At 35.4% G+C, this 144179-nt stretch overlaps 1 protein-coding gene across 1 annotated transcript; it reads right to left on the reverse strand.

The window, feature by feature from the left end:
* Window positions 1–839: 839 nt before the first annotated feature.
* On the reverse strand, window positions 840–68496 carry LOC138707851 (GILT-like protein 1). Its single transcript, XM_069837832.1, has 5 exons — window positions 68199–68496; window positions 48656–48790; window positions 30009–30170; window positions 19216–19365; window positions 840–1280 (listed from the first exon to the last, which is right to left on the reverse strand). The coding sequence occupies exons 1-5, from the start codon at window positions 68271–68273 to the stop codon at window positions 1188–1190; spliced, it is 615 nt and encodes a 204-aa protein (XP_069693933.1). The 5' UTR covers window positions 68274–68496; the 3' UTR covers window positions 840–1187.
* Window positions 68497–144179: the final 75683 nt, after the last annotated feature.

The following is a 144179-nucleotide window of genomic DNA, read 5'->3' on the forward strand; positions in this document are numbered from 1 at the left end:
AAATTTCTTGTAGTTATATCTACATTAGAAGTGCCCATGATAGACTGCAAGAGGCTAACTTGAAATTACCATGCATTTTAGATCTCTGACTCAAGTAACCTCATGTATGGGTGTAACTTGGGACGTACATTAAATCTTAAAAACTCATATTTATGTATAGTTGTAAAAATAATGCTGAATCATATTGAGAAAGTATAAATGTAGACCTAAGTTTAAAAGCAGTTAATTTTCCACAACCATGATTTAGGTGTAAATGGCAAATGTTTGAATCTCAAAAGTGTCCCAAGTAGCCCCAATTTACTAATTTTACTAATTCTTCTGTTTATTAGTTAAAAGATGGATAGGGATATTGACATTAAATATGTTAAGTCTTAGACAAAAAAAAAAATGACCAGCTGCCATACGCAAAGTCCCCTTCGGACAACTTCGGTTGAATACATGAGAGCTTAGGTTTACACCTGAAAGAATTTCTTATGCGCAACTCTGCTCTGTTTTCCCTTTGTTTTGTTTGTTGTTGCTTTTTCTGGCTGTTTATAGGTCAAGTGTTATATGAATTATCTATAACGAAGATATAATCAAGGAGTAAATTAGGTGTAAAATAAACATCCTTTTTCTAGTCTGCCTGAAATGGACTTAGACAAATTCACGCTATAGGAGAGTGGTCATTTTTTGTGTCTAAGGCTGTACATGTTAATACATACAGTACAGATCAGACATCATGTGACGAATGTAATAAATCAAATTTTTATTTTACAGATTGATATGATAATTTGTGTGACTGATATAATGCAATACATGTTCATAAAACATTTTCAGAAGTCAAATAAGTGTGGAAAATCTTTCATGAAATTATGTTTCTAGCATATCTTAAAGGAAAGAGAAGAATGACTTGTAGCAATAAGTTGTTGTTTTTAGAATGGAGAATGTTCTAAACACAAAATTATTTTTTTTCCACACTATATGACCACTTTTATGTCTCCTATTCGTTTATACAGATCATTGTTATATAAAAAGCAATTTTTTTACATTTCAGTCTTTTAGTAATATTTTATGATACAGATTTGTATCATTGTGATATTTGGTTTCATTGTATGGTTTAAAAATCAAAATTAATATTATATTAGTGCATTATAAATTAGGTACACTATAATATATATTTTTAACATTGTGATATTTTTGGTTCATATTTAGCAGCCATCAGGAGCAGGGGAGCCGATATATCTGCAGACAACAGCTCGAAAATTTCGCAAGGCTTCTCGCTGATCTCTTTCGTTATATACCTGGAACATAATAATGTAGATAATTTTTTTTTTTAAGTACCGTACCGGTAGTTAAACTTCTATATGTCGAGTGAGAAACATGACATAAGTTTAGTGCCTCTACAATTCAACTTCTGAAAATCTAAGAAAGATTAATGGTCACATGTTACACGGTTGTCATACTGGTAAACATGAAACATGAAAAACAGGTGTCTAGTTCTACACATCTGTGAGTCAATTTCAGTGAAAGCATGACTTCAGTCGTACTTAAATAAGATAATACATGCTTCCTTTTTATAAAATAGTTTTTAAGGAATATGAAGGCAATTTATTTTAATACCTTACATAACTTCCAAAAAGGGAACAAATAATTGTACCAGTATAAGTTATTATTTTACTGAATTGGAAAGAATTCTACATAAAGACACACAGTTTTATTTAAATAAAATATCAGTTCTTTAGTTACTGGTATCCATATTTTGATGGAAGGAAAATAAGTTCATCACCTATAATCTGTGAGGGAAGTGAGACGGTACGTGCCGGTATGGAATATCATCACTGGTTTCTATGGCCAGAAAACATACCATTAGATAAAAATGACATACTGTCACTGAAAAAATGTGATTCATAAAAATTTATTTATACATTTCTTCACAGCAAAGAGTACTATCTCTTTGCTTCGTAAATCTAAACCACAGCCTTCTGGAATTGAATTCAACATGTATTTAGACTACAAGGGTAGTATTTCAGGTATAGAAGGCTGTGGTATGTAGTTTGTAGTGGCCATTGTTTCCAATTTAGTGATTATGTCATTTTGTTGTTGTTGCACTTTTTATTAATAAGTAAGCAAGGCACTTTGAAGCTTTAACATTATTTTAAATGATAAGACTCAATGGACTTTGCAAAATAATCTAGCAAATAACTGAAATAACTTGAAATCATTTTATTAAGAAATTTAATGTGTTGCATAAGCTCCAAAGATTCGTATTACTGACTGCACGAAACAATTTATTGTAATTATACATCATGTATATGTATGTTGTAAGGGAGGATGTATGTCTTTTTTAAATCGAGGTATGCCAGGCAAAAATCTTTTTGTAGCATACCACCTCTGGTTCTTTCCCACTTCTCTCTCTGCCTATAATGAAACATTAGGTACCAACAAAAAAACTCTCTTTTCACTGTACAGTGTCACAACTGAGTTTCCTCTGCTTATGGTCCTAATGAAAAGTGATATGGAAAATTTATTGATAATTATAATTTTATAGTTGGTATAATAAGTAGACCTACTGTACATACGCTAGGGGCTACTATGTGCTTAAAATGCTATCTGTTCTAATTACTGTTGAAGACTCTAATATCGGAACCTGTGGTGTGAGCAAGCAGGGTGTAAGTGGGAAATCAAAAACAACAGATAACGTACTGAGGTTTGTGTCTCATCATTGCAGGTATTCAATATTACAAGACGTTCTAAAAATAATTTCACCCTCAGTACTGCTTCCGTTCTTCCAGTGTGTACAAGTGCAGTACGATAGTGTTTTCTATACATTGTAGCAACAAGTGATAGTTTGTGTGTTTTTTCATTTTCAATTTCATCAAGTTTAATATACAAATGCTAGGGTAAAGAGACGTGCGCGGGTACAACAGTAGAAATGTCTCCGCCTAAATATGTTGTCATTCATTGAGAAGGCATGGAAATTATTGCCAACATAATTGAAAAATGTGACGAGAAGTCGAGGAAACAACAGTTATTGTTACTGCTGAGTAAGGCAATAGAGAGAGCAGCTATGTATTCAGGGAAATCTCGGTCGTCCATAATAAGAATACGAAAGAAGCACAAGGAAAGGAATATTTCAGATCATACTCAGCTCCTCAAATCACCAGGGAAGAAGAGAGAAAAGTGTTCACGGAATGTGGTTTCTGTAGATGACTTTGATAGGGGTCATCAAGAGAAATATAGGATTTTTACAACAAAGAGTCCACACCTGTGGAGTAACGGTCCGCGCGTCTGGCCGCGAAACCAGGTGGTTCGGGTTCGAATCCCGGTCGGAGCAAGTTACCTGGTTGAGGTTTTTTCCGGGGTTTTCCCTCAACCCAATACGAGCAAATGCTGGGTAACTTTCGGTGCTGGACCCCAGACTCATTTCACCGGCATTATCACCTTCATATCATTCAGATGCTAAATAACCTAGATGTTGATACAGCGTCATAAAATAACCCAATAAAATAAAAAATAAAAATACAACAAAGAAAAAAGAGTGCCAACGATTCCTAAACTTCTGCCAGTAATAAAATAGAAGATCGATTTTCCATGGGGGAAGAAGTCTTTGGAACGAATTGTGAAAAGTCTGGATTATAAATGGAGTAAATGCCAATCCAAAAGAAAGATTCTGATCGAGAGATCAGATATCGTAGACTGAAGATCGAAATATTGGTGCAAATAAATGGATTCCGGAGCAAGGGACATTCAGTTTTTTATATAGACAAGACCTGGGTGGATAGCAATGTGACATTTCGAAAATGTTGGCAGAATGAACGTGTAAGTGTCCACACGAATGTAAACTCTGGACAAAGATTGATTGTGGTACATGTAGGAGGAATTAACAGCTTCCTTTTTAATGCAGAACTTATATATAAAGCCGGAAGTGCAACGGGATATTACCATGGTCAGATAAACGCCGAAAATTTTTAAAGGTGGGTACAGCGCATGCATTATGTCCAGATACTCCCCCACTCTTCCCCCACGAGATCGGATGAGTCTACTTACGAATTGTAGGGGAATGGGTTTGTCTTTGCCTTGCACTCGGTAGACACACACCCGACCTTCCCTTCTATTCTTACCCCCTCCACAGAAACTTTGTTCCCGTACTGCACATCGTGAGTGTTTTGACAAAATGCATGAGCTGTAATACAAAAGCTGGCACCCAATCTTCCTCCTCAATCAGTTATTGTTCTCGGCAACGCTCCGTATCACTGTCTCCAGATCGACAAACCGCCATCTGCATATGCAGTAAAGGCAGATATGATTTCTTACCTTCGCAAGAAAGAAGTGAAGTGTGATGAAAGTATGAGAAGAACGACCTCTATAACCTTATTCTACCTCTGAAGCTAAAACAAAAAAATTACAGAATTGACAACATTTTGGAACAACATAACCACAAAGTTCTTAGATTGCCGCCTTCCATGTGCGAGTTGAGTCCAATTGAATTGGCTGGGGCTAAAGTGAAACGTATTGTCAGGGACAATAATGACATGGGTGATTTAAATTTACAGAAATTAATGCAAGTGACAAAAACTGCACTTTCACTTGTGACAAAAGAAGACTGGGAAGGATTCTGTAGACACATTGAACATCATAGAAAAACAATATTGGGAAAAAGATGGTCTCCTATCAGATGTGATTGATAATATTATTATAAATTTAAGGGCTGACGACAGTGGTAGTGATAGTGATAGTATTAATAATACCGATGATAGTGATGGCAGTAGAGATAGTGAGAACAGTGACAACACAATACAAGATAACTGTGAAACCAGTGACACTGCACCTGAATGTGATGCTGACATGGAACTTGCTCAACAGCTTCCGCTATGAGGTAGGTAACACAATTTTTAGGCAGCTGGTAGCAAGCTAGCATTACTAATAGGGGTCACTAATGCGAACTGTAGGGTCACGTCGCATTCCTGTCAGGTTCCAAGATTAGAATCTTCAACAGTATACAGCGTGGAAGTAATGAAACTGTGCAGATTTAACAGCTTATTCCTTGGATAGAAAACAACAAAAATTCTAATACCATATTGGTCCCAAATGGATACTTTTCTTAGAAAACAATAATTTTACCCTAAATATTAAGTTTTACTCAAGTAGCCTACTATCCATACATATCTGATTTTTAAACTTATCAAAAGAGAAATTGATAATGGATGATTTATCTCTTTGCTGTTTTCAAACAAAATGTAAATTGAAGAAAACAATTGACACATATCATTATTTCCTGCCATTAGGAAGTCTGACAACCCTAGTGCAGTGACTAAGGGACGGAATGCTGCTATTCAGACATTAGTTCGTGTGTACTTCTATATATAGGTGAGCTGGCTATGCACTGTTGTCAGACTACGCATATTTTCAGCCTAATTTTATAATTAACCATGAACTTAATTACAAAACGCATAATAGATTTTTATTTATTTTAATGTATTCTATAGACCCCTTCAATCTACACAATTATATCACTTTTACTCTGTATAGGATGCAAGCTTAATTTTTGCTCCTACGGCTCCATTGTATTGAAAGTATTGAGACATATTGAATAAGTTATCAGTGTTTATGTTATTACAAAGCATATAATCTCAGCATGATGTATGTACAGTCACGGAAGAAAAAACTGGCCGATGTGCAGCAAAACTCGTAATGTTACTTACGCCGGTTTTGTTGTGATTATCACAGTATAGAGTATTGGTCCCCAACTCAGAGCACTGTGTCGTCATCAAGGCTTGCCCGCTCGCCCGCGGAAAGTCGTAGCAGGGCAGGTAAGACGTTCAGCGGCAGGACCAAAATATGAATTTACTACATAGGTTTATGATTGTTTTCTGATGAAAAAAGATACGGGCTGAATAGAAATAACTAAATGAACTATCTTAAGCAATTTGAAAAAAAAAAAAAACATTGTAGCCTATTTTCAACAAAGTTAGAAGTTAATAAATTTATAATTACTTTTAGAAATGTAATACACATTTCATGTTAATTATTCGAGTAATGCATGACAATTACTGTAAATGTGTAAACTGCTTCTGTTAAGGAAAATATTGAATAAAACACATAAAAATCCTAGGAATAATAATGCAGAAATTTAACTCCATTCAGTCCACTCAACACTGACATTAGCACTGATTTTTCGGGATTTGTTTAATTCTCTTTTTCCTCAGCAATTTCTCAACGATTGGAACTATTGTTTGTATAGTGCATAATGTGAAAGCACATTTTAAGTTGTGATCCGATAATTGGCTTCCATGACAAGGCTTGTTTATCTTCATCATAGGAAAAAAATTACTGTTCGCACAGATGGCCTACGTGAATCCGAAAAAGGATGTCTGTACAATCGGGGAAATCTAAGACATGGACAGTTCATATAAAAGTCAGATAACTTCTTTTGTTTTGATTTTTATCCTTCAATTCACTATCGTAAAGTAAATCAATAAGTTCTAATTACAAATACTAATTGAAAATCAGATTGAAAATTTTCCTAGTCTTTAAATCTCGAATCAAATTTCTGGTGCAGATCGTCATGATGTGTGAATATATTCTTCGAAATCCAAAGTCTTAAGAAACTAGTATGCCTATATCGTTGTTAATATTGAAAAATGTGCTGTAACTTATCCTTTTAGTTAAGCTAACGTTCCATAATTAAAGGTGGTTTATATTAAACGCCTTCACTCTGTCATATAGCTGTGTAATAATCTTGTTGTTACCATGTAGAAAACAATTTAAAGCATTCAGATAATTCCATTAAGAAGGCAAGTTCACAAATTTTTTCATTCTTCACTTCTTCTTCCTCCGTGAACGATGATGTTTTCTCCCTCAGTTCAAAGAACCTATTCAATAATTTGCCACGACTAAGTCACCGTACTTTACTATAATATGACAGATCGCCTTACTCGCTATTGCATTCATCAAGAAAGACTTAAATTGACAATGAGCGAGACTTTCGATATAATTGTTTTGGTGGTTTTTCCAATTGAACTACTTCTATAACACTATTTTGATTTGTTTTGCACATGATTTCTGTTGGTGTATAATGTAGTGAATAGAAATAATTTCATGGGATACATTAACTCTTTTCACTTCGTCCCTTAGAGAGACTGGCTTTCGGAATGGTTTTATTTACATTCTACAGTATTCTGTAGGTTATGCAGAGCCGGAGTTAGGTATAGTGCCACTCCTAGGCAGTGCTAGATTTTGCCGTCCCCAAATCCCACAAACAGTTTATGGACAGCTATTATACAGGTGACGTTCAGTTAAAGTTATTTTTAAATGAAATGTTACAATTCAGAAAACAAAATGTTAAATGTTATGATTTATTTAACGACGCTCGCAACTGCAGAGGTTATATCAGCGTCGCCGGATGTGCCGGAATTTTGTCCTGCAGGAGTTCTTTTACATACCAGTAAATCTACTAACATGAGCCTGTCGCATTTAAACACACTTAAATGCCATCGACCTGGCCCGGAATCGAACCCGCAACCTTGGGCATAGAAGGCCAGCGCTATACCAAGTCGCCAACCAGGTCGACTTCAGAAAACAGTAAATTACTGAAATCAAAATACATGCATCTTACTTGTGAATTATAAAGACTTTCTTCGGACTTTCTTCACAGAGAAGGCAATGACGGTATTATCAAAGTCAATCTGACGAAGCATATCAGACTCGAAGCAAAGAAACATAATACTCAAACTTATTCATTGTTGAAACAAAATTTATTTTTGAAAGGCAGGCTGTGGTTTTTTAAGCATGGTTTCTGTTGGTGTATAATTTTTACGAGGATTTCTTACTTCGACAGGAGTATAAAATAAATTGAAAAATAAACTCCAACTCTTTACAGAATAAACCTTTCAAATCGAATTATATAGTGAACATACTGAAAAGTGATTAAATAGTAGTCTATTGTTGATGATATAGGCCAGTGTTTCTTAAACTTTTTTGAAGTGGGGACCACTTTTTTAAGTCAGAACCGTTCCGAGGACCACCTTACTCTTGCTCCCTTTGAAAGCAAAGCATATTTTAATACCAGTATATTTTAAAACTGAATTAATTAATTAAAATTAATTTACTTCGTTTAACTTTATATTAGTATTAACTAATTAAGTTAATGTTAATAGAAAAAAATTCATTTTAGATTTTTAATAAAGCAAGGTATTAGAGTTTGGACAATCTTTAACTTATTAACTAAACAAAATAAATAAATAAATAAATAAATAAATAAATAAATAAATAAATAAATAAATAAATAAATAAATAAATAAATAAATAAATAAATAAATAAATAAATAAATAAATAAATAAATAAATAAATAAATAAATAAATAAATAAATAAATAAATAAATAAATAAATAAATAAATAAATAAATAAATAAATAAATAAATAAATAAATAAATAAATAAATAAATAAATAAATAAATAAATAAATAAATAAATAAATAAATAAATAAATAAATAAATAAATAAATAAATAAATAAATAAATAAATAAATAAATAAATAAATAAATAAATAAATAAATAAATAAATAAATAAATAAATAAATAAATAAATAAATAAATAAATAAATAAATAAATAAATAAATAAATAAATAAATAAATAAATAAATAAATAAATAAATAAATAAATAAATAAATAAATAAATAAATAAATAAATAAATAAATAAATAAATAAATAAATAAATAAATAAATAAATAAATAAATAAATAAATAAATAAATAAATAAATAAATAAATAAATAAATAAATAAATAAATAAATAAATAAATAAATAAATAAATAAATAAATAAATAAATAAATAAATAAATAAATAAATAAATAAATAAATAAATAAATAAATAAATAAATAAATAAATAAATAAATAAATAAATAAATAAATAAATAAATAAATAAATAAATAAATAAATAAATAAATAAATAAATAAATAAATAAATAAATAAATAAATAAATAAATAAATAAATAAATAAATAAATAAATAAATAAATAAATAAATAAATAAATAAATAAATAAATAAATAAATAAATAAATAAATAAATAAATAAATAAATAAATAAATAAATAAATAAATAAATAAATAAATAAATAAATAAATAAATAAATAAATAAATAAATAAATAAATAAATAAATAAATAAATAAATAAATAAATAAATAAATAAATAAATAAATAAATAAATAAATAAATAAATAAATAAATAAATAAATAAATAAATAAATAAATAAATAAATAAATAAATAAATAAATAAATAAATAAATAAATAAATAAATAAATAAATAAATAAATAAATAAATAAATAAATAAATAAATAAATAAATAAATCAATCAATCAATAAATAAATAAATAAATAAATAAATAAATAAATAAATAAATAAATAAATAAATAAATAAATAAATAAATAAATAAATAAATAAATAAATAAATAAATAAATAAATAAATAAATAAATAAATAAATAAATAAATAAATAAATAAATAAATAAATAAATAAATAAATAAATAAATAAATAAATAAATAAATAAATAAATAAATAAATAAATAAATAAATAAATAAATAAATAAATAAATAAATAAATAAATAAATAAATAAATAAATAAATAAATAAATAAATAAATAAATAAATAAATAAATAAATAAATAAATAAATAAATAAATAAATAAATAAATAAATAAATAAATAAATAAATAAATAAATAAATAAATAAATAAATAAATAAATAAATAAATAAATAAATAAATAAATAAATAAATAAATAAATAAATAAATAAATAAATAAATAAATAAATAAATAAATAAATAAATAAATAAATAAATAAATAAATAAATAAATAAATAAATAAATAAATAAATAAATAAATAAATAAATAAATAAATAAATAAATAAATAAATAAATAAATAAATAAATAAATAAATAAATAAATAAATAAATAAATAAATAAATAAATAAATAAATAAATAAATAAATAAATAAATAAATAAATAAATAAATAAATAAATAAATAAATAAATAAATAAATAAATAAATAAATAAATAAATAAATAAATAAATAAATAAATAAATAAATAAATAAATAAATAAATAAATAAATAAATAAATAAATAAATAAATAAATAAATAAATAAATAAATAAATAAATAAATAAATAAATAAATAAATAAATAAATAAATAAATAAATAAATAAATAAATAAATAAATAAATAAATAAATAAATAAATAAATAAATAAATAAATAAATAAATAAATAAATAAATAAATAAATAAATAAATAAATAAATAAATAAATAAATAAATAAATAAATAAATAAATAAATAAATAAATAAATAAATAAATAAATAAATAAATAAATAAATAAATAAATAAATAAATAAATAAATAAATAAATAAATAAATAAATAAATAAATAAATAAATAAATAAATAAATAAATAAATAAATAAATAAATAAATAAATAAATAAATAAATAAATAAATAAATAAATAAATAAATAAATAAATAAATAAATAAATAAATAAATAAATAAATAAATAAATAAATAAATAAATAAATAAATAAATAAATAAATAAATAAATAAATAAATAAATAAATAAATAAATAAATAAATAAATAAATAAATAAATAAATAAATAAATAAATAAATAAATAAATAAATAAATAAATAAATAAATAAATAAATAAATAAATAAATAAATAAATAAATAAATAAATAAATAAATAAATACATACATACATACATACATACATACATACATACATACATACATACATACATACATACATACATACATACATACATACATACATACATACATACATACATACATACATACATACATACATACATACATACATACATACATACATACATACATACATACATACATACATACATACATACATACATACATACATACATACATACATACATACATACATACATACATACATACATACATACATACATACATACATACATACATACATACATACATACATACATACATACATACATACATACATACATACATACATACATACATACATACATACATACATACATACATACATACATACATACATACATACATACATACATACATACATACATACATACATACATACATACATACATACATACATACATACATACATACATACATACATACATACATACATACATACATACATACATACATACATACATACATACATACATACATACATACATACATACATACATACATACATACATACATACATACATACATACATACATACATACATACATACATACATACATACATACATACATACATACATACATACATACATACATACATACATACATACATACATACATACATACATACATACATACATACATACATACATACATACATACATACATACATACATACATACATACATACATACATACATACATACATACATACATACATACATACATACATACATACATACATACATACATACATACATACATACATACATACATACATACATACATACATACATACATACATACATACATACATACATACATACATACATACATACATACATACATACATACATACATACATACATACATACATACATACATACATACATACATACATACATACATACATACATACATACATACATACATACATACATACATACATACATACATACATACATACATACATACATACATACATACATACATACATACATACATACATACATACATACATACATACATACATACATACATACATACATACATACATACATACATACATACATACATACATACATACATACATACATACATACATACATACATACATACATACATACATACATACATACATACATACATACATACATACATACATACATACATACATACATACATACATACATACATACATACATACATACATACATACATACATACATACATACATACATACATACATACATACATACATACATACATACATACATACATACATACATACATACATACATACATACATACATACATACATACATACATACATACATACATACATACATACATACATACATACATACATACATACATACATACATACATACATACATACATACATACATACATACATACATACATACATACATACATACATACATACATACATACATACATACATACATACATACATACATACATACATACATACATACATACATACATACATACATACATACATACATACATACATACATACATACATACATACATACATACATACATACATACATACATACATACATACATACATACATACATACATACATACATACATACATACATACATACATACATACATACATACATACATACATACATACATACATACATACATACATACATACATACATACATACATACATACATACATACATACATACATACATACATACATACATACATACATACATACATACATACATACATACATACATACATACATACATACATACATACATACATACATACATACATACATACATACATACATACATACATACATACATACATACATACATACATACATACATACATACATACATACATACATACATACATACATACATACATACATACATACATACATACATACATACATACATACATACATACATACATACATACATACATACATACATACATACATAAATAAATAAATAAATAAATAAATAAATAAATAAATAAATAAATAAATAAATAAATTAATAAATTAATAAATTAATAAATAAATTAATAAATTAATAAATTAATAAATTAATAAATTAATAAATTAATAAATTAATAAATTAATAAATTAATAAATTAATAAATAAATAAATAAATTAATAAATTAATAAATTAATAAATTAATAAATTAATAAATTAATAAATTAATAAATAAATAAATAAAGAAATTAATAAGTAAGTAAGTAAGTAAGTAAGTAAGTAAGTAAGTAAGTAAGTAAGTAAGTAAGTAAGTAAGTAAGTAAGTAAGTAAATAAGTAAATAAATAAATAAATAAATAAATAAATAAATAAATAAATAAATAAATAAATAAATAAATAAATAAATAAATAAATAAATAAATAAATTAATTAATTAATTAATAAATTAATAAATTAATAAATTAATAAATAAATAAATAAATAAATAAATTAATAAATAAATAAATAAATAAATAAATAAATAAATTAATAAATTAATAAATTAATAAATAAATAAATAAATAAATAAATAAATTAATAAATTAATAAATAAATAAATAAATAAATTAATAAATTAATAAATAAATAAATAAATAAATAAATAAATTAATAAATTAATAAATAAATAAATAAATAAATAAATAAATAAGTAAGTAAGTAAATAAGTAAATAAATAAATAAATAAATGTTGGTATTCTCATTAATGAGATGGATAAGCCTGCCGATTCTTGCGCAGTTGTTCTATATTTTGATATATGCTGGTAAGCTTAAGTCAGAGATCGTTACATACATAGAGTCGATTTCGGTACTTTGGTTTTATTAGAGTTAGTGATGAAAACCCTTTTATCACACAGATACGTAAAAGCAAACTGAATTATAATCTGTAAAGCACCACTGTACAGTTCAATATATTCTCTTTTCACTTGTGTTGAGGTCCAGAAATTAACCATACTTTCTGCTTGGAATTTCATTTTAAGTCGAGAGTTCAATTAACTGTTCTCTTTCACTCAACGAAAGTTTGTTATTTTCAATATCAAGGGATCGCGAACCCATGAAAATTCGTCATATTTACATGGAAAATAAGTTTCAAATTGTGACCTCAGAGTTTCGAGATGCGAACGTATGTCATTGCATACTTTTCTTTCCAATAACGAAATCATTTTCAATCAAAGAAGACTCTAGGGTTGGAAATAGTGAAAAAACCTCTGTTTTACGGATCTGACCCACAAACCAAGTTTCCTCCCGGACACTTTTTTCTCACACAGTCAAAGAATTACCTTGTAGAGAGAGATTTAGTTCGTTTAGTTTTGAGAATATATCTGGAAGATATTCCAATGTACTTAGCCACATGTCGTCAGCTGATGTGCAGGGAAAAGATGGCGAGAAACACCATGTTCATAGTGCTTTAAATCCCTCTTTTTTTGCTGAGAGTAGAGTGGGAAGTCGGTAGACAGGTAGGGTAATAAATTTCATAAAATGTCAGTACTGGGAGTAAAAGTGAAAGGTGACTGTCATGTGTCATTTCCAAACTCTGAGATTTTCAGATAGTGTGATACGCAATTCGTTTGAATTTGATTTTTTCTTCTGTCCTTTTTGAAGAACCACAAGGGCAGACCTCGGGGACACAGGTGGTCCAAGGACCATAGTTTGAGAAACGCTGATATAGGCTATTATATTGTGAATGTAACTGAGAGTTGTGGTTACTATTCATAGCGATAAATAGCTAATAAACAACAATATGCAATTTGATTTTCAACACTGCATTCTTGTTCATACAAGCAGTTAAATTTAAGCAGTTTCATAGCATAATAATGTGATACCGGCATTACAATATAACTATGCAGCTGCACACTTTCCTTTCACTCTTGCCACGACCGCGACAATGTGATAACAAAACAATATCTGACTTCCACAAGGTGTTCAAGAAGAAACTTCAGAAAAGATTTACCAACATGTTTTAAAAATAAATTTCATTGTAAAATAAAAATGAAAAAGGGAGAGAAAGAAAGAGATGAAAATGCCGCCCCCTGGAAATTGCCGCCCTAGGCAACTGTCTAAGTTACCTAGGCCTGAATCCGGCACTGAGCCTATGTGTATATTTGCAACGTTTGTTGTGTTTTAGTCGACATACAGAAAGTTGTTTTGCCATTGGTTTTGCCATTGCGGGTATGAGGAATGTTGTTAATGTTATTTTCATCCCCTCTGTTCGTCTCTCTTCACTCTACAGACATACTATGTTTATGGTTTATGACTACTGTATATTTCGTGTTCTTTCTAGAGTCCTAGGCATGTGACCCTTTCCAGCCCTACTAATAGAATTTGTCTATAAATAGCCACAACCACTACGAAAATCATCATTAGTATTTCAGTTCCATAGATATGGACGTCAAAGCCAAAGTAATTGCACTGCTCGAGGAAGGCCGATTTAGCACGGGTCGAGCTGGAGAACGCTATAGAGTTGCGACTAGAACAGTGTCCAGGTGGTGGGCGCAGTATCAAGAGCGAGGTTACATAACTCGTAAACCTGGTAGTTGAAGACCCAAGGCATCAACACCACAACAAGATCTTATGTTAATAGAACGTTCGAGGCGCTTTCATTTTATACTTCTAAAATATTTGTGGCCTGAAGGGAATTTCCTGCTTCCAACAGAACGCTAGTAAAAGGCTCAATAGTGCCAACGTTGTGCTGAGAAGAACAGCGGTGAAGGAAGTTCTGACTGAAGACCATCGAATTGATCGTGTCACATTTTGTCGAATTCATACAACTATCCATGGAAAGAGGTCATCTTTTTGGATGATGTGTTTATGAACTATAGCAGGCCAGTGCACGTATATCGACCGAAACAATCCAAGAGATTTGACCCTGAATATGTGGTCCAGAGACAACGCAGTGGTCGTTTGTCCATGTCGGTGTGGTACGGATTTCTGGTTATGGTGGCGGTGCACTATGGAGGATTCATGGGCATATGAATGAGCATCAGTACACCAATAAACTGGAAAATGTGATGATACCTAGTGTTCGTGTGTTTAAGGCCGAAAACAAAATAAACTTCCAACATGACTTGTCTTCGGTACATACATGCGTCGCCGTGCAGCGGTGGTTCAACATTCACAGGGACGATGTCGAGAGGTTCCATGGGTGCCAAGAAGTCCTGACTTAAATTCCATAGAAAATGTGTGTACGGAAGTGCAACGCAATGTTAATGTGTAACTACAGAGTCAGTGTCCTAGGATTGCAGATGTATTGTGGAATCTCATTACAGATGTTTGGGATGATGTTGCATTGTCAGATAGATACAGTAGGTCCATATCCAAAGCCTTGTTAATTCTGTAAGTAGAAGAATGGATGCAGTGATCAATGTCAACGGTTTATGGACAGGCTATTAAGTCCAGAAGATAACTGTTGTATATAACTAGAACTACATAGGTAGAAGAACATTTTAATTTGTGATATAAAGAACATTCAGTATTAATTATTTTACTTCAGGAATGTATTTTTCTTTTCTTTTTTTAGAACAAAAATAAACACCGTGGGCCGTATTCATAGACATTCTTAGCGCGGGCTTTCGGTGGACGATCAGCGAACTAACGTTTTTCGTATTCATAAACCAGTGTCAGCGATATGATATGATATGATATGATATGATATGATATGATATGATATGATATGATATGATATGTGATATGCTATGATATGATATATGACATGATATGATATGACATGATATGATATGATATGATATGATATGATATGACATGATATCATATGATATGATATGATATGATATGATATGATATGATATGATATGATATGATATGATATGATATGATATGTGATATGCTATGATATGATATATGACATGATATGATATGACATGATATGATATGATATGACATGATATCATATGATATGATATGATATGATATGATATGATATGATATGATATGATATGATATGAATCCTGTTTAGCACGCTCGTACCCCGGGCTAGCGAAATGTCTATGAATAGCATCCTGTAGCTTTAATAATAGAATAAATAAATAGGTTCTAGTAAACACTAGAATCACTTATATAACCACACGTTTTCCTAAATTGCACAAAAATTATTTCTAACTAACAAATCTATATGTGTTTCTCTTCCCTCATTACTAATTGTTTACCGAAAGTAATTTATAGGTATTTATTTATTTCAATTTAACTGAATGTTCACTTATATTATTTGTATTGGATTACCGTAATCAATTTATATTTATTCTACTTTAACTAACTGTTCACGTCTATATCATCTTACCATTAAGTTCGTATGTATTGTATATATCTCAATTTTGTTTACTCTTCGTCGTATGTTTTGCCAGGAAGAAATTAAAGTAAACATAAACCATAAATAAACGAAGTATCGTATGTCTATAGAGTAAAGAGAGACGAACAGAGGAGTTGATAATGAAATAAATAACATTCCTCGTACTGGTAAAAACAATTAAATAACAAATTTCTGTACATCGACAAAAACACGAGAGTTTCAACCTTATAGAATGTGAACAGAAACAGTACGAAAGCCTTTCTCTCCTAGTCCAGCAACTTCGAGTAAACAGTACTCTGTACTGTGATGATCAGAACAAAACCGGCATAAGTAACATTACGAGTTTTGCTGTTCATCGGCCAGTTTTTTCTTCCGTAACTGTACTACGCGACCAAGGCAGGAACCGTTTTGTTTGGTGGCGCTGCGATTCGCTTCACACACAGGCCGTGTTGTAAAGTCCGCATCAGATGCAAAATGAAGCACATGCTGAACTGCGCTCTTGTTTCATTATTATTAACATGCTTTATATGTTATATGTTCGTATATATACTCGTAGTTAACTTTATTGTTTAGTTTTATTTTATCATATGCTTACACACATAGGAATCTATTCACCACAACATCGGAGGGAACATGAATCGAAAGTAACGTAAACTAGTGTAGGTACTGTATTTTATACAATATTGCATTTGATATACATTTTTTACCTTAGCATTTTAAAGTGGCCGGACTCCGGACATCATATATGAGGAAAGCACCCGGTATAAAACCATCACTACCACCAGCAAGGGTTACTATAAGTCGTTGACTTGCACTGCTATTTGTATAAACATCCTGACACGTTTACATCTTGCCAACATTTGTGGACAGTGTATTGGGTATGGTAAATAACAGGCTACTATATCAGAGGGTTCTATTAGATATTTTCTTTTATCTCTACATTTTTTGAATGCAAACCCCATGGACAGTACGAGTTTTCGTAAAATTCCCTTGCATCCTTTAAAACCTATCTCTCTCTTACAAAATTTATGCAATTTTTACTAATGTTGGAAGCTCTTTGTAGACACCATAATATTTATGAACTTCTCATCTTATGATAAATTTGTCCATATCGTCTAATTCAACCTTATTTGCAGGAGGTCGTCTAACTTTGTTTGGTGTCGATATTTCTACACCCTTGTCCTCATATTCTTTACCTTCCTTTCTAATCCTACTAATTGTTTCCTTATTTAACTTGACAATAGCTGCAGCACGCTCTATTGTTTTCGATAGAGGTAGGAATAAACCAGTTGTCTTTTTTTTCATTACAAAACTTTATGACATTATAAATAATGCTCGCTTGGCTACGAAACACACGTCTTCCTACATGTGGCATTGCGATCAGATTGAAACACTAGGCATTGGATGTGACGACACTCCAGCAGTAAACATACGCAGCGAGCACAGAGTTCCTCATTCTGCCACGACGGGTCCCGCCTTGGTCGCATAGTACACACATACAAGTTTTTTTATTATTATTATTTTACGACGCTGTATCAACATCTCAGATTATTTAGCATTTGAATGAAATGAAGGTGATAATGCCGGTGAAATGAGTCTGGGATCTAGCACCGAAAATTACCCAGCATTTGCTCGTATTGGGTTGAGGGAAAATCCTGGTAAAAACCTCAACCAGGTAATTTGCCCCAACCGGGATTCGAACCCGGGCCACCTGGTTTTGCAGTCAGACATGCTAACCATTCCTCCACAGGTGTGGAACACACATACAAGTGCGTGCGCACATGTTTATGGGTCGTCATCACAGCACTGGCATATGAATTCATCCAAATTATATTCATATGCTATTAAAAGTTTGCTGTCATTATGTAACATTTCAAAATAATTTAAGATTTGCTACAGAAAAGAACTTCAGGGATAAAAGTTTTAATAGTATGTAATCATGACGTATAAAAATAATTATTATACCCATAAAATGATAATTGAGTAGTATGTTCAATTACGAAGTTTATGCTTTGTAATCCGTTTAGCAAATTATTATTTATTTTGTGCTTGAAAAATATCGGATTTGTAATGAAAAGAGGCATTTATTTTATGATTAAAAGTTATAGAAATTTTCCTTACGTTGTTGAATGTTACAGTAGGAACAAAGCCAAGTCCACGATTGAAGACACTAAGAGTTTGTTCTTGCGCCATTAGCTGCAAATTGATACCAGCTTTAGACTTCATGCAACCTTGAACTGCAATCCAATTGACTCCGACTTTCTGTGAACACTAAAACAGAGGAAAAAAATTAGTTAACATTATCAAGTGTTAGAGCAGCAGATGAAATATTTGACATAAGATTCTTAAAGATATAATTAATACCTTTTTGAAGAAATATAAATAGACAGACAGATAGATAAATAGATAGGTGAGTGGATAGATGGGTGGGTAGGCAGGTCGTTTGGATGGGAGTATGGCTGGATGATTATTCACATAATGATGACAGTCTACTTTCCAACCGTTAGGTCCTTCAAATATGGATACTTGTTTGAGACATGAATTTGTTCAAGTACAAAAGTCTTTCAGTATTTGTTGATAGGCTAATTCTGCACATATGATAATTTCGAAAAATTTAGTCTTTAGTATCATGTATGATCAAAGAGTGTAAATTTCGTCTTTAATTTTTGTTCGTATACAGGGTGATTCACGAGGAAAGGTAAAAAATTTAGGATGTAAATTCTGAAGTCATTCTGAGTCAGAAAGTTCTTATGAATATGGGTCCATTTTCGAACGGTTACGGAGATATGGCTCTTTGATTTCACAAAAACTTCTGCGATTCCATTGTACTAACTCGCATTTAGAGACAGATAACGGACAAATTTAAAGTTTATATTCAAGTATGCATACATATCTAATATTCTAGACGTCGGGGTCGATGTTTTAGCACATTTTCAAAGGTACCTCCTTCTGCTTCAATGCACTATTGCGCTCGGGCATGAATCGCGCTCATCGCTCGGGAGAGTTCTCATGGCTGTTCTTTATGCCACATCTAAAATGCGGTCGATTAGCGCCTCTCTCGTTTCCCCCTTCCTTTGCTGTACCAAGTCTTTCATCCAACCCCATAGACAGTAAGTAATTTTCGATATGGTACCCTTCTGTTCGGAAAGCGTCGTTCATATTCAGTGATGGCATGCAAGGAACTTCCATCGCACAAACCATAAACATATACAATATTGGCGTATTCTGTAGTCGAAAATTTATAAGGCATCTGGAAAAACACAACTTAACACTTCCGATAACTGTACCTGTATACTGTACTGTAGGCAGCTGACTGAACTGCTGTGATAGTGTAGGCTATTTGTGTTATCTGCGGGTTCTGTGTCATTACATCAGACAAGGGCAGGCGATTGGACATTTGTATTGTATTGTATTGTATTGTATTTATTAACATTCCATGGTATTCATACATGCTTACAGCTAGAATATGGAACAAGTCAAAAAACTTAATACTATTATAAAATCTTAATTTATAGTCACAGTCTAGATGAAATATATACAGACGAGATTTACAATATAGTCTACTAGTACAACACATAGTTTTAGTATCAATTTCATGAAGTGTTATTGAATGTCATGAATTCACCTACAGAATAGAAGGCGTGAGAAATTAGGTACTTCTTTAATTTGGCCCTAAATAATTTTATGTTTTGAGTTTCATTTTTTATATCGATAGGGAGGCTATTAAAAATTTTTACTGCCATATAACGCACTCCTTTTTGATAGCACGATAGACTTGCCGATGGAGTATGAAAGTCATTTTTTTGACGTGTATTTATGCTATGAACTGTTGAATTAGTTACAAAGTTTTCACGATTACATACGAGGAAGAATATTAATGAAAAGATATACTGACAAGCCATGGGCATTATTTGTAATTTTTTTGAAAATAATCCTACACGATTCCCTAGATTTGGCACCTACTATTATTCTAATTACTCTTTTTTGTAATAGAAATATATTGTTACTATCTGTGGAATTTCCCCAGAATATTATTCCAAAACTCATTACCGAGTGGAAGTATGCAAAGTATATTGTTTTTAAGGTATTGATATTTACTATCTTTTGCATAGATCTAATAGCAAAACAAGCTGAATTTAGTTTGGGGGTAATTTCTTTAATATGATTTTTCCAATTTAACACATTATCGATTTTTAAGCCAAGAAATTTGGTTGTTGTTGTTTCTAATAGGGATCTATTGTTAATTATTGCGCTAGAAATTTGCGACGTTGAATTTGGACAGGATTTAAATTGAATTATGTTAGTTTTGTTACAATTTAATACTAATGTATTGACTGAGAACCAGTCACATATTTTGAAGAGAATTTCCTCTGTTGAAGATTGGAATGTTGGAGTTATTGGCTGTAATTACTGTAATGCCCCGGTTTCTTTCTCTTATCTACATTGCTCACAATGCAGATTCCAATGTTACGTCATTGCGGTCGGTGACCTTATCTCACGTTCTCATGTCAGCAGCATATGGTAACGTCTGATTCACATTGGGGCGAGACGTTTTACCAAAGAAATGCATCTAGCTCCGCAATCGTTCGAAAATGGACCTATGTTCATATGAACTTTTCCACTCAAAATGGCCTAAGATACCGTATTCTAAATTTTTTACCTTTCTTCGTGAATCACCCTGTATAATGAGTTCATAAGTGAAAATACTCACTTCAGTATTTATTATTGATTGTTTCAGTGTGATAAACCTTTTCTTGAATGCAACCCAGTACCTGTAAACTACTTATCCTGCCATATGGAATCAAATATTGTGGTTAGTAGTGGGGAATTATTTCCATATGGTAGCTGTGAATTCATCTATCCCTACCCTGCAGTGCACTGTCTCATATTGTCAGGGTTTCCAGAAACATAAAAAAAAATTATGGGACACTCAGCACTGACTTTAGAAATTAAGCTTTGGTGTAGATTTTTCATTGCACTTATCCATATTTTCCATATATTTGAATAGATTAAAACAATACAATTAAAAATTAATATTCAAGGAGAAAAATTCGCTCCGGCGCCTGGGATCGAACCCGGGTCCTTGGTTCTACGTACCAAGCGCTCTAACCACTGAGCTACGCCGAATTCTATCCACAGCACCGGACTGAACCCCTCTCCTTCGTTGTTTCCTTTTTGGCCTGACTCCAAATTAGGCATACATGTTGACGTATATGTCCAATGTCAACTGCCATTATATTAGGAGCGCACTCAGCTGAGCGACTTGTTCGGCTGGGATTCCGCAGTTACGTGCACAGTAATCTGTACAAATATATGCACTGCAGCTATGAGCGCTGAGTGCGCTCCTAATATAATGGCAGTTGACATTGGACATAACATCAACATGCATGCCTAATTTGGAGTCAGGCCAAAAGGGAAACAACGAAGAAGAGGGGTTCGGTCCGGTGCTGTGGATAGAATTCGGCGTAGCTCAGTGGTTAGAGCGCTTGGTACGTAGAACCAAGGACCCGGGTTGGATCCCCGGCGCCGGAGCGAGTTTTTCTCCTTAAATATTAATTGTCAATATCACAGATATTATTCTGTAGGACAAATTGTTAAATCGATAATACACTTAAAGCTAATTATATATTATTACTGAAAAAAGTACTTACAGAATAAATTGAACAAAATGAATTGAAAATATACTTCTTACATAGGATCCTCAGAAACATCAGAAAAGAATACAAGACATTCAGCACTGATTAAAAAAAATTGAGCTTTGATGTATATTTTCCATCGAGGTTATCTATGTTGTCTTTGAACAAATTAAAACAATACAATTAAAGCAAATCAAATATTATTACAGAAAATAGTACTTAAAGAATAAACTGAACAACATCAATTGAAAATATACTTCTTAAAGGATAGTTTCACCTGACAATATACTGATACAAATCACATGTACACAATATTTTTCTGAAGAATGAATTTCTTGTAAAATTTGTTTATTCTGAAACATTAATTAAGTCATGACATACAACACAATCCTCACTGAAAAATTATTGCACAATAAGCAATGATTTTACTGTCTTCAGTATGCAACATGTTTTTTTTCATCAGTACACAGTGAGTTCATATAGGAGAATAATATTTCAACGTCTGCATTTGTACCAGGGACACAAATGATGAACTTAATCACTTTTTTAAATTCGGGAGCTATTTATCAACACTTTTGGACAGATCCATCGAGACTTCGTCTACATACATGTTTTGATTTAAAATTCTCCTTTAATTCGCTATCTTCTTTAAAATTCGGAATATATTTCAAAATCATGATCTCATTAAACAAGTGAGATTCAACAATATTTGATCTGGCAGCAGTTTGCTTCATAGTATGAATTGTTTTAAGAACAATGTATACATTCAGTGTCATATCCAATGTTGTCATGCTGCCAATTCGAATATTACCAATAGTGATGGAGACTCGTATTCATAACAAAATAGAAGCTGATATTCCTAGTTTTGTTTTTCGGTCACTAATATTTAAATATGAGACAAAAACATGTCCTGAGGATTTCTTTCGGGACAACAGGACACATTAGCGAAAAAAGAAAAGGATGTCCCCATATTTTATAGGAAGTATGGGAACCCTACATATTAGTACTAGTTAGGCATTCACAGCTGCATCTGACACACTTTATTTTGGTTTGTAACATGAAGTTAGAGCAATATTGTCAACATAATGGAAACAAAATTAACCATACCTACCTAATCTGATCTATGCTACTATCTATATTATATTAACTATTCTGTACTATCTATTTAAACTACACTATCTTTAAAATACATATGATACTTATTCTATGCTATCCATTTAAAATACTCATCTTCTTTCAAGCTAATTTCACAAACATTGGTTTCTACTGGTGGTAAATGCCAGCTGGTTTGTTTTTTCTTTCACACTTTCCGGCAGGAGCTGGCCAGCAAGCAGTCAGTCTTCGTCTGTCGTTGCTATGGATCGTAGGCGCATTATTGCCATGTGGTTTTTGTACACATGTTATCAAAAATACATATAGAATAGGATTTATTGGGTTCTTCCAATAAATGAAAAAAAGGTATAAGCTGGTTTGTTCAACACATTATTGAAGATCTGAGGAAATATGAAAAAAAGTTTTTTTTTTAACTATTTCCGCACGTCCATTACCACTTTTGATGAGATACATAACCAATTGAAATAATTATGATCTTCAGCATCAGAACACTAAGATGAGGAATTGTATTCAACCTGTGCAAATGTTCCGAAGTCCGACTTCAATCCTTCACAGGCTTCTTCCCAGGCCTTCCATGTGCCATCCTGGTCTTTGTAGATGTCACTTGATTTATCCCACAAAGCTTGTCTAGCCTAAACCAACGTTATCAACACCTTCATATCAATTTGATATTCACTCATTGTCACAGAAGACTGTACGTTGCAAGAGCAGTTAACTATTAATGCCTGGTATGCTGGTGTATGTGTAAGCATGCATTTAGTCACATACATCACTGAAATAGTGATCGATGGTTGGCGACCGGATTTCTAGTGATGTGTCCAGTGGATTCATGGCAACTCACCGGTGACTAGCGTGTGTGGAAACTACAATGCTTTCATATTTGTTACTACTACTGACCAGTTCATACTGGTGTGTGTGAAATTACCCTCAATGTAATATTGTTTTTCGACTTTGGAATTCCCTACTGGGTAATGCTAGAGACTGTCAAACATCAAATGAATTTGAGAATAAACAAGTGAATTATTTAACAATTAATTCTCATTAACAATAGTAGCATTTTCAATTTTTTTCAAATTTCTTTAATAATCATGTATATAACAGGATATATTGAATTACCCCACTATTGTTGTTGTTGCTGTTTATTATTATTATTATTATTATTATTATTATTATTATTATTATTGCTATACTACTGCTATCAATGTTTATTATTGTTCAACACTACTTACCTAATGTTTATTACTATTTACTTTTACTCATTATGTACTAGTAGCCTACTACTAATTAAATTATATTATTACTATTGTGCACTCTAGATTTATTGCAATTATTACGCCTACTGTTATATGTAAACCTGTTGTATTCAATTAGAGTTTTCCCATCCTTGGCAGCAGAGTCCATTTGTCACTGGACAAAGTTACAAAAATTATTTTAGTTTCTGCAGTTCTGCATAACATTGCCAGACATTTAAATCATGAATTTCATGTCCCTGATGGCTATTGAAGAATATAATAATGAACTTTAAGATGGACCTGATGCTAGGTTACGAAGCAGAAACCAGCAGAAATGGAATGCTCTCGTGACGTTTCCTTAGCCTTAATATTTTATGTAGAGGTTCTGAAAGTCATACTTTGTGTTCAAAATATGGTCACTGAAAGTAAGAGCAACAACTTTACTTCCCTCAAAGTTAAGATCATTAAAAAAAAAAAGCGTAAGGAGTGGCTCAATGCAAAGTGTGACAAATGCTGTGCAATAGCTATGACAGCTACATAGAATGTCTGCAAAAATGTGTAGGGCCCATGAAAGAGGTTTCGTGCTTCATGTGAATGTTTCGTAGTGAATCACTAGAGTGGGACAAGGTAGAACTTTATATCAAATTTCTCCTGGGCAGGGATGTGTCCAAAGATGATGTAAAGTGATTTGATCAATTCAGCAACCTTAAAAAGTCTGTGGATTACAGTAATCCAAAGGTGATGATGAATTCATTACTGGTAATCTTCAGGCACATCAGAAGTGGACCCAGTACTTTTACTTTCAAAAACATTACCGGTATGTGCCATTCAGAACTGCAGAACATTGCACAGTTTTTTTACATCACATAATGCAAACGTGGGACACATTTTCTCTTTAATGCAAAGTTAATGAAGAAAAGAAAGAGGAACTTAGCCTCTGGATCACTGCGAGATATATTGCTAGCAATATTTTATTATAAACACTTTTCTTGCAAGGAGTTTCGCGCCTATCATGTAATCAATGAGCAGTTGTTGAACATGATAAGATTTACAGATAAATATGATGGGTCAGTCAGCGTCAGAAAGAAGAATGAGTGCATCAGTAAGTGACAGTTCATGAGGTGCCCGTAATTGTTTATATTTGTACTGATAGATGAGTTTCACAGTATAGGGTGTCAATTTATTGAAATATACGTTTATTTTTTTGTAGTTTGAGCACATTTACCGGTATTTTTAAAATTGTTCACTTATTAAAAATTTGATTATAACTAGGCAGTTCAATTGTTTGTATTACTATTTTGTTGTTAAAATTTAAGAACATTGCTACTAGCAATATATACACAGGGTGAGTCATAAGTATGTTTGGAAAACGCGTGAGCGTGCTCCTGGATCAAAAATAAGAACAATTTATATGAAAATTTGACGGAAAATGCTTAGGTATTTATCGGAGAAATGGTCATATTTTGCTTTAGTTCTTTTTCTGTTATATCACAAGTACATGTTTGGAAACTTGTCATTTAACGTTTACAAAAGGTGCTCATTGTTTACACATGCCTGAGCACGACGTACACATGACTGGCGAGTTTGCTCAAACTCCATGTTGTCATCACGGATCAATTGGCATGCATTTTCAGCACGTTGCAATAGCTCCTCTCCATCATTCACTGTGTGTTGCATAGACGACAGCCTTCAAGTGACCCTAAAGGTAAAAATCTAATGGGGTGAGGTCGGGTGATCTGGGTGGTCAAGGCACTGGACCACTGCGTCCAATAAAAACAAAGACAATGTACTACTGTCTTGTCACTGTGTTCTTAAACAAACACTGGTACAAAATCAAGATAAAAACAACACAATATGATCAGATACTTACGAAAACAAATGTTACTATTACTTTTTTTTTTTCCAATAAATAAGCATTTCCGTCACATTTTCATATAAGGAATTGTTCTTATTTTTGATCGAGGAGCACACTCACGCGTTTTCCAAAGCTACTTATGACTAACCCTGTATATATATACCGATATATTCAGCCTGGGTGATGTGTAGAGTGCTGGTCTTGTATGCTCGAGGTTGCGAGTTCGATCCCGGCCCAGGTCGATGGCATTTAAGTGTGCTTAAATGCGACGGGTTCATGTCAGTAGATTTACTGGCATGTAAAATAACTTCTGCGGGACAAAATTCCGGTACACCAGCGACACTGATATAAGTTAACCTCGGCAATTGCGAACGTCGTTCAATAAAACAATTTTAAATTTATTATATATATATATATATATATATATATATATATATATATATATATGCGTAAAACGGAAACTCTGGCAGTAGTTCGTTAGTTCATTAAATAACTAGTACAATTTTCCAGGTATTACATATTTATTACTTTAAGTGAACTATTACTCAACTGAAAATCTGTATAAATGCATTTATGCCATCCTATCATTACAAACAAGTTGTTACTCTATCCAATATCGTGTGTAATCTGCTTATTATGGCACGCGTGCCAATAATAGTAATGACGTACTATTCGCTATGACGTAATACCGGAATGCTTGGGTGGGGATGCATGCAACTCCTCTGGCTATCTTGCTTACTGTTTCTGCGCGCCACGTAACAAGAAATGAAATGCAGGACAGAAGATAACGTATCATTTATTTCCAATCTTTAACAATTTCGTATCACTTTTGTAATATCACATAAAACAGTTTTGTGGTTCAGAGAAACTATATTAACAAAATAAAGGAACATTTGTAGCATAAAATTTGATACCTAAGGTATAACCACAGTCTAGTATATACAGTCACGAAGCTCAATACGTAGTAAATATGCATCCATCCGGGTTCGAATCCCGGTTGGGGAAAGTTACCTGGTTGAGGTTTTTTCCGGGGTTTTCCCCTCAACCCAATACGAACAAATGCTGGGTAACTTTCGGTGCTGGACCCTGGACTCTTTTCACCGGCATTATTACCTTCATTTCAATCAGACGCTAAATAACCTGATATGTTGATACAGCGTCGTAAAATAACCCAATAAATAGCCTAAATAAAAATAGTTGCTAACCACTAGGATCGCTACTATCGCCTCATTACATACACTGCGAAATAGTACTGTACAGTCTATTTTTTCTAGTACCCTCATAAACTTAAGCTTCGTGACTATATGCTGGGTGTTCAGTTCAAAGTCATGGCTCGCTGTATGCCGTCATATGGCTAGTCGATGAGCCTAGAGAATTCAATTTTCCTACACTTCCGCAGAGGTGTATTACCTATGTGTCAGAGAAGTTGCATAGCAAGTACGGCGTTCATTCTGAAGAGTACTTACTGATATGTACAGTAACGCCGGTAGTGGCAGGAATGTGAACTGTTTGGAAACATGTACTGAGGTGGGTTTTTTTCTTACTGTCAAGATATGGGGAGAGGGTTAAGATGATTTCTTACGTATTTGTTGACATTAACTTCGACGGTCAACATGGACACGGAGCATTTGATTTGTATTGTGGAATGTTGCCGTACGCAACCGATGATAACAAATACCCTGCGTACGACTTGGCCGCGCAAAACACGAAAGAGGTTATGGTAGCACACAGACAGTACAGACCGCCATCTGTTGCTACGACGTTCAAGTTATACCATACACGTTCTCAAGTTCAGATTAAACGCCTTGATAAATAGGCAATTTCTCTGACATAAAAGCTGAAACTCGCTTCAAATCGCTGACTCACAATAGTGACGTCATGACACACTTTGAAATGAACACCCAGTAGTAGACTGTGGTATAACTAGAGTTCGTAATACCTGCAAGGTCATCAATGCCAATACCAGGCGCAACTACTCGATATGATGAATACGAACGTATCAACACTTACGTCAGTTATGGATGCCGAATTATTTCATAATTTATTTCCCACAATTTATAATGCTAAGATGCCATAAAATGTTGTATCCAACTCCTGGATAATCTTATTATGACATTCGTGAAAATTGTTGCACGAACGATAGTGAGTGTGAAAAACATTCACTCATGCCATAATCATCAAGATTATCCACTTGTTGCATAAGTAACTATTACAGATCAGTAATAACTCCCAAAACTTCACTTATTTTTATGTAATTTATTAACCAAATGTGTTTTTCATTTCCATATGGAACCAAACTTCCTAGGTAGTTGAATGTATTTATTTGCTCGATACTTTTGTTGTTAATTAATATTTTGCTTCTCCCTGAGCACCTTCATGGTGGATAAAGGGGATAATTACCTACTTGAGTTTTTACAACGGAATGCCATTACTTTTAGACTTTGCTGTTGAATTTGTTAAACCATACTTGTTTAGAATTCCGTTTAATTTATATCTTGCAACTTGTAAATTATTATCTTCTGAATCTAATATTATATATATTTTAGGAAAGTCAATTAGTCACTATGGCAGTCTAGTGATCAGAGTACTGGACTTATAATCCTGTGGATCTGACTTCGCTCTTCGCTGTACCCCCTAATTTATAACTTGTGTTGAGCAGATCCGTGGTCCAGGTAACACAGGAGTTTTGCCCAGGAGCTCCGTTTCCCTGGGCAACGACTCTGTTGGTAAATTGATCTACACAACTGGCTTCATAAGGGTGAATGACGAATAGTCAAGTACTCACCATTAGTTTTAAAAAATCTTCGTTGCTCTTTAACTGAATTGTTTATGATGTTTTAACCAAAAATGTATATGACCATTACAAATATCACTTACGTATTACATCAGGAAAATATCGTCATTCTTATGCCTCTTTTCCGCTTAACGGTAGTATATTTCCTGCCTGTTATCAGATAATACTGATAATATCTGTAGCTGATAAAATAAAATAAGAAACGTTATAGATTCTTTCTTAAATTTACCACATATATATTAATAAAGATAAAAATGCATACAATTTAAAAATAAACAACTTACACGCTCTCCTGCTGAGGTCCCGTCAATGCTGTTCATGACGCAGTACACAAACTCCATTTGTGGACCAGCAGTGGTGAGCATATCCAAAACACATGACTGCATCATGTTGCCTCTGCATTCTTCCACACCATGCTGGCACTTGAATCCCATGATAGAATCGCCCTTTAGAAACAAACAGCGAAGATCAGTGGTTTGTAGACCAGTACATATCACGATATTAACATATTAATTACTTTTCTTTGAGTCTAAATTGAAGAGTGTGATCCCAAAACGTGTTTTTTTTAATCCATCGGTCTATGGACTGAGCGAGTTTTCAAGTGGCATGCACAATAACATAACTTTTTAAACAAGGATTGATATGATTACAAGACAGTGTGTTTCGAACACCCAGACCAATAAATCGCAATGAGTTGAATGCCCGAGTGTTGGAAGAGTGGGAGTCCATTACCGTACTCAAGAAGACATTTTCAGACTTACAGATAGTTTTGGTAGGCGTGTGTTTCAGCGTCTTGAAAAAAAGAGGATATAATACCAATTACTGAAGAACAGTAATGAAAGGAGAGTTCACTAGGTTGAGAAGTTGCGTTATTTTCTTATATTTACCATCGAATATTAAAAAAGAAATAAATAAAATGTTCACTGTACCAGAAACTTTTGTTACACCGTGTATTATCTTCGGTTCTGACTTATCCCGTGGTTGGAAAGTTCGCTTACATGATCAGAAAATTGTAGGTCAGACATCTTTGATTGAACGCCAGTGTACTGTCGTGTCGGAGATGGTCACATGAGGACATGAAGCGACGAAGTATCCGAAAGGGTACTTGGTTTAATTAATCAGTTTCACACATTATGTACGATTGTCAGATTCGTAACATTTCTCAAAGATGTTGCCACTGCATACAAACTCCCTACGCCTAATGAACAAGCTATTCCACCCCCCTAATTGCAACGTTAGCTAAGCTAACCTAATCTTTCCTCCAAGAGATAGCTATCCGCGAGTCAAATCCTCTAACGCTGTCATCCAAGTCGGGGGTAAGCTAAACCAAGATAACCTTCTTTGTACAAGATATAGTTATGTTCTAAATAAACTCTCTAATATTGTCACTGAACTAGGGACTAAGCTATGCTAACTCAGTGGTTTGTACAGGGGATAACAATCGCCTCAACAAACCCTCCAACCTTGTCACTGAACTAGGGACTAAGATAAGTGAAGCTAACCTAATTGTTTGTATAAGGGATAATTTTATTATCACCCCCCAAACCTTATACCCTTATCACTAAATAGGGACTAGCGTAAGCTAATCCAAGCTAACCTAATGTTTGTACAAGAGATAATTACTATCACCTCTAACCATATCACTGAGTTAGGGACTATACTGATCCAAGTTAAAGTAATCGTTTGTACAGGGAATAATTGCTGTTTGAAACTCCGAGTGAGTGTGTAATAATGGCTTAAATTAGGCCTGCACAAGGTTTGCGCTCTCCGAGTCGGCTCACAGCTCGCGAACGAAATGCATATAGGCTATTGGCTGCGCTCTGTACAAGGGTGGACTGGAAGAAGGGGTAATCTCGTACAAAATGTACACAAAAGGAAGTACTAGTACGAGTGTTCATGAAATGAATTCCCGTTCAGTGTTTACAAAACTATCTTGAACTATTATTAATTAATAAAGAAATATTTATTTTACAGAAATAATAGAAATTCTGTAGCTACTTAAATATACAATATCATTTTGTTATATTTTTATTTATCAGTACATCAAAACGGGGTTTTATGCTGTTGGCAGCTGAAAGGAACTGTACTGATCGTAATGAAACATCAGTTACAAATGTTCGATGTCTGCCTTTATTAAAGTTCATTATAGAAAACAGTTGCTCACAAATATAAATGTTGAGCCAAACATAGCAAATATTTTCACAGCCAGCCTGTGTAGTCGTGGATATTATTGCTGAGGTTTAGTCTTGTAAAAGTCAACCAGGCTAGTAGTATTATTCAAACGGTCTTTAGCACTTAGGTCACATTGAAGATCAATAAGTTCAAGCTGTAAATCGTATGACACTGTTTCAACTGGTGTTGAAGGAATTTATTATGATAACTTTAAAATTCTTTCCAATTAAAACAAGATCTTGGAACCTAGAATTAAATTCATTTTGAATTTCAATTAATATTTGCACATAACCGTTTAACATGGCTTCATCACGAGCAGTTTCTATCGTTGGAAAGTGAGCCATATTACCTTCCCGAAACCGACTTACGAGAAGTGTAAGTTTACGACTGAAATCCCGTAATTTATTCAACATATCAACAATGAGCTGGCCTTTTCCCTGAAGAGAGATATTTAAATTGTTGAAGATTAATAAATTCTAACGTACCCTACCTCATGTAATAATGCAACTTTCAACTCCCGAAACTTTTTACTGCACTCTTCACCAACAAAACCATCGTATCGGTATGTGTGGACTAGTAACGACGCATTATATTATGTTTTCCTTTTTCTTTCAAACTTTTGTGGGAGATAAGGCACTGAGTATTGACGCCAGCTGCTGTGAAAAAATAAGCATTTTCCCATGCAATATTGAAAGAATTTTCCTGATGATCACTTTTCCGTCTTTTAGATTCCTCCATTATGTAACCGTAGATAGGCAAAGTGAAATAGCTACTGATAATACACACTACACAAGATAGCTGCGTGGACTATCCTCTACCTATAGCAGGCCTACGTCATTCCGACGTACCTTTCCGGCGAGCTGTTAGACGACTGGAGCGGCCGCGCTCAATGAGCGCCGTTCGTGCAAGCCTGGCTTAAATCATTATATGGAGTCTAGACTTTATCCAGGCACAACTATCCTCAGATGACTCGCTCCTCGAGAGAGAAGAAAATTGTTACTCCCCCCTTATGCCATCCAAGTCACATATTCAAGCCTTACACTTTTCTTAGTCTCCTTCTTGTGTACGCCGCAAAAAAAAAAAAAAAAACGTCCTCCACCCTCTTCGTAACTTGCTTTCCACATGCATTCCCTCCTGTGTTCCTTCCGTCTGTAGAGAATTCTGTAAGACTGGCTTTGTTAAATACTTATATTTATTCCCAGCTCTTTTTAAAATAGCTTGCGAAGAAAAATCAATACAATAATCATCCTAATTAACAGATTAATGTAAGCTAAAATTATTTAAAGGAGGGTAAAATGGGTGTGTTTAGTTACTTAAAGACAGCAGCTAATTCCGCTTGTTAATAAAGTACGCCATTTTAAACTGAGTAATTTATTTCATAATTATTCACCAATCTGTACTGCAAATCCATCTTCCTCTCCTCCAACCAAAATTTATCGATTACACTTTATTTGAATTCTTGACTCCAGTATGAATTATCTTTCGATGGGAAGCATTGAGAGTGAATACAGTCCCTTTCTTTGGGAACGTTTACAGACGCTGTAAAGTAGGCTGACCAGACGTCCCCGGTTTTGAGTTGCTGTCCCCAGGGAGTAAATGTCCCCTTTTTGTTCCCGGAAATTAATTTTGTCCCCAGAAGTTTTGATTTTGTTTCAATGACATTTTACACGTGAATATTTAAGTATCGTGATGAAAATGATGCGATTCATGCACATTTCTGTACGGTTCTCAGTATGAGACAAAAGAACCAGCAAGCACAGTATGAGATATTCTGCACTCTTTAAGAACATACGATATACCATCTTTGTCTTCATTCGCGTTGCGCGGAAGCGTTAGAACTGCCACAGCGTTCATTTTTAAGTAGTTAAAAAAATGAGGAATTTTTTGACAAACCATCAGGTGAAAATTGGTGTGATGTTTTTCAACATTTCAAAAATATATATTTCATTTGAAAATCTTCTCAAAATAGTGTCATTACTCATTAATCATGTGTCTTTCAGTCAGTAATTCTTCAGTTGAAAAACTTTTCTCCACAATGAACTCAATCTGAACTTATGAAAAATCAAGAATGAAAATTGAAAAAGATATACCTTTGTTACAAATGAAAACAAACTTTCATTTCTCATGTGAAGAATTTAGTGTGAAGCTGTATAGGAATGAACAGATCCTTAAAATAAATATTCTTCAGACAAGTACTTTTAGAATGTGTGTGTTAGAGTTCAGTGTGTACAATATTATGTGAAAACCTTCGATGCATGCGTCAGTACTGAAATTTAATTCTTAATGGCCATAATTATGTATAGGAGTTACGTGTGTTTATTTATTTAATTCAAAAAGTTTAGATACTCTACAAATTTAGTGTGCAAAGTTCTATCATTATCTATTGTTACATGTATTTTCTGCTAGATAAGTGTTTGTGGTTTGTCTTGAAATTGCCGATGTCCCCTGCTGAACGACAAAAAATCTGGTCACCCTACTTTAAAGTGGATAAACTTTAATTACTGCTCTCTGTTTCTGCTGTCATGAGAATGTTATTAGCCTAAGTGACTTTTAACACATTTACATATTCAACTAAATGTTTTACTTAAATTGTTTTCAGAAATAAAGCAAGGCAATGCATCAGTAACAACACTAAATGACTCACTGCTGTATATAACAGAAAGCATTATGCGACATCGCTTCGAATGCAGAGAAAGATACTTAACACATACAGTATTATTTTCAATGTGTCCTCAAGGAATTTCTTATTGTACTCTTGAAACTTTCTTGCAAGAAAAGGAGAAGAATCAGCCAAATGTCATGTAAAATTTAACTTTTCTTTAATTTCACAAAATATGTAGCACATCTCTTTTGCTTCCTTCAGCCATTTATGAACGACATTTCTTGAAATTTTCGTTTTACTCTTATCGAAACAATTAGCATTCATGATGTCTCTGATCCGGGAAAACTTATGCACAAAGCACTGCACTGTAGGTGTTTCTGATGAGAGACGCATTGGTTTGTCGTTTCTGGAGCTCGTCGTATTGGCATGTGATATTATTTTATTGAAGGCAATAAAGAAAACAAAATTTTGTATCACCCAACATTTTTCCCATGATAGACGTTTGCATAATTGTGTTGCTGTTTGAAATTTGGTCTCCATTCTGAGTATTTGCCATACATTCGATAAGTCTTGTTCTGTATTCGAAAATCGTCTTAGCCAACGGCGTAGCTCAGGCGGTAGCGCGTTTGCCTGCTGATCCGGAGTTGCGCTCGGGGGTGGTTTCGAGTCCACCTTGGGCTTATTGCCTGATTGTTTTTTTTTCCAGGTTCTCCCCAACCTTAAGGCGAATGTCAGATAATCTATGGCGAATCCCCGGAGTCATTTCGCCAAATACCATCTCGCCATCGCCAATTCCATCGACACTAAGTAACCTAGTTGATACAGCGTCGTTAAATAACCAAGTAAATATCGTGTTGATGCTTCTGGACTGAAAGTTCCACATTGTTGAAACTAGACGAGGAAGTAGCTATGTCGAGATTTCATCTGGGATTGATATTATTTGAGGAGAGGTGAAATAGTCCAGAAAGACCCTGAAATTCAGATTCACTGGTGCAGCTCTCAACAGTATTCAATGCAATTGATGCGTATGGCAAAGAACGTAAGCAGCTTTAGAATAGTTGTTCTTCGCAATGAATTTAACACTTCACGAAAAGGCACTCACAACTGGAGCACCATTATATGTGTGTGAGCTATTTGTTTTGTCGGTATCGTTTCGACCTATTCATTAATTTCTTATATTATGCTAGAAGTCAAAATTTGTGCATAATTGCGTGGTGGATTAAACATTTTTCAAACATATAGGCCTGCCACAAGTTTTCCCTTTGAAAATTTTGTGAAGATGATTACCAACTTGCCACATAATTTGTTTCGTCAGCTGTAACAGCTATGTAGGGCAACTCTCGATTTCCTCATCAACAAAAGAGGGCAGAAAAATTTAATCATTATAATTCCCCTCTCATAAAAGCATCTTGAATGCTTTCTTTCTATTAGAATTTTATAATATATAAATATATCGTTGATCGAAAATAGAAACCTTTCAACTCTAGAACAAGTAAATATACCGTTGATTGAAAATAGAAATTGATTATAAGATACAACTTGATTAAAAATGTTGGTCGCATTTGACTTTTCTTTACATAGAATTTTTATGTTAGTTGTACAATGACGTTCAAAGATGTCTAACCATACTAATCGATAGTGATCGATAATTTATTGGTGTAAATGTGGCTTCTTTAGTTATTATTTCTAGGAGTAGATGGCGAAGATAATAATCAGTGTCGCCAATCGTACATACGAGTAAATATAAAAGCAATATAGAATTCCATTTTTCATACCACTCTACTGATTGCAAAACAGCACAGGATTTAGCTGGAAACCGCCGATATTGCCAATTATGAGAATAATTTATGCTTAATCTACATAATCATTTTCTCTGACACTTTTTTAACCGCTCCAATAATGGTACCACCAATTGGGAACTAGCGGAACTCTTTCAAAGTTAGTCAATTTTTGGATATATCTTTGGTTCTCACTTATCCCGTGGTTGGAAAGTTCACACTGGCGTTCAAAGATGATATCTGACCCCTACTAATCGATAGTGATTGATAGTTTTCGTATAAGTGTGGCTTCTTTAGTTATTAGTTCTTTTAATAGATGGCGAAGATAACAGTCAGTGTAGTCAATAGTACATAAATAATTATATCCACGTTACAGAATTCAAATTTTCAACCTCCTCTAAAGATTGTGCAAAATATTAGACTTAGCGGGAAACCACTGACACTGCCAATAATGAAATTACTTTATACTTAATTTACATCACCATGTTCCTGAGCACTTTTTTACCCGTCCCAAACATAGTGTCATCTATTGAAAAGTAGCGGAATTATTTCATTTTGTTACATATCTTTGGTTCTGTCTCATCCCGTGGGTAGAATTGTCGCTTACACGATCAGATAATCGTAAGTCAGATATCTTTGCAAGCAGTGTATTGAATGAAATAAATCGATTGTAAGACAAAACTCGATTATAAAATGTTGGTCACGTAGTTTGACATTTGTATACATAGAACGTTTCTGTTTTTGTATTGAATGGAAATAATTATTAATGTATTTTAATTCATAATTCGATTATGAAATGTTGGTCGCATAGTACATTTGACATTTGTTTACATAGAAAATTTGTGTTCGTTGTAATGAATGATTTATATGGAGTGTGTGATGTTTATTATAGCGCAGCGCATTGGGGTATAGATTGTAGGGCAGTAATGGAGAACAGTCTCTCTCAGAGAATTCCCCATCCGTGCTGTAGAGTAGATCATGGCGGGTGTGCAAAAAATATTAGGGAAGAGGGCAAGGAATTAATTGTGTTGGGGAACTACAGATTTTGCTTTCCAAAGACATTGAAGGATGGTGTTAGATGGTGGTTGTGTGTATTGACTGCCTACCGGTACGTGTTTTTTAATTTGTTCAAACGGTGAAGTGGTTATGAAAAATCTTTCAACATTGTGACGAGTGTGAAAGTGATGGAAAATCAGACAAACTATTGGGAACAGCAATGAAAGAAAAACAGTTTAAGACGCCAGCGAACACCCAGGCATGCTAACTCATGAGGAGGTAAGTTCTAAAAACTGTATTCTGATACTATGATAGAATTATGTGTTCTATATAGATCTAAGGAAAGGAATTTATATTGCAATAAGAACAGTGAAGTCTCCACTGCCCAAAATTATAGAGTCTGTCTATAGTGTGCCCTACTATACCGTGAATATCAAAACATTGAGAGGTGAAAAGTACAGAGGAAAATGTCATATTCACTTATGTATATAATTTTAGTACCTCGTCTTCTGCACGCTGCGTTTATAGACGGGACATTTCAATATTGCTGAAATCATTTAAGAAAATGTTCATTTTAAACTCAATGAATAACGAATTCTATAAAGGCCTACTATTTTTTTTATTTTATTAAATAATAAATCAACTAAGCCTTTTTCTACGACACTATCTTTGTTAGTGGAAGAGTGCATGAAACTTAAGCTGATACAATATTCATATTGTCAGATTAGTAGCTGATTATTAAGTAGCTATTCATACTGCAGTCAAATGGCATTTTCCAAACGTGACTATCATTGGTTGCTGTTTCCATATCAGCAAAGTATGGAGGAGGAAAATACACAGTTCGGTAATTATCTGTAAGTACTACTTTTGTTTTTTTTTTTATTAAATTAATGGAAGAACTGGATAATACGCACGGTAGACCAACGTCAGTAATCGACGTTGCTCACTGGCCACTAGTCACCGGGCCGTGCCGAGCCGTGTCAAAGAAAAGACAATCGAAATGGTGGTAGTAAAATTCGCGGCTATATTCTTAAATAATTCACCCCATTAGTCAAGTGCAAAATTTATGCAGTACAACGGCGGTGTTTTGAATGCACCAAATGAAAATGCAGATGTAGTAAGATCTTAAAGTAGGTTATTTGAAAATAAAGGGGGGGGGGAGGTGTGTTTCAAGGAATATCATTCAAATGAAGGAAAGTAAATTTCCGATTAATGTTCACCAAAGCGTTAACCCAGATAAGCCCAAATTTTTTTTTTTTGATAAAATACAGTAGCACATTAGTTACTCTCAAAAATCGGTTAAATGATGTTGAAATAAACTGAAACAAGGAACGTATATTTTCTAAAGCTAACAAATACTACAAACATCATCGCACAACTTATAAAATGTCCGTAACACCAACAATGACATAATATCCGAAGGCACTGCAACTGTCCTTAAAAAAGGACGGTGGGAAAATCTGGGTTAAATACGTAATTATGACCGCGTTGCCATTTTATTTGTAGTGTAGAGAGAATACCTAGTCTTTTACAAAGAAAACTTTTAGCGGCCCTGAAATTATTCACTGCTTTCAGCATATTATTGTTTACCAATATTACGAAACGAAAGCTATCATAAGGGCCATGACCGACAGGATAATTTTGGCTGTCTACACATGCGCGGACTTGGATAATAAAAACCTAAACTAACCAGACCTAATCTTCGTATAATATGCAAGATGTGTAACCGGAGCAAGAAGAAATCTTCTTGATTTGATCTATAGATAGTAAAAATATATTCTTATTACAAAAAGAGCCATTAGAATAATAGTTGGAGCAAAGGCTAGAGAATCATGTAGATTATTTTTTAAAAAATTAGAGATTCTAACCTTAACAAATCAATACATATACTCTACAATAAATTTCCTCTTATGTAATAAAGAAAATTTTCCAACTAACTCAGCCATACATAGTCTAAATACCCGCAGAAGGAATGATTTTCATACGCCATCATCAAATTTATCATGCTTTCAAAGGGGAGCACGTTACACGGCGATAAAATTGTTCAATAGTCTTCCTGAAGACATTAAGAATCATAGCCAAAACCCTGCATTATTTAAGACAAAACTAAAAAATTACTTAATATCTCACACTTTCTATTCTGTAGATGAATTCTTGACATTTCACAGTACTGTGTAAATATTATAATAATATTAAATGGTAAACATATTACATTGTATAAAATATTATTGTTATTAAGGTATTAATTCTATACATACTTCATATTTGCATTTTATATGTATTGCATTTTATTGTTAAATGTAAGAATTGGACATGTTCTTTATTCTATGCTGTAAAGCAAATGTAAGAATATAATGGAACAAATAATCTATCTATCTATCTATCTATCTATCTATCTATCTATCTATCTATCTATCTATCTATCTATCTATCTATCTATCTATCTATCTATCTATCTATCTATCTATCTATCTATCTATCTATCTATCTATCTATCTATCTATCTATCTATCTATCTATCTATCTATCTATCTATCTATCTATCTATCTATCTATCTATCTATCTATCTATCTATCTATCTATCTATCTATCTATCTATCTATCTATCTATCTATCTATCTATCTATCTATCTATCTATCTATCTATCTATCTATCTATCTATCTATCTATCTATCTATCTATCTATCTATCTATCTATCTATCTATCTATCTATCTATCTATCTATCTATCTATCTATCTATCTATCTATCTATCTATCTATCTATCTATCTATCTATCTATCTATCTATCTATCTATCTATCTATCTATCTATCTATCTATCTATCTATCTATCTATCTATCTATCTATCTATCTATCTATCTATCTATCTATCTATCTATCTATCTATCTATCTATCTATCTATCTATCTATCTACCTACCTACCTATCTATCTACCTACCTACCTACCTACCTACCTATCTACCTACCTACCTACCTACCTACCTACCCATCCATCCATCCATCCATCCATCCGGAATGTATACACGAAAATAAATTCAAGTAGGCCTAAAGATCACGCTGCCACACCATGAGAGGTCCGCGCATGCACCACAGCAAAACTGTTCCTGTCGTGAGCCCTTCATCTAAGCCAGTAATCTACTCGCAATATTTACGCAAATACGTCTTGTCACTAACAGTGGTGTTATCTCTTAGTAATGTTCACAACGAAGGAGGTAGGAAGAAAAAAAAAACAAATTTCTCCTTCTAACGACGCCACAGGCCAACTTCATGTCCTTATGTTGGCGACATTGTGTATTTAGTTAAATTTGGTCGTAACCGTAACGGCACGGTTCAAAGCTACCATAGCAAATTCTCCAGTTTAGAGAAATTAATATATTAAAGCCTTGTGATTATTATTCCTAATGTGGAAACACTTAAAAAAAGTGAGCGGAAAACAGTCATAGTTGAAATGTATTATATTTAGGTACGTATTTACGCATATTGACCGATTAGAAGTGGTCCTCAGCCATGCTGTTGTGTATAAGTCGTGTACTCCATTTTATTTCATGGAGTGCAGTTTCACAGAAAGGACTTTTCCGACAGACCTCCTACTGTTCCCTACTAATTGGTTGTCATAAATAAATGTCTTCCTTACTGTGACGGAAATCTTGTCTTCTCCTGTCAGTAACCAATCACAACCTTCTGTCAGAAGAATTGACAGGCTCCCGTCAAATCCACGTGGAGGCAGAGTTGCCGCATCTTTTCCGAATTTCAAGAATCCCGTCAGTCTCACTGTCTCATTTCGAGGGTCACCAGGATTATGGCAGCTGTGCAATTTTGGGACGAGGGGACAGGATGGAATTGTCAGAGGTGTTTATGTAGGAAGTCATAAATCTGTAAGTGGGTGTTCAAAGGAGGCACCGAACTGCACTCCATGAAATAAAATGGAGTATACTTACGGATATCGTATATCTAGCGGAGTTCATGTTCAAGAGGATATATCCAGATCATCGTGAACGCAAGCATTATTTTTTCATGAAAGTGGGAGAAATGTATCCGCCTCTTCAATAATGTGAGGTAAGTGATCGTAGATATTTACTGAAATGTTTCGTTGTTGGCATAGGTTAGGTTAGACCAGCGGTTCCCAAACTTTTTCAGCCACGGAGCCCTTTTTGAAGCAAAAGTTTCTCGTGGAGCCCCAAGAAATGTTTATTTTTTAGTTTTATCTGTCTACGTTCTATGAAGCATATTTTACACGATACATAAACGGAAGTATATATATATATAAGGAAATAATAGTAAAAAAAGTACTGACTATAATTTTATTTAAATCTACAAAATGATATTAAAAAGTAGTTAAGATATTTAAAAATGTTACAATGTTACATGTACACCCGAAATTAATGTGAAGAATGTGCCTTTTTCTTGCGACAGAGTTTGTCAATGTCCGGTGTCATAGAAGTCAGTTGAAGACGTATATCGTCTTCTGTGTCCAAACAAGTTCGATATTTTGTTTTTGTAGCTGTGTACCTCGAAAAGGTTGTTTCACTGAGGTACACAATACCAAAAGGCAGTGAGAGAAATTTAGCTTTTGAACTTAATATCAAAAGATCCTCCCCTAACTTAGCGCAACATTTGGGAAATGGTTTGCTTTTAAATTATGCCCGACAGTGACTGTTCGAAACCATGTCTATAAGGACCTCATATCTGAAGCAGTGAGGGCTGCTAGTTTTGACATCACTGGAAATGGATCTACAATCCACTCGTATTTCTTTAGAATCGATTCCTGAGTGTCCCTTGGAAAGTGTGAATTCATATTTTGAAGCAAATGGTCAAGGTGTTCTTTCATTATTGCTATTTATTTATTTATTATTTTGCTAATAATTATAACATAACATATATTATATATAGAAAAAACTTTAGCTCGCCCATGAAAGAGGAGAACTCGTGCTCAGGGGCGGATTCCTGATTCCTGAATGAGACATTCATTGATATGTTATTTTCTTCTATATAGTTTGAAGTCAATGAGAAACGTAAGATCTGTTTTGTCGACGCTTTCTATGTACAACGCTAACTTTTTCTTCAGTACGATAATTTCGTCACCAGCATCGAATATAGTCTTCCGTTTACCTTGTATGTATGTGCTGAATTCATTTTTGAAAAAGTCTGCCAAATAACATAATTTGTACAACCATTCCTGATCATTCAAATAATCTGCTAGCAAACTGTTCTGGTAATTCAAAAGTGAATAAACTTCCGCTCGAAGTTCATGTAATCGGGACAACGCTTTACCGCGCGACAACCATCGCACTTCTGTGTGTAATATTACTAACAATGACTTGTGTATACTACCCATATCTTCACACAGGATTTTAAGTAGTCTACACTGCGAAGGTCGTGCCTCAACAAAGTTGATAATTTTGACGGCGTTGTCTAGTACCTGCTTTAATAACGCTGGCATTTTTTCGTTGCGAGGGCTTGTTGGTGTAGTACACAGTGACTACTTGTTCAGTTTTTAAAACTTTCTTGATCCTTGTAACAGCGCCAGCATCAGGACCTACCATGGCCTTTGCGCCATCTGTGCACACGTAATGCAATTGTCCCACGGTATCGAGTTTTCAATGAAGAAGAAAAAATTTCAGTACCGCTTGTAGAGGATGGCAATGGCTGCAGAACAAAATATCTCATGAAAGAACCTGAAAATTCATACCGCACAAACATCATTAACAAAGCTAATCCGGCAAAGGCCGTGGATTTGTCAAGTTGTAACGAAAATTTAGTTTAACTGATACGGAAAATCATGATTTTTTTACGTCTTTTCATATATTCTGGATTACATTATGTATACAATGTTATTTGATAAGGACACACTGGAGATCAAGTTTGCAGTTTCTCGTCCACCATGCACTACACTACCTTCACTAATAATGGTTTCATAAGAGTTTCAGCAAGGGTGAGGTTTACCAGCAAGAGCCTGGTTATGACTAACGAAGTACCTACGATGTTTTCGGTGCTTTCTCGTTGTTTGTTTTTACACGAGGTAAAATTTTGTCTGAACTGCATGGAGTTCGTCACTTTTTCTTTCGAAGCAGTCTGCAGTTTTATTTGTAAATTTTTAAATTGAGAAATGTCATCTAAGTTTGGCAGGGAACATAGAACTGTTGAGAAAAACTTTGTTACATATAAAACACTGTGGAGGTTCATCAGCAAACTCAGTGAATCCCATGTCCAAATATAAATCACAATATTTTCGTTTGTTACTTTCAGTACCTCTACACTAGGTATCGTAGACTCAGAGACAGGATCATGTTCAACATATTCGGACTATCTTCTTTGAAAGTAATGTTATAGCTGTTGTTATCTCCATTTGACTGAGCACTGGTTTATGGCTAATGACTCTTAGGTCTTAGGGAGACCGTCTTAAGCCACAGTTCCGGTTCAACGAAAGTTTAGCTAACACATCTGCCATCTGCTATCAAATTAACATGCAGGTATACAGTAGGCTATATATTTTTTTTTGAGGTAACGTAACAGTCAATAGATTGTAGATTCCACGTACCATGAATAACAAACGCTGCCTGCCCAGTATAAAATAAATTTCGAGAATCATTGAGTACTTGGCAAGCAAGAAAGTTCGAGATAGTTCCAGTGACCAGTATATCTAATATTAATGCTTCCATATAGCAAGAAGAACACAAACTACTTTATCAGAAAGTATTTTTCGCTTGATTGAAGTAGTTTCCGCTTTCCCCGCTAGAGACTAGAGGAATTAGCAATTTTTGTCATCTTTATAATTTCCGCGGACGGAGCCCCTGAGAATCATTCGCGGAGCCCACTTTGGGAACCGCTGGGTTAGACTATAGGTCTAATAGCTTAGAAAATGTTAAGTTGATCGTTATTATAAATTGAAATATAATTTTGAAGTTGTCTATATTTAAAGGTTTTTCTTTTATGCTTTTGCAAATTTTTAGTTTTGAATTTACTCGCGAAAATTGGGAGTTTTTAGATTATTTTAAACGCATTCCAAATTTTAACGTTTTCCGCTCATTTTTTCTTAGTGTTTTCATTTTCGGGGCAAAAATCGAGGGTTTTTGGAATGTCTTTTTGTCGAAAGAAGGACAGAATCAGTTGTTCTGGATATTTACCAATAATACCCACATTCAAGCTTATGACTTACTATATACAAAGATTATAAGTGGGATATTGAAAAAACATGAGGTACATGTTTGGACCACATTGATCAGTCAGAGACTCAAATCATACTTTTTTGTTTAACATTCTGTTTCTTTTGTCACTTTCTCATTCTATGAATTATGAAGCAAATATTTCGAATGCAATGTATGCATTTTGTTTCTTTTGTTGCTTTCTCATTACATGAATTATTAAAGCAATATTACCATGCTTGTGTATTAAATAGTACCTTTCTTCGTCTTGTTTCGTATTATACAAATTATAAAAGGAATATTACTATGCTTATTATATCGAGTATTCTCTTGGTTTCATTTATTCTCACGGAATTAAATATAAAATAAAATTACTATGCGTACAAACATAACAATTCCTTTGTTTGGGTTATTTCTCACATAAATTATGAAAGTATGTTACCAAACCGAAATAATATACGTTTAAAATTCTATAAGGTAACGGCCACACCACTTTTAATATATGGAGCCGAGAATTTGACACTAAAAAGCAACAACAAAAGAGGACTGAATCGGCAGAAATGTGGTTCCTATGAGCAATAGCAAAGTATAAATTACTGAACAAAAAACTAATAAAGAAATGAGAGCAGAATTAGGCGTTGAAGAATTAAATGACATCATTCAAAGTTACAGACAATGCTGGAAAGACCACTTATCCAGAATGGACTCTACACATCATGCAAGAGTCGTAGAAACCTATCGCCCTAAAGGACGCAGACAAATTGGACGCTCCAGACAACGATGGAATGACCAGTCGGAACGGACCAACATGGTGCAAATCCTTGAAGCTGATGATGATTATGGTGAATATTACCTTATATAACTAACATTCTCTTTCTTTGGTTTATTTCTCATCAAACGAAATATAGGCGTAGCTCGGTCTGCTAACATTAAAGCTATAGTTTATCCATAACGATCTTCGCCGAACGATCAACCCTGACGATTGAAATCGCCAGCGTTCATCGTCAGAGAATGGTTTCTTTGCCTGCGTAGGTGGATAGTAAATTGTTTTATATAGTTGACCATGCCTGATCAGGTGACAAATGGATGATAATATGATAACTTTATAATATAAGTTTTGCCTTGAAAAACAAGTATGGTTCTTTAAAGTAGTTAATGTCATGTTTGGAAATAGATATACAGAGGACTCTTTTAATTCATTGATATTAAGATATCTTGAAAATGATCCCACCAATTTTAAGGAATAATTAAGACTTCCTCCCGAACAATTTCATTTTGTTTTAAGTTTAATTGAAAATGATATTGTAAAGTTACCCACAAAATTTATTCACAAACCAATAAGCCCAGCTGAAAGATAAGCATTAACTTTAAGGCAAATACTCATGATATAAACACTTTATTTTCACTTTTTACAATGTTATTTTATCATTTAGGAGCATTTATTTAGGAAATAATGTTACAAATAAAAAAATAATGCGAGGAGGTTGTTGCACTTCTCTCCTTTGCTCAGCATTCCACTTCACTTACTATTTCACACTCTAACTTTTGCTTCAGTAGCTAAATCTGCCGCATCGTATGTGTCCTTCAATTATGAATCATTTTACTCTGTTGTATTAACAGTTCTGGTTGTTGAAAAATATAGATTTGTTATTGTTTACGTTGGTTCTTCTTTTTGGCTCATGTCGAACAGGGATTTGTGTTTAGAGACATAATCAATATCTCGTCTTCATTAGTGGAGAAATTGCAGAAAGATTTCTGTTCTACCGCCATTATGGTATGTATAATGCGTAAATCACATGTTATTAAATGATTGAGTTCATGACCTACTGCAATTTTACAATTCGTTTCTCGGCGATGATCGCCAGGTTTTTGCCTCGAAGGCAAACTCCGACGATGTTCTTCGAGCCTAGCGCTCTTCTTTGACGTTCATCGCTGTGAAGAAACCATGCACATTCAAATCAACGGGACAGAATCCCAGCGAAGATCGCCAGCGATGATCGTCTGCGAAGATTGCCATAGACAAACAGTAGCTTTTGTCGCTTGCCTGTCTATTGGGAGTTACGTTCGAGTGCGCGAGGGATTGATTTCCGCTTGGACTGATTACCTGGTTGGGTTTTCCGAGATTTTCCCCAGCCGTAAAGGAAATAAAAGGTAATCTATGGCGGATTATCGGCCTCATCTCGCTATTACCAAACCCATCGACGCTAAATAACCTTGTAGTTGATACAGCGTTGTTAAATAACCAAGTAAAAAAGTTATTACGAAGTTTTTATTTCCAATATTATCTATTTTGGCTATTTCTCGTTATACGAAATATAGAAAAATATTATGTCTTTATGAATTTAACACTTCCATTCGTTGCTTGGTTTCCTTTTTACGAATTAAGGGAATAATATAACCGTAAACGTACGTACGTATATTTAACATTGTCCATGGTTTATTTCTTCTAATGACCAGACAGCGGATTTTCGGTCCCTATAAAGCGACAAGACGTCACTTTCCTTGGCGTACGGAGTTCAATGACTTCCCTGCAACTGACGTACTCCGAACGTTCAGCATCGGGACCGAAATTCCGCTGTCTGCTTATGAATTATAAGGGAAATATTACGTTATCTATGCATTTAACATTCTCTTTCTTTTACTTGGTCTCTGATTATACAGAGCTATTATTGTCATATGTCCCAGAAAAGAGCGGCCGGCCGGCCGGCCGCGCCCTGCCTGGTTTCCGCCGAGCGCATAACCTTTTCTCCGGCCGCTTCTCCAATATATAACAGGACTAACAATAAATGTTCAATAATTTGGACTTACCATGCTCACAGTTGTTGCAGAAAATGGTCCCCGTTTGCCGCCACACACAACTGACATCTTCTGATAAACGAATGAACAACACTCTGAAGTCACACCTATAGAATGAGGATTTTTCCTATAAACCCTATCTTTTAGTGTTCCGCATAAATAAAAGCCCCAGCGTGTTAGATCTAGGCTTCGTGAAGGCCACAAATTATTACTGATTAGTCTCGTACCGAGAATACTCCTTAATTCTCTCATTGACACGGCAACTATATGAGCATTGGAGGAATCTTGTTGGAAATAAACTGACAATCGTTCCGCGTAATAACACTACGTTTTCTGCTTGATTTTCGATTCTTCACTCAGCCTGTTTCTTTAAATCTTTTAGCGAGTTGTCTAATTGTTTTCGCAGAAACCACAGGTCTGTTTGGAAACTTTATTCGAAATTTTCTTTTCACACACGACCTTCTGCCTTTTATGTACGTATTGTACATATATACACGTCCACACAGTGAGAATTTGTTGCTTGGCATTACCTAAATACACAATAATCACTAAACTTTATACACTAACTTTGTACACTTGAAGAATCGAGAGTTTCATTACACGACTTCTAAGCACACTGAATGCCATATGGCTACTGGAGCTCGATTGCGCGGGAGAAACGGTTAGCGCGCGGCGGAAACCACGCAGGGTGCGGCTAACCGGCTGGCCGGCCGCTCTTTTCTGGGACGTATGATAATAATAGCTCTGTACTATGCCTAATCATTGAAGTAAGATTACCGTGCACATAGGCTACTGTATATTTAGCATTCTCTTTGTTTGGATTTCTTCTCATTATACAAATTATAAAATGAACATTGCCATGCTTATGCATTTAACATTCTCTTTCTTTGCTTAACTTCCTTTCTTTTCGTTTATTTCTCATTTACGTGAATTAGGAATGATTGAATATATTACCACGTTTGTGTAATAAAAATTCTCCTTTTGTTGCTTCCTCCTATGAATTATTGAGAGAAGTACAGTGGACCGGATGATATCCCACCGTATATAGGGTGCAGATTGAAAGGAACAACAGAGTACACTTAAATGATAGAAAATCTATATTACGTCTTGTGATTAAATGCACGGTTAATTAGAAAATTAAGTTTGAAGTTTCAGCAGTCTGGTAACATTGCTGCTAACACAATGCTGGGTGATACAAAACGTAGTTTTTCGATTGTCTTCAATAAAATAATATCACATGCCAATACGACCAGCTCCAGAAACGACAAACCAATGCGTGTCTCATCAGGAACACCTACAATGCAGTGCTTTGTGCATAAGTTTTCCCGGATGGATTAATTGACTAAGTAAATGCGTTCTTATGATCATAAACTGTAAATTTCGAGCCTGATGCGCTTTAAGATTTCTCACGCGACATTCATTCCCTCGAGATTACTTACCGAGGCCTTTCCGAATGGCACGAATTTCAGAGAAATAAAATCCTTGAGGTCTTTCCACACAGGGTACAGCTGACGGGAGACGAAGCGTTGGCTGTCGGGGCAGAGGGTCTCGTAATACAGCGTGACGTTCACACCCTGTAACAGAAATACAGATTACACCAACATTCTCATAGCCTGAGCAGAGACTTAATCATTATAAAGACAAGTTTCGATCCACGACGGAGGAGGCGAATGTAAAACCTGAAAAATTAGTTAATCTAAGTTTATGGTCTTAGTTATTTGTCGATATTACCCTGTAATGAAGTAGTGACGTTTGTGAAAGATCATCACATTTGATTCGAAGCACTGTTGAAATTAATAAGTGCGAGAGAATTATTATAAATTTTGTTCCTGGTTGTATTATTTCTTATTTGTCGTTCCCTTCTTGTCATGAACTTCTCCTTTTCTTGACATAAATTAGTCTCCAATAATTGCTACGGCCGACTGGACTGATTACTTTGTTACTATTTGCCGAGATTTTCCCATTTATGGGAAGATTGTTACGTATTCTTTCCGTATGATGAATCCCCGGCCTCATTTCGCTATCTCCATTGTCAGTAGATAATAGAGATTAACAACGCTCGAGAAAGCGAGACAAACAGCGCCCGCAAAGCCGAAAACCCGCACGACATTGTTCCATACGTCGTGTTCGTGACGTAAAGACTGGTTGTGATTGTTCCTAGACTCAATATTGACGACTCCCGAAGTCCCGAAGTCAAGCAGCCTTGAATCGCCACCGTTGTCTATACCTGACTGAACTTTTATCTACTTTGGCCACTGTTATATACGTATTAACACTCAAGTGGCCTATTTAAAACATCTCTACCTTTCAGTGTATAATAATTAGGGAACGGAATTTGGAGTAGTAAAAGCTAGTATTGGCATCTACACAGCCATTTGTTTAAAACCCTTTATACCAAGTCCTCCCCTCCATGACATACTCGCAGCTCTCTGCACGTCAACAACAGGTGAACGGGACAGTTGTCGCATAAGAACTTCAACATGCAGGTTTGCAGTTCAGCGTAGTGAAGTGCAGGTACAATACCGAAAGTGTACTATATATTTACAAATACTATATTTGTAAAAGCTAAGATCGAGTATCAAAATTCAGGAAACAATTCCCTAAATTATCGCTTCCCCCATGTCCAGTTCTTAAGAGATGGGGGTCATGGTTAGAAGCTTGCAATAATTATTATTACGCACATGACCTCCAATCTGTGAAGAAAGTGGTCCAGTCTTTCGATCTTGATGACGCGGCTGCGATCCAAATACGCCAGGAACTGCTAAATGATAGAACAATCAAAAAAGAAGTCATGGATATTAAGTCAAATTTTTTATATTTACCGGATGTCATTATTCGATTAGTACAGTCAGGAGTAGAACTAGTTGAGCAATAAATATTACGAGTACTATTGTAAATAAACTGAGCGCAGTAGAAGGTGAAGTAGGAAAACGTGTTGGTGAAAAAATGAACAGAGTTTTGATTAAAAATGATAGGTACAGTATTCTTAGTCGGATTTCAGATGCACTAACAAACACGTGTCCCAATGACGTCATTCAACATGTGAATTTAATTGACGTATTTTGTTTCAAGTACTCTCCAATTGAGTAGCCCAGATGCAAAACCAGCTAACTGCCAAAAAAATGAAAAATGAGATAATGGTAACCGTAGTTTCAGTTCGTCATTAGCTACGTAATAAACCATACATTCAGTTACAAATCCAACTCTAAACCCTTTAAATCTAGTAAATAAAATTGCATACGGTTGCAAAACCTGCTAAGTGTGGAGAGCGTAAGGATGCAATACCTGCTAACTGCATAATGCCATGTTTACTTTTGCAAAACCTGCTAAATGTCACTGAGACAACATGGCCATATTGAGAGTTACGGATGCAAAAGCTGCTATTTCGATCTCCATAAGGATTACATTGAGCATACTAAAATAACGAATAAGATATTATTAGACGCTGATAATAAAACTACTTTTTGCTCGTATAGTTAAATTGACTATACTGCTGCATTTAAGACATCAGCTGAGAGTTTCTGCCCGCGCTTTATCGGGGACTTCTAACCTTTTATGTTAAGTGTGTTGAAGTCTTGAAGTGGTTACTGTGATTATCTTGCAGTTTTTCGACTTTTGCCGAAATGAGTGTGGATGGATATGGTGTATCCTGTTTCAATAACTCTGTTAGTGTTGAGGGAGAAGATACAGATGATGAAGAGAATGGTACCAGTGAAAAGGCGAATCCAAAGGTTTAAACAATAAAGGTAAACATTTCCAAAATGACTACATTCCAATGGGTGTCATCCTTAAAGAAGCAAACATCAGGGACACTGAAAGACTTCTGGAATTGCACTTCGGGTAGGAATGGTTTCGGAATGCAAACCTGAACTTCTACGCCGAAATGTTCAACCAGCAGCAAGACCTGGCTGTTGCAGACCTGAGTGACGGATGTAGTGGACTTCGAACTCATGGATGAGGAAGAACCGAACATTTTGTAAAGTGTTATATTACATTGATGTTTGTAGAAATTGCAACACCAAGAAGGATACATGTGACTGAAATGAAATTGATATCACAGTTTAGATACATGACAATACACAAGGATTAGAATTACAGAACTGTACCTGATCTGTGACCGTGAGATTTCAGTATGGAGTGAAGCCTCCATGCGCTGCTATCAGAGCTTCTAAGCGTCGTGGTATGGAATCAAAGAGTTCCTGGATATGTTCCAGGGGAATCTCCCTCCACGCAGTTTGTATGCGAGTCCACAAAGCGTCAAGAGTGGGTGCTGGAGGACCATGACGAACAAGTTGCCGACCAACCATATCCCAGACATATTCGATGGGCGAAATGTCTGGCGAACGTGCAGGCCAGGAAAGCAGTGATACCCGTCGTTCTTCGAAGAAGACTTGCACAATCCTCGCCACGTATGACCGGACATTGTCCTGCTCAAATATGGCATGTGGAGTTGCCTGAGGAAGGGGCAGTACCTCGGACTCTAAGACCTCTCTAATGTAGCGATTGAAGTTCAGATTGTCCTGAATACGTAGGAAGCGAGATCGCATATTGTATCACACTAGGAACTTGTCCGCAATGCCGCTCAACAATGCAGGCTCTCAGACTGCGTTCACCACGGTAGCGCTTAACACGTATGTGACCATCACTGTAGGACAAGTTGAAGCGTGACTCGTACGAACACACTACATTTGGTAATCTGTTTTCCACATCTCCCGAGTTTGGGGTCGTTCGGGCCATTTTTTCTGGGTGTTGCACTTTTCACAAACAGTACTACATAAGGAAACCTTCAAACTATAACATTAGTATTCTGTTCTCCTTTTTTACTTTTTTATAGTACAATATTAGTGTGTGTTTAATAATATTTAGGTATGTACCGAAAATAAGAATGTTGTCTTCTACCATCAGATTGTTTCCAAGTTAGTCTTGTCAGATAAACTGTTAACATTGATCAAATACCAGGTTTTGCAAACTAATGTATCGTTAATATGGCTACCTATAGAGTTGCAAATCCTGCTAAATGCTCTGTTCGGCTGCAAAACCTGCTATTTGCAAATTAATATACAATATAACTAATTACCTATTAATCATATATTTCTGAGCTGTAGGAAGACAAACTAAATATTTTTTTCCCCATTATTTGAACTATAAATCATGCCTCTAGCATCAGTGGTTAAGTTTTTACACAATTTTCCTCATTTGCCAAAATTCGTCTAACTCGCAAATAGCTGGTTTTGCAAATTGGCTACTCAATTGTCTCTGCAGATGTAGAGCGGAGTTTTTCCATGTTAAAAAATTTCCTCCTTGCAAAAGAGCAAAGTTGTGTTTGGAAAATTTGAAAATGATATTTACAATTTATTATAACAAGGCACAGCAGGAATGATTGCTTCATCACCAAAACATAGCATTAATTGAAAATACTATTTCGTTGATTCTACATTTTGTTCAATATTTAATTATATATATATGGAAAAACGCATGTAGTTCAAAGTGAAATGCAGGTTATGTATGTAGGCCACTATATGTCATTAAACTATTCCATATGTTTATTCTGAAATACGTTTACAGCACGTTGCGTGTAAGTTTGTATGAAGTGTACTGTACTCGTCCATGCTCCGTGACGCAGCTCGCTCGATAGTCACTGAGCTACGAATATCTACACTACGTTTCACCATTCTTTATAATACTCCAAATCCCTTTCCCTAATAATAATCCATTCTCCAGTCTTTATTTAATTACTAGATCCTTATTAAAAGGCTAGGAATTTTCTTTTCATATGTTTAAGATCAAGTGTGCAATCTCAAGTAAAAATATATTAATGTTACGTTGTATGTTTCTTAGAAATGCAAATTTATTTGAGAATTGTTTCTTTTTCCCTATTTATATAACCATAGGCAATATAATATAATATAACTAAGATACTGTTCTGTTTTGCTTTTTGTCTCATTTAAACATTTATAATGTTATTTATTTCAATAATGAATGATATTCAAATTTACGAAATCTTTCCAGGCCGACCAAATGCTATTTCGAGAACGATGAGCAAGATTCGAAGCGCGTCAAGTTGAGACTCGAAAGACAAATGCAACGAACATAGCGAGCGAGAGCGGCAGTTAGTTTTGTTCATATCTAGTAGATAATGTCCTTAAGTAACAGAATGAAACATATTGTGACCTCATCCAACATTTGCGTGGGCTGGAACATAAATCATTACTTTTTTGTGAGAATGAGGGTGCTGTTCGATATTTTGAAATATGCAAGTGAAAGTGGAAGGTATGTGTAATAGTAGGGTAGGGTAGTGTAGGGGTCAAACATCCATGAACAATACGGCATCATGTTACTTGAAAGGAGTATGTGTACTAGTGGGATAGGATAGGATAGGATAGGATAGGATAGGATAGGATAGGATAGGATAGGATAGGATAGGATAGGATAGGATAGCGATCAAATATGCATCAACGAAACAGCATCATGCCATTCGTGTTTATTACGGTAGTCGGAATAACGTTACAGCACACATACTCTCCCCAAAAATCCATAGGGTCACATCCATTCTGAACGAGGGTCGACTCATCATTGTGTTACGCCTTAAGCGTAAAATCACCGTCTGCGATAACCATTTCACACTGTCATCCCGACAGTTATGCGACCACATACTCGTACAATGAATGAATGACACGGCGGTCGACTCACAACTGAAATCACATCGCTCTCTGTGCGATAACCATACATCACACTGGCATCTAATGATGCAACCATAAAGTATGGATGCCATACGACATCTTGTGATACCACAAACTCAACATTTAAAATAAAACATATCTGTCAGCCCCGAACTTCGTATTAGGTCTTTATTACAGTCATCAGTGCTACAAAAGGGCTTGTCATATCTCGGACTCAGGTTCCACCTCTCGCGTTCATTAGATTGATTCTTGTGTGAGCGAGGTCGGGGAATCAGAGCTTTTCCTGGGTAGGCCTACTTCCATTCTCCTGAACCTAATGAATTTCCACCAAAACTCTCATTTCGAACCTAACATTTTCTCTATATATAATTTCATGTCAGAATAAATAAACAAATATAGACAAATGAATGAATAAGTGAAAAAGTAAATAAATAAATAAATACATAAATAAATAAATAAATAAATAAATAAATAAATAAATAAATAAATAAATAAATAAATAAATAAATAAATAAATCATTGAATGAATGAATAATTAAGTAAATAAATCAGTAAATGTATATAAATGAATGATTAAAGAAATAAATAAGCGAAGAAATAAATAATAAGTAAATAAATAAACACATGAATAAATAAATAAATTAAAGTGACATATGAGGAGCTTGGTATCAAAGTTGGACACCAACTCCACTTTTTTTTTTACAGGAGAGGCGAAAAACTAAATCCTTGGAAACCATTGTCACCGTCATACGTAATTTTTTTAAACATTCTCACGGGTCATAGAAACATTTTTTCAGTCTCAAAATGTGATTAAAATTAATATTCAGGTCGCAATTTAAGTTTAAAAAGTGGAGTTGTCCATCTCCGAAACTAAGTCATGGAGTTGTCTGTTTTTGAAACGAAAATGAAGCCATATTTAAAGCGAATTTGTCTAAGTCTCTTCTAACTCAGTTTCCAAGCAAATTTACGTAAAACAGTAGCCTACTTACTCATCCACAAACCCATTATATAAACAATCGGCAATGTTTGATTCGCGATGCGCGATGGGAAAATGTGGTATGAATGTGGGCTTCTCATTGGCTACTGAAGGAATTGTCCTAATTTGAAACCAAGCCACAGTGGAGTTGTCTACATTTTTATTCTAAAGCGCATAATTAAGTGCTATTTTCGCTCTGTTCTGTCCGTTTTTGAACCTAAAGAGTTCCAGAATCACCTTCAGCATACACAATTCTATGAGAAACAATCGATATCTCGAAATCGCAAAAAATAAACTTGTCTAACTTTGGTACTATGCTCCTCAAATGAACTTTAGTGATTCCGGATGAGGGTGGCCAGCCAAATCATGAAACGTGCTCGGCAATAAAATGAAGGCAGTTGTAGAGGTATAGTTTTTGAAACCGGGTGGCATATGGGGATGTTTGTAATATCTGGTTACCGTTAACGAAATCACCCATTTCGTAATAACGAGCATAGAAATTTCATTCGTCTCACCTCCTTCTCAGGGAGGTATACGCATAATCGATTATGTTATGAATAGAGTCCTGCGTTTGGTTCCCGTAAGCTTCCAAGCGACCCGCGATAGTATAGGTGTGTGTGGAGTACAGAACACTTGCACCAAACTATACTGTACAATTCAGGTCTGCTGTTCAGTGAACATGCGAAAACAAAACAAAGGTGGGCGCTTGGAAATCAGTGCTCTAATAGAAGAATTTGATAGCACTTCATTAGGAAAGATGAACATGTACAGTATTTTATCAGAAAGAAGGACAACTTTTCAATTTGTAAAACTTAAAATGTTTACACTCATTATATGTAATGAGTTGAGATTCGTGAAGCACGCAGTCATAATTTGTTTTATTTTAGTTTGTGCTGATATTTATGTTTTTTCACTTGTTAATTCCAACCTTTAATTAAATCTAAAGTATCTTAATGCGTTTTATTTATTGCAAAAATCAGGGATAGACAAATTCCTGTCAGCATGTAGCCATGGCGACTAAAAATGTTTATGTGGTGTTTGAATTGTTTATTGAGTTCAGTTTTTTTTTAACTTCGATTTATTTCATGTCATTATGACTAATAGGCCTACCTAATGTTAACATAGCGATTAGGGAATAAATTTGAGTATGCTTTTTAGATTAATATTGTTATTTGTTGCGCAGATCAAGATAGATATATCAATCAGAATCTCAATCAGAGATAGAAAATTCGTATAATAAGTTGAAATAACAAACTTTAATCTCAGTCAGTATGTTCGATAGAGCCAATTGCATAATAATTCATCACTGATTTTATGTTACCGTAGTCAATTGGGTCCAAGAATCGAAATCGTGTTCTTTTACCATTGCATTAATGTGATTATTACTTTTACTACGTCATACTACAGGGTGTACATAAAAGAATATAGCGATTTTAAAAGTGTTTAATGGTACTTTAACTAACTATAACAGTAACAAAACTCATGTTAAATGAAAGAGTAATATCTCTAGTTTACATTATGAGTTCATAAGTGTTCAATGTGAGCCCCGTTTGTTACACGACACACATCTAACCTCCCATACTTTAATCAGTATGTATGCAGTGATGGCAGCAACTTCTCGAATCCTGTCTCTCAACTCGGGCAGGTTAGCAGGTTAACCTTTCCACCAAGATGAAATGTTGATTCATCGCTGAACACAACACAATCTAGAAAGTCATCATTTTCCTGCTGCAACATTTCAAGCGCGACCTTGGAGCGCACAGCGTAGTCAGTAGGCTTTAAAGCCTGTAACAATTGAAGAGTCCACTGGAATACATTTTGCAGGAGAAGCAATTGAAAGTTTGAAATGCTTAGCGCTCAAAGCTTAACTGTGATTTTCCGATCATTACTGGACAATGACTATCAGTGTTAATGCCATATAACTCTGCATGTACATTCTATAATATATGTCTTAAGCTATGCATTGACAGTCTTGGTTCATTTTAGGCAAGAAAGTGACATCCGTCATTCTTGCAGTGGACGCATATGGAAACCTTCTTAAGACCTTCCATACTGTCATCACTGGCATTGCAAGTTCACGACTAGCCTTTCTAACTGACTTTTTAAGACTTCGTAAGAAAGAGTCCCGAACGCGCTGAACATTCTCCTCAGACACTCTTGGTCGTCTCACACTTTTACCTTTACACAGACAACCGGTCGTTGCCAACTGGTTATGCCATCGACGAATGTTGTTGGCATTTGGGGGATCACGATTAAACTTCCTACGAAACGCGCATTCAACTGTTTATAAATAATCTATTTACAACTCTCAAGCTTCAAAACACAACATGCTTTCTGTTGAGGAGTCGCCATCTTTGTTATTATCGCTGCCAAGGAAACAAAACAAAGGAAAGTTATCTGTGCATGCATACAACTAAAACTGTCTTCCTTCTTCTTTCATTTGAGCCTACAAACAACTTTCTACGCCTCATCTGAGTGATAATATAATGACTATAAACTGCTATATTCTTTTAAGTACACGGTGTACTTTTGACCAATAAAACGTTACGGAACGACGTGTTTCAACTAATCATGGTTGCTCATCCTACAATTTTTATCACCTCCCTAACATTTATTTTTTATCACGTTCCGAGCATTTGTTTTTATCATCTCAGTAGCGTTTGTTTCTTTGTGTGCCAACATTGTACTTTCAGTAATTGTAACTTTTGATCCTCCTGTTGTCAAGTGGAGTAACAAGATTATCCCACTGGCGATTTTTCAATATTATTTTTATTTCTTTCCATACTTCTTTTTTGAAATTCCATCTATTTGTCCGTTATATGTTTAAAGAAATAACAATTTAATTAAAATAACATTAATAATTAATCTACTTTAATAGTACATTATGCAACGAGCTTATAATGGTAGTAATTAAGACGCAAGTATGATTGTTTATAAAACGAGCGCAAACGAGTTTCATAATTTTCATACGAGCGTCTTAATTACCGTTATAGGCAAGTTTCATACGACTTTTTATGCTCGACCATATTTCTAACTTGAAATTATTTAAAATTAGGTCTTCTTATGGTTATGTGCGAACTGACCTAAATTGTGAGATGTGCGCAGACGCGAAAGTATTGATTTTTTCCGAGGCCGAATGTCATTGACCTTGACAGAGAATAAGATGAAGATTATTCTGATATAACCTGGAAATTGATTTAGAATTGAAAAACGAGATGACAAATTGGACTTATTTGAATATTATTTACAATTAACGCTAATTATTACAGTAACAGAACATAACCTTCTGCGACAGTATTGGATTTCCAGCCTCCGTGACTTTTCGCTAATTGTATTTCGAGAATAATCGATATAACGGTACAAAGCTGACTTGTCAGTGGCTGAACACCTGAACTTTAATGAGTAGGTGTACTTTAATGACATGCATTAAAGGACTGCTGCCAGGTGTATAATTACTACATTTCGGCATGGTCGAGCATAAAATATAATTCACATTATTCATGTAGGGTGATCTTGTTACCCCCCCCCCTTGGTAAGCTATGTCATGAAAATTCCAGGATACAAATTTCAACTTGTAGCTTCATTTTCTTCACTTTTAAGTTTATCTGCTTCCAAATTATTTTATTTTGTGTTAATTATAACATTATATTTTATATTGCTTTTTATATTATCAAGACCTTTTGTTTCCAATTTTTTAAAATTTGTTATATCTGTATGGTACGGTTTTTCTAAAAGTGATTTTGTTAGAAATATCTAATAGTAGAGTCTTTTTTCGGAATGCTTCTTGCAGTATAGGTGGTGTTCGAATATTTGAATTTCAACAAAGAAGAAGAATTTATATTAGGTTCATATTTGTATGTATTTGTTGTTAGAACTTAAGTATTTTTGGGGTTTTATTTTATTATAAAAATGGTTCTGAGATTTTCATGATTGTATAGATGGTATTAGAATATTTAAATTTCAAGAATTAACAAAAATGATTTGCAGTTTATTCTATAATACTGTGACTTTCTTGGCTCATAAATATGTTTTCCGTTACGTTCAAACTAAATATCATTCAAGAGTTTGTCTTGAAATAGAACAGAAGCAAGTTTAAATTTACTGTAGGTGTTATCTAATAGTGTCGCCAGTAACATAACTACAGCTCATTAATTTTGGTGTACGTTTTCAACAAAAGGAAACGGAACTTTTGAATCACCCTGCATTTTCAAAAATAGGATGATTAATTTGTATTTTTACATTTTCTTGAAGTCTGTAGTCAATAATATATAAATTGTTAATATTCCAAATGATTAACAAAGACCGGTATGTGATTTTGATGGGGGTAATTGTATTAGGCCTAATCCCATTGGTAGTAGTAAGTTTTGAAAAACCTTGGTAGCAGGAGGTTTACAATGATTCATGTTTATTTCATCATCCTTAATTAAAATTTTTTTTTATCATTTATCTTTTTTATATTACTTACGTTATGTCATAGCTTCTGCTGTATGAGACTATGGATAGTCACGTATCAGAGATTATTTCATATAAACAGGGTGTTTCAAAATACGGGGCATAATTACAGGTATGTATTTCCCACATGTAGACAATCAAAATAGTTCATTACAACATGTGTCCGGAAATGCTTTATTTCCCAGTTATGGCCTTCACAACATTGAAATTCACCGGAACGTTTTTCTCTCCGCAGGTCGTTGCCGTCAAAGGAGACATTAAGAGGGTACTCTGACAGTTCATTCCGAGGCGAAGGTTACATTCAGTGTTGTGTAGGCGTTAGACTGTGCGACATGTATTCAAATGAAGAGCTGGCAGAGATACACTTCATGTACGGTAAGGCGGACGGCAATGCTGCGCTGGCTCGTCGTTTGTACCAGGAGAGGTACCCACAGCGACAATGTCCAGATCGGAAGACATTTGTACGTCTCCATTACCGTCTGTGCGAGTATGGAAAGTTTAACTCTCCTGGTTTGGGAAGGGGACGACCAAGATCTACAACTCCACAAGTACAGGAGGAGATTCTGGAGGCTGTGAACATGACTCCTCCTATCAGCACACGAAGGGTAGCGTTGCAAGTCAATGTTCCTCATACGACTGTCTGGAGACTGTTGAAAGAGTATCAATTGTATCCTTATCATTTGCAACGTGTACAGGCCCTGTCACCAGCAGATTACCCTGCACGAGTTAGGTTCTGTCAGTGGTTCTTGCAGCAGTGTGGTGTAAATCCGAACTTTCCTGCCTTAGTATTATTTAAAGATGAAGCACAGTTCACACGAGATGGCATAACAAATTTCCACAATCGGCATGTATGGGCGTATGAAAACCCACGTGCAACTGTTCCATCTCATCACCAGGTGCGGTTCTCCCTCAACATGTGGGCCGATATCATTGGTGATCGATTAGTTGGACCCCATGTACTTGTAAACAGTCTTACGGGGCAGGCGTACACAAACTTCCTGGAAAACACCATATCTCATATTTTAGAAGACACTCCACTGATCAATCGTCAACACATTCACTTCTTGCATGATGGCGCTCCTGCACAATTCAGTCGTACGGCTCGCCGGTACTTGGATCGAAGGTTTCCTGATCGATGGATAGGTAGAGGTGGCCCAATTGTTTGGCCTCCACACTCACCTGATCTGAACCCTCTCGATTTCTACTTGTGGGGCCATTTAAAATCATTGGTTTATTCGTCTCCGGTGCCTGCTTTGGAATCCCTTCGGAATCGAATTGTGGCATGTTCTGAGGACATACGCAATACTCCTGGAGTTTGGGATCGTGTTCGCAGGTCAATGAGACATCGATGTGAGGTCTGTATTCAAGCAGGAGGTGGACATTTTGAACATCTTCTGTAATGACAACGACCTGCGGAAAAAAAAAACGTTCCGGTGAATTTCAATGTTGTGAAGGCCATAACTCGGAAATGAAGCATTTCCGGACACATGTTGTAATGAACTATTTTGATTGTCTACATGTGGGAAATACATACCTGAAATTATGTCCCGTATTTTTGAAACACCTGTACATATGTATATATACAGTAGCGTGCAAAAATTAATCCGAACAACGTAATTACTTATGCAAAACATTCAAACGGGATAAAAAAAAAGGATCTAAGACAAACCTCAGTAATCTATGTGGCCTCCCTTGTTCCTAATAACAGCTCTGAGACGATTTGGCATGGATTCCACTAATTTCCCACAAATATTCTTCATTTCTTCATAGCGAAACCATACACCAATGAGGGCAGAAATAATCTTCTCCTTTGTAGAACAATCCATTTTTTGCATTCTTCTTTTGCAAATTGACCACAAGTTCTCAATGGGGTTGATGTCGGGTGAGTTGCCTGGCCAGGGGAGTACCTGAATATTCTTCTTGTTGAAGAATTCTGTAGTTTTTCGAGACGTATGGCATGGTGCCAGGTCTTGTTGGAACACACCTCTGCCATCCGGAAATGATTTTTGCAGCTGGGGTACGATTCTGGTTTCCAATAAGTGAATATATTTGTCAGAATTCATCATTCCCTGGTAGGTATTAATGCTCCAGGCCCTTCATATGTAAAACAACCCCAAAACATTACTTTAGGGGGGTATTTGGGTGCTTGTTGGAGATGAGCTGCTGTTACTTTTTCGGATCCTTTCCGTACGTAAGAAACACGGTGGCCGTGGACCTCGAAATGAGACTCATCGGAAAAAATTACATTCTTCCAGTCATTCACTGTCCAGTGTTGATGTAATTTTGCCCACATTAAGCGTTTTTTGCACATAACAGGGGTTAGCAGTTGCTTCTTAATTGGCTTACGAGCCCTTCGTCCAGCTTCCAAAAGCCTACACCGCACTGTTGTGACGTGAATATTCGCCCCAGTGGTAGCCATTAACTCGCGGGTTAATTCGACAGCAGTTAGTCTAGGATTTAATTTACTTTTCCTGACAATTAAACGATCATCTGCAGGTGAAGTCTTCCTTTTCCGGCCACAGTTTCCTTTTTCTGAGGTGTGATGGATCCAGTCTCCCCGTATCGTTATATGATCGAATTAACAGTAGCCAAACCGATGTGACATTCTGCAGCAATTTACCTCTGTGTCATAGAAGAATGCTCTGCTAATGTTATAATTTTGGACCGTTTTCGTGGAGTTGTATCCATTTGTGAAGACGACAGAATGTACACAGGATTGCAGTATTAAGTCTTCAACACAACTGAAATGCTTATAAGTATAAAACTACAGGCAAAATGTCACATATTATAAAAAAAATAATAACGACAGACCTTCAACAATGGAATTACACGTACTACAGATGTCAATTAAAGCGGTATGAGCAGCTGTGAGGCCAACAATGACAGAAAATGTAAAAATTGTCGTGTTCGGATTAATTTGCACGCTACTGTATATATATATATATATATATATATATATATATATATATATATATATAATTGAAGGGGAATGCAACTGTTTTAATAAAAATGAAACTGAATCAACAAAGCTTTCTTGATTATTAATCGTCCATAGAGTTCAATGAAGATAGTATAGTTGGCACAATTGGTAACAAGAGAACAGCTCACCATAACACACTACTTCATCTAGCGGAATATTTGTAGTGATTAGATGGTACATTCATACATTTTCAAGACAGTTTAGTATTTTAGTAAGTCAATTAATATTTTATTGTATTAGAGCACAGGTACTTTCTTTCTTCTAATCTTTATACACTTTCTTCTAATCGTGTAATAGTCAATTAAATTCCACTCGAGTTTTGATTTTTTTTAGATACATCAAAACCTCTACTGAGATCACTGTAGATAAATTACGAAATATTACGCATGAAAATTCTTAAATATTTGACATTTGAAGAGTCCACTGCAAGAATGATGGTTGTCATTTGGAATACATTTTGCAGGAGAAGCAATTGATAGTTTGAAATGCTTAGCGCTCAAAGCTTAACTGTGATTTTCCGATCATTACTGGACAATGACTATCAGTGTTAATGCAATGTAACTCTGTATGTACATTCTATATGTCTTAAGCTATGCATTGACAGTCTTGGTTCATTTTCGACAAAAAAGTGACATCCATCATTATTGCAGTGGACTCTTCATTTGTAGAGATGATTTGATAATGATCGGTAAAATGATTCGAAAGTGCATCAGGCTTTCCTAGTTCCATAAAACACACCTACTTTACGTTTAAACATATTTGTATCAGTAGATCGATCCATAGTTTCTGGTGTTCGGATTAAGGAAATATATAGTGTTTTCGCGTAAGTGATGATAGAGGATTTAGCAAGCACAGTTTTTCATAACATATGTGTCCGGAAACGTACCGTTAACAGTTAATGAAGCGATTAAATGGAATAATGTGTCCATATTAACCTACTGCACAACTACAACCTTTGGCTATTCTGTTGGTTGGGTCACCTATCGTTGAGGTTTTTGTGACTAGCAGACTGGCATTCACACAGAAACTAATAGGAGAGATAGTTTCTTATTTCCTGTTTGTTTAGTTGTCACCACCTTCCTGTGCACATAACAAAACTGCCAGCCTGCTAGTCACAAACGCCTGAACGATAGGCAATCCAACCAAAAGATATGCCAAAAGATTTTACTTGTGTAGGAGGATAACAATGGCAAATTATTAGCTTTAAGAGAAGACGTAGTCCCAAATACACTGTTATATGTAATTAATCCCACAATTTTTCAGCTATCCATCTGAAATTTGGTACAGGTATTTATAATGACTGACTCTATTATGATACTTAATTACAATACTTTACTATATCGTCGGCCTCGTTGGCGCAGTTGGTATAGCGCTGGCCTTCTATGCCCGAGGTTGCGGGTTCGATCCCGGGCCACGTCGATGGCATTTAAGTGTGCTTAAATGCGACAGGCTCATGTCAGTAGATTTACTGGTATGTAAAAGAACTCCTGCGGGACAAAATTCCGGCACACCGGCGACGCTGATATAACCTCGACAGTTGCGAGAGTCGTTAAAAAACATAACATTTAACTTGCCATATCAGGAAGCCTATTTACGAACCCACCTAACCTAACCTGATATCATAAAAAATAAGGAACATTTTCTCATGATCTATTAAAGATATGGTTCTAAAATGTTGTACACATTTTCTCTACATTGTATGTAACAAAGCCTGCAGATAGCATTTTAAAACTTCAAATGGTTTTTTAATAAATTTAAAAAAATGTGGTAATATTAAAAAATATCATTGCTTTGCCAAAGTAAAGTACTTTAAATATTCCCTAAAACAAATTTTCTGCAAAAAATTTTTCTTCATATACCAAACTCTTTATGTAACCTCAAAAGAAAAAATCAAGGGGTGTTAAATCTGGAGACCTGGTCGGCTATTCTACTGGTCCACGCCGATTAATCCAAAGTCCAGGGAACAGTTCGTCCAGTCTGCTGCAACATTTCTGAGGCTTAACCCACCAGAATGAAGAATGATATTAATTCTTCTCTCTTTCGATAATGCCATCACGAAAATCAAGAAATTTGTTATAGAAAAGCTTCAAATAATACAACAATGCATTGAAACTGTCACAGGTTAACCAAACAGTAAAGTAGGAAAAGTTAATTACCAGAATTGCATAAAAATACCTTTTCTAAAGCTTCCTTAGTACTGTACCATGTTATAAAATATCTGTAGATACAGTAACTAATGTTTGTGTCATTATGACAGTTATCTTTAAACAACTTGAGAACGATTAGAGATATCTCAAAACGGATTGCACCATTGATTTTTTCAGAAAAGTTCACATGATTTTGAGTACCTTCATGACTCCCTTTCCATTTAAAATTTCAAAGTTGCATCCAAAATGGCGGCTTTTGAGATAGCTGAGGGCTAGAATCGAATGTGCCATTGGTAGAGCATTTGGTCTTAGAAATACTGGTAACACCTGTAGTAATCGAAAATCAAGCTTATGGAAGATATTTATATGGTTCCAGACTTTCGATTCACTCTGTATATACAGTATCTTCAGCAAATTATGTATGAGTCATATAAATGTTATCTCTTTCACAGGAGACAGTTGCTTATGGTATAACAATTTGTCACCAATTGAAACGAACATTTGCACTTAGAATTCCAGTGGAATTGTGGATAATATAAGGCGCTCAGCACACAAACGGCCCAATCCACAAAATTTGCACATTGAGTTTTTTGCTTTAAAGAGCTCCTCATATTGTTCCCTTCAAAGTGTAAATCGGCCTAATCATCATTCCCAGTTTTTCCACGAGATTTCAGCACGTTTCGTTTGTGTATCGCATTTCACGCACTGTTACAAGGAGGTAAAGTGGAAATATAATTTTGTGAGTTGGGCCATTTGTGCACTGAGCGTCTCATAAGCCTACATGACACGGGCCTGACAGAACTATGTGACTTATCTTACATTCATAACAATTCCGTTGAAAGAAGTGTATGATAAGGAACTGATATCGTATCGTCATTATAGAAGCGTTGTGCCACTAGGTGTCCAATACATTTCTTGTAGTTAAAATTTGGGAATTAAAAGGCTTATATCAAGAGAACCTAATTTTTCGGCCTTCACCTAACAGGAACTCTACCACTTTATTTGGGTTTTGTTCATACTCTCGCCAAATGACATGATTATTACATCGCAGATAACACTGGGCAACAAATTTAAACTTTGTTTCTGTCCTTAGATGAAACTATGTAATTTTAACTAAATCAGAGGTGCTGAGTTCATTTCTGAAAATCAAAATTTTCTAACACATACCATTTTTATGGTACATGCACTTCACTTATTTACACAAATATGTTATACTAGCACATAAAGCAACCCTTGTTTGGCCAAAATTCACAAATTAAAATGTCTTTTTTTATATTTTAAGTTTGTAGACAGCTTCTGCAATCTCTCTGATGAGTGACCAGCAATATTCAACCAGCATATTTGCATTCCACCTTCCACTGAAACACTTTTCGAAGGTAGATATTTATTGATGAAACCTCTCCCCGTGTTCATCGCTTACAGCACCAAGGTTTTTTTTTGGAAAGAAGTCCAGGTGACTGTCAAGAAAGTGTACTTTCAGTGACATGTTGCATCCCATAAGGTGAAAGTAGTGCAACATTTCACTAACATTAAATATATTTTTATTTTGAAGAAAACTAACTGCAGATTCGTTTTTGCGACCAAAAACTACATCGAATACACATGCTTTTTACAAAAAGGACAAATTTCACGTTGTACAGTGTAATCGATTAAAAATAATGAAAACACTGCTACGTTAATTACAACATTAATACCAATCATTCAACATTTCGTAAGAGACACTACAAATAATTTCTTATGAATTAATTTACTCACTAAACCAATTATTTTACATTTGTTGATGAACACTGTATGACAAAATAGGCCTAGGCCTACATAAAGAATTTTTCGATGGAAGTGGTTTATTTTCAGTGAAATATCGCGCAAGGACTTAAGAGTTTTTATTATGTCATCTCTGTAGTGAAGAACTCCTTAAATAGATCAATTAACAAATAAATGAATACATAAATAAAAATAAAATAAATAAGTATAAATAAAATAAATAATATAAATAAATAAATTCAAAATAAATACATATTAAATAAGTATTAAATAAAGTACGTAAATGTTAAATAAATAAATGAATAAATAAATAAACAAATAAATAAATAAATAAATAAATAAATAAATAAATAAATAAATAAATAAATAAATAAATAAATAAATAAATAAAACAGACGTCTACTATATTACACGTCACAAATACTGCACGTGCGAATCAACATCATATGAACACTGTTCTATCACTTCGGTGCGAAAAAAAAGTTGGCGAGTTCATGGCGATCAGTTGAGTATGGTATTGCTGAGAGAACGATATGCGTTCCAATACAGATTATTGTTTTGCGCGATCATTTTCTCAAAATTGAATGACAAGAGACAAGAAATGCATATGTTTCTTCACAAATTTCCTATTATCGCAATGGGAGAGGGAAAAATGTTTTTTCATAGTTTTCTGCCCAAGGACAGGTCTTTCACTGCAAACCCAGCATTCCCCAAACTTCCCTATTTTCCTCCTTCCTCTTAGTCTCCTCATAAAATCTATAGGCTATATCTTAATGTTACCTATCATTTGATATCTCTTTCTGCCCCGAACTTTTCTCCCATTCACCATTCCTTCCAGTGCCTCTTTAAGTAGACAGTTTCTTCTTAGCCAGTGACCCATACAATTTATTTTTCTCCCGCTGATCAGTTTCAGCATTATTCTTTCCTTATCCACTCTTTCTAATACAGCTTCATTTCATATTTTTTTCTCTTCATTTCACACACTCCATTTTTCTCCATACCCATCTTTCAATTGCTTCTATTGGTTTCTCTTCACTTTGTTGTAATGTAGGCATATATGTTTCTGCCCCATACAATGCCACACTCCACACAAAGCACTTCACTAACTTCTTCCTTTGTCATTGCTACACTCCTTTTGACTTCCTGGTAACAGCTCATGTTACTACTTATAGTAGTACTGCATACCAAGTATATGAAGCTGTATCAAATATATATGCAATATGTTAATGGAATTTATATATTAAATGATAAATTTACTAATTCCTTGCCGATTACGTTTCCATTTCTGTATTAAATAATAAATTTACTGATTCCTTACTAATTACATACAGGAATTTTTATATGAAGTATCGGTAGTACATTTCTTGATTGCCGATTGCGTACTGGAATATAATTATGTATTAAATATAAATTTACTGATTCCTTGCCGATTAAGCAATTTATGTATTACACAATGAATTCATTGGCGATTACATACTAGAAATTTATGTATTAAATAATAAATTTGCTATTATCTTTCCGAGTAAGTATGGTAATTTATGTATCGAAATAATAAATATATTGATTCCTTCCATTTAATTACTGGAATTGATGTATTAAATGGTATATTGACTGATTTCTTGCCGATTGCGTACTGATATACTTAATTTATACAAGTATAATGAGTGCATAAATTATGGATTTTGTATTCTCTATCTTTTAATCATAAGAAAGATATATCCTATATTTTTCTTATGATTAAGAAATTACACATGCGATAATTTCAGCGTGATAGCTTGTCAAATCTTTGCCTAGAATAAACACATCGGATACAGTCACAAATTCATTTTTTTTTTTTTTTTTTTTTTGCGTTATCTTAATGCTAAAATACTCAGACCTATGCATACCTTTCTTTGACCTTAAATGCAGTAAGTTTAACGTCGAAGTAGTAAAAGAGGAGGAGGGAAACAAAGGTAAGGAATTTCGTGTTTATTTGACACAACTTACCTGCCTGGCACCGCAAGAAACGTGTGCGAGCAGAAGCAAGGCGACGAAGATAATCAGTTTCAGAATTCCAATCATGTCGCTTTGTTGTGCACTCACTCGCGCCGAAATATTGGCTGTGAAAATCACGGATGCGTCTACACGTACAGATCACCTGGCGCGGTCTGCAGACGACACGATTCAAGAGAGCAGCAACACCAGCCCACTCTGCTGGACTCGCTCGCGAGTCAGCGACCTTGAGGAGGGGCGGTCCTCTGCCTGACAGTATATTACATCCATTACTTTTTAATAGACTGTGGATCTGGAAACATAAACGGACACACAATCGTAAGCGTGTAATTAATTATGCACTCAGTCAGACTTTTCGACAAATTACAGTCATTGACGGATTAGAGGAAAATACGTCTTACGCCAAAGATAAATTTCCTTCCAGGAAATTTCTTCAAGAGGACAGTCCACAACATCAAATTTTACAACACTTTCCGCCTATCCAAGTGATATAATCGTCCCGAATCTATGCGCCAATTTAAAAGTTTACTATTAAATAGTTTAAGGAGAAAATATACTTTCAAATTTTAAATATTATTAACCCTCACGGTCCCAAGCTTTTCAGCACCTTCCTTATACCAAGCGGGGTAGTTAAAACACCCCAGTAAATTTTTGTGTATTTTCATTGTTTAAAGCAATTTTTACTATTTAGTGACATATTACTTTTATTTATTTATTATGCCAAAATTATTTATATATCTAGTCCACACCTATGGAATAACGGTTAGCGCGTCGTGATTTCTAGCCGGAACGCATTAGCTTTAAAATTTAAGAATTTTATCTGAATATATATTTAAATAATTTAGCAGCTCTTTGCTTGCTACAAACTGTAATATTCATTTTATTTTTTTATATTTTCTCTTACTCTAAAATTTTTAATACTACTTAACTGAACAGAACTCTTAACAATATTTTCAGGCTGTAACAACCCGGAACTCATCATGGGGAGGTGGCTGCTATCGAGTTCTGCCCGCTCACCCACCCATTCATTATCTTGTTTTCTGTTATCAGTGTTACTCCAGTCTAGATGGAAAAAGTACTCACTTTTCTTTTCATATCTAGGTAATTCTTTCTTTCAACGAAGCTTGGAACGAATGTATGCATCTCTTGCATCATAGCCACATACAGAAGAAGCATTGTTGACCACTTTTACTAGTCTTTCAACGGCCTGTGTGTAGCAAAGTAAACAAGAAACATCAATTTGTTGTAAATTTACGTCACTCAGTATTTTCAGAAGCTCCTTAGTTTTTATATGAGCTATCACTGATGGCTCCATGACACTGCACTTCTTCCAGTCAATGAAGTCCATTATATTCCTTATCCATGAAATTTCATTCTGGCACTAGAAACTTGCGGACAGTCTTTCAATTACTTTTCCTTGCCAAAATTCTTCGTGCTTCTAAAACACGGGTTCCAGAGGATATTTCCAAGTGAAATCCGAATTCTAATAATTACTTTCTTCTGATAAGCTGCTATGTTGTATGGCACACTCTGGAGAAATACATGGCAGCTCTTCTTTTTGTTTACGTTTCATGGATCTTCCTTCCTCTTGTTTTTGCACTTTTTTTATTACTACATTGTCCTGACTTCCAATTGCCTTTTTCTACATGTCTGTTGATCGACCAGGAAATGTCTTTCTTTTTATGGTATATTTCGCGACTTTTCATATTTGCAGTTCGCAAAGGCAAGGCATTTGGATGCTGCAATATCAAATAATCTTAGCCTGTTACGTCTCAAACAGTCCAGTTTAGATTAATTAATTTTCTGCTTTTTTCCTGTTTTGATAAATTCTTAACTTTAATAAACAATTTAATATCATATCTGTTATTATTCTCGTGGAAACGACAGGGATCGAAGCGTGTTTCGATGAACTCACTACTTCATTTACAATTTTTTCTGCATTACTGCAGGTTCTTTACTTCCTTCACCTTTTAATTCTATTATATCTCGCTAGGTCGGGAGTGTTCTGTTATCGAATTCTTTTGGGGTACAAAAAATATTCCACGCCCTGAAAGATGTCTTCTTTCTTGTTTTTACTGGTGTAGATTTCGCCATTAAAAATAATACGCAACATTCAAAACACACATACAATGCACTACAAGGAAAGGCTTGAGAGAAACTGACGAACAGAAAACAGGGATTCTGTGACAGAAAGGAGAAACGATAACCACACCTTTCTTCACCCGCTCCCTCCCTCTACACAGTACGCACGCCTATATTGCATTGCCAGTTTGGAAGTGTCTATTCAGTCATGTATATAAACATTTATAACATCGGAACGTTCTTAATATTCAGTATTACAGAATGTAATTTTTTCAAATTTTTGGTGAGTTGTATAAAAGTTGGAAGGTTTTGCGCCTCGGTCAAAATTTAATATAGAACTCTATTTTTTGTGCATAATTGTTAGATATAATGACAACTTTTCCGCACTCCATGTTTTTTAAATTAAAATTTAATTTTTTCGATACATTCTTCTGTCCAGGGCTACAGACTTGGGTATCTCAGCAATTAAATATTTCGATCCTGAACGGAAAGAACTGTTTCTGTGTCAAAATGTTGGCAGTCACGTAAAATGATTGTTATGCCAACGATTGCCACAGTTTTTTTTTTAGTTTGACATAAAAAGCACTACCCCAGTAAACATACGTAGTATGGACTATGAGAGTACTGTAGGCAAATAATGGAATGGTGCATTAGGATTATTGGGAGTCCAGTGTTCCGAGATATACATATAACGAATAAATGTTATGATTTGTATTTGAATAATCAATACGCATTTAATGTATAAATTATACGCATGAACCTACAATATCGAATATCTGTTTGTAGGATAATAATCACGAATGTTGTTTGGCGTTACGTGGTAGCTTCAGAATGTCGTCATTTTGAAGATGAGGATTACATGGATGTGTTCATGACTGTGTTCAAAACACACATTTTTTCGACACAATCATGAACACACCCAACCACAACAGAAAACCCAAAGATAGCGCGGGATCTCCACTAGGCTTTGGACAATGAAGAACAAGACTTCGAAACTAATGAAGCCAAGGTAAATCCTGAATAGTAACACAGTAAAGAAGTTGGAAATTTAACCTGTGATATATAAGTGTTAAAAGTGTACATATAAAAATGAAGATGGATTAAAAAGTTCAATCAATTATTTAACGAGAAACGCTATTGTGAAACGGATAATCGTAATGTCAACAGACGAAGATTATATGAAATGAAATATTCTATTATTCATTGCACTGAGTGAAACTTAAAGTGTGAAAAATCGAGCTTTGTTAAATTACAGGCTACCTACATGTTTCTGTTTCAGTTTATAGCATTGAAAATAATAATAACAAAAAAAAAATCAAGCAATGATTTAGTTAAATATACGTTTATCTTGTAGACCTTTTAGGTTTTGAGAATAATTTTAATTGGTAATATTAAACCAAATATTTAAAAGTGGTTGAGGTTCATATAATTTGAAATTGTTGTGTAATGCAGTGCTAATGCTAATATAAAGTAATTGAATATAAAAATGTTAACTGAATACGATATCAATACTTCTCAGTTTTAATACATTCAGATATAAGGATAATACTTACTCACTTACAAATGACTTTTAAGGAACACAGAGATTCGTTGCCGCCCTCACATAAGCCCGCTATCGGTCCCTATCCTGTGCAAAATTAATCCAGTCTCCATCATCATACCCCTCCCTCAAATCCATTTTAATATTATCTTCCCATCTACGTCTCGGCCTTCCCAAAATTCTTTTCCTCTCCGGCCTCCCAACTAACACTCTATATACATTTCTGGATTCGCCCATACGTGCTATATGTCCTGCCCATCTCAAACGTCTGGATTTAATGTTTATAATTATGTCAGATGAATGCGTGCAGTTCTGCCTTGTGTAACTTTCTCCATTCTCCTGTAACTTCATCCCTCTTAGCCCCAAATATTTTCCTAAGAACCTTATTCTCAAGCACCCTTAATCTCTGTTCCTCTCTCAAAGTCAGAGTCCAAGTTTCACAACCATACAGAACAACCGGTAATATAACTGATTTATAAATTCTAACTTTCAGATTTTTTGACAGCAGACTAGACGACAAAAGCTTCTCAACATAATAATAATAAAAGGCATTTCCCCTATTTATTCTGCGTTTATTTTCCTCCCGAGCGTCATTTACATTTGTTACTCTTGTTCCAAGATATTTGAATTTTTCCACCTCTTCGAAGGATAAATCTCCAATTTTTATATTTCCATTTCGTAGAATATTCTGATCACAAGACATAAGCATATACTTAGTCTTTTCGGGATTTACTTCCAAACCTATCGCCTTACTTGCTTGAAGTAAAATTTCCGTGTTTTCCCTAACCGTTTGTGGATTTTGTCCTAACATATTCACATCATCCGCATAGACAAGAAGCTGATGTATCCCGTTCAATTCCAAACCCTCTCTGTTATCCTGAACTTTCCTAATGGCATATTCTAGAACGAAGTTAAAAAGTAAAGGTGATAGTGCATCCCTTTGCTTTAGCCCGCAGTGAATTGGAAAATCATTATAAAGGTAATAGTTTAATTAAGTATACGATTATTAAATTATTTAAGTCTGTTGTACCATGTGACTTCTTAATTAATCTTTTATTGTTAGCTTGGAAAATGAACGTTCTCCAGATTCATTAGTTATAAACAATGTCGGAAAAATCCTCATCAATTTCGATATTATGTGGCGAACTAGCATAATACAGGTCTGAACGCGGACAGCCTGTGTAACAGGCTGAAGGTCTCTGTTGAATACGTTTTTCCCAATAGAATGATTCCATCTAGCTGTGTATTTTCCCGTGTTTACCGGATGTTATCTGAAACTCGTAAGCTACCAAGTGTTTCATTGATGTCGGAAAGACACCGCTACCGGGACTTGATACGAATTAACAATTCATGGAATCCATAAGAAGGGCAATCTTAGTAATCTGTCTTGTGTAATTATTTTATTTTCTTACTGAGTTCGTAATTAATTATGAAATAAACTTATTGGAAAAACTCAAGATGCAGCATTTTCAATAATGTATCATATCACAATACCTATTCTAAAACGTAGAAATACCGTACAACTACAATGCTTCATTCCATTTAAAAGTTCGCCCATCAATAACTTCCTAACCATTACATTACAAACATAAGTACACCACCGGTCAAAAGTTCTCGATCAGCTATGAAAACAACTATGTACTTATTTCAATGTACAAACACATCGGAAAAACTAAATAGACCAACAAAGTAAACATTTTCTCTCTTTAGCATTATGATATGATAGAATATACAAAACGAAATCCCTGTTTTAACCACAAATCCATAGTTGTGATAGGTGCTCGAAAACTTTTGACCGGTAGTGTATATCAGGTTAAATCGATGCAGATTAACTCAAACTACATTATCCTGAAATATTTTACATTGCCCCTGAAACACACTGTATATAATAAATTAATGAAAGAATCTGACATTTTTGGTACAATATAACAATGTAAAAATAATTATTGAAATATGAATTATTTGAATGGCTCCCTATTTACATCAATTGTAATGGTTGTAAAATGAGAGAAATAGCATGCGACTTTGTAGTATAATTATATATGGAAGTGAAAATTGAACTTTCATAAAGGAATCACAGAATGCAGTTGACAACTTCGAAACAAAGGTGTTAAGGAGGACATTTGGACCAGTGGTAAGGGAACAAAAATGAAGAATCCGATATAATCATGAATTATACACCTTATACAACGATACAGCTTTGTCAACTTTCATACGGATCAGGAGACTGCAATGGGCAGGACATACTGTATAATCAGGATGGAGAAGGGAAGGATACCAAAGAGAACTTTAGAGGGGCAATATGGAGGGAAAAGACCTGTTGGAATACCACGGAATAGATGGGAAGTTATGGTTCAAGAAGATACTACCAGTTTGCTGTGATTGCGAAACTGGAAAGTGGCAGCAAGGGATGGAGAAGAATGGATAGAAAGAATTGGGGAGGCCATGGCCCGAAAACGGGCCGAAGAGCCATAGATAGCATGCAACTTGCAGACTTGCTAAGCCTAATGTTTCTGGTTTATATAGAGGTATTCCAGTTGGGACATAGCGATGTTAATACTTGACTTGACTTATTGTTTTTGACATTTGTATCATTTTGGCCACCCCTGCGGCCGCCGGGTTCGCCCATGCGTTAAAACGGCATTGGATTATGTACAATATTTCCTGGAACTGGTAAAATTATATTTATCACAATCGTACACAATCAAGTTTATGCGTTCCTACAACCACGTTGTCAATTCCTCATGTGCTATAATTATATGCTACATCACTTGAACTTGACATTCCTGATAAAATCTGTCTTTATTTGATGACATCAAAAAAACAAAATGTCGATTTAGCTTCAATAAAATAAAAAGTAGTGATTTTATGTATTATGTAGGGGAGACCTGGGCAAAACGAATAACCCGTGCAAAGAGAATAATGCATATTTCTTAGAAACGCCAACAGGTAGCGCTTTCTGCTATGTTGGGGAAGAATTCCAACTAGATTTTGCTGCTGGAACTGACTTGTCGTCATTCTAGCTAGTGAGAGAAGAAGTCAGCGTGTGTTTGAAGAAAATTGACTGTTTTCTTAAAATATTTAAAGGTAAGAGAAATAAATGTACAACACACAATACTGCAGAAACTTTTTGTTATGTGATTAGTAATATATAGGCGATACGATTACTTCTAAAGTGCCGTACTTACGAAGAAGATTATTGATGTTTATGTTTGTATAACCTTAAATGAAAAGCGAAATGGCGTCTGCGGGCAAAGTGAATGGGCAAAGAGGATAACTTATCCACTTTGCCCTGCCACCTTTATTTGACTATATAAGCGTTAGCTGTATTTTTGTATGTATTTGTCTATTGTAATAAAGCGTGTTAGATCATTTTACATAGTGGAGGCACTAAGTCACACTAATTAAATTATAAATCAGTAACACTGATCTTAATTTTTGCTTAAAAAGGTCGTAATATGTTTTCAGATGGTTTAATTTTTCAAGAGGAAGACGGAACAAGCCAAATGGTCTGAAGAAGCCATGAAGAAAGCACTTGAAGAAATAAAATCTTCCAATCATTGGTTCTGCTATCTGGCCATACAACCATAACGTGTTTGTTGATGAAGATTTTTTTCCAGATCAACTTACAGATCGCCCACTTGAGATAGAAATCAGCGAAACGACAACTGGCTCAGATTTAACAAATTCTGCGGTGCCAGCTTCTTCAGCGACTGAAGAAACAGTTAATGCTAACTCAGAATCAACCACCTCTGTGATGTCGTTATCTTCAGAGATTGAAGGAATATTCAATATATCAATTACACTCAGATTTTCAGTTCCGGTTACACCAAAACCCTGTGAGGGCGGTGGTACGATCATCCACTCCTCCTCTCTATCTTTCTTATATTGGCTGCTTTCGCCAGGTGGACGGCACATTGAAAGAATTGGGTGTGCGCAGTGGAATACTTTTAAAATGAAGAGTGTGAATTTGTAAAACAAATATAATTAACAATAATAAGTAACAATGTACATAAATGAAAAATGAAATAACAATAAACAAGAAATAGATGAGTGAAAATAGGACAAACTAATCTGAAATGATATCCCCAGGATATGTAAATCATGTAAGTATCACAAGGCTGAGGCCAACACACTTATAAGTGATAAAACAATCTAATATGGCCGTCTCTCGACAATCAGTGACTAACCTATTAAGCATATGTTCATGAACCACTATTAACTATCTGAATATGAATCTGAACACAACACCCAGCCAGCACGTTAACTTAATATATGATCCATTCGACCATAGATACCACTCAATCTGACTAACCAAACTAAAAATACATGTACACTCAATAAGAGACAAACTCTACCCAGCATAAGGCATTACATGACTGATCACTATACATTACCCATTGCACATATTGCTCACATAAGCTGTGCAAATAGCACTAACACAAATCTCTGCACTTTACAAAATGAATACCCAACGGAGAGAGAGAGGGATGGAGACAGATACACATAATAAGTAACGGACGATAATTCCAATCTCAACGATCATTTAAATAGCAACAAACTCGACGCACAAAAAAATAACAAAAATAGCGGCAAAGGAAACCAACAATCAAAATGGAGCAGGGAAAACACTAAAACAATATGTGAGACCGTAATCGCTGATCTATCACTCTAACCGTCTCGGAATATGAACTCACGTTTCAAATCATATCTCATTACATAATCCCCAATACAATTTACCTCAAACACATATATCTCACAAGTATGTTACTCGATGCAAATACTATAACTTGCCCCCAAGACGTATCACTAGCAAGCGATGTTTCAAACTACGATCCACTACAATCCCAAACACACACGACGCAATTTAACTACTCCACTGATCTATCTCCAGCACGTACAAAGCCCGAGTGATGTTGTTTATATCTGCCGCGTACCGGAACTCAAGAGACGTTCCGTGTATCTCCGTTAAAAACAGGTAAACTCTCTCCCCCTCTATCCTCGTGAGACATAATGAACCGGCCAATAGGATTATTTGGAAAGAACAAATGAAAGGATTGATAGCGCTATCTATACTGTGACGTCTGAGAGCGCTCTGACGGATGAAGTGACGTACTAGGTGAACGGCCGTGGTAGTGGGCACGGCTCAACCCTCAACATCGTCAGCAAGAGAATCCAAGTCAGTTCTTTTGATTTGGACCAGTGCCAGAAGTGGATGCTCGAAAGATACGAGTTCAACGAAGAAAATGTCAGCGCTCTGAAGTTCTTATATCTTTACCGATTAAATACGTTGAAAGAGAAGTAACTTATGGGCAGGAAGAAAAGCAGAAGAAATCCAAGTCTTCAGTGCTAGTGAAACGTCGACTTGTTCAAATTTGTATTTTGTACTAATCTAACGTGCTGTAATGGGCTGTAAATAACATATCCTATCATCTAATATAACTCATTAACATCGTGTTTATGTGTTGATTTAATTTTATTATGAGTGAATAAAAATTAAATAGAAATGTAAAAATATTATAGGGATATTCACTTTGCCCGGGTTAATTATTCGCTTTGCCCGTGTACCCTGGCAAAGCGAATAATTAACTATATTTTCTTTCCCAAATAATATCACTGTCCGTAGGTACGAGAAACGAATTGCTGTTTTTTATATATGTGGACAACATGTGTCACAACCAATGTCATGAAGATTTTATTTCGGGAGCACCAAAATATAGCCTGTGGCATTGTTTGTTCTTAGGTTATCCGCTTTGCCCGGGTTTCCTCTAGAAGAAGCTGATGTCCACACCTGTGGAGTAACGGTCAGCACGTCTGGCCGCGAAACCAGGCGGCCCGGGTTCGAATTCCGGTCGGGGCAAGTTACCTGGTTGACGTTTTTTCCGGGGTGTTCCCTCAACCCAATACGAGCAAATGCTGGGTAACTTTCGGTGCTGGACCCCGGACTCAATTCACCGGCATTATTACCTTCATTTCATTCAGACGCTAAATAACCTGAGATGTTGATACAGCGTTGTAAAATAACACAATAAAATAAAAAAAAAGCTGATTAATGAGAATATGAAGTTAGATTTTGAATAAAGTACTATTTCCTAAGGGAAATTAATTATTATAAACAGAAATGAATCGACACTTCTCGTTGCGAATTTTCTAGGTTCCAAGAACCTTTAGCTACAAAGGGCTGGCAAGCGACGGGTAGCGGACAGCACCTAACTTTTCAGGGATTAGCATCTATCGCTTTTAGCCTATTTGTTACGTCTGAGTGAACCACTGAAGCATTACCGAATATAGGTCTATTTAACATTTGCGTGCCGATTTTCGTAAATAAAGAGCCGATATCAGATGATTTAAAATTCGTACAGCTACTTTAACAATTTGTGAAATATCAATTATATACAAAGCCGTGTTCTATGGTGATAATTTTCTTAAAATTTCGCGTATCATTTTTGACAATTCGCTTCCTGGTTTTGAATAAATTATCAAATTTTCGCCATAATGTTGCAATGTCCGTTAAGAGAGAAGTTTTATATAACATTCTTATTGAATTTAGTATTCCCAAGAAACTAGTTCGATTAATTAAAATGTGTCTCAAAGAAACTTACAGCAGAGTCGTATAGGCCAGTTTCTATCTGATGCTTTTCCAATTCAATGCGAACTAAAGCAAGGAGATGCACTATTACCTTTACTTTTTAACTTTGCTCTAGAATATGCTATTAGAAAAGTTCAGGATAACAGACAGGGTTTGGAATTGAACGGGTTACATCAGGTGCTTGTCTATGCGGATGACATGAATATGTTAGGAGATAATCCACAAATGATTAGGGAAAACACGGAAATTTTACTTAAAGCAAGTAAAGCGATAGGTTTGAAAGTAAATTCCGAAAAGACAAAGTATATGATTATGTCTCGTGACCAGAATATTGTACGAAATGGAAATATAAAAATTGGACATTTAACCTTCGAAGAGGTGGAAAAATTCAAATATCTTGGAGCAACAGTAACAAATGAAGAGTCCACTGCAAGAATGATGGATGTCATTTGAAATACATTTTGCAGGAGAAGCAATTGAAAGTTTGAAATGCTTAGCGCTCAAAGCTTAACTGAGATTTTCCTATCATTACTGGACAATGACTATCAGTGTTAATGCCATATAACGCTCTATGTTCATTCTATATGTCTTAAGCTATGCATTGACAGTCTTGGTTCATTTTCGACAAGACAATGACATCCATCATTCTTGCAGTGCACTCTTAAAATATGAATGACACTCGGGAGGAAATTAAACGCAGAATAAATATTAGAAATGCCTGTTATTATTCGGTTGAGGAGCTTTTGTCATCTAGTCTGTTGTCAAAAAATGTGGAAGTTAGAATTTATAAAACAGTTATATTACCGGTTGTTCTGTATGGTTGTGAAACTTGGACTCTCACTTTGAGAGAGGAACAGAGATTAAGGGTGAGAATAAAGTGCTTAGGAAAATATTTGGGGCTAAGAGGGATGAAGTTACAGGAGAATGAAGGAAGTTACACAACACAGAACTGCACTCATTGTATTCTTCACCTGACATAATTAATCTGTGGCGCTACAGCCCATGAAGGGCCAAGATCTACCAGCAGGCTGCTGGTCTCACGGCCACATGCTGAAGCAGAGGTGGACGATTATCCAACCAGAATGGAGGTATTGTATGGTTAGCACGATGAGCCTCCCAGCCGTTATAGCTGGTTTGCGTAACCGGATTTCGCTACCTATTGTAGCTCCCCAAGTTCATCACGATGATGGGTGGGCACCGGTCCCATACACTGGCCGAAATTTCATGAGAAAATTTCTTCCCCCATGAGGGCTCGAACCAGCGCGCATTCCATAACGCGAGTCCTAAGCAGGATGCCTTAGACCACGACGCCACGGCGCGGGACCACCTGACATAATTAGGAACATTAAATCCAGACGTTTGAGATGGGCAGGCCATGTAGCAAGTATGGGCGAATCCAGAAATGGATATAAAATGTTAGTTGGAAGACCAGAGGGAAAAAGACCTTTGGTGAGTTCGAGACGTAGATTAGAGGATAATATTCAAATGAATTTGAGGGAGGTGGGATATGATGATAGAGTCAGGATTAATCTTTCACTGGATAGGGACCGATGGCGGGCTTATGTGAGGGCAGCAATGAACCTACGGGTTCCTTAAAAGCCATTTGTAAGTAAGTAAATGTTGCAATAAAATGTGTTACTGGTTTAATAACTCACCATCAAATTTGCTTGGATATTAAAATAATTTTAATCATATAGACTATAACTCAGTAAATATATTCTGTACTGTATTTGTATGTATGTATTATTATTATTATTATTATTATTATTATCATCATCATCACCATCTTCATCGTCATCACCATCATCATTGTCATCGTCATCATCATCAGCGGATTTAATGTAAGCTTATTATAATACTTGATAAATTATTTAGTTGAAGGAGATAATGGCGGTAAGATACAGTGAAATAATTAACACAATTATTGCTTTAACTCATTGTTAAATGGAAACGAATGAAATCACCTAATTGCAATATACAAGTTACAATATTATCTGATTTCATTGCAGACCTCTTGTCTTTAACTATTAGATTATAATTAGAAAATAATAATATCATTATAACTTAAATAAAACCCATTGCTGCGTTATTCCACCAGGCGAGAAGGCGAACTTAATTCGATTTTTCTCTCCATCTTCACACCCACTTCACTTTGGAAAATGTTAAACGTACCAAGTAGGATGAAAATGGTTAGCGAAGATACATTGTTTGATGTATGGTAACTTTAAATTCCCTATTTTATGTTTAAATATGCGGAGTTGCTTTGACAAACACTCATTACATAAAGTGTCGTTAAAATCCCTCTTATGTGCCCATACAGGCAGGAAGCAATGTTCCCAAGTGGTAATCAAAATAGAACTGACAGACAAAAGTACGTTTAAACATTGACAGTGCGTCTCAAAGATTGTAAATTATGTTTTATTTAACAACGCTCTCAACTGCCGAGGTTATATCAGCGTTGCCGGTGTGCCGAAATTTCGTCCCGCAGGAGTTTTTACATGCCAGTAAATCTACTGACATGAGCCTGTTGCGTTTAAGGACACTTAAATGCCATCAACTTGGGTCTGCGCCACCCAGGCCTACAGCGCGTTTCAAGGTGCCTATGTAGGGTAAAGCCAAAAGGTTTAAATATTGTCCCAAGTATTTCCTTGGAAAATAGTTATCATTTGCTGTTTTTCGTGTTTATCGCGTAAACGAAGATTTTTGCAAGAAAACTCAAAATTAGCGTCAAAAATGTTGTCATAGATGAACTGTATTTAACACTGAACATGTATGTACACTTACCGGCAAAAAGAATGGGTCGACTCTTGGTCGATAGAGATGCTAAGTTCTATCGCGCGGTTCACTCGTGTAAACGTAACCCAGTGCAAGGCATTGCTGTGGTGTCTCTTCATTGAAAGTCATCCGTCTATAATGTAATAAACCGTGCGAGCAGTGTGTGGCCCAGTGGTAAGAAGTCTGACATCCGTACCAGAGGTTGTGAGTTCGCCTCCTGGTATGGTACAATTATTTTTTTTTTATTTTAACTTTTACTTAATTTATTAGTTTAAGTGTGAAATGGCATTTGTTAACAAACTTCGTTATGCCTGCCTTGTAAAAATATTATTGCCCATCACCTGTGGGCTATTAATAGGTGAGACCTGGTCTGTATAAACAAAAATACTTGTTTCACATCCTAAAAAAATGGACGCATATCAAACACAAATAAATAATTGAATTAACAAAAACAAACAATTTGTTAATATATTAACAAAACAAGGCTGTGGTGGGGACTAGCATCTCGTCCACAAACCACCTGCGTCAACATCTGCCCTCATTCTGCGCGGCATAGAGTCCACAAGATTATGGAACAGGTCTAAATTCTTATCCATCTTCTCCCTTGCATCTAGAACTCTGTCCCACAATTTCTCAGGTGTCCGAACGGGTGGTTGTTCTGCTCAATTAGAGCGTAGGATCATTTTGACTGCAGCCCACAAATTTTGAAACGGATTCATATCTGGTGAATTTGGAGGCCAGTCGACTGTGTTGACATCACGCCTCCTCGTAAACCATCTTTGAATCCGGTTGGCGGTGTGTATCGGATGATTATCCTGCTGGAAGAAAAGTGTTCCTTCTGGATATCGTTTTCGGGCGGAAGGGATCATTACATTTGCCAAAATGTGTTCGTAGACTTGTGCCGTAAACAGACCGTGGATGCGTTCCAGAAGTCCTGCCCCATCGTATGACATCCACCTCCAACACGCGACCCTCACGCGAAGCGTATCGGTGGTCATTCATACAATAAACTAGGGCAGTACTATCATTGTTATTGGAGACAATTACCTCGTCGGAGAAAATGACATTTCTCCAATCGAAGTCCTGTCGGAGAGTAGCATGCACAGAATGTTACTGGATACAATTACCTGGTCGGAGAAAATGACATTTCTCCAATCGAAGTCCTGTCGGAGAGTAGCATACGCAGAATAACCTATGCGAACTAGGGCAATGAGTTATTGTTTCTGTGCCATCTTCAAGCGTAATGACGAGACAGAACGTTATATTAACAGATAGCAGTATTGCTTGAAAGAGAGAGGGAGGTTTATTATTATTAGAGTTTGGGCATATTCTAAGATATATCACCACATAATTATAGCTTTGCGAGACACATATGATGGCAAATTTGTAATAAAAAAAAAGAAGATTGGGGGAGATTCGAACCTTGAGCTAATAATACTAACTTGTTGAATACACAAATGCCGTAACAACTTACGCTACTGCAACTGTTTATATCAGTTCGACATAATACATGGTTTTCCTGTTCATATTCGCTCCTGTCGATTTTGTATTTATTAATTGTATTATTATTTCACTCTTCAAGGGCCCTGATGTATCTAGAATAAACCCGCCATTCGATTTTATTACATATTTTAGCCTCTTAAACAAAATACAGCGAATTTAAATGGTTTAATTATGTGTTACCTAGTGAACTATGGCGTTGACGAGACGAGCATGCGCAATGTATGCCTCTGGAACTTAGAAATTGTCGGCCAGCCCATTCTTTTTGCCGCTATGTGTACCTCTAACCACAATTAAATTTTTTTTTTCATGTATTGCTAGTACCAAAAACAGAGCTCATACCTAGGTATATATATATATATATATATATATATATATATATATATATATATTTTTTAAACCATACTACGAGTATGTATGCATTAATTACCTTACTTTTGGTGTTATAAGTAGAGACCGTATTTTAAAGGGAAAAATTTTCATCAAAAAGGACAAAAAAGGGAAAGTTGTAACCAAAAAAATAGGACTTGAAAAAGGACTATATTACTCCCCAAAATACATTTCAGCACATTCATGGAAATACATGGCACACACAATCTTACATTTATCACTTCACATCATATGGAAAGTGTTGTATTTGATAGTCAAAGAAGGACTTCAAAAAAGTACTATATTACTCCCTCAAAAGGGCGCTAATTTAATTGAAAACAAACTTCAGCACATTCATTGATACACATAGCACACACAAGCTTATATTTATCGCTTCACAACGTAAGGAAATTATTGTATTTGATCACATTCAACATTTCAATTTATTTCAATATGATTCTACCTTTTTGAATGCAGAATGTCTTTATAAACAAAAAATGACCGCTCAACATCAACTGAAACTAGAGGTGAAAATTTTCCTTTTATCCTGAACTCTAAATCACCACACTTTATTTGTTTTCAATGTCTGGAATCAGATGAAGAACGATATTTATTTTCGCTTGCTCAGGAAGTTATAGGCAATCGGAAAAAATATAGGAAAATTATCTAAATCTCTGCAATATTCTGTCAAAAAAAGGGCCGAAATAGGAGATGTTTTTAAAAAAGAGGAAAAAGGGAATATGGACTAAAAAAAAAAAGAAAAAAAAAAGGGGAAGTCAAAACCACATAATTTGGTCGGTAGAAGATAGTTTTGAACATCGTAATTAATTATTTCATGTTTCCTGTTGAAATAAAAGAAGGGATTCCCTTTGAAATCCGGTCTCTAGTTATAAGCAGACTATTACTCGACCGAGGTGAGTGGAACCGCGGTCGTAATGTGAACTATCGCGATGCGGTGTTATGAACGCAGGAACAGTAGCGCCACGGCTCCGGGCTGCAGGACTCCGCTGGCCTTGGTCGAGTAATAATGCACTTTTTGTGCAATACAGAAAACGAAAATTTATCGTTTTATTTTGATGCATATGAAATGATTCCAACTCCACCTCTGTGGAGTAATAGTAGCACGCCTGATCATGATACGAGCGGGTCAGGTTTAAATCCTGGTTGGGGTAAGTTACCTGGATGAGGTTTTTCCGGGATTTTCCCTCAACCTAGTAAGAGGAAATGTTGGGTAACTTTCGGCGTTGGAACCTGGACTCATTTCGCTGGCATGATCACCTTCATCATACTCAGACTCTATACAGGGCGTTTCATAATTCCTATTACAAACTTCTAGGGGTTGTAGAGGGGATTAAGTAGATAAAGTTTTGATTAGGAACCATGTCCGAAATCGTATCGTTTTGATGCAAAATAAGTTTGAAGATCGAATAGATTTCACATCTCCTACTTAAATAGACACAATGAGCTCTTGCCAGTGTGCACTACAAGAGTGGTTCAACGTACCCCCTAATGGGTCCCAGATACTTGACCTTCCTGCAAGGGGTACTGGTAGAGTATGTGAAGGTTTGCCACTGGCACTACGTCAGCAAATGTGGTTCCAATATGATGGCGCACCCGCGCACTTTTCACTTACCGCCCGCGAACATCTCCACCAAATATTCTGAGAAAGGTGGATAGGTCGAGGTGATCCAACTCCTTGGCCACCATGGTCGCCAGATTTAACTCCTCGACATTTTCCTTTGGGGCCACATAAAGAACCTTGTTTATGAGACTCCTGTAGTGCACACTGGCAAGAGCTCATTGTCTCTTGTGAAGTGGGAGATGTGAAATCGATTCAATCTTCAAACTTATTTTGCATCGAAACGATCATTTCCGGACATGGATTCCTAATCAAAACTTTATCTACTTAGTCCCCTCTACAACCCCTAGAAGTTTGTAATAGGAATTATGAAGCACCCTGTATAACCATAGAAGTTGAAAAGCGTCGCAAAATAACCAATAAATGAGGGGCTCTGTTCTAAAGTGGATCAAGTCCATTGCATATAGTTTTGAGATAATTTGGCTTAAAGTTAACTTGCTCTAGTGCAGGGCCGGGCATGAGAGCGGCTCTATTTAGTCGGCCAGAGCTGCTCTCGCTCCGCAAGGCACTTCCATTCCAAGCCAGAGCAGAACGCTCACGTAGTGGCGGACTCGCATTACAGCTACCTTCCCTACATTAATGTAACAAGAGCCACGGTTGTTCTAGTCATTCAGTCTGTCAGTAGACAATAGTTTATAAGGATGTTACATCAATCCATTGTACATTACAGAATTTATAACACTCTTATTAATTTAATGAAATAAACTTCGCTCTATGCACACACACAAATCATTACGCTTATTTACATAACCCATACGCACATACTGCAACCTCCTCACCACGGTTCTACGAGACAGGCATATGGCTTCCACTTCCCCTACTTGCTGTGGACAGAGTTCATCTGCCAATATAATTAAACATGAATTCACCTTCTTTGAATGTTTTCAATTCCTTTGCAATTTCGTGGCAAATTTTGTAGCTAATTCTCATAGCCGATTCACTAAGTGCATTATTGTCATCCTGTTCATACATAATAATTAATATAATATAATATAATATAATATAATATAATATAATATAATATAATATAATATAATATAATATTATATTATATATAATATGGTATGGTATGATATATATGATATAATATAATATAATATAATATAATATAATATAATATAATATAATATAATATAATATAATATAATATAATACAATACAATATAATATATGACCATAAATTAATACAACTTAAAGAAAATGTTTCTCAGGTACATTATATTAGAGTATCTATTCGATATTTATCTTGCATTATAAGTTATTATAGTATATTTAGTAATATATATATATATATATATCATGTTATATCATAAACTGTAATATACTATACTATGATATATGATAATATTTGTATAATTTAAAATTATATATTACTAAATATATAATAACTTATAATGCAATATAAATATCAAATAGATACTCTGATATAATGTACCTGAGAAACATTTTCTTTAAGTTGTTGTATTAATTTATTGTGTTCATTACCAATATATTTGTCATATTCAGTAGCATGTTGTAAAGAATAATGTTGTTGGATATTGAACTTCTTAATCAGTTGGAGTGTTTTATGACAAATTAAACACTTTGCTAATCCACTGCTCTCTACCAAAAGGAACTCATCCTCCCATGATACATTAAAAGCAGTGGGAGTAGCGGACCGCTTTAGTGTATGAGCGGAAGCTCCGTCTTCAAAGTTCGCCATCATACTGCAGAGTCACCACTGTACCGACACTGAATGACGTACAGTGTGCTTACGTCACAGCGCTCGCAATACCGGCTCTTTAAAGCACACCGCGCTCATTTCTCAGAACCACGTAATGTGCCCAGCCCTGCTCTAGTGAATTATCTAATTTAACTAAATAATTTTATTGTCCAACATTGTTTTAGAGATATCAACTTAACTGTAGGAAATGATGTATCAGCTGCAAATTTGTTTGTTAACGCTTAATCATATTTTGAGAAAGGAAGAGTGGACTTGATCCATTTTAGCGCTGAATGTTTTTCATCATGAAGATGAATCAACTAGGCACAATGGCAAAATGTGCAAATAATGGAATTGTTATTGGTTCTTTGCAAGAAAATCAACGAGTCTGTTCTTTTACAGCTCAGCTCATCTTTAATCGAAATAGAAGGGCACATCGTCATCCGAAAGCATAATCATTTTGGTAGACCATCGACCTTGTGACTGGTTCTGTCCGCAAGTTTTTAAAGTGGTTTTGGGCCACTGGTTCCACTAGATGGACGAATTATAAAAGATATAGGCCTATCATATCTGTCTTCATCGCTATGGTCTGCCCTTGGTGTTGTGTAAAGGGGTTCTTGCTGTCTCACAAATTTAGTATCTGGATAAGACATGGACACTTTCGAAAAATCTATCATTGTGCTCAAAGTAGTTTTAAACTGCAAAATCCAACGTTCTATTCCCTCGCATCTCATGCACCTTATTTCTAAGCACTTAATTTATTTGCCATCATCGATCTTCTTTCTGTTGACCATGATTTTTCCAAGTTTTTTGGCAGTTAAATATTTGGTGTAGTACTTCTATTACATTCAAGGGATTCCTAAACTTCGCATTCTTTATCACTTCAACTCAGTCTTGAGGCGTAAAAATTTATTTATTTTAATGAAACTTTGAATTTTTTTCTTCCATTGTTAATTTATATGTTGTAAATCTAGAATTACATATTGTAAATATGTACAAAAAATTACACAAACACAAAATACGAAATATATAACAATAGAAATAGAATGAAATAAATAATACTTAAAATAAAAGGAGGACACGATACTATTAATAATGAGAGGATATTTTCGTGATCTTGACTCTATGACACCAAAATGTCGGTCATTAGGCGGAAATGAGTGGCGATAAGAGGAATTTTTGGTAATGTGTGTCTATCTTTTTTTATTTGTTTATTTTACGACGCTTTATCAACTGCGATGGTTATCTAGGGTCTGAGAGAAATGAAAGTGGTAATGTAGCAGACAGCTTTATTTTTCCATTTTGTCCTGTACATGAGTTTGAATAGAGATTTACGAATATGGTTTTTGGCTTTATGTTTGATATGTTTCACGAGGTCGGCCGCTACCCCTTGGGATACTCTGCCACCTTCGGTTTCGTTCCACACGTACATGTAACCATTCTGATTGTTTAGTGAGTGGATACCGAAATTGTATATGTACACATTCCTATTGTAGTACGCTAAGGATGTCGTCAATTAGGGTACGGGAATGCTACTTCTACGTCAAATGTGGGAACAAAGTACGTTTCTGAACTGTAGCTTCATCAGTTTTAAGTATATTTATAACTTGATTAGCTTTGAGCAGGTGCAAATTTTTCTAGGCCTGTAACTTTTCACGCTTGTATGTGGAGTTCCATTTGGTCACGTGGACTACATGTATCCTTAGCAGGAGGTTTAAAATGTAAGTTAAATTTGTATGAAAAGATATGATAGTAAAACTTCTGCTTCAGAGACTCTTTGCATTCACACTCACAATTTCTACAGTACAAATCACACATTTCTCTCATATTCAAATTTGTTTTGAAATACTTTCTGTCGTGATTATTTTTCCTGCGGTAATGGTTCTGAAAGGCCAAAGAAGATTTTGTATGTATCACTATGTCCGAATCATCAATTTTATTGCTGAGGGTTCTTTTCACATGAAATCTAAAATACCGTGGACTTGAGGTTTTGAAATGCGTCCGTAAATTCCATCAAGGTTAACTTGAATATCAAGATGATACTGGAAAGGCAAAAACTTCTTCTGAATCAGAATCCATCTGCAAATTAAAAATTTATAAGATAGAAATACGTGTGATATTAATTGGAGCAACGCTTTAATTACTTGATCCACTATGACTCGGAAATTTCTGGACAAATATTCTAAGGCAAAGGTGACTGCTACCATTTACTGGCGAACTCTTGAAATTAGAACCTGATCCACTACACCTCGGAAAAGATCCAACATAAAGTAGTCAGAAAATGAACTAAACTCAATTTTTTAAAATTTGTGACTTGATCCACTTTAGCTCTGAACGCCTCAAATATGTAATAATAAATGATTCCATCTGTCTAGAATAAAGCTCAACAAAATAAACTATAACAAGCAACACCTTTGGCAACATGATAAAGGAAGTGAGTTACCGTGAAGCGGATTAAATTCGTGGAGGAATGAAGTGTCGTCTTTACGATACTCATTTTTAACTTGATTAAAATGCTATTTTACGTCAATATGGTAGGATTGTGACGGTGAAAGAGACGAGAATGGAAAGAAGCGGTCGCCACATAACTGACAGTACTATTCTGTAATTCACGTAATGGGTTTAACGACCCCTTCGCAGCACAAGCCACGGTGGGACTACTAATCAATGGCAATACAAAATACTCATTCTACTGTCAACTTGTGTGACCGTGGTTCATCCATAGCTTTTAGTGAGCCATGAATTTTTAAAATAGACCTAATTCCTCAAGACGTACAGTCATATGTTGGTAACACTGCCGTCATGCAGGTGAAGAGGTTGAAGACCTCGGTGTAGATTGGACAGCCTAGTCGTCTCAATCTGCACGACAGCACTTCATTATCGAATTCTTGCATAAGGTGGTAGTCAGTAGGTCATGGTAATGACCTTCCTTTCTTTCAATATTAGACACAAGTGCTTTTACGGTGTTCTCGGATAATGACATAAACATGTATTTCGAATATTAATATTTTTTTTCTTTTGACATATACCATATACATCTTGATTACACAACTTCTAACACTATATCGCTTCGGAAAACGTATTATGTGTCCTTTATCGTGTTCAATTTTACATTACCTCGTTAACATGTTTCAGCCTGTTATCAGCCATCTTCAGAACTAGTTGTTGTTGGTCTTGGCGCCTTTTGTCTGTGCTTCTTGTGGGGGTATGTTTGTGTAGTGAAGATGGCCGTTAACAGGTTGAAACATGTTAACGAGGTAATGTAAAATTTAACACGAAAAAGGACACATAATACCTTTTTCTTTTATCTAATGAGATGTAATGTGTCCTGTTCACGTGAATTTGTAATGGAATGGAATTTTTGGACAGGGGTACTATGACCCAGCACTGCGAATTTTCACGATCTATTGCGCTAACCCCCAAACTAGGTGCATTACCAAATCCACACAGTCTGACCGCAATAATGTTCGCTATGTACCGAGGTTTCGAACAAGCGACCCCATATGTCCCTAGGCCAGCCCCTTCGTGCGTCGCCAGGCGGCGTTCGGGGAATGTTATGGAATGATAACGAAATGGAGATATGTTGACGGAATGATGTAGATGCCTAATATGGGGAACGGGAGAACCCCGAGGAAAACCCCAACTGTGATCTTGTCCGCTACAAGTGTCTCTATGAATTTTTCAATGAATAATCCCAGGCCTGACCGGGATTCGAACCCGGACGGCCTGCGTGACAGGCTGAAGGGGGTCACGAGAATTCACTGAAAGGTGTTTTCATGTTCTGTTTGAGATAGCGAAGTTGGAGCGACTACGCTGGTAGGCTATTTTGAGTTATAAAATTCTTATGAAGAATACATGTATGAATTCTAATACAAGAGGGCCACTATACTGTTGTTCATATCTTTATCAATATTCGCAACACTGTGATCTCACTAATGCTACTAATAAATAAATATTGTAGACTGTTATAAAATAGTAAGCAAAAAATGTGAGTTTTAATTATAGCACCCCTGCGTTGGCAGAGTGCTCTGGACCTTCGACCTATCACGCACGCTTCGAGTTCGGGTCAGACCTGGGATTTTTCATCAGAAAATCCATAGGATATATCGTTGCCTAGCAGGCGAAGAGACGTGACTCTAAAAAATCTAATTCAAGACAGGCGTATGTCTAAAATCGATTTTTTGGAGTCAACGTCTCGTCTGCTAGGAGACGATATGTGGCGGATAAAGTCGCGATTAGGTTTTACTCAAATCTCCCGTTTCCCCAAGTTAGAAATCAGGTGGGTGGGTGGGTGGGTGGATGGATGGATGGATGGATGGATGGATGGATGGATGGATGGATAGGCACAGATAGATATTCCATTTTAGGTAGATTTTATGTACAAAAGACTGGTGCTGACAATGAGTGCTACAGACTGAAAACTCAGATGTCATTAGTCAAAGACTTATTGGTCAGTTTCATTCCGCATAATGGGGGTGCACTGACGCCCAACCAGAACGATCTACTACCTCTTTTATGCTGGGCTGGATTTTTCCAAACGAACTTCGGTTCCAGGAAATTAGGTAAGATCTTCTTCTCTTCTCTTCCAAGAGCAATATGGAACGAACTTGCCAGACCAGTATTTGTAAGATATTTTGTTTTTACATTTTAAATATAATTTTTGTAGTTTTCTTGGCATTATTGCCTTTTTAGTACCTACTGGTATTATTTTAAATATAAGCAAATATACTAAAAATGCGCTTTTCAGGCACAGACATAGTTTTAAGGCATTTATAGGAGTTTATATCTCATTTAGGCGTTTTAGGTCCTACAGAATTTTAATATGGGTATCCTGGTACATGATACTTGGGGATGTCTGAATAACATTATCTAGGACGTAGCAAACAAAATAAGTACGGAACTAGAAATTCGTTACCTAGTTATGACTGTATTCTAACGTCAACCAACAAACTAGAATATTGTCTAGCAGGTCTAGCTCGTTGTCAACAACACAGCTTGGGTCGCAACTGGAGACGTATTACAGGTACCATGGCACTGTGCAAACCATCAAGCAGTTCAAGTTCTTCACGTAAACGTAGGTTCAAAGAGGATACAAAAGTGACTTTTTGTAAATGTAAGATGTTTATTATACAGGGTGTTTCAAAAATACGGGGCATAATTTCAGGTATGTATTTCCCACATGTAGACAATCAAAATAGTTCATTACAACATGTGTCCGGAAATGCTTTATTTCCCAGTTATGGCCTTCACAACATTGAAATTCACCGGAACGTTTTTCTCTCCGCAGGTCGTTGCCGTCAAAGGAGACATTAAGAGGGTACTCTGACAGTTCATTCCGAGGCGAAGGTTACATTCAGTGTTGTGTAGACGTTAGACTGTGCGACATGTATTCAAATGAAGAGCTGGCAGAGATACACTTCATGTACGGTAAGGCGGACGGCAATGCTGCGCTGGCTCGTCGTTTGTACCAGGAGAGGTACCCACAGCGACAATGTCCAGATCGGAAGACATTTGTACGTCTCCATTACCGTCTGTGCGAGTATGGAAAGTTTAACTCTCCTGGTTTGGGAAGGGGACGACCAAGATCTACAACTCCAGAAGTACAGGAGGAGATTCTGGAGGCTGTGAACATGACTCCTTCTATCAGCACACGAAGGGTAGCGTTGCAAGTCAATGTTCCTCATACGACTGTCTGGAGACTGTTGAAAGAGTATCAATTGTATCCTTATCATTTGCAACGTGTACAGGCCCTGTCACCAGCAGATTACCCTGCACGAGTTAGGTTCTGTCAGTGGTTCTTGCAGCAGTGTGGTGTAAATCCGAACTTTCCTGCCTTAGTATTATTTAAAGATGAAGCACAGTTCACACGAGATGGCATAACAAATTTCCACAATCGGCATGTATGGGCGTATGAAAACCCACGTGCAACTGTTCCATCTCATCACCAGGTGCGGTTCTCCCTCAACATGTGGGCCGATATCATTGGTGATCGATTAGTTGGACCCCATGTACTTGTAAACAGTCTTACGGGGCAGGCGTACACAAACTTCCTGGAAAACACCATACCTCATATTTTAGAAGACACTCCACTGATCAATCGTCAACACATTCACTTCTTGCATGATGGCGCTCCTGCACAATTCAGTCGTACGGCTCGCCGGTACTTGGATCGAAGGTTTCCTGATCGATGGATAGGTAGAGGTGGCCCAATTGCTTGGCCTCCACACTCACCTGATCTGAACCCTCTCGATTTCTACTTGTGGGGCCATTTAAAATCATTGGTTTATTCGTCTCCGGTGCCTGATTTGGAATCCCTTCGGAATCGAATTGTGGCATGTTCTGAGGACATACGCAATACTCCTGGAGTTTGGGATCGTGTTCGCAGGTCAATGAGACATCGATGTGAGGTCTGTATTCAAGCAGGAGGTGGACATTTTGAACATCTTCTGTAATGACAACGACCTGCGGAAAGAAAAACGTTCCGGTGAATTTCAATGTTGTGAAGGCCATAACTCGGAAATGAAGCATTTCCGGACACATGTTGTAATGAACTATTTTGATTGTCTACATGTGGGAAATACATACCTGAAATTATGCCCTGTATTTTTGAAACACTCTGTATAGTAAAATATTACTAGGTGTAAAATTAATTTAAATTATTTAATAATTTATATGATTTCATTCTTCATTTTTTGTCTATCTGTTTATTATTTTAGGAAAACCCTGTTCTGTAACTAAAAAATGAAAATTCGATATGCGATTCGGATTCCTTACTGATGTCTGTGACCACATTAATCATCTGAATTGCAGAATTCAAGGGAAACATAAAAAATATAATTTATACAGGTGTGAAGACATTCCTAGAATGTTTATTCATGGAAATCTGAGCTTTTTGAAATAGAGTGTCACTATAAGGTCTAAAATCACTGAACATTGTTTCGGATTAAAGCGTGAAGATTATTGCAACTTTTTTTGTAAGCATGTAATCAGATAACTAACCATCGATATCAATACTTTCAGGCTCTTGATGATGTATTTTTTTATTATTTGTGAACTCCATATCGATTGACGTTCAGAGTACTAATTTAAATTTATAGCAAGAGCTAATACAAATGCAGGACGACATACTGTACTTTTGAAAAGTAGATATTTACATGGTAAACATTTATTTAGAGCACTTCAAAGAATCATAGTTATAAACTTTGGACACTTGCCTAAAACATAACGGTTATGTTTTGTTCTATCTGTCTCTGCAAACGATTCTTAAAAAAAAATGCAGCTTCATAAGTTAAAAAGTAGGCCACGGTTATCTGACGAAACGTTAGAAGTGTTACTAAGGATTGCTGTCACAAACATTAAGCCAGATTTAAATAAAATTGTAGAAAGTCAGAAAAGAAACTCAATATACAATGAGTGAACACATTTCTTAGGACATTCCGCCAATCAAAGACACGCTACTATAAAGTAAGAACACAGAAATATACGTGTAGGTACTCCGCGCACTGCGTGACAGTAGGTCTACATATCATGACTTCAAGGTCGTGAATCAAAAGTGGTCATCACTGCCCTAACGCCTGTTGACGACGCACGGAGGGGGACTGGTCTACACGGGTCTAGGAACGAGTGGGGTTGAGTGCCGTAAATCTGAATACGCCTTATTGTAGTCAGCTGGGAATACGCCTAGCTAGAAGATAAGCTCAATGGATCTACTACGTCACAGTGATGGGTCGTAGCGAACACTCCCATCCAGTCACATACATACATACATACATACATACATACATACATACATACATACATACATACATACATACATACATACACACATGTACATAAAGTCCACACATGTAGAGTAACGGTTAGTGCGTCTGGCCGCGAAACCAGGTGCCCCGGGTTCGATTCCCGGTCGGGAAAAGTTACCTGGTTGAGGTTTTTTCCGGGGTTTTCCCTCAACCCAATATGAGCAAATGCTGGGTAACTTTCGGTGCCGGACCCCGGACTCATTTCACCGCCATTTATCATCTTCATCTCATTCAGACGCTAAATAAACTAAGTTGTTGATAAAGCGTCGTAAAATAACCTAATAAAATACATACATACATACATACATACATACATACATACATACAGCGACGCTGATATAACCTCTGTAGTTGTGAGCGTCGTTAAGTAAACATTTAGCTTACAATTTTACATACTGTAAGCCACCGGCGTGGCTCAGTCGGTTAAGGCGCTTGCCTACCGGTCTGAAGTTTCGTTCGGGCGCGGGTTCGATCCCCGCTTGGGCTGATCACCTGGTTGGGTTTTTTCCGAGGTTTTCCCCAACCGTAATGTGAATGCAAAGTAATCTATGGTGAATCCTCGGCCTCATCTCGCCAAATATCATCTCGCTATCACCAATCTCATCGACGCTAAATAACCTAGTAGTTTAGATTAGATTAGATTTATTTATTTAACCTGGTAGAGATAAGGCCGTCAGGCCTTCTCTGCCCCTCTACCAGGGGATTACAACTATAACATGAACAATAAGATTACAATTAATATTAAATTTACAATTACAATTACAATAAAAATTAAAGTACGACAAGAATACCTGATTAATGAAAGCTAGACATTTTATCATAGAAGTTAAGAACAAAGAATATTTTTGTATTTACTAAATTACAAATTAAACCTACAATAACAAAATTCTATAGTGATGAAATTACCGGATATTGAGATATTTTGTGGTAGATTAAAAGAACTATTTACAAGAAACCATGTCTGAACGAGTCTCAATTACTGACCAAGTGCCTAGTAAGTTTGCGTTTGAATTGATACAGCGTCGTTAAATAACCAACTAAAAAAATACATACTGTACATACATACATACATAGACACTGATATAACCTCTGTAGTTGTGAGCGTCGTTAAGTAAACATTTACAATTTTACATACATACATACATACCGTTGCTTACGTGATTACACAAGCTGGCGCGTAACGCGATCGAGAGTAGGTCTCTGTGAGTCATGACAATGTCTGCCGCTAGGTTCGCCTCCCTGCCCTATGAAATGATGTGTAGTACCATTACAAAGCATTGTGCATCGTGAAAATAGTTCGATTAATTGTGCATTACTCATTGAGTACGAATATTACAAATATGCCAAGCATATTACAGTGTTATTTGAAGTTTGTTCAGCTAAGTTATATTCGAAAATTGTCTGTGTTTTGCTATGTGAAGAACTCTGTACCAACAGGTCGTATCTTTATAGGTTAAGGTAAATGTCAAAGTTCTCTCATATAACAAGCAATGCTATGTTAAAAGTGGCGAATTGCATTTTCCGACTCTCGAATGATGTGACCCGAAATGTAAAATAATTTCATGCATTGTTTCACTTACCAAGCATTACTGATATAGGCCTAATGAAAATGTGAACGACGTGATGTAAACATTGAAGATAATGTTGTTACTGTTTTCCCTTTCTCTTTTAGAAAATACCGACAAAAGTAATGAATTATCTTCATGCTGTACTTATTAGGTAATTAATGTGTATTTGTCTGTATTTTAGACCTGTGTATTGTTACGTAATTATCAGTGAATTAGGTAAGAGAACTTAAAAAGGTTAGTATGAGATTAGGTAATGCACCTCAAACTGGTAACTAATGGCTGCTGCGAAATAGGCTGAGGTGGTTATCGTGTGAATCAAATTATATCTAGAATATATAGTTTTATTATATACGGATACGTAAAGTTTTTTTTTTTTGTTTTAGCATGTGTTTGTAATTTTGTGACGTTATGTCTAGCCTAATTTCTTTTTATTCTTGTATCATTACCAATACATTAATTTATTTTATATTCATTTCAGGTGTTACGGAGGTGTTACATCTTTGGTGGCAACTCTACTTATGTTAGGATATGAAGTAACAGTACATATTCAACTTCATCATTTGCTAAAAATTAAAGAAAAGTGTATGTCTTCGACTCATTCCATCGTCATTTCTTCTTATGTATTTGAACCACGTTCATTCTAAAAGTGCTACATTAAATGAACACTATAGACAACCTGATGGAACAATTTACAAGTTACTGTTAAAGTGCTCAACATTTTCAAGTGGTGCTATACCCATTGTTTCAAAATGTACATACATATTTTTACATTTCTATAAGTGGTGTCATAAATTATTTCAGCATATTTGTAAATTCTTCAAAATTAATTCTTCTAATTAAGACCATAAAGTAATGAAATAATATAGCCTAGGCCTATATGTGATTTTATACTACCGGTATTGATGTTGATCTTGGTAAATTAATCCAATTTCACAGTGTTGTCTTTTGTATTGTGGTTCATAACAATTATAACAGTATGTACGTGGAAATGTTTTTAAAATAATAAATTCTAGCTCATGATTTTAAGTGGTCGTTTCAATGGGAGGTTATATTAGAAAGATGATCACAAATGGATAATTTACTGCAAGATACAAGAACTGAATATAAGTGAGTGTTCCGTTGAAAGTGAAAGTGAAAATTTCGTTTTCCAAGAGCTAAGTAGGCGTAATATTTATTTTAGAAATTATTTGAAAGCTACAGAATATGAAGAATAGACCTGTAACCATAGAAATCAACTGCGAATGGTGAGTGGACAGGTTTCATTAATAATTGAAAGGAAGTAAAAATTATTTTCTTCTTATCATCCTGTTTTCAATATTTAAATTTAAGCACCTTTCTCTTCCTTGTTATTTTGTGAGAGATTATTTCATACTATCACATAAGCTAAATTTTTTCTGTACAGATAATAAAAATTGCATACATAAGTAGGCTACTTGAATACTGACGATACAAACTTCATATACATGCATCATCAGGTATATTCAAGAAGACATCTAATGTACTGTAACCAGCACATGATTAAAATACTGATCAGATGTCCAACAGTTTCTTACTGCACTCTTCACTTCAAAAGTTTGGCACATAGTTAATGAAAATCTTGATCAGGAAATCATTCATAAAAAAGTTAAATGTACACGTTTAAAACTTTCCTATAACATAGGGCATCCTCATTGTTACTTTTAAATTTTAGGAATGTACGCTTATAACTGTATCACAATCTGAAATAATCATAATATTTATAACACGAGGGTCCTTGTAGATAGTCAGTTCCAGTGTTCTATATGTAATTAAGAAATGGCCCAGTTTATTGCACTTTCAGCACTTTTCTCTTTAGGGGCTTCTGATTAAGTTTCCTAATCACTTCGTATTGACTGGAAATATCTTTGGCAATATTGTCCAGTAGTGCTTCATAAGTTTTCCCAAAAGAAAGAGGGACATTTCCTCATCTTTACATGTGTCGCACTTCAGTTCTTGCGAAAATCTTGGCTTCAGAAAAGAATACTACAGCGTTTACTATTACTATGCTCAATAGATTAATCAGTAGGCCTATAGAAATGTTTTCACAACTGCAAGAAAAAATCGCGTAATAATTATACTTCTCAATTATTGTGACGTTCGTATTTTTTTTAAAAGAGAGGGAAAAGTTACGCCTTCTTGCAAATGCTTAATTATGAATTCAAGGAAATTAAAGATAATGCAGTACCTTAATTAGTTGCAATATCTTATTTAATAACAATATTATTAATATTAGGTGAAAAGGGTAGCCTATAGTGCGTATATGTAAGATGTCAAGTTAATTTATTTCCGGAAATGTTTGGTGTATGAACTGAAGTACAGAGCAGACAGTCCCTCAGTTTATATGTAATATGTTTTAATATCAAGAATGACAGCCTTTTATTGTAATATAATTGAGGAGTAGAAGTTTGCAAATTACGTCTATTGTCCATAAAATATTGTACGAAGCATTTAATAAGCAATGGTGAGTCCTTTAAATGTCCCAAATGTCAATGTCTTTTAAGTGTTCTGCTATGAATATATAGGGCAGAACAGCGCTCCGAGCGGCGGAATTGGCATTACGAGGGAACCACTTCAGACTCGTTCTTCAAGCTCTATGCGCCAGCTTGTGTAATCTCGTAAGCAAAGATACATACATACATACATACATACATACATACATACATGGACGCTGATATAGCCTCTGTAGTTGTGAGCGTCGTTAGGTAAACATTTAGCCTACAATTTTACATACTGTACATACATACATACATACATACATACATCGACGCTGATATAACCTCTGTAGTTGTGAGCGTCGTTAAGTAAACATTTACAATTTTACATACATACATACATACATATGTTCGTTCGTTCATCATTATGCATGTAGACAGACTATTCATGTAATGTATAATACACAGTAGAACCTCACCAATTCGAAGTAGTTTGGGGAAAATCCAGTCTGAATTAGTGAAAGTTCGAATTATATGGAATTTACTGAGATAGGGTTACTTGAAGAATTGAAAAAAAATAATTATATTGTATAGTTGTTTAATTAGGCTAATAACTTATTGTTTAATCATTCTGTCTTACAAACATATCGGACATAAAATATTAATTAAAAATAGAAGAATGGGTTTGAAGTTCTTTAATCCAAGTCAATTACTGCATAGGAAGAACTAGCTTTGGAATTTTCAGACTGTGATGTAAAGAAAGAGGTAAACGTTGTCTGCGTTTGTTTCCGTTGCTGTTCTTTATGTACAGTTCCAGAAAAAGAGAAATAACTGTACTAACAATAAAGGCCCATTCACAATGAAAATTAAACATAACCGTAACATAAACACAGAAGTTTGCGCCCAGGCTACCAAATGGGATCATTCACAATGATTCACATAAGCATTGACATAAACATTACCGTACGACGTTAACATGAAAGTTTGCAAACTCCAAACTTTCATGCTTATGCTTACGTGATTTGCAAACAGAAGACAATCGTGGAGCGCTGAAGTATACGACAGAATATGAGCAAATGGCATCGTTGTTATGTTTCCATGGTTACCAAATATGTTTGCTGTTATGTTTATGTTCCCATCGTGAATGATGGTATGACTTCTTGATTTTACCGTAACGTTTGCATTCTTAAGTTAACGGTTACGTTATGTTTAATTTTCATTGTGAATGGGCCTTAAGTTTCAGGTACAACGCATTGCACATGTACAGCAAAAAAGAGCGCCCATACATATGATAATAAGTGGACAGTCTTGCGAAACTTGTTGCCTACGTACATGAGGACTGCCATCAAGATTCGGTCCATTACTTTTTTTTTCTAGAATTGTACAATATGACGCATTTCTTTTAAAGCGAGATAAAGTGTTTGATAGGTTACAGTCCACAAATTCAATCAATTCATCTAAGTGAATACTATATTATGTAATTTGTATTTATCACCACGTTTTTCACTCTTTGCATTCACTTCTATCTTCAATGTGTAGAGTATTAATCTCCAAGTGTCTCGCGTAAAAAAATAGCTTTCCGAATTATCGCGAATTCAGAATTAATGGGGTTTCTTAAGGTTCTAGCAAGTTTGTGCTACAAGCCAAACATTTTTGAAGCCATAAATTGTTTAAAATAACAATTGAATTTGCTTATGTATGCTACTAATAAACTAGATCTCAGGAACATGATTAGTTTGCTTCAGAGAATCGCTCGAATCGTTTGCAGTAACCTCACCGTTCTAAACGAACATGCTTCTTGAGAGACTGACGAGGGAACCGTCCCAAGTCGTGTAACTTGAATTTAATGAAAATGCATAATTATGTAAACTAATTTTCGTACTTCAGCACTTAACTCAAAGAATCGCTGCAAGTTTTTTCTTTGGATAACCAACGCACTTCTGTATGCAAAAGTAATTGCGTATATCTGCTTCCAATTTCTTCATACAATTTTGAGAAGATTCTGGAATTCAAGCGTCGAGATTTGATAAAATTTATAATCTTAACAACCTCATCAAGTACTTTCTTTAATGATTTTGGCATCTTCTTGTAGCCGAGGCTTCTCGATGAATACAGCAGTGATTCCATTTCACATTGGGTGCCAGATTCTTCACTCGAGAATTAAGTCCAGTTTTTATGCCTGACATAGCACGCGCACCATCTGTAGTGCAAAATTGAGTGGGTTATAAATTATGAGATATAAATAATGCTAGGGACCCCCTAAATTTGTTTCACGGAGTCCGCGGACCACCAATTTGGAAACACTGCTCTAGTTTATTTTCTTTTTCTCTTAACTCGCAATAGTACTCTTGCTGAAATACAAATCCAATTTGAATTTAAAATATGTATTAACTTTGTGACTCACCTTGAATATGACAGTGGGATTCGAAATGAATGGTCGGAACAAAGAGCCATTGAACAGTACAAACATCTTATGTAGGCCGGTTTTTCACACTCTTCTGTAACATTCACACTGTTTCCAACATGCAACATTGTTGCAAGAACGTTATCAAATTTCCTCACAGTTTCTCCGTCACATATCCACTCCTTTGCCACGCGTATTTTAGCATGTCTTTGAGGACAGGTGAATGAAACTGTTGATACACAACAGAATGCAATGTCCTCATGACGCCCCTATCGTACAATGTGTCTGGAATATTTTCACAGATAAATTTATGTGTGAAGTACACTTCTAGCCTTCGAATTACAACTTTATATTGCCTAAAAAAATAACACATCAAAAGGGTGCAAAAATCTTGTAGCTTGACGGTTCCCTTATGAGTGGATCTTAGAAACCTATCCGGGGCGAAGATATGAGCGGGGGTTTTTGTAGCACAGCTGATATGTTTATAGACGAAATTCCAAGTTCCCTATATACGTACAGGATATCCAGATTAGGGGCTGAGTGTAGTGACTGTGACTGAGAAAGAAAACAACATTCGCACTGGCTCTTGCTCTGGTTATAAAAACAGGTTTTCCTTCATTTCATCTTGTAGGATACTCTGAAACAAAATTACGTTTTCTGGCAGTAACAAATCGATTACAACGGACGAAAATACTTCATGTAAGTGGACTTCTTAATGTAAAGCATCGATGCATTCAACGGAGAAACCTTGTCAATATCATTGATACCTAAGTGTCTTGAGGAAATAAACAAGTTCAAAGCTCGAAGGCGCTGCACATTATGTGATGACTGTTATACCGAAAAATGTCTTACTTCATTTGTTTGGCGCATGATTTTCATCATGTTGTAATTATGCATTCTGCTTTCTGAAGGAAATAAATATATTGCTACAATGGAGAAAGTATTAATTAATAAAACATGTAGGCTAATCGAGTAAGTTTGTTCAAGGAATTCGCTCTTGGATTTTCTCTACTCTCAACCAATTTTCACCAGACGTAATGCTTCGTTATGTGTTTTATCCTATTAAAAACAATAAATTAAGATGATACTACAGTCTACTATATACAGTCACGAAGATTGAGTTGTGAGAGTGCTAGGAACAATAGACTGTGCCGGTACTATTTCGCATAGTCTGTAATGAGGCGATATTAGCGACTATTTATGGATGCATATTTACTACGTATTGAGCTTCGTGACTGCATATACTAGACTGTGGTGATGCTATGTCCACAGCTGTAGAGTAACGATTATCATGCCTACCCTGAAACCAGCGGGCTCAGGTTCAAATTCTGGTTGGGACAATTTACCTTCTTGAGGCTTCTTCCTAGGTTTTCCTCAACCAATTGAAGCAGAATTGCTGGGTGACTTTCGTCTTTCGTCCTCTCATTCATTTCACCATCATAATTATACTTCCCCACTTTCATCATCATCGTTTCTTTTCCACATTTCGGGCTTGCTCCGATGTAGAGTAAGCTACGTGCTCCCACTGAACTTGAACCCTGTGGTATGTGGTTATTAGTTGCTGTTGGTAGTGCTATGTACCGTGTGTTCTGGATTAATGATAGCTCGTGAGCCCGGGGTTGAGGGACCGCAGTGATGCCTACGCGGAAAATTAAAGGGATTCTAATGGCTGTACGGGAGTTCGTAGGCGGCCCGCAGAGGCGTTTGTAGTGCGGGTGGCCTTAGGACATGTACACCATTCTATTACTTGTAGTAAAATAGGCCCACCCAAGCGACCCACGTGCTAGGACAATCTCCAACCCGTGCCCTTAGCTTCAAGGAGTAGAGTGACGAAGTAAGCAGCAATAGTACTACTCAGCAAGCTTTTGGATATGTTGAAATGTTGAGCAATCAGAATAAAATATTGTTTTTTGGTTGACTTTCTTTAATTAAATAATATCTTTTGTAGACGTCGTACATAGGTAGCTACAAAAGGGTGAAATTGATCCGGCATGAATGAAAGTGTAAATTGAGTGTTTCGAGGGAGAAATTGTGAAAATTAGAGAATCAGCAGATGAGCTATACCTGAACCTTTCGGCACGCGAAAATAAAAGCATGAGATGTGAAGAAATTGAAGCATCTGGAAGAGGGACGGAAGCAAAATAATTTTTTTATGTAATCGCATGTGATGTGAAAAATGGTTGCAATTTACAAGACATCTAACAGCAACATCTTTGTTTCTACCAGATAAATTTTCGGATTTTTACGTGAATTTCCCAGAAAAATTATTCCAATTTTCAACTGAATGCCACACATTTCTAGATGCAAAGAAATTAAGAACAGATTTTCATTGCTACATGAAATGCAACATTTCAGGGTAATGTCGTTGTTTTGGGCCTCTTTAGATATCATAATCTGAATAGTTAGTGTCTTGAGTCTTTTTTTTTTTTTTGCAAATTAAACCGTTTAGCAATGAATCTAAATTGAATAATAGCGAAAATCTTTAAAATAAATCTTGCAACGCAGCGCACTGTCGCTTAAGCCTCGTTCACATTTTTCAAGTAACTTGAATTCAAGTCACATGATTTCAAATACCTGAATTCAAGTCGCCATTCAGACATGTTAAAGTTATTTTGTTTTCAAGTAGGATAAAATGGCGTCCATGGATGTTGTGCAATTAGGAATTGCTGTAGTAACAAGTCTCCGTGCCAGGGAAATGATAAATATATTGAAGAAATGGAAAACGCGTTGTTCAGTATGGGTTAGGAATTAGATTAGTAAGAGAAATACACGACCATTGACCATTACAAATAGAATAAGTGAAATCTTCAAGCAGATTTAATAATTCTTATCGCAAATGTAATAAAATATAAGCGAATCTGATTTACCATAATTGAAAATGATTATCTTGAAGCTGTTACAGTTCCCCCACAAAAATCTATCAACCACAATGAACCATGCCAGTTTCGGCGATAAATGTCATCCCTTCAAGCAACGCTCTTCTCTTCTTAATCCCTCATATCTTCCTCACTTCTTTTCTATCTACAGTTTAATGGTTTTTTTTATTATTTTTCATAGCCTATCTCATCTGTGTCCACGTTAAAATCTCTGCTGTTCAATTCTTCAATGAACTCTTCCTTTCTTTGCAGCTTCCTTTGCATTTCTATTACGAAACTTTGGAGTTTCTATAATCCGCAGGCGTTCGTGAATTTTATACAACTTCAGAAACTCAAATATTTGGTCATTTTTTCACTTACCGCTGTTTCCTATTATTTTTACGTTCCCAGTAGAACTGAAAAACAATCAGCTGTTAATTTGACGCTCTTAAAACAGCTGTTAATTTAAATTCCCGCTCTTTTCTCCTTGAATTCAGCTTATCAAGTGACGTTCACACTTTTCAAGTGTCCTTTCAAGTCAAGTAAAAAGTAGAAAGGGATCCAACTTCACTTGAAACTTGAATTCAAGTCGTTAATTGATTTCAAGTCAACTTGAAACATAGTTCACACTTTTTAAGTTCGTCTTTTCAAGTGACTTGAATTCAAGTTACTTGAAAAGTGTGATCGAGGCTTTACCTGTGACAGTACAGCAGAAGGGGACCGCGTGCTTGAAGCTTCTCAAGACGTCACTAAAATGAAGTATTGAGAAGTCAGCGAGAGTTTTCTACGACTTTGTCGATCATGCGTCACTGCCAGTGGAGGGCATTTTGAGCATCTCTTGTACAGAATTCAAATCATATCATATCGCTAACACTGGTTTATGAATACGAAAAACGCTGATCATCCACCGGAAGCCCGCGCTAAAAATGTCTATGAATACGGCCCGAAATATTTACTATAATTTAAACTCTTTCAGTCTAAAATTACATATAAATAATACCGTGTGCTGTAATGATTTATTTTCAGGAGTGTTAATTTAATTTGAACAAATAATGTCAGTAAAAATTCTTACAATTTATTTCTGATATCACAAGATGTGTATTTCCGTTTATAATTGCGACCACTAAGCCACGAATGCAGTACCTCATTCCCTTCCTACCCTAAAGAGGGAGCGAGATTATTGCTAGGAGGTGCTTTTGTTTACGTCTGCTACAAGTCTGCATCGTCTTGAACAACTCACTCTGCCCGCCACAATGCAGGCCTCACTTGCTAGAGTTATTGCAGTAGCCGTGAGGTTTCCAAATGTTTTATAGCAACATAACGATTTCATCTAAATCGGTGAATGTTAGAAGAAAAGATTTATTTAGATTTTTCAAGTGTCTCTTTAAGATCTACAAGGTGGTTATAATTAAACTGACGGTGTTCAGCGTGGCACAGCACGGACTCTAATGATCGTAGGCGTGTGAAACCTCGTAGACATGCTAATTAAACAATGCGCTCGCGAATTATTCCAAAAAATAATTACTTCCAAGTCTCGCCACCAAGTGTAAATATGGCGCTGTAAGCAGTCAAAATGTACAGTTGTCTGTAACTCTGACGTCAGTATGTTCTTCCGGTTGCATTCCATTGTGTCAGTTCCCTGTTTTTTGACGCGTGTTGATTCCGTTACTGAAGTGAATGTTCGTTGAAAATTTAGACGGTAAAAAAACTTTTCCTTATGAAACGCAATGGCTATTGAGAAGAGAGACCGTGCAATGCTAGTGAAGTTGTTTTACCAGACTGGCAGCAATAGCAACGCTGCGATATCGCCAACAGAAACAATTGAGAAGAGTGTATGATTTGAGGCTTTCTCGGCGTTGGTTCGCTAATATGTTTTCGCGGGATATCAGCCGAGTTAAGATTTTGGAATGCTCCAAGCTTTCGACTGCTATCTCTGCAGCCATCTTCAGGGAAGTGATGTCCGAACAGAAAGTCGAAAGGTTATATAGATGTGGCTGTCTCAGGTGAAACGGGATTGGTTGGCGGATCGGCCAATCCGGGGCCGGGAATTGTCATCGCTCGTAAGCTCCGCCCCTCCCGGGATTACTGCGTGAAGTTTGGCGGGCGGCGAGCCCTGTTCCGCCGGTTGGAATCGGTTGCCGTCCTCGGTCCGTGATCTTCATGACCTTGATTGTAAGAGGGCCTGAGTTGGTCTAAGGCCGGTGTCCATGCCTGACTGAGCTGGAGTCCACTGTCTCTGTTAAAGTTGTTTTTCTCCAGCTTGATCTCTATGGCCTCCTTGATTGTACGATCCCAGTAGTGGCTTGATTTGTTAATGACCTTGGTGTGGTCAAACAGTATTTTATGCTCCTTTTCTATGCTGTGTTGCGCCACTGCAGATTTTTCCGGGTAATACAGCCTCAGGTTCCTCTTATGTTCTTTGATTCTGTCTTCTATTGTGCGGCCAGTCTGCCCTATGTATACTTCGCCACACTCGCATGGAATCTTGTAAATCCCTGGAGTCCTTAAGCCCTGACTGTCTTTAACCTGACGTAGATGACTCCGGATTTTGCTCTGTGGTTTATGGATGGTGTCACACAAAATAAGCAGAATCCTCCAGAAGGTTAATATCAAAACCATCCATAAACCACAGAGCAAAATCCGGAGTCATCTACGTCAGGTTAAAGACAGTCAGGGCTTAAGGACTCCAGGGATTTACAAGATTCCATGCGAGTGTGGCGAAGTATACATAGGGCAGACTGGCCGCACAATAGAAGACAGAATCAAAGAACATAAGAGGAACCTGAGGCTGTATTACCCGGAAAAATCTGCAGTGGCGCAACACAGCATAGAAAAGGAGCATAAAATACTGTTTGACCACACCAAGGTCATTAACAAATCAAGCCACTACTGGGATCGTACAATCAAGGAGGCCATAGAGATCAAGCTGGAGAAAAACAACTTTAACAGAGACAGTGGACTCCAGCTCAGTCAGGCATGGACACCGGCCTTAGACCAACTCAGGCCCTCTTACAATCAAGGTCATGAAGATCACGGACCGAGGACGGCAACCGATTCCAACCGGCGGAACAGGGCTCGCCGCCCGCCAAACTTCACGCAGTAATCCCGGGAGGGGCGGAGCTTACGAGCGATGACAATTCCCGGCCCCGGATTGGCCGATCCGCCAACCAATCCCGTTTCACCTGAGACAGCCACATCTATATAACCTTTCGACTTTCTGTTCGGACATCACTTCCCTGAAGATGGCTGCAGAGATAGCAGTCGAAAGCTTGGAGCATTCCAAAATCTTAACTCGGCTGATATCCCGCGAAAACATATTAGCGAATTGAGAAGAGGTCCCATATAAATTAATGGGCTGAAGAAAATGATGAAAAAATTCGAGGAAAAGGTGAAATAGATGTCGTACCAGGGAGAGAATCGCGGCCCATCCCCATGGAAGTCGTTGACGAAGTTTCTGTAGCTGTAACTGACCGTGCAACACATTACTCAAATTCTGCAACCAGTGCTCGTGCTGTGTCACGTGAATTGTCGCTCCCCTGGTCAACAGTTCGCAAGATTTTGCGGTACATTTTACAATGGTGTCCATAAAAAATTCACACTGTGCAGCAATTGAAACCCCCTCAGTTTAATTATAACCACCTTGATGGTGTTCAGCGTGGCACAGCACGGACTGTAGTGATAGTAGGAGTGTGAAACCTCGTAGATATGCTAATTAAGCAATGCGCTCGCGAATTATTAAAAAAAATAATTAGTTCTACATATTGCCACCAGGTGAAGATATGGCGCTATAATCAATCAGAGCGTGGCATGTGCGCAGGAAAAAGGCAGGAAAGATCAAACACAATGATAACGGCACGTTTATTAGGAATTATTGTTACAAACACTGTTCAACATGACCTTCCACCTCAGTAACATGTTGCATCCGTAACACGGCATGGTCAACAGTTGCTAGCAGCATATCTGGTGAAATCAGAGCGACATGTCTTTGTATACTAGCCTTTAGGTCAGGACGTTCTCTCTCTGGTGTGACACCTAATTCACCTGTTTCCTCGAATTTTTTTTTAACATGTTCTTCAGCCCTGAATTGACATGGGACTACTTTTCAACTGTTTCTGTCGACGATATTCCCGCAATGCAGCGTTGCTATTGCTGTCATTCTGGTAAAACAACTTCACTAGCAGTGTACGGTCTCTCTTCTCAATAGCCATTGCGTTTCATAAGGAAAAGTTTGATCATCTTAATTTTCAACGAACATTCACTTCAGTAATGGAATCAACCAACACGCATCAAAAGAACCACAGGGAACTAACACAATGGAATGCAACCGGAATAACATACTGACGTCAGAGTTACAGACAATTGCACGTTTTGATTGCTTACAGCGCCATATTTACACCTGGCGGCGAGACTTGGAACTATTTTGGCATAATTCGCGAGCCCATCGGTTAATTAGCATATCTACCAGGTTTCACATTGCTAAGATCATTAGAGTCCGTCAGTTTAATTGTAACCTCCTTGTATTATCAGTTTCATTTTGGTGCAGTGGTTACCTTCCACCCTGTATAACATTTTTAACACATCAAGTGTATTTTCTACGACAGCCGTGGCGAAAATGCGACTCACGAGCACATTGTGGCTCGCAGTGCATTTCCCTTGCTTCCTACCTATAACCCCCACCCTCTCTCACTCACTGGAGTCAAACTCCGTTCCATTTGTATTTATCTCTGACCTGCGAGTGGCGTATCGTCACAATGTCTCTCTCGAAACCATGTACCTCTATAAAAACGAAAGTTCCAAGTAGGATGGGAGGATGCATTTTTTTCCTGACAATATGATGAGAATATTAAATGTATGATTTGTTCACAAGTATTACTAGGAAAACGGTTGTATAACATAAAACGGAATTATAAGTTACTACATGTTACTGATGAAATATTAAAAGGTTGTGTTATTATTATTATTATTATTATTATTATTATTATTATTATTATTATTATTATTATTATTATTATTATTATCTCTGTACGTCGATCCCTTTTCAGCAGATGTACGAATAATGCGACTAGATCTTCAATTTAAACTCACAGATTTACAATGTGATGTTAAATGAAAGCTAGATGTAAGGACTTGATAAATGTTGAACTTTTCAAATCTTTGGCAAAAAATAAATATTTGAAGCTTCGTTCTTTCGCTGGCTCTGTTAAAGCCATGTTCGCTACAACTTACGTTTGTGAAAAATTATTTTCAACAATGAAAATAGTAAAAATCAAATTTAGATCACGACTGACAGACAAATACCTTCGTGATCAACTACGACTGATAGTAAGTGACATAACTCCTGATTTTGAAACTCTGTCGCAGAGACATTCTGAAGACAATTAATTTCAGGTTGTGATGATGTGTCCTATGTTTTCTTGTTCATTTCTTTCTTCGTTACACGTACTAAACATTAGTTTGTAGCCTTGTACTGTATATAATTTTATTTAAGTGTTTGATGTAAGGAAAATGAAAAACCGTTAATAAGTCAGACAGTTGCTTCCTTCCCCTTCGGGTGCCTGCCTCCCTCCATAGGTGCTATGCACGTTGCAGCTTACACAGTGGCTCGGCGCACGATGGGATTTTCGCCACGGCTGTTCTACGATATCTAGCATACAGGCCCTGCTCGTGGTAGTCCGAAACCTATATAAAGTGTGATTGGAAATTATTATGTATGCCTGTTTCCGGATTATTTGTTGAGAAGAGAATCTGATTGAACATAGCCTAAGAAAAATCACGTCGATTGGGATGAAATATGGCTATCCTTTTTGGAAAGCGTAGTAAAACGCTGATTTTGGGAAGGAATCGGTGTGACTCGACTACTCCTATTACTACTTCTTCTATAATTAATACGCTTTTTCAGTTCTTCGGAGGCCTACTTGCTATGACAGTTTTGTAATACCTTTCAGACTGTTGCCATTGTTGCTAATGTGGCAGACATTACCGCAGTTATGCAACCACTGAAGTCATATATAATCTAACTGAAAAAACACTGTGCTTAACGTGTCACAGTGTGTAAGCACAAGTGAACTCTGAAACCGATCAAGGACTTAAAATGTCGTAATGCGGTGCCCATATCCAATAACTTGGCTATTATCCGACTTGGACAATAATAAACTTCAAGCTGCATGCTTAAGCCTATGCATCGCGTTGGGCTATAATTTTAATATTGTAATTATGAATCTGTTTTGTAACATTATGGATCGTGTACTGCATAATGCTTTCCTTCTTGTAGACTAAAAAGAATATATGGTTTTATATCATTCAACCAGTAATTAAAACCCATTATGTTATTCTGCAAAGCATCAAATAGTACACCTTTATCAATGAACAATAATTAATTGGTAAATTGAAATTAAATTATCGTGATTCTGAAGAGAACCAAATACACGAGAAAGAAGTTACGTTTTTTTACTTTCTTTCTTTATTTCTTCTTTCTTTTGTGAATGTCAGAGATGTTATTTAGTAAACTTCCCAAAACTTTTCCATATTCAGAAACAGAATTAACAATTTAGAAATCTGAATTCCATTAACTTTGATATGATTTTACTAACTTACATTCACTTCTGAGTATAGGTACATTTAGTGAAATATTTTGAGAAGAATGTATAAAAAGTACCGTTTGTGGCACTGTTTGAAACATTTTTAACTTTTTATTGTTAGATATTTCGCAAGTCACATCAAACAAGGTAACCTTAAAAAACCTCCGATGTTGAGGATTTCATTCGATTTTCGTATAAAGGAAGAGGCTGGAAAGAAAGAGCGAATACAAAAAAAAAATTGGCTTATTACAAGAGTCTCAAAAGGTGGTGTAAAAATATTGAAAATCGCTTGAGTAGCCCAATGGTTGTTTTTGTACGGTTGGCTTTCCGAGACCTGAAACGCTCCCTCTCTTCCTGTGTGGATTCTATAGCAGCTAGCTTATCAGACACCCTGCAAACAAAAGCATGCGTACAATTATTATTTCAGCCAGTACAAGATTCCAACAACTTTGTTTTATTCATTCAATTGGAAATCCTCATTTTTATTATTCATACGAAGAATAAAATCAACATGAAATGAAGAAATATTATGATTTGAGTTTATCTAATCATGCATTTTTTAGTTGGTTATTTAACGACGCTCTATCAACTACTAGGTTATTTAGCGTCAATTAGATTGGTGATAGCGAGATGGTATTTGGCGAGATGAGGCCGAGGATTCGCCATAGATTACCTGACATTCGTCTTACGGTTGGGTAAAACCTCGTAAAAACCCAACCAGGTAATCAGCCCAAGCGGGGATCGAACCCGCGCCTGAGCGCAACTTCAGACCGGCAGGCGCCTTAACCGACTGAGCCACGCCGGTGGCTAAATAACCATGCATTTTTAAGACATGGAGCTACATAATAGCTTTAACATTCATAATACTTTATGATTTTTTAATTATTGTATATTGACCGTGTATAGAGTTAACAACTTGTTCTTTATATGAACAGACACGTTTCGGGATAATGATCTCGTTTTCAGTGTTCTTATTGATATTATTAATTACATCGTGTGAAGTTCAAGATTTTCAATATCATTGTAACCTATTATGTTCATGTTAGGTTTACATTATTGAACTTCTGTTTTTACATTCATTTGCTGAAAAATTATTACACAAACTAATTATTTATATGTTGACTCATAAACAATATATTATACACTTATTCCAAAATATACTGTAGGCCTATGTACACTTTTATTCTGATTCCGCCACTAGACAGTGAATACAAATCCGCTCTGTCTTATTATGTGTGTGACCGAGGGGTTGAGAAAGGGATGAATAACGTAAACCGACTTGTGACTTATGCCACAACTGACGCTTAGTTCTGCATCCCTGATTTAGCCAATGTGTTGTATACTCTTAATCTGGTATGCCTCTGGACTAAAGAAGACTTGAACAAAGAATTTATGTCTGTCAATTTAAAATAAAATGTACCTAACTTCCTTTAGAAAATCTGTCTTCTTAATACGATATATTATAGCCGAGATTTTTTAAATTATCAATTTGTTACAGCATTATCAGAACATGTTATGCTTCTGATTGGTTAATTTTCCTTGGAAGCCACATTTTTTATTTATCTGTAGAAATTTCCATATTATACTTTTGCGTTTAAATTTAAAGTGGATGTGTTTTCGTATTTCTGTTGAATTGAATGTTTTTTTTCATTAATGGCGGATCTCGTTTTACGTCAGTTTTGTAGACAAATTCACCGACAGAGTCGTTTCACGGGTGCGCCATAGGAGGCTGGTCTATGCTACACCCGAGATGAGATCAGACGATGATGGAGATTTGTTACTTGGACCACGAACATGTCCAACACAAGTTATAAATCGTGGATACGCCGGAGATCAAAACTAAGTCCACAGGATTATAAGATCAGCGTAGTGCTCTAGCCACTAGATCACCGTGGGCGTAATTAATTTTGGACAAATTTACTGCACAAAAAATATCTATTGCATATTGCATTCTTCTGTAATACTTATCTTGTATTTACGAAATACGTCATTTAAAAGAACCATATGCTAAAATATGTTGAAACTTGTTCACTCATGCCGTCATACGTAATAAATAGGTTTACAGCTAATATAATTGTTAGGGACACATAATTCTTACACAATAAGGTATTCTTCGCTCAAGGTTTCCTGTACTGTACCCTGCTTTCTCTAGCATAAGTGGTCTACACTTGGATAATAATAATAATAATAATAATAATAATAATAATAATAGTAATAATAATAATAAATATAATACCAATAATAAATATAAAGTCTACTATGATAATCTTTCCATTTTTCTGAATTTCAGATTGTGTCATACTAGTAGTGTTTAATCAGCATAAATTTTTATTTATGTAATAAAACTATTTTTATTAAATGTCAAAACTCACGATTAACTTGAAAACTTTAAGCAATGGAAACATTTTGAAAACAAATTTGAAATCACCGCGATGATTTATACGTGGTGTGTCTAAAAAGTTCGGTGAATTGTGTCATATCTGAACGGCAACTTGTCGCATGTGCTTGCGCATGCGAATGGTTCTTCAGAGACTTGGGGAGAATCGATACACAGCATGCAATGCATGTGACTGGCAGTGTAAACAGACTGCGACCAGTTGAATGTAGTCAGTGTGAGAGGAAGTGTCACAGCGCAATGGAGCAACGTGTAAACATCAAGTTCTGCTACAAATTGGGGAAGACTGCAACGGAGACACATGGAATGTTGGTGCAGGTGTACGGGAGGGAAGCCGTGAGCAGAAAATGTGTTTACGAATGGTTTAAACGCTTCCGTGAAAGGAAGGAAACAATTGAGGATGAGCCACGTTCAGGTCGGCCATCGACAAGCATAATCCCAGAAATGATCGAGAAAGTGCGACAAATGCTGGCACAAGATCGGCGACTGACTCTAAGATTGATTGCGGAGGAATTGGACATTAGCAAGGACACGGTGCACACCATCGTCCGCGATGATTTGGGTAAGCGGAAGTTCTGCTCCCGATTTGTGCCGCATAAGTTCACAGACGAGCAGAAAGCAAAACGGATGGAAACTTCTGGTGATTTCATTTCCATGTGTGACCAGGATCCATTGCTTCTGAAAACCATCGTCACGGGAGATGAGACCTGGTGCTACCAGTTCGATCCGGAATCAAAACGGCAATCGATGTCATGGTGTTCACAGGCTTCTCCGCGACCAAGAAAAAGCCGTCTGCAAAAATCCAAGGTGAAAACACTGTTAATGTCTTCTTCGACAACAACGGCATCATCCACAAGGAATTTGTTCCTGCAGATCAAACCATTAATGCTGCATTTTACCAGTCCGTTTTGAACCGATTGCTACAGCGTACCCGGCGGGTTCGGCCAGAGTTGCACAGGATTGGAAAATGGATGCTGCTCCATGACAATGCCTCTGCACACTGTGCGATCCGTGTGCGCCAATTCCTGGCTCAGAAGATGGTAACTGTTCTTGAACACCCTTCGTACTCCCCTGATCTGGCTCCTGCGGACTTCTTCCTGTTTCCACGCTTGAAGGCGGCCATGAAAGGTGAACGTTTTGCGGACGTGAATGCCATCAAAGATCGTGTGACAGCCGTTCTGCGATCGATTCCACAGGAGGCCTTTGGTGATAGTTTCCAGAAGCTGTACGAACGTTGTGAAAAGTGTGTTGTAGCGGGTGGCGACTATTTTGAAGGGCAATAAAGATACAAACAAATTTTCTTTATTGCCCTTCAAAATAGTCTGAATGCTATCAGAAAACAAACAAAACAAACATACAAACAAATTTTCTTTATTTCCTTTAAAAATAGTCTGAATGCTATCAGAAAACAAACAAAACAAAGATACAAACAAATTTTCTTTATTGCTCTTCAAAATAGTCTGAATGCTATCAGAAAACAAACAAAACAAAGATACAAACAAATTTTCTTTATTGCCCTTCAAAATAGTCTGACTGCTACCAGAAAACAAACAAAACAAAGATACAAACAAATTTTCTTTATTGCCCTTCAAAATAGTCTGAATGCTATCAGAAAACAAACAAAACAAAGATACAAACAAATTTTCTTTATTGCCTTTCAAAATAGTCTGAATGCTATTAGAAAACAAACAAAACAAAGATACAAATTTTCATTATTGCCCTCCAAATAGTCTGAATGCTATCAGAAAACAAACAAAACAAAGATACAAACCAATTTTCTTTATTGCCATTCAAAATAGTCGCCACCCGCTACAACACACTTTTCACAACGTTCGTACAGCTTCTGGAAACTATCACCAAAGGCCTCCTGTGGAATCGATCGCAGAACGGCTGTCACACGATCTTTGATGGCATTCACGTCCGCAAAACGTTCACCTTTCATGGCCGCCTTCAAGCGTGGAAACAGGAAGAAGTCCGCAGGAGCCAGATCAGGGGAGTACGAAGGGTGTTCAAGAACAGTTACCATCTTCTGAGCCAGGAATTGGCGCACACGGATCGCACAGTGTGCAGAGGCATTGTCATGGAGCAGCATCCATTTTCCAGTCCTGTGCAACTCTGGCCGAACCGGCCGGATACGCTGTAGCAATCGGTTCAAAACGGTCTGGTAAAATGCAGCATTAATGGTTTGACCTGCAGGAACAAATTCCTTGTGGATGATGCCGTTGTTGTCGAAGAAGGCGATCAACAGTGTTTTCACCTTGGATTTTTGCAGATGGCTTTTTTTGGTCGCGGGGAAGTCGGTGAACACCATGACATCGATTGCCGTTTTGACTACGGATCGAACTGGTAGCACACGTCTCATCTCCCGTGACGATGGTTTTCAGAAGCAATGGATCCTGGTCACACATGGAAATGAAATCACCAGAAGTTTCCATCCGTTTTGCTTTCTGCTCGTCTGTGAACTTATGCGGCACAAATCGGGAGCAGAACTTCCGCTTACCCAAATCATCGCGGACGATGGTGTGCACCGTGTCCTTGCTAATGTCCAATTCCTCCGCAATCAATCTTAGAGTCAGTCGTCGATCTTGTGCCAGCATTTGTCGCACCTCTCGATCATTTCTGGGGTTCTGCTTGTCGATGGCCGATCTGAACGTGGCTCATCCTCAATTGTTTCCTTCCCTTCACGGAAGCGATTAAACCATTCGTAAACACATTTTCTGCTCACGGCTCCCCTCCCGTACACCTGCACCAACATTCCATGTGTCTCCGTTGCAGTCTTCCCCAATTTGTTGCAGAACTTGATGTTTACACGTTGCTCCATTGCGCTGTGACACTTCCTCTCACACTGACTACATTCAACTGGTCGCAGTCTGTTTACACTGCCAGTCACATGCATTGCATGCTGTGTATCGATTCTCCCCAAGTCTCTGAAGAACCATTCGCATGCGCAAGCACATGCGCCAAGTTGCCGTTCAGTTATGACACCATTCACCGAACTTTTTAGGCACACCACGTATGAGAATTCACAGTTCTAACAGACAAAAGTTTTGTCACTCTGCTTACGGAAGTCCGCCAGACGAAAACACTCCTTTGTTTAACTCGCCGTAATACTGAAACTAGTAAACATTTTGAATAACAACCACTTTTAAAACGAATTGTCGCTCTTTCTAAACATTTCTCTCGCTTTGACCCCCATCTAAAGTAAAAAATAAAAAAGTTTGCTGCTTACCAACTTTTGAGTGTCACTGTATGTTTTGAACAGGTCTCTTCGAACTTAGTATTTTTTCTCACTTTCCAAAAAAGATTTTGATTTCGAATATTTTTTTCTGTACCTTTCTTAGACATTTATCTATGAATCCTAAAATTTACAGCGCGATTGACTATCACAGGAGCTGCGACATGGTAATGTTTAACGTTATGGCAAATAGCGTCCTCGTCTACAGCTACTGATTTCTCCAGTGATCCCCCGCACCAGCTCGGCAACTTTCTCTTTTTCCCTTCTGCACCACGATGCATGTCCCGATACACTCCTTACCCGATACTCATTCCAGCCAGTACTGACGATCACTTGCTAGATTTCCTGCGATCGAATTATATTTCGCAATTTTTGCAATTCTGTAGCTAACGGGAGAAACGCTCCGAGAGTAGTCTTATTGTCATTGTTTGCAACAGATATAAAAGAAGATGTCATTTTTCCACTCGTTAATTTTTAGTATAAAAAATCAAGTATGCTTGTTTATATGGATGAGGTGTCTAATTTCTAATTAGTGCTTAAGTAGACAAGGTTTTAGACTGCTATTAGAAAGAATGTCACCACACACTGTTGTCGTGGACAGTCCTTGTTTTCTGTATAAGTACAGTAAATCCAAACATAATTTATTATCATAATACTTCCTTTTCTTTGTACACAGCTTTCCTCTGTCGGATTAACCGACATTACCAGATGTTGTATCTGTTACTGAGCTTGTCGCAGCACTAACCGCCAGATTTTCTATTCTGTGTTCCTGTTTCAAACTTACATATCACTCTTCAACCACTTATCCGTTTCAATTGAGGATGAATAGGACTACTGTTTTACTTGAACGATTCTGACACAACTGAATTGACAACTAGAAGGAGGCAAGCAGAAATATTATTGAAAATAAAAAACACACCTTTTTCGATTGTTTACTTTAAACTGAACATAAAGTTGTTTCAGTTTAAAAAATTGTGATTGATTCAACATTTCTTTGACGGAGCTTAATTATTCCTGCGGAAAGCTCGAAGTTAGAAATTAATGTCAGAATTATTTCCTACAAAGTCCAACTCAAAATGCAATTCAGCACGTTTTATGATCCTTGTGCGTGCTACTATAAAGGAACAGCCGTTTAGACATGATGTCTGCAAAGCTTTTAATAGGCCGGAAACAAATGGAAATAATATTAGCAGAGAGTTTATTATTGGAGATGTGTGTAACCCGTGCATGACTGTAGTTGGAAAATAAAATTTGTTAATAATGAGATGTGAGTCTGATTTATGTGACATACTCTAATTATTATAATTATGTAAATGATTTTATAATTGTTATGTAATTGTAACTTCAAATTCCGCTATTATGAAAATATTTGGAGGATGTCTTGGGAGTTTTCGCAAACCCCACAGATTCGGAACTACTGCGTTAGTCAACAGCGGAGTGGGGGTAAAACATTGGTTGGGGCAGAGCGACATAAATTGCCTATATCCTATATTTCTACTGTGACAGTGTAGGAGCATTTTATAATATATGTGGAAAATTAAAAAATGAAATTAAAATTTTTCTCTGTTCAAGGGCATGCTGCATTAGCTGCACTAAAACTATAATAATTACAACTTACAAATGTCTTTTAAGGAATCCGGAGGTTCATTGCCGCCCTCACATAAGCCCGCCATCGGTCCCTATCCTGAGCAAGATTAATCCAGTCTCTATCATCATATCCCACCTCCCTCAAAACTATTTTAATATTATCTTCCCATCTACGTCTCGGCCTTCCCAAAGGTCTTTTACCCTCCAGTCTCCCAAATATCCCAACTAACGTTCTATATGCATTTCTGGATTCGCCCATACGTGCTACACGCCCTGCCCATCTCAAACTTCTGGATTTAATGTTCCTAATTATGTTAGGTGAAGAATATAATGCGTGCAGTTCTGCGTTGTGTAACTTTCTCCATTCTCCTGTAACTTCATATCTGTTAGCTCCAAATATTTTCCTAAGAACCTTATTCTCAAACACCCTTAATCTCTGTCCTCTCTCAATGTGATAGTCCAAGTTTCACAACCATTCAGAACAACCGGTAATATAACTGTTTTATAAATTCCAACTTTCAGATTTTTTGACCGCAGAATAGATGACAAAACCTTCTCAACCGAATAATAACACACATTTCCTGTATTCATTGTGCATTTAATTTACTCCTGTGTGTCATTTATATTTGTTACTGTTGCTCCAAGATATCTGAATTTTTCCACTTCTTCGAAGGATAAATCTCCAATTTTTATATTTCCATTTCGTACAATATTCTGGTCACGAGACATAATCATATACTTTGTTTTTTCGGGATTTACTTCCAAACCTATATAACAACAATAATAATAATAACAATAATAATAATAATAATAATAATAATAATAATGAGTGTTTCATGATAATTATAATTGCATCAAAGAAGAAATGACAACTTACTGATTTTTTTTTTTTGCACAGAAAAGGGAATAAAAACTGCTGCATAGGAAGAGTTGCTTGAGGCGCAGTAAGATCTACGAGTAGATTGAATGCTTTCGAAGTGGTCGAATCTCCATCTGTCACGGACTTTCAGGTGGGCCTTTCACTTTCGAGACTGATTGATGTCAACACTCAGGCACCTCAATAAAGCATCCAAGAGAAATGTTAAGTCACGTTGACGAAATTGCAAATGAGGTGAATATTAACACAAAAGTGTTGGAACAGTAAATAGTGAGTACTACTGTAAACATCGCGGTAACTGAAGTAGGCCTACTAACAGCAAATGAATTCCAAGAAGCGTCAGAAAATTTGAGAGATAGGCTCGTACGATTTTGCTCCAACACAGCCAATGCCACATCTCACGTAGTTGTAGTACTGTTTTATTGAAAGATGTTTTCAATTATAGAGTTTATTCAGCGTTGAAATTCAACGTCAGCGAGAAATTACAGGTGAATTTTGCCTGGATCCCTGTTACAGGAATACTTTATATGCAGTAACTGTAGTACATGGGCTTTTCAGCTTTACTTCCCTCTGTAAGGAAGTCATGTGGCCTTTTATCGCCCTTCAAAACGTATTGACATGGCCGGGTTTGAGCCCATTAACCTAGGCTCTAACAACCGCAAAACAACCAAGGACAACAAAATGAAAATCTTTAACCATCCATCTCATAGTTTAGCTTTAGAGCTCATTCAGAAATTCACTAAGCTGTGAACTAGGCCAGTGGAGTTCAATCCATGGTACGCGTACCTCCAGGGGTTCGCGGGGTTGTCTCAAGAGGTACGCTTCCCACTGATTACGTATGTAAAAATGCTGACATATTAATTTTATTACACATGTTGATAATTATTGCGTTATACTATAGTTTCTTTTATAATATCAACTCTTGTTTTTCCTTGCTTGAATAGCATTTTACGTAAATCATTACTATTATTATTTCATGAATAACTTCTGTATAATAATAATAATAATAATAATAATAATAATAATAATAGTCTAATAATAATAATAATAATAATAATAATAATAATAATAATTCTGCCTGCCTGCCTGCCTGCCTCTATCTGTCTGTCTGTCTGTCTGCCTGCCTGTCCGTCCGTCCGTCTGTCTCTCTGTCTGTCTATTTATTTATGTGCTAGTCAACAGCCAGGGGCCAATGATAGCCCAGCACGACTGATACAATAATAATAATAATAATAATAATAATAATAATAATAATTTACTTCAGTACAACATTCTAATGTCTCGTTAATTCTTCTATAATAGCAATGCAGTTTGGGGGTACAAATAGTATATTTTGGGAGTACGCTAGAAAAAATAATTGAATACTACTGAACTAGGCTATAAGTAAAAGCCCCAGTTCATGTTCTAGTATTCTTGGCTCGGGAGAGGATATCTCAAGTCCCACATTAAGCCGAGCATGCTCGTCATTTCTCATACACGTCCGAACCACACTGACCATTAACAGTTTGTATCTCTTCGCCACGAACTTCACATCCTCATGGATCTCCGTTTCTTCTTTGATGCAATTATAGTTATAATGAAAAATTATTATTATTATTATTATTATTATTATTATTATTATTATTATAGTTTTAGAGCTTATAAAACAGTTATATTACCGGTTCTTCTGTATGGTTGTGAAACTTGGACTCTCACTCTGAGAGAGGAACATAGGTTCAGGGTGTTTGAGAATAAGGTGCTTAGGAAAATATTTGGGGCTAAGCGGGATGAAGTTACAGGAGAATGGAGAAAGTTACACAACACAGAACTGCACGCATTGTATTCTTCACCTGACATAATTAGGAACATTAAATCCAGACGTTTGAGATGGGCGGGGCATGTAGCACGTATGGGCGAATCCAGAAATGCATATAGAGTGTTAGTTGGGAGACCGGAGGGAAAAAGACCTTTAGGGAGGCCGAGACGTAGATGGGAGGATAATATTAAAATGGATTTGAGGGAGGTGGGGTATGATGATAGAGACTGGATTAATCTTGCTCAGGATAGGGACCGCTGGCGGGCTTATGTGAGGGCGGCAATGAACCTTCGGGTTCCTTAAAAGCCATTTGTAAGTAAGTAAGTATAGTTTTAGAGCAGCTAATGCTGCATACCCTTGAACAAATGATAGTAGTGACTGGAGGTAGGGACGTCTTTAAGTCCAAGCACGTATGTTATTTAGAATTCCAGAGTTTTCTGTGTTTCGTTTTGATTGATGTCAATGTAGAGAAACTGCTCACACAAATAAGTAAAGGGGAATGGCAGAAGGTGTGATTGGCAGTGTCACTAAGTTCCATATTATACTTTTTGCACGCTGGTGAAAGCAATTGGTAGATGATCGAACGCGTATGGATTTAGCTGCGTTTACACCATACCTGCACAAACAGCGCTCAACGAGCGCGCGCGCTTCTTCCGAGCGCGAGAGCTGTGTATAGGTACCACTCGCCGAATCGGAGAGGAAGATACGTCAGAATGACATAGACCTGCTATAGATAGAGGAGAGGGAAACGATCACTCAGCTATCTAGCGGAGTGCAGTGCGTATTCTCAGTAACTGTTTCACGTTGCTTACCTACTGCTACAGTACGGTATGGAGGAATCTAAAAGACGGAAAAGTAGTGATCAGGCAAATTCTTTCAATGTTGCATGGGAAAATGCTTATTTTTTCATAGGTGCTGGAGTAAATACTCAGTGCTTTATCTGCCACAACATTTTGAAAGGTAGAATGAAACATAACATAATGCGTCATTACGAGTCCAGACATAAAGATACTAAAGATATTAATCTTCAACAATTTTAATATCTCTCTTCAGGGAAAAGGCTAGCTCAGTGTTGATATGTTGAATAAATTACGGGATTTCAGTCGTAAACTTACACTTTTCGTAAGTCAGTTTCGGGAAGGTAATATGGCTTACTTTCGAACGATAGAAACTGCTCGTGATGAAGCCATGTTAAACGATTATGTGCAAATATTAATTGAAATTCAAAATGAATTTAATTCTGGGTTCCAAGATCTGTGGAGTAACGGTTAGCGCGTCTAGCCGCGAAACCAGGTGGCCCGGGTTCGATTCCCGGGTCAAGTTACCTGGTTGAGCTTTTTCCGGGGTTTTCCCTCAACTCAGTATGAGCGAACGCTGAGTAACTTTCGGTGTTGGACTCCGGACTCATTTTACCGGCATTATCACCTTCTTCTCATTCAGACGCTAAATAACATAAGCTGTTGATAAAGCGTCGTAAAATAACCTACTAAAAATCTTGTCTTAATTGGAAATAAGTTTAAAGTTATCATAATAAATTCTTCAACACCAGTTGCCATATAAGTTACAGGTGGGCCTGGTTGGCGCAGTTGGTATAGCGCTGGCCTTCTATGCCCGAGGTTGCGGGTTCGATTCCGGGCCAGGTCGATTGCATTTAAGTGTGCTCATATAACCTCGGCAGTTGCGAGCGTCGTTAAATAAAACATAACATTTAACGATTTACAGCTCGGACTTATTGATCTTCAATGTGGTCTAAGGGCTAAAGATCGTTTGAATAATACTACTAGCCTGGTTGAGTTTTACAAGACTAAACATTAGCAATAATATCCACCAGTGGCGTAGCGTCAATGTAAGCTAAAAAGCTTAGCTTCCCCAGTTAATAATAATTTCATATATACCTGCAATTTATGGACAAAATTATTTATTAATTTTAATAGAATTTAGCCTATATTTACGCGTTAAATATTGTGATGCGGCAGCTCAGGATGAATTGTGATGCAAGAAGCCTGCACACACCAGCTTCCAAACAGACCGGTTTCTTCTGTGTAATCCACCCCGCAGATTTTCCATCCCTTTCTAACTAAACTACCCTAGTCGCAAGGCTCGCAAGAAGCTAGCTTTAACATTTAAAATAAGTAGTTTCCGAGTTATCCCTTTTCGTCAGTTGTGTTCAGTTGAAGTGTTAGTGTGCATTGTGGCTGATATAATAAATAATGAGCGAAATAACAGTTCCTGACACTAATTTAATTGAATTTTTTTAGGACAATTGTATTATCAAAAGTATGATTTGAAAAACAAATGACCGACTCCCTTGCTGTCAATGAAGGACACAACCAAAAGACAGACGCATACTTACGTAATGATACTAATATTGTGATTTCTCTAAGTATGACAGGGAGTGAGCTGATGTTATACGTATACGTGTCTATTTGTTAAGAGATGTGTAAACCGTGAAATCATATTTTACTACGTATAATTTGAGGTCATGCCTTATTGGTGTTACTTACGATGTTCCAACCAATCTTCAACTGCTGACTTGACACTGATTACTATTTATTTTAAGACTGTATTTTTGTAATACGTTTTCTCATATTGCATGAAAGACAACTTGAGTTAGCTTCCCCTGCTCAAAATTTCATGCTACGCCACTGATATCCACGACTACACAGGCTGGCTGATTGCAATGTTTGGCTCAACATTTATATTTGTGAGCAACTGTTTTCTATAATCAACTTTAATGAAGGCGGGCATCGAACATCTGTAACTGATGTTTCATTACGATCAGTAGGCTACTGTTCCTTTCAGCTGCCAACAGCATAAAACCTCGTTTTCATGTACTGATAAATAAAAATATAACAAAATGATATTGTACATTTAAGTAGGTATAAAATTTATATTATTTCTGTAAAATAAATATTTCTGTATTAATTAATAAGTCCAAGATAGTTTTGAAAACACTGAACGGGAATTCATTTCATAAACACTCGTACAAGTACTTCCCTTTTGTGTATATTTTGTACGAGATCACCCCTTCTTCCAGTCCACCCCATACTGAGCTCAGCTAATATCTGCATTCCGCTCATGAGCTGTGAGCCGGCTCGGAGAGCGGAAACCTTGTGCAGGCCTGGTTTACTTGCCGTTGTCACGCAGCTAGCTTCGGTTCATAACAAATAGTTTGTCTCTCAAGGGAAATGAGCCAATTAGAAGCAAAATATGCCTTGATTATGTAATAGGCCTACTTGCTTGTTTGCTCACTGCAAACCCGTCTGTTGAGACAATGAAGGAGGAAGTTATTGTAACAGCTAGCACTGCATTTATTGTTATAATGTGTGCATTATATAAAAAAATTGAGAAAGAGAAGATTCTGGGGTATCCAATGTTTTAACAAAAGGAATACGCAAAATGGAGAACGCGTTGAGATTTCAGTCATATGGACGATTACAAAATTTCTAACGATTTAACGAGGAAGATTTTGTGCAATTACTGAAATTATTGCAAGATAAAATGAGGAAGAAAAACACCAACTATCATGAAACTATGTCTCCTCGACAAAAATTAGCTGTTGTGTCATTCCATACAAAATTGTAAGAATATGCCAGCGATGTCATGAATTTTTTTTTGGGCTTTTAATATAATAATGTTATTATGAAAAAAAGTTAAACTGCCAACTATGACCGCCATATCATTAATATTTTAGTCATACGGATGACTGAAAAATGGGTGGCAGTTACATGTTATCCATCATTTAAAATGTTCTAGACACCCGATATGAAGTGTCATCGAAACTAAACAGATTTTAATACCTTAAAGATTAATCCGAATAATATTAAGGCATGCTCATAAAAACAGCTCATTGAAGAAAATAAATAGTTTTATATTCGAATGCAACAAATTAAATTCATGCGAATTTCATTCGTATTAAAGAAAATCTTATTCCTAATCCATCTCCCAAGTTTTATGACTTTATCTAAAACAAACCTGTGAATAATTAAATTAATAAAATTATTAATTTTTGTTCCGACAGTTGAAAATCGCTTGCTATGTGTGGGGGTCGCAGCGTTCGCGAGACTTCATAACGATAAATAATCTCAAACGTCCGTCTCCCTGATCTTGATCGCGCAACATTCTGTACGACGGGAGAGCCTACCTTCTGAACTCCTTTGTTCCGGTGAGTTATTTTTATTAAAAACTTACATGATATTTAAGTCAGCATTCTGAAATTTTCACAATGGAATCAATATACATTAAAGAATTAAACACGTGTTTTTTCGTCTGTAAAAATGAATTGCATTTTGTGTTCTATATTTCTTAAAATTATTTTACGGTTGGTAACTACTTAAAAAATTATATATATATATTTTTTTTCATTTTAAGGGCATTTATAAACAAGGCTCTCCTTTTTCGAATTGCATTGAATTCACTTTTCCATCTCCCTTTACACAGTAAGAAAACTTCAATGAATGAAACCTGTTCTTTGTTAAACCAATATTTTAAATTCTGATTGCTGCCAAACTATGAAAGATATAAGTATAATATTGCTTGAAATTCATATTTAGAACATACAAAATAACCTACTACAATATTTTAACTTTTGAGAGATCATGGTTCAAAAAGATACTTTTTTTTCTTTTTGCATGGAATAACCCTGTTACATTGCTCTGTATAGCAACCGGAGATTCACATGCCAGTTTGACGAACTTATTTAGGATTTCCAAAGCAGCGATATTGAAGATAATATCAGAAGTATGTCAGACACTATGTTCATCTTTAGTGAACATTGCACACTTATTCAATTCCAAGCATAATTTTTATGTATATCTTGTAATATTCAGGATGCTGTGGAAATCCTACAAATAAGGATTCCTCATATATATATATATATATATATATATATATATATATATATATATATATATATATACACACACACACACACACAGATTAATTTCATTGTTTCCTGTTGCATCCATTCCATACTGATCACCGGAATTCGCAAAAATATCTGACCACAACCGAGCATTAGTGACACCGAGCGAACGTACGAGCGAATGCTCGCTCAGTCGCAGTAGCCTTTTTCACTGAACGAACATACCGAGTGGTTGTGCTCTCCACGAGCCTCATATCCTGATGGATCTCCAAACGACAGTAGCGAATAGGGTTGGAACAATTCAAAACGAAAGTGTTCGATCTGCCGTCCCGTTTACATTAACCAACAAATGAAGGTTGGCTTTCTCGCTCAATGTAAACGCGGCTTCATATGAGTCTAGCTGGCTTTGAATTTTCGGCTTGAGATTTTGATCGGCTGCCACTACAGCTCAAGCCCAATGGCGGACATATCTTTACGTGTGTGAAATAGCCTAATATGATCACTCTCGCCACAGTTCCTATTCTAATCGTGAGTGGTGTTCATCTTTTTCTGTTCAATTTAGTAATTATTATGTCCTTCAGTGACAATAAAAAATGTTGGACTGAGTTTATGATTATACGTAACTTTCTATAGAAATCAGGGTGCTCTTTGGGTCGTGAGAACTAAAGAATAAACATACTAAGAGAGAAAGTTACATTGTTCTTGTAGAAAAGACCCGATAACTTTACAGGTTAGGCCTGTGTATTTACGTATATTGTCGTACTTAAATATATAGCGTATAAGTATATTGTCGTACTTTACAAATTATGTACGAACGCTACTATGTTGAATCTGAATCTTCAGATGATCAGGAAATGGGAGTTATATGAATATATATTTTGTTAATGAAAAGAAAAAGTAGGCCCAAAATTAAAGCCAAAAATATCTGGAAATCACATTGTATCTCACGAAGATAAGGGCGAGTTTCGGACACTGATTTCAGTTTGAATGATGATACGTTTAGGCGTTATTTCAGGTTGAACAGACGTCAGTTTTTTGCCATTCATGATATGATAGAGGATTCTTTGCTATGTTCTGATTACAATTATGTAAACTGTTAAGACATTACTTCAAATGTTATAATTAATACTATTAAATCTCATCAAAACAAAATATAGCCCTATTTATTTTCAGATCATCTGATATTTGTCTCCAGATTTCTTCTTAAATTTTCTTGTTTTTATAGTTTTCATCCCGTGTATCATATAAATCGGCCTACGGGTGTCATCGTACAAGTTTCATAAGTTTCTGACTGCAATATCAGCCATCTTTTCTCATTGTCAATAAAAACAATAGGGCCTACAATTCATCGCCACTTGTGATATCACTTCTTCATTTTTTCTACATTCAATCGCCATAAAGAGTATAAATGTCAAACATCTTTGATAAATGTGTCAAGAAAATTCGCTGAGCTACCGATTTCAGCGAGAAACTCTCTCGAATCAGTAGCTCAGCGAATTTTCTTCACACATTTGACATTTATACTCTTTATGGCGATTGAATGTAGAAAAAGATGAAGTAATATCACAGGTGGCGGTGAATTGTATTATTTTTATTGACAATGAGGAAAGATGGCTCATAATTGCAGTCAGAAACTCATTGAACTTGTACGATGTCACCCATAGGCCTATTTATATGACACACGGTATGAAAACTATGAAAGTACGAAACTTAAAAATGAAATCTGGAGACAAATATCAGATGATCTGAAAAGAAGTAGGGTTATGTTTTATTTTGATGAGATTTAATAGTATCAATTATAATATTTGAAGTAATGTCTTAACACTTCACATAATTTTAATCAGAACGTAGCAAAGAATCCTCTATTAAGCTTATATCATGAATGGTAAAAAAAACTGAGGTCTGTTCAACCTGAAATAACGCCTAAACGTATCATCATCCATATCGAAATCAGTGTCCGAAACTCGCCCTTATCATTATGAGATACAATGTCATTTCCATATATTTCTGGTTTTAATTTTAGACCTACTTTTTCTTTTCATTAACAAAATATGTTCACATAACTCCCATTTCCTGATCATCTGAAGATTCGGATTCAACATAGTAGCGTTCGTACATAATTTGCAAAGTACGACAATATACTTACAGGTTATATATTTAAGTACGACAATATACGTAAATACATAACCTGTAATATTTCCCCCAACGAGTGATTACTAAAATCAGAAAATTACTCTCTACATGAAGGCAGTGCATAGATGAACATAGAGTGGTGTGATCTGTGATAGCGGGAACTCGCTAAGTGTGTAGAGGAAGGCTCTTCGCCTTTTTCTCGCAACACATTTCTCGCAACACATTTCTCGCTAGCGGGATCTCTTCGAGTGTGTAACGGGCCTAAGTAAGGCATGTCAAAGTAAACCATAGGTGGCATTTTGCCATAGCCATGGTTCGACTTTTCTATAGTGGTCCGATGATTGACAGCTCAGCTGAGATTTCGATTGCTCGAAAGTTAATTGCTACTCTCTTGTCATAGTAAACATAATAAAAGCATTGGCTAGTCTGTTTCCAAATATACACATTTTTTTGTTTTTGTTTTACTGTTGATTGAGTTTACTTTTTTTTTTAATATATCATTATTGTAGTAGAAATACAGTTTTCTAGTGGAACCAAAAAATTAAACATTGAAAATTTGTGAATACCGAAAGTTTTTTGCAAGTACAATTACATGCTGTACAATACTTACGTCCGAAGTAGATATTTTATCGTGCAATATTTGAAGTGCGAGATAATGTAATTTCGGTGATTTTTAAAATCGATGTTTATAAACCTGTTTTCCATACTTCAAAATGCTAAAAATATAAATAGTTTAGAATGCATTATTCATTACGTGAGGGGGGAAATAATGTTATGTAATTAGCAAATTAGATATTTTTCAGTAAGCATGTTGAATATTACAGTTTCGTAGTAAACCGCTTGTATGAATGTATTTCAATACGAACATATTATACATAGAGTTCTGGATTTTACGTATAGTATCTTAAATTTAACATGGAACCTAAGAACGTTGTAACATTTATGTAAGTATCCCAAGGTTGTAGTTCGTAGTAGATTATTTTTATACGAGACAGCTGCTAAGACTGCTACGTAAGTCACAATCCTGTCGTACTACTGACCTTGACAAGATTCCTAGGTGAATCTCTCTCTTTATGACTGCAGTGTTGCATGTTCAGAGGCTTAAAATTAGTAGGTTTTAAATTAAATTTACACGAAAACCGTTCACGCTATGGAAATATGCCAGAGGAATAAATTATTTTTTATTAGATTTTCTATCGATATGGACAAAAATAACGATTATATTCCCTATAGTTACCGAATAAGAGTGTTAAATATTTGGTAAAACATTTTTTCTGAGAAAACTATGAACTTTCCACCAATATGGTATTACACTTTTTTGTTACATACAACATGAGCTATTCGCTTTGAAAAGTTGCAGGGTTATTTCACTTCCATCCTGTATAGCCGACCATTTTTGCTGGCCCTTGTAAGAAAATATTACAGTGAATTTCGCAAATGTATAGAAATGCTAGTGAATACTGGAAATGCATGGAGTCCTGCTTGACATATTATACTCAATGGTTATTATTAGAGCCCGGATGTTAGGCAAAATGCCTTTTTTAAAGTGAGTGTATGTATGAAAGAGCTATTAGAGATATACACATGTCCACACATTTGGGGACGATAGGCCGAATTTTTATTTTGCCTTTTTGCCTATTTTAGCTCCCGTTGCCTATTTTAAGGTTAAATGTCTCTTTTTAGCCTTTTTACGTCCTTATTGTACATTTTCTATATTTTAATGCATTTAAAATAAACCGCACATAAATTATATTTAAAAAAAACAAAAAAGAACAGTTGTACAAATTAAAATATTATTCACCTCACACAAATATTTGCTGAGAATCTTATTCTCCAGCAATACGTATCATGTTTCCAAGAAGTTGTAAACTTTTCTCCCCTACCGATTCCATCTTTTATGTCACTTAACAAAGATGTTTGAACACTATAACCCTCAGTGCTCAGGTCACTTCGAGGTTTACCAGAGAAAGAAAGAGGATGAGAGAAATATTAAAAGCAAGTCTCCAGGTCCCGTTACTGTTGTCGTTTGCACGCACAAGTTACGTGTACTTTGAAGTCTCTAATCCCTCTCACACCCCTCTTTTTGAGATAATACACAGTCGGTTTTTCCCGATCTCTGAAAAAAAATTAGAGACAGTCCTTCTGAAATAAGTTGTTTTAAGTTTGCTCCAATCACTTCAGTAGAAGTAGAAAGATTTTTTCCACTATTAAAAACGTTCTCTCTGACAGGCGACTCACTATGACAGTTGACAACTTAAAAAAGCATCTTTTTGTGACATGTAACCAAGGAAAGTGAGAACCGTATGGCAGGTATGCTCATTCTCTGACTCCCGATTACGTTCTGTAATCACAACCTTCGAATGTAGAGCGTGCTGTTCTTCGTTCGAAGCTCGACGGATGACTGCGGAAGGCAATTCAAGTACTTTATAAACGTACGAACATTGCGGGACAATGACACAGTCAAAAGCTTCTGTAAGAAAACGATCATTCCGTATAGTGTGGAAGGAAGACTATTTTTGTTGTGCGTTCGGTGAAAACGTGAACTATTTACTATGTTGTAAGGTACTGTCAGGAATACTACTGAGCAACATAAAACGACATTATACGCTCTGTCACCCAGAACAGTTAGAAGTAACAGGGAAGATGTTTTCTGTAATATATATTCATATACCAACGTTATTATTATTATTATTATTTTTATTATCATCATCATTACCATTATTATTGTTACTATTATTGTTTGATTTTATTCCAAAAGAAATACATGTTATGATAAAATAATTTTTTTCAGGGGTGCAACGCGCACTACAGTTTCAAGAACTGAAAGCACTTCATGAAAGTTCAAATATTGAAGAAAGTCGAACAATTAGTGCCTGAATAAAATTTAGTTAATTATATCTCCGTACTGGAACAGCTGAAGTGTGAATTCACAGAACATAGCTTTAGTGGTTTTAGATGTATGGAGAGTGATATTAATCTTTTTGTCAATCCCTTCATAGTAAATGCACAATCCAGTGAGAGTGCAGTTCCAGGATGCGTTAATTGATTTACAAAGTGACGTAGAATACAGAAATGCAGAGAATATGACTTGACAAGAATAGAAGTGTTAAAAAAATGAACAAAACGAAATATCCCATGATGAGCTTATTCGCTGCCACTATGTTAGCTACCTTCGCCTCGACATATGTGTGAGAAGAACAATTATTTTCGAGAATGAAGGTTGCTAAATCGAAACACAGGTCCCTATCAACAGATGAGCATCTTTTGAGCCAGCTGCGCATTGCAGTAAATTCGTTGGAAATAGATTTCCGATTACTTGCAGAAAAGAATACACATGTTGAACAGACCGCAATGTATGGTGGAATATGAAAATAACACTACATATGATATAATAATATCATAACTATATTAAACATAATAAATAATGTAATAACTGAATATTAGAGTGTATACTCTTTTTTTCTTTTTCCAAATTAATTTATTATCCGTAGTTGTTAGAGTATGAGAGCCATGACACGGGCTGTGCTGCAATGTAGTTGCGGAGCCCAGTCCGTACACTGTGTGTGTTATGCAGTGCAGCATCATCCGTGTAATCGGTGCTTTTACAATTTTGAACATACCTGCCGTATGGGATAGTTTATCAAGTATTTGTCTATTTTTGTCTGTTTCCATGAGTAATAAATGCCTATTTCACTGCCTATTTTTACTAATTTTAATGCTTATATGCCTGCCTATTTTAACCAAAATAAATGCCTAAACATCCGGGCTCTAGTTATTATTAATGTGACTGATGGTGATTGCGAGGAGAGCTTCAGTTCTGTGCTCTATTGGAGACAACATGTTTCTTGAAGTAAGAGTGACAGTATATTACATTATTATGCCAGTCATTCAAAGCCCTTCTCTTTCCCTTAAGTCAACAATGAATATTTTTATGCTGCTGCATTCGAAATAGCCGTCTCGCCACTCATTAGACCAACTTGTTTAATATTCGTTGAAATGGGGTCAACAGTGACACTTTCTCACATTTCTTTCTGTATTACTACCATTCTTTGACATTTTATCTACTGTATATCTAAACATTGCAGAGATGGATGCACTCCTCAGGTCCCTGCTATGACTGCGTGGTTTACAGTGTTCATAGTTCGAGTCCCGGTTATGGCTGGGGTTTTCATCGTAGCCCACAGTGTCATTTGTGGACTACAAACTTGCAGTTGAAGTTTTTCGAATTCTCTCATTTCGCAGTGTTAGTTATCAACATCGTTCCTTCCTGTCTCTATTTCATTATCATTTCACAGCATTCCCCGATCGTCAGCTGGCAACGCTCAGTGAGGCGTGATGTAGGGACAAGCGGGGTTTCTCCTTGCAACTTCGATACTCAGCGAATCTTAGCGTAGTGAGCCGGTGTGAGTTAAGAATTAGCCAGTGTAGATTGCACAATGGGCCAGTAGACCCTCAGTGAATAGCCCAAGAAACAGGAGTAAAATATACTTCTCAGACTAATGTCTGATTTATATGAGCCTGTCTAACGTTTTTCAGTATGTACAGAGTGGAAAATAGGGCGTGATGGAAGACACAATAGTGGTAAAATTTAAGTCCGACCGAAAGGAAGTGATACAGATAAGATGATCAGAAGAAAGGTCAATATATGAGGAAAATTTAGATAACATTGGATGTCGCTGTGAAAATTCCCCTAAAATTGTTTCCTATTCTCTCTCAGGAAACAATTACCATATTTCCTAAAATAACTCACGCACTACTTTTTCCGAAATATACAAGTAAAAAATACGAGTACGCGTATTATTCGAACTGAAATTGGCAACATTGCCCGATTTTCCTCCCGCGCAACTTCTAATGTGGTAGTTCATGCCTTTGTCTTCCAGTGTGGGTATTTCAATTGTTACCATTGTTAAATGGCGCTTGGATTAGCAGTACGTGTGTCAGAATCAAGTTCAAATGTGGTAAGCGTATAGTTTGTGCATCTTGAATTTTCAGTTCTGAAAATGAGTAGTACTAAATGTATGGGATAGCAATCCTTTACATGCAGCAAAAAGTTAAAATTATCAAAGATGCGAAGGAACATGGAAATCGTGCTGCAGCCTTTATTTTTTTTGTAAGTGAAAGTTGCATCAGGGGCTGGAGGATCTTGTTCCATGATAAAATTTATTGTTAACTGAACTCTATTGTGTTCAACTGTTTTTATTTATTTTTTTGTGAATACATTTGTTGAAAGTTTTATTTTTGTAATTTCTGTTTTTCTTTTAATATATATATATATATATATATATATATATATATATATATATTTTTTTTCCTTTAAAAAGTGGGGTGCGCGGCTTATTAAGGCGCGGGGTATTCGAGAAAATGCGGTATATCTTATAATTTGTGTAAATTGCTAGAAAGCTATTGAAGTTCATCAACATTACAAAATTTACTTTGATGCAAGAATTACAACTCGGTGATCCTGTAATTAGACATGTATTTAGTGAATGGAGTTTAAATGGAGTGTATGGAGGCGAAATTAACCCTAATTTTCTCCTGTTTTCGGGCAAGGCATATTTTCATGTTCATGGGCATGTAAACACATAATATAACAAATGGCGGCTACTGGAGCTCCGAAAAAATAAACCTTCGTCATAAAGAGCCGGTAATACGAGGTGTGATCATTAAATTTCGAGACTGTGTCTGTTATGGGCGAAGGGATTATGTGATTGACACGCGCGCGCAAGAGTGACGCTAGACGACCTTGAAGAGACGCGACACAGAGTTTCAAAGCGCTATCTTCATTGAGACCTGTGTTACACAGGGCTTTGTTAGCACATGCATCCGCGCATTTGCGAAATCACGATAGACTCGAAACTAGAGCAGAGAGCCAACATCAAATTCTTCGGGAAATCGGCAACCAAAATCCATGGAATGCTGAAGCAAGCCTACGGGAATGAAGCAGTGAGTCGGACGAGTTGTTTTGAGTGGCATTCGCGTTTCAGAAATGGCAGAACATCGCTGGAGGACGACGAGAGTCCAGGTTGACCACACACGTGCAACTTTGCAGAAAATGTCGAAAAAAATTCGAAAAATTGTGCATTATGATCGACTCATGACCATCAGAGAAATTGCTGACATCGTCAACATGTCATTTGGAGAGGTTCAAATGATCCTCACGTCCACATCCAAATGGATGCTCCATGACGACAATGCGCTACCTCACAAAGCTCTCGCAACACCCCAGTTTTGCACCCGTAACAACATGGTCGTCGTTCCTCACCCCCATATTCACCAGATTTGCTCCTCTGCGACTTCTTTTCGTTTCCGAATATGAAATTCAAGATAAAGGGTCGCCGTTTTGGCACTGTGGAGGAGATCCAACGCGAATAACATAAGGTGATTGACAGGCTTCAAGAACGTGACTTCCAGGAGGCATTCCAAAAATGGCAGACGCGCTAGGATCAGTGTATAGCTGCCAAAGGAGATACTTTGAAGGGGATGGCAGCCAAATTTAAATCGGGCAATTTTATTTCCACTCATGGGACAGATCTCGGAATTTAATCACATATCGTAGTAGGAGCATGGTGCGCTATGTGTGATGAGAGGAAAATAGACCCGATTAAAAATGCCAAGAGATATGTGGCAATGATTTCCTGTCGTTCTTTTTGGTGAGTTAACGGATAGAGTGCATACTTTTGCCTTCTTTTAGACCAGTGGTCGTCAGCACTCGCTGAAATTAGTAACGGGTAAGGAATGTATCAAAATATGCATCGTCATGCAGAAGGAAGAGGGAGAAAGCATACCCTCATCAGCCACGGATGCACTTTTATCCACCTACCCCCAAAGTTGTTAAGTCAAATTAACATAACTGTATCAATTTATCAATTGTTAAATCACCTAACTTTAAACTATAAGAGAGATAATCATGCTATTAAATAAATAATTAAAGGAAGAACGTTACAACTTTCATAGAAAAGAATAGTCGTCTTATAAATTGATTTATTTATTAACTTAACTAGCTGTACCCGTGCGATCCGCTGCACTTGTTAGAAATAAATATAAAGTAATTACATAATTAAAATAGGACATCTGGTCCAGGGAACATTCGTGTTTGATAGAAGGATAAATCGTTTAATATGTCACTTAATTTAAATTGTATTTAAATAATTAAAATGCGATCATTTTGGTCCAGAGACCACTCATTTAGTGCAATGATAATTCCTTTAACATATTTATTAATTGTTATTGCATGCAAATAATTAAAATATGATCATTTGGTTCAGAGAATATCCGTTTTTGGTGCAATTTAGTCCCATCAAAATTTTGCATAGAATAAAACTTATCGGAAATCACATTTAAGAAAACTTTTGTTATGTAAATTTTTCATGAAAATTAATAATAAGGGAGATATTTCGATATTTCAAGCCCCTTATAACCCCCCTTTTAAATAAAGTATTTTGAATGTCATATAGCCTAAAATCTAAGTTACAACGAACTTAATTTATATTTCAATTGTCATATAAATCGGTTCAGCCATTATCGCCTGAAAAGGTAACAAACATCCAGACAGATAGACAGACAAACATACAAACAAAAATTTCAAAAAAGCGATTTTCGATTTCAGGATGATTAATTATACATGTTAACACCAATTATTTTTGGAAAATCGAAAATTACCAGAAAAATTTTGGCTACAGATTTATTATTAGTATAGATATAGATAGATTGGTTCTGTTCTGTTAATAAGATGCCTGATGTTATCTGCAAGCCAACTCCTTGATTCTTGGTCGGATTTTCATGACTGCAAGTATCAAAAGTGATTCTGAATTCTAGAAATTTCTGTGTTTCGTTTTGATTGATGTCAATACAGAGAAACCCTGCTCACACAAATAATCTAAGTAGAGAGGAATGGTAGAAGATGTGAAATGGCTCTTTGCAAGCATAACACCAAAAGTCGCAAATTGACAAGTTTTCGAATCTTATTTTCGGTGCACTACCAACGGACATTTCTAGCAGACTTTCTTTAATTTTGAGGGAAGTTCAGGAGAATTGACGCCTAAGGTGGAAAACCGATCTGTAATCCAATCATTTGTTCTAATCATTCACGAATCGTATATACTTCCTTTTAAATTTTACGTATCCTCTAAAAAGTCTTCGCATACCCATGGGGTTACTCGTACACCATGTTGAATACACCTGCTCTAAGAGAGAAAGTGTATACAAGTAATCCACTATTTTCGAAGAACTAAAGAATGATAATTCTGTAAAATATAGCCTCTGTTTCTCATGTAATTTTGAGAACTTCCTTGCTTAATTTACGTGATTACATGATGTTTTAACAGTTTTTAATAATAATTTACATTAATAGACTGACGGGTGTCAAACAGAAAAATTCTTCATCCAGAACATGAAATAAGTCGAAAAAGAATAACAGCTTAATTGTTTCAATAATAATAATAATAATAATAATAATAATAATATATTAATATATTGAGGAATGTCAGACAATTAGCATAGAATAAAAATTCTTCAGGAAGATACGAAAGAAGTCGAAAGTGAACTACTGTTTGATTCTACATACGAAATTGTGTGCCAGAAAACCACCTTTTCCTAAGAGAATGAACCAAAAAGTAAGGACTTTAAGTACTTACGAGGAAATTTCCCCCGTTTAAGTGTTATAAAATTCAGGATGGTAGCTCATATACCGACAGGTTCTGGAGCTTTTCATAGATTTCCAGTAAAATACTATAGTGTGGCGTGGCAAAGCTTTACGAATGTATGCACGCAATTATTGGGAAAAAAAGAGAGCACCAAATTATAAGGAGCTTGTGGACGAGCTGCTATTATACGATTATGCTTGGTTGTAAATGTCCCTGAAATACCACTTTTTTTTTCACGCCCACTTCACTTTTTCTGAGAAATCTGGAGCAATAAGCGAGGGACATGTCTACGATTTCATGAGGATATTGCACTCATGGAGGAAAGGCACTGGTATGCTGGACTGTTACCAGGGATGCTTCGCAATTAGCCTATAAACTACAAGCGACATGCTTACTAAAGACAACAAAGAGTACAGTAGTGCCAAGAGTCTACACGTAATAAAGTTCTGCAACCTTAAATAATTGCACATTACATTTTTTTCGAATACTCTGTACAATGATAGTTATTCCAAGAACTTTCAACTAATAAAAATAAACATTTCAGATGACTTGTTGCTTCTCTTCATACTAGCACAGTCTAGTATATACAGTCACGAAGCTTGAGTTGTGAGGGTGCTAGGAACAATAGACTGTGTCGGTACTATTTCGCATTGTCTGTAATGAGGCGATATTAGCGATCCTAGTGGTTAGCAACTATCTATGGATGGATATTTTCTACGTATTGAGCTTCGTGACTGTATATACTAGACTATGATACTAGTGTTACTCTCAAGACATAATTTTATCGGTGACATTTAAACAGTCGATAAAGTAGTCATTTGTTATTAGACAGAGCTAGCGTAACATTCGCAATACAAAACATAGTTGGTTCCCATTTAAAAAGAAAGTTGACTCTAATACCTTGAAAATTATTTCGTGTACAAAAAAATACATTACGTGTATCAGATGTCCCTTTCGATGTAATTTAACTTGTAGTTGTCGGTTTGTGTAACCTATATCTGAAATATTTCACACGCTATCGGAGGTGAAAGAGTTAAGTGGGGCACTCTGTATAGTGCGCATAATAGGCCAGAATGCCTAGGTTCACGGATCCGTCCCTGGTTTGGTCTTCAAAAAAGCCAAATCAAACCAAAGCCTGCTTTTTGTCATTTGTAGATTGAGTGTTGTCATCATCATCGTCCTTGCAGGTATTAGGCCTAGTGGCATTTTACGGTCTCCGTCCATTTTTTCAGGGGGCGTCCCAAAGATCGTCTTCCATGTGGTATGTAGCGGAGAATTTGTCTTGGGAGTCTGGAACGGTCCATCCTATTGACATGGTTAAGCCATTTTTGTCTATAGTGGTTGAGATGTTCATATATAGGTGTAATTTTAAATTCTTTTGTAATTAGTTCATTCCTTTTGTGGTCAAGCAAGCTGTAACCGGCAGTCCTCCTTAGAAATCTCATTTCCGCAGTTGTTAGGCGTTGAACATCTGAGTTTCGGACAGTCCAGGCCTCACTACCATACATGAGGACAGGTCTTGCTAGAAATTTATAAGCTTTTAACCTTGTATGTTTTTGGGTTTTCGTGGTTGTGAAAACCTGGTTAATGGTTCTTAAGGCTCCATTAAAATGTTGAATATTTTCAGATATATCAGTAACAGGTAAATATTTCAAATTATAACCTAAATATTTAAAATGAGTTTACCTGTTCTAACGTATGGGTTCCAATGCAAATTTTACTCCTAACTGGCTGTTTACCTTGGAACGTCATAATTTTCGTTTTGTATGGGGAAATTTTCATATTGAAATTTTGTGCTATTATATTCAGGTGATATATTGTGATTAATTAAAATTTCGGTGTCTTAGGAATCTCAGTCGAACTTATAATGCCGGCGACGCTGATATAACAGTTGCGAGCGTCGTTAAATAAAACGTAATTTAATAATTTAAGTCGCAGTAAACGCTACATTTTACATTAAATAATTAGAGTTCTAGTCGGAAGAACTCCATCACAACCGTGATAATGGATTCTATTGTAATAATACAAGATTGTGAGGTGAAGGTGAAACAAGAACTCTTAATAAGTGAAATTTACCTCCGGAAAACCCACAGAATGTACTCATAGTTCACAGCTCAATCCCTGGCGGAGGAATCGGTTCTCGTCGTAGATGTCTCCGACTGGTGCAGGGGAGAGTTATTTGAAGAAAGTTCCGTCTTTGGTCAAATTCAGTAAGTTTCACAGAATTTCGAACTTGACCCTGTGACATATATTATGAAATAAAATGCTGTGAAATGAAAAGTGTTTGAAGAATTAAGCTGAAAAGTTGAGAAAATCGGAAGAACTATGTGAGAAGAGAAACATATGCTTCTATGGTCAGCAATCTTTTCTTTCAGAACCGTGGATCGAAGCTGAATCAACGGAATAAGCGCGCTCTGCAGCACTGAACTCCCGAATTTGTTGAGCGTTCATCAAATACAAAAAAAATTAGATTTACTGTCCGCTTCTGTTGCACGAGAAGAATTGTGCAGTTTGTTGAGGCGCATGGACAGTCTGACTTGTCAGTATAGGGTAGTTGCACTAGTGAATGAACAATTAAGCACCTTGATAAGAATATTTGAATATAACCACTTATAAAAATAGGCATTAGACATAAGTAAGAGGCTTCGCTGGTTCCTGAAGACTCGCACTACTCATTTAATGAGTGAATTTTAATTTTTCTCTCATATTGGTTAAATTTATGGCATCATATTTTTATGATTTAAAAATCACTAGTGAATGACCATATTGTTCCAGTAGTTGACCAGATGAGCACTAGTGAATGACCGCAAATGGCAAATGATGAATAATTGGAATAGACTGTGTTTTGGGGCTCTGTGCAATGATAATATCATTGTGTACTACATATTATGTGGTTACTATTATGGTTTTCGGTCGAATAATTTTAAATGTAAGAACTGGAATAAAAATATAAATTTCATAAGAAATTGTTTAATATTCAAGAATAGTTTATATGAATGTATAACTAGGCCTTTTTAACGGTTTGATTTTCAATGACCATTAAAAATTTGTTTTATAATTACTCGCAAGAGGCTACTTTGTAAGAATAATGTAGTAAAATGTATACAAGTAATTGCTTTTGATAAGCTGCCTATATCAAAATTAAGCTGTTCAATTATTTTTAATTTAGAAATTTATTTCAAGCACTGAATAAATAATATATATTTTTATGCTAATGTGTGCGTACTAATTTTTGCGACAATGTTACGATGTTTCTACTATATTTGGTCAATTTCATTTGGCCACTTCCAAGTATCCAGTCCACATCCTTCCACAACTTCACTTCTGATTCTGTTTTATCCGTTTTCATCACTACCCCTGAAAAATATGTTCCTTTATATTTCACAATAACATACTAGTTTTTGCGATAGATAACTTCTTCTAATGTAGTGATAGCACTAGGTTAAGAACTAGGCCTATACATTACTTTCAAAAAGTCAATGTTTCCTGAATCAGTGTCAGGTACAAGTGGCATTACACCTGAGTCAATTTCTGTTTCGCTCTCGGATAGTTTTTTTTTCTTTTTTGTTTGTCTCAGAGTTCTCTTATTTGTAGTTTCTTTCTCTTTCTTTCTTTGCGTTGTTTCTTCACGTTTTACTTCTCTTCTTTTATTTTTCTTTTATCATAATACTCTTTCCACTCTTTAGAAGTTACAGCAAATGGAACATCAGGAGGAGTTATTTTCATATTATTTCATTATCATTATTTTCTTCTATTTTTTGGCCAATGCAAATTACTTTTTCAGACAGTTTCTGGTGTCACATTACTTGATGGTCCTATAGCATTTAGTTTATTAATACAACTTCCATCAACATCATTGCTTGGACTGATACTTTGGATCCCTTTCCAATCTCCATATTACTTTCAAAATTTCCAATCTCATATGGTTCTACAACAATTATATCATTAATAATACTTCTTTGTCGAAGACATCACTTGGAATAATAATCTGGATTCCATTTTCAGTAATTCTATTAGTTTCAACATATCCATTCTCCACATTATTTCCATCACAACATTCTTCAAAATTCATTGCTTCACTTCTATGAGAATCTACACATTCACTATTATTAGGAACCAAAAAATTGGCATGAGTATCTTCTACTATTGCAATATTTCTCTGAATATTTACAAATATATGATTATTTGGAACCAGAGGATTCCTCTGGATGATATCCAAAGCTTGAATATAACTTCTATATTCTTTATTGTCACAAAAGGATGTCTTTTTAGAAACAATTTCAGCCATTTTTTCCCTGGGCGACCACCATTAAATTTGCTATTTCGTTTAATGTCTTTCATAACTTTCTGAACTGAGTCTTTAACTTCGTCGGGATGCATGGTAACTCCAATTTGGCTTCAGCAATAATCCAATTTTCGAACCGGCCTTCCTCTTCTTTTGTTAATGTGGCTGTGGGACCCATTTTTCGCTCCAATGGCACTTTTGCATGTAATTTATTTATTAAAGTAACTTTTGGAATTGTTATATTCTTTGCTAGCCGTATTGGTACTGATTTGATTTCTACGTATTAAAATATTAAAGATATTTTATTAATTTGTCCTACAGAATAATATCTGTAACATTGACAATTAATTTTGCTTCTACAGCTGCATTGAGATCTCCTTCGCTATATTGAAAACATCCGTGTGTTTTCTTCTTTTTATTTCCTTCATGCGCCATTTTGGGCTGATTTGCAGAAAAATTAATTTAAAGGATTTTAATTGTTAATTTAAACTCATTTCAATATGAACTAGTAAATGTCTCTAGCCGCCAGTGAATGACCACTCAATTTTGACCATGGTCATTTACTGGTACGAGTTCGTTTTTCGGTCATTCACTACCAGATACATATGAAACAACAGTCACAGATTTTGAATTTCGTGCTCAGAAATAAAAATAACGCATATGACGATATCACCAGTAAATGACCAAAGTAGTCATTCATTGGGGAAGAACCATTATTCAGATCCGGTGAATGACCACCCACATTATTTATGCAGCTTTGTTGTTAGAATTAACTTTTTTACTGAAATCATTATTTAAATACCTATATAATTAAATTCTTGCTTAATATCTATGAAAAATAACAACTAATTGCTTTAAAAGGCTGCTATATGAATCGTTGTCATTAGTCTTATCTTATTAGGAGTGCAAGCAGGATTGCACATTTGATGCACACCTGAAGAAAACTGTCATATTTTATACACAGTTACGTGATTCTGAGTGACCACTGAGAGAGAATATTTCAAAACATAGTTTCATCTTCTGTAATTCGGAGTTTCAGATTGGTTTTTGCAACCCTAACTCCTATTTTAAACAGATTTTTTACAAGATGGTCATTTACTGGATCCGGTCATTCATTGGTGCAACCACCCTACCTAACATACATTGAACCCAATGACAAGTGATCAGAATAACCAGATGATATTTATACAGTACATACATATACACATATTACTTATCCTGACAGAGCTAAGACCAGCAAGTTTTCTCTTCTGCCCAGTCAGACTTCAACAAAATAAGCCTTTTTCAATACCATTAGCCCTACCTACTGCAGTAATAATTTCAATATTATATAGAACGTACTATAATAATATCACAGTCTAGTATATACAGTCACGAAGCTCAATACGTAGTAAATATGCATCCATAAATAGTTGCTAACCACTAGGATCGCTAATGTCGCCTCATTACAGACAATGCGAAGTAGTACCGGCACAGTCTATTGTTCCTAGCACCCTCACAACTCAAGCTTCGTGACTGTATATACTAGACTGTGATAATATGACAGTGAGTAATAGTAGTAAGTAATAAGTAGAGTTCTGCGTTTGAATACAAGTTACGTGTACATCGATCATACTAATGTCTATCTCGGGTAACCTGATAGAGAAACAAAACACAGCCACCGGCGTGGCTCAGTCGGTTAAGGCGCTTCCCTGCCGGTCTGAAATTGCGCTCGGGCGAGGATTCGATCCCCGCTTGGGCTGATTACCTGGTTGGGTTTTTTTCGAGGTTTTCCCCAACCGTAAGGTGAATGTCAGGTAATCTATGGCAAGTCCTCGGCATCATCTCGCCAAATACCACCTCGCTATCATCAATCTCATCGACGCTAAATAACCTCGTAGTTGATAGAGCGTCGTTAAACAACCAACTAAAAAAAAAAAAAGAAACAAAACAACTTCCACCCCCTTCTTGTAGCCTCTTCGTGTCTCCAGCCCGAGCATTGCTGATCCTCTTACCGCGTTCTACCCCCTTGCTTCGCCATAATTCACTTACTTTTAAAAAGTACAGATTCTGAACTGCAATCATCATAATATAAAATAGATAAAAATGTTTAGATGCCCTTTTCCCATCACATAAGTGAAATAGCCTTAATATTAATTAATGATGTTTTCTTTATTTAAACTTTGGGGGGAGGGGTGAGAAAACTTAGGAATGCGGTAGCTCTCCTAGAGTTGTGGTAAGTATCCTTGAAGAAAACATTGTGTTTCTGCAGTCGAACGTGTTCGCAAAGTAATTTGCCCCAATTGTGTGCTTAAGTTATATAATAATAATAATAATAATAATAATAATAATAATAATAATAATAATAAATTATATATATGGTTTAGTGCGTGTGTGTGTAAATAATGTACCGTATATAGTGTATATAGATCTACGAGTAATATATATTACCGAATTGTAGTGTCAATAGTACAGTTTAAACAATATAGTAGGCCTATGTAAGCCTAGTGAGTGAGATTTGTAATGACAGAAAACTCGATCGTAAAACATAAGCACGGCAAAACGTTAAGTAGTGGGGAGAAGAGATGCATTCTAAATGTGTTTATGCTCGACCATGCCGAAATGTAGTAATTATACACCTGGTAGCAGTCCTTTAATGCATGTCATTAAAGTACACCTATTCATTAATGTTCAGGTTTTCGATTATTCTCGGATATGCAATCGAAAGACAACGAGGGAAACGTCACGGAGGCTGGAAATCCAATACTGTCGCAGAAAGTTATGTTCTGTTACTATAATAATTAGCGTTAACTGTAAATAATATTCAAATACATTCAATTTGTCATCTCGTTTTTCAATTCTAAATCAATTTCCAGGTTATATCAAAATTAGTTCATTACATTACATCAAGGTCAATGACATGATTGTTCCTCGGAAAAAAATCAATACTTTTGCGTCTGCACACATCTCACACGAGCTATGCACAAGGTCACTTCCACTCTTCAGTTAGATACAAATAAAATGAATACTTCTGAATAATTTCAAGTTAGAAATATGGTCGAGCATAAAAAGTCGTATGAAACTTGCCTATAATGGTAATTAAGACGCTCGTATGAAAATTATGAAACTCGCTTGCGCTCGTTTCATAAACAAACATACTTGAGTCTTAATTACTATCATTATAGGCTCGTTGCATAATGTACTATTAATTCACTGAAGGAACAATATCCTACTATGACTCTTGAATAACTGGCTGAAATAACGGGAAAACAGACTATTGATATTGTGATTAAGAAGGTATGTAGGCCTAGTTATTAAATACAAATATCCCTTCTGTATTATTTTCTGACGTAATTTTTTTAAATGCTGATTTTTCATCTGTAGGCTACATTTTTATTTTGGTTAGATTAATTCAACTTTCGTACATGGAACATATGACATACTTCTCACATCCTTATTTTTATATTTTACTATGATTGTTCTTACAGTATAAGATACACATTATAGAGTAATGAATTCATATGGGCAATGTTTTTTAAATAGACCGTAGTATCCTCCCCTCTCCCGGCAGCAATGGGAAGGATTTCCTATCAGGTTATCTGGGATAGACTTTAGCTTTGCTTTTACGGAGGGAAAGTTGCGAATCAACAGTTCACGACGCAGTTCAGTAGTCTTCTCGCACGCTCCAGCACTGTGTTTACATTTGTTTATTCCTCTACCTGTGTGTATAAGTCGGTGAGCAACAGGAATAATACGCATGTACAAAATACAATTTGGATTTGGTAACAATAACAAAGTATTTATATAAAAACAGCTTATATGCAATAAAAGATAATTTTTACTAGAGACAAACAAAACTGAACAAATTTCAGGAGCTAGCCCCTTTATTTTCAGGAGCCACCACATTTTGTCCACACAGCCAATAAGAAAATCATTCGAATTAAGCCAGGAGATAATTAGGGTAATGTGGTCGGTTCCATTCCCAATAATAATAATAATAATAATAATAATAATAATAATAATAATAATAATAATAATAATAATAATAATAATAATATGTTTCGTTCTCCAGCGATCAATTTGGTTTAAGAGTTGTTCCATTTACAAATATCTCACGCCTCGCCATTGGAAGACATACCTATTCTTCGAAAGTAGCAGTGGCGTAGCGTCAATGTAAGCTAGAAAGCTCAGCTTCCCCAGTTAATAACTCCATAATAAACTGCAGTTTATGAACAAAATTATTTATTGGCCTAATTTTAATACAATTTATATGTACGACTTAAATGTGATGCGGCAGCTCAGGATGATTTGTGATGCAGCAGTAAACATG

This window comes from Periplaneta americana, chromosome 10, assembly GCF_040183065.1.
Source record: "Periplaneta americana isolate PAMFEO1 chromosome 10, P.americana_PAMFEO1_priV1, whole genome shotgun sequence".
NCBI lineage: Eukaryota > Metazoa > Arthropoda > Insecta > Blattodea > Blattidae > Periplaneta > Periplaneta americana.

What these genes read in the sequence shown, in the direction of transcription:
- LOC138707851 (XM_069837832.1), bottom strand. Translation starts at nt 68,273, where the DNA reads ATGATTGGAATTCTGAAACTGATTATCTTCGTCGCCTTGCTTCTGCTC. An exon ending in TTTCTTGCGGTGCCAGGCAG is followed by an intron (nt 48,791 to 68,198) that starts GTAAGTTGTGTC and finishes TTTCTGTTACAG; the next exon opens with GGTGTGAACGTCACGCTGTA. An exon ending in CTACTGTAACATTCAACAAC is followed by an intron (nt 1,281 to 19,215) that starts GTAAGGAAAATT and finishes ATTATGTTCCAG; the next exon opens with GTATATAACGAAAGAGATCA.